The following is a 144,179-nucleotide window of genomic DNA, read 5'->3' on the forward strand; positions in this document are numbered from 1 at the left end:
AGATATGTCGCATCCCTAAAGCAGATTGTTGGCGGCAAGGTTCTCGGCGGGGAGCACATGAACCCCGTGGACAGCTGAGAATGCACTTTGATAGGGCTTACTTTAAAGTGTCAGGCGCACGTAACTAACAAACTATATCTATTGTTTGTCTGATTTTATAATTTGGGTGTAATACTAGAAGTTCACTCACTACAAACATCGGATACAGCGAACACAATCAGGGCGACCGTGAGGCACGTTTGGACTGTAATTGTTAGCTTGCTGTAAAAAAGCGGGCACTGTTTCTTGATGAAAAATGAACACAAAGCGAGCACAACAAGCGCGAAAGGACACTTTCGAGTGGGTTACTGCTACTAGTGATGCTGATGACTGCTTTGTGCTTTGTCCGAAAATCGTTGCATTCGAGCGTTCATTGTGTACTTGTACGGCGACTTCACGATTTGTGCTTTTATAACATATGTACGCCTTGAAAAGGTGGCTCGGCATCAGAAAGGGCATTTCTCATGTTAACTAGCCACAACGGCGTCAAGCAAGGAACGGCGCCATAAAACGATTTAAGGCCTACCTGCCACTGCTCGTGTAGGTGCAGTACGCGCAGCTGCAGATTCCCTGCGTCCTATGCCGGCGTTTCCACCGGGTATGCATTTATAAGTTGTATTGTATAAAGAAGAGGCCTCCGCACTTCTCACAGGCGAGGAACACGCTGTGCAAGGGAACGATATTGACGTCCTCTGAAAAAGAACCAACCAGTGGGAGGAGCGAATGAGCACATGTAGAGTGAAGAACTGCCAAGAGAATTCAGTGTTCTTAATGAGTACTGTGGAAGAAAGGGAAAGGCCATCAGTAGTAATTTTTCACATCAGTTCCTTGGTATCAATTCTGTGCATGGTAGTCTCCTTAAGATAGTAAATGAATAGTACACCAATAAACTGAATAGTAAAGATATTAAAATCCCACTCATATCACTTAATCAAAAACTAGAACGACTGGTGACCCTGGCAGGAAAAACTGAGAGCATGAAAGAGAGTCCTAACTTCATATCTAAGAAGTTCGATGAATTTGAGCAAAAGTTTTGCCATCAAGAGGCTGACATTGAAGACCTAAAAAGAGGATGACGGAGTTTGAAGAAAAAGATGGCCTTATAGAGGTAGCCCAAGCCCAGTTGGAAATGGACATACATCACCTCGAATTCAGGAGCAGGCAGCTGAACTTAGAAATGGATGGAATAAAAGAAGCACACGATGAGGACCTGACGGCCACATTGAATAACGTTGATGATAAACTTCGAGTGCCTCACTTGACGGAACAGGAAATTGCACACGTTCATCGACTCCCAGCCAAACGTGATAAGGTGTTAGGCATCATTGTGCATTTCGTGAGGCAAGCGATAAGAAAAAACTGGATTAAGAATAAGAAAAACCTTAAGGAAAGCGATCAACCCATTTTCTTGCAGGAAAACTTAACATGCCGAAACAGAGAACTCCTTCAAGCAACGAAAGACTGCGGCAAAGATAAAGGCTATAAGTTTACTTGGTATGTCAACGGAAAGATTTTCGTCACAAAAAGTGAAGGAATGAGTGCCATTCATGTGAGGGGAAAGAGCGACATAGGGTCAGTTATAGCATTTTTGATCTTATCTTTCGTGTTTTCTTCTTGAAACATAACCAAAATGCATCACATGTGTTATTACCTGCCCAGCGACCTGAACCGCACTGCTTCGTGTGTTGCGCCGACATCGCTTAAAGCTGTTCACTTGAATGAACGTTCTGTAAAAAAACAAGACAATGTGTTTAGAGGAATTCTTTGGTGAGAGTGGGCGTGAGAACAGCACCAGGATGCGGCCACCTAATCCGCTCTGCTTCTTCGTCCAGGTTACGGCATGGGCTCTGTTCAGCAATGCGCCGCTATCGTCACCTACCCATGAGATCAGCAAGCTGCCCTGCTACTTCAACGACACTTGTGATGCCGCATGCCCGCAAGACAGGCACATTTTCATCGCCGTCCCTCCATCGCATGAAAGATCCAGATCAACAGCGACATCATTTGCTGCCTATAGAACAGCTGGCGGGCCCCCGGCGCCCTTAGTGGGCGTGAGAACAGCACCAGGATGCGGCCACCTAATCCGCTCTGCTTCTTCGTCCAGGTTAGTTCTGTTATTTCCCTGTACGCTAAGAAATCTAATGACGTGTGCCTGTTGCTGTTCCCACGCCCGGGAGTTTTGCTTTGTGTGTTCAGTGAATGCTTTGATATTGTAAACCAACTGCTGGCGTTGTCCGGGGACGTCGAGCTCAACCCTGGGCATAACACGAGGCATCAGGTACAGGACTCTCTTCCTGACGTCCAGTCTAAGCAGTTGGAAGATATGTTTGCAATACTGGAGACTTTGAACACGCGAACTGCGAAAATGCAACTGGACCAAAAGTCTTTCATAAAGTCTATTGATGATCTTAAGAAGTCCCAGCTGAAGTTAGAAGATTTGAGTGAAATGAACAAAAGATTAACTAACGTTGAGCGCAAAACTGTTACCATTGACGAAACCGAGAAGGAAGTACATCCTTTTCAGCAGTTAGTTGACCAACTCTCTAGTGAAAACTCTCAGCTGCGCGCGCGCCTGTCTGAACTTGAAGACAGGCAGCGACGCGATAACCTTCTGTTCTATGGCATACCTGACGCGCAATCAGTGTCCTGGGCTCAGTCAGAAGAAAAGCTAGTCAAGGTTCTTTCATCCTGCTTGGAAATTCCGTCCTCTGAAATTTTGATCGATAGAGCGCACAGGCTCGGTGGGTTCACATCGGAAAAATGTCGACCAATTATTGCCAAATTTTCATCCTTCAAGGTAAAGCAGAGGATACTGCTTAACTGTTCTAAGCTCAAGGATGAAAAAATTACGCTTAGCGAGGATTTTTCTTTCGCCACCCGTCACGCTAGAAAAAAACTGGTCGAATTTGGCAAATCCCAGCCGCTCACTTTCAAGCTTCGCTTCAATAAGCTTTACATAAAAAATAAATGCTACTCCTACAATCACTCTGATGACTCCGTTCATGAAATCCCAAGCGCTTTCCCGTTGCCAACCGACCGTTCTGAGGACCCTACGAATGATACCCACAGCGCCTCCGCGCCACCGACCGAACTTGTTACCAATTAGCACTGCGCGAGGGACAGTGGAACTAAGTCCCGGGCCATTACCCCACTATCTTTTTTGTTCACAAATATTCGCAGCATAATACCTAAACGAGATGATCTTTGTTCTGTAGTTGATGCTTGCGATGCTGACATTGTATGTCTTACTGAAACCTGGCTATCGGCGAAGATAGATAGCTGTGAAATTCTTACCTGTAAAAAGAGATATAACATTTATCGGTGGGACAGGGGTTCTAGATGTGGCGGAGGCGTGCTTGTAGCTGTTGCTGATACTGTTATGTCTTTTCCGATCCATTCTGTAAGCGCGTTGGAACTTGTACTGGTTGAAATTCGCACATGCTCTAGGAAATTGATAGTGGGCGTTTGATATCGTCCGCCGTCTACCTCCCCCACCTTTTTAAACGATCTTCATGATGTCATTCATATGATTACATTCCGTTATCCGAGCAGTCCCTTTATCTTACTGGGTGATTTTAATTTCCCCAACATAGTGTGGTCTAATGTGAGTTCTTATTGTGAACCTTTTTCAAGTGAATGCGACATGTTCTTGAATTTGTGCAGTGATTTTAACTTATCCCAGCTTGTAACGCAGGCAACTCGAATTCCACCTACTGCGTCTAATATCCTCAATCTGGTACTCACCACATCGCCAGATTTTTTCCAGCCCATATCATACTTGCCGGGGTTAAGTGATCACCTACTCCTTCATTTTGCTTTGACCTGCGCAGTTCCCCATCAACGTAACCACAGTAAATATATCCATGATTACAAAAATGCTGATTTTGATGCTATTAACCTTGAACAGTCTGTTTTTCTAGACCATTACTTGCTAAGCTTTCATGATCGCTGCGTGAATGCTAACTGGAGCCTGTTTAAAGAAAAAGTTGCTGCGCTCACTGAAAAATATGTTCCATGCTTAGTCATCACCTCTAACCGTCAATCACCATGGTTCACTAAATCGCTAAAACGACTCTGTAATAAGAAAAAACGCATGTTCCGCTCTGTAAAACTAACCGGTTCCCAAGAACGTTGGACTGCTTATCAGGCCGCGGCCCTTGAATATAAAAGTGCACTGAAGGATGCCAAAGATTTGTTTTTCAATGACACATTACCTTCCCTTTTGATAAATAACCCTAGGCAATTTTGGAGCGTCGTTAACATAAAAGACAATTCATCCATCAGCCTTAAAGACTCCAGTGACCAACTAATTCATCCTAATGAATGTGCAAATGTTCTAAGCAGTGTATTCGTTTCAGCTTTTTCCAAAAATCAGTGTTCGGTAACCCCTGCATATACCAGTACTGACTTTTACCGATGGATTCTATTGTCTTTGATCCTGCTGGAGTGGAAAAAATAGTCGAAAAACAAAAGGTTTTTTCATCATGTGGTGTTGATAACATTAGTTCTAAGTTCTTGATTAATACCAAAGTATACAGCGCAATACTACTCTCTAACCTATTTCAGCAATCTCTTGAAACAGCATGTATACCTGATGACTGGAAGGTTGGGAAGGTCATTCCCTTGCATAAATCTGGTTATCAACATTCCCCGCATAATTATCGACCCATCTCACTTACCTGCATTCCGTGTAAAATCATGGAGCATGTTATTTACTCTCACCTTGCATCGTTCCTTGATTCTAATGCTTTTTTACGGACAGTCAACATGGATTTCGGAAGTGGTTTTCTTGCGAAACACAGCTTTTAACCTTCACACAAGATCTAAACTCATTCCTCGACAGTGGTTCCGTTGTCGACTGCATATTCCTCGATTTCTCAAAGGCGTTTGACAAGGTCTCTCATCAACTGTATTTTTTACACTTTGTAAACTTAACCTCCACCCTAACGTTCTTAGGTGGCTGCATTCGTTTCTCACTAATCGTTCACAATTTGTCACCGCTAATAATGCTTCTTCCTTCACTTCTCCAGTTGGATCTGGAGTACCACAAGGCTTTGTTTTAGGGCCCTTGCTTTTTCTTATGTATATATCAATGACTTACCTGACAATCTATGTTCAACAATAAATCTTTTTGCTGATGACTGCGTCATATACCGCAAAATTAACAGTGACTCTGATATAGCTCTTCTTCAATCGGATATTGATCATGCTCTTGAATGGACTAACAAATGAAACATGGAACTAAACATAAAAAAGTGCAAGTACATGCGGGTTTCTCGTCGTAACACCACATTGCCTTCATATCGTCTTAATAATTGCAGCCTTGAGTCTGTGCCTTTTTACAAATATTTAGGTGTCTTCATTTCCCATAATCTTTCTTGGAAAGTGCACATAGACTATGTAACAATAACGCTAACAGCATGCTGGGCTACATACGCCGTAACTTTAATCTTTCTTCTAGCTCCGTAAAACTGCTTCTCTACAAGTCGTTGGTTCGTAGTAAACTAGAATATGCTGCATCTATCTGGGACCCCTATCAAGAGACACTAATATACCAACTCGAATCTATACAGAACCGTGCGGCCTGTTTCATTCTCTCGAATTATCACCGTAACTCTAGTGTCAGTGCCATGAAATCAAGGTTATCACTCCCACTACTGTCGCAACGTAGAAATATATCCCGCCTTTGTCTATTCCATAAGATTTACTACGATAACCCCATCCTTAAGAGAAAATTTATAACGCCACCTTGCTACGTTTCAGCTCGGATCGATCATCGTCATAAAGTTGGTATTCTTTCATGCCAAACAAACCACTTTTACAACTCATTCATCCCCAGCACATCGGCATAATGGAATCACCTTCCCCGATTGGTCGTCGAAATAAGTGACCATTCTGTGTTTAAATCGCCTTTAACTAACTTTATGGTAACATAGTACATGTAATTCTTGCGCCCTGCCGTTTATTCTTTTCAGCTTATGTGGTAGTTCAAACAGACCTGGTCTGCGTGGTATGCTTGTTTGCGTGGTATGCTTACTTTTATGCTTACTTTTATTCTTTGCTTATAATTTCGTGTTAAATGACTGTTAATTTGTTTGATTGTATTTGCTCTAACCTACTGATTTGCGCGAGCCATATTTTTGTTCACATTTTTGTGTTACTTGTGACTGCTGTTCCTTTGTTAGTTTGTCTATTGTACCCCACTCCCCTCTGTAATGCCCTCGGGCCCTGAGGGTACTGAAATAAATAAATAAATAAATAAATTTTCGTTCCCTTTTTCTCTGATCATGCTCAGTGAAACATGGAGTACAAATGATTTTGACATTTTTAGGATGACCAACTATACAACTTGCTACTTGAAACCCTCTGGTCTCCGTCGGGGTGGAGTAGCATTATTGGTGTCTAATGACATTGAACGCGAAAAAGTGGACTCATATAGTCTACTTACTGATGATTTTGAGGTCCTATTTGTCTGTACCGACAGGTTCGTGTTTTCGGTTTGCTATCGTCCTCCGAAGGGAAATGTGGTTAAGTTTTTTGAAATTGCACGACTGCTTTGTTTCGTTTATAACAGACGGCAAATACACTCTAATAGCTGGAGGGGATTTTAATATTGGTACGTTGAGGGACAATTCTTTGGTTAAAGACTTTAACCCTGTCTTGGCATTGAATGGCTTCATTAACCTTGTAACCGCTCCAACTAGAATTACACAAGCAACCGAGTCTCTTCTCGATCTGCTGATTACGAACTCCCCCCAACCAAACGCTGACAGAGGAGTAATATCATGTGCACTCAGTGACCATCTTCCAGTGTTTGTATGTATGTATAGGACTGGACCGGTAAAGTACCGAAAGGAAAAAGCTATGTAGTAATATATAACTAATGCTACGCTCAGTTTATTTCAAAGTGCACTGCCACAAGTTAAGTAGAATATCACTGACGATACCAGTGACGTAACTGAGGCTTACAATAAGTTTCTCTAAGTATTTACGCAACTATAACATTAATTCTTCCCATTAAAAGTGCGTGGAAAAAACGTAAAACTCGCAAACCCTGGATAATATCTGAGTTACACCATGAAATTAAACTGAAAGAAAAGCTCTACGGGATCTTTTTAAACACATGTCGAGCAGATGACTTCAGTAAGTTTAAGAAATAGAGGAATAGGTTAACGTATGACACGCACAGAATACCACGCGGCATTTCTCGAAGTTAAAAATGGTCGCCACGATTTGCAGTCGTCAAGATTAAGTTGCTTACTAAGGCGCGAGCAACCGCACCCTGCCCCACGAATATTAAGGCTTGATGATAAAGATATATTTATAACCTGAGTCTTAGTGTTCTACACATTGGCCGGGCAAGCTTACCGGCCAGGTGCAGCCGCCATTTTCGATGCAGTACACCTTGACCCCGTGATACGGGCCGAAGTGCAGTCCCTTGGGCAGCGCCTTCAACGTGAACACTCCAAGCGGGGCACCCTTGACTGTCGAATTACCTGAGGTCAGTAACTCGAGCATGCTCTTACCGACGAGAATGGCGTCTCGCGATTTCACCTGCGTATATTATTCCGCCGTGTTCACCAGCCGCTCCACTGCAAAGTGGCGGCTAGAGCATACAGGTTAAATTTTACAGCGCTGGCTGTTAAAGACGGATTGAAGTGTTTCGCGCCGTAATTGCAGTCGTCGTCGTCATCCCGGCGCGAATTTGCGATTTAGTGTCCGGTAGCCCCCCCCCCCTTCAAAAAAAAAAAATAAACATACGCGTGAAAATGGGTTGACTCGTGCAGCCCGCCAGAAGAGTGAAGTTGGCGTTTCTGAAGTGTGGTACAGATAGCTGCACCGGCCGAAGCTTGTGTCCACCAAAAACGCATGAAAACGCTTACACGGAGTGGTGATTAAGTATGTATAACACATAAATTGACGTGCATTATGATTTGTCGGGTGATTTCGAACGCACATGACGTGATCAATTTTTGGACTGAGTATTGAGTTCAAGCAGGTATCGCTGTTTTCTAAATGTACTTGACATTTTTTTTTCAAGATTTATACGATTTACATCGTGCATATCCCGAAAAAGCAACCAAAATACAGTCGAACCTCGTTACAACGAAATTCTTTATAACAAAACAACGGATATAACAAAGCAATGACGATTCCAGTTGGAACTTCGGTCAACATGGGCTATACTGAAACTATGGCTATAACGAAGTAACCACCGAGCCCTTCAACGTCGTTTACAACTAGGTTCAACTGTATGCCCATCCGCTCCATACTCTACATGCTCCACATGCTCCATCCGCTGATACAAGCCGAATGAGTGACAAGGCATGCTTCAAAAATAGTGTTTTTTTTTCGAACAGATGCATGCATCCCGTAAACGTCTGCCGCCGATAGCAAAATGTTCTAACCACGTACCAGAAACATTCTTCATACTGAAAGCAACCTTCCGCCGCTTTGCAGAGAAAAACGACCATCCGGCCCCCGACCCCACCCACACCACTAAAGTGTGTTGAGGAACGTCGGTCACGTGATGGGCGGTCGCCGCTACATAGGAAAGGAATTCCCTCCGATGTGAGTACGTAACAAGGACATGCTTCACATCTTCATGAGCAACGGCGTGCGCGAAAAGAATGAATACTGGTTTCTCATTATGTATCGTATATTAGCGAAGCAAGCAGCTAGGGGCCTTTGCATGTTCTTTCTTCTAATTACTGCGGTATCAATAACTATATGCACTCCTCCCTGCAGGCCTCTGTTCCAGTCTCATATCAATCGCGAATCCTACACTTACGTTTTTCTCGTGCTGTTCTTCCCGTGAGGATGGCTCTTCGGACAGGTCCCGACCGCTGCTCACAGGAGCCTCCCAGTGGTCCGGAAGCGCATCGGCGGAACTCGAAGGCGGGCTTTCTCCGTGAGTCTCCCAACCGGCCTCGAATGCCTGCGTTAGGCACGCATGCATAGAGTGGCAAGAAGCAATGTTTGCTTTCAAAAGACCAGGGATGGCGATCGCTGGTAGTTGTAGGTTTACGGGGCAGCGAGGTTTAAAAGTTGTTTTTAGACATGATGTTGGGCTGGAAGGTTCATAGTGATTGCAAAAAATCTGCGTGAAGATGATGGTACAAGAAAAGAGAGGTGTGTCCGTTTCTGTGTCTCTTTTCGTCCCGTCGTCTTCGTGCAGTTTTTTGGGCAAGTAACGTTGCAGCCTCTGCATCAAGGTGAATCAAGTTCCAAGAGATTAAATGGCTTGCCCTGCTTCAGAAACCACTTCCTAAATGTGGCATGTTACCCAGAAGTTCTACGGGAGACTTAGAACGGTGATGGTTTGAGCTAATGGGTAATTGAAAAACATGAAGGAACAAGACACAAGCATTTGTGTCCCCTCCCTTAGTTGTTTTGCGATGTCAGCTATCTTCCGATTCTCAGCGTTTTAAAGCTGCCGAAAGGAAACATTTCGCTGCACTTAGTATGGTGCTGAGTTTCATGCACTCAAGCATAGAAAGGACGAATCCGCAATACAGGATTATCGAATTCTGCGAGGAGACCTATATATAGTAAATGGAAGGACAGTCTTGCCAGTTAGAATACGGAAAGAATGAAACTAGGGGACGTGCGATGTCAGTGCACGTTAAAGAACCTCAGGTGGTCGAAATTTCAGGAGCCCTTCACTACGGCGTCTCTCATAGCCTGAGTCGCTTTGGGACGTTGAACCCCCATAAACCAAATCGAAACTCTGGTGACGCTTAAGCTACCTTTAGAGTGGAATGGTATAGCATTAGATCACATCTGCTACAGTTTCTGCTGCAACTTTCGTGCGTGTTTGCGTCATTTTCTCTAAAGTTGCCGGTGCACCAATCGTCATATTCGGACTGCTAGCTGCAGATAGCTGTGCTCACAACGTATTGCGCACGTTGCGATGACGCCACAGGGTCACGTGACCACTTTCGGCTAATCACCGAATTTTATGACATTTATAATGGATTCTACTCCTTACGTAAACACTAATGTCATCGCATTGATATTTCGCAACATATACTCTTTTCATTAACGAATGCCGTCATCCGCCGTGCGGTGTCGGTGCTTTACTGCTTAGTTAGTTCATTTTGGGCCGCGATTGCACCCTTTAAAAATAGAGAGCACCTGCCAATGCACGCCAAGAAAGGTATTGTAAACGTCCGTGTATGCTTCACTTACCTTCCTCTCCACGTCGGCTAATGCGGTGTCAGTACGGGCAACCGTTCTGCTTCCATCGCAAGCTACAAAAACGATTTTAGGCATATTTTTAGATGGTTAAAGATCTAAAGCGTAACAGCTTTGTTGGTAAACCACCTAACTAAAAAGGCCAGGTCTCGGTAAAAAAAATACTGTTCGTATCTTCAAAATACTGCGGCATCAATAACTATATGCACTGCTCTATGCAGGCCTGTGTTCAAGTCTCGTGTCAGTCGCGAATCGTAAACTTACGTTTTTCGTCAAGCTGCTCTTCCCATGAGGCCGGCTCTTCGGGCCGATCCTGCGTTCCGCTCCCAGGAGCCTCCCGGTAGTCCGGAAGCATTCGGGCACAGGCGGGCATTCGCTCTGAGTTTCCTTCGGTCGCACGATCTGCGTATACATTGATTGTTATAATGAAGTCTTACATTATGCACAAAAATGCGACCATAAACGGTTTTCCGCTCAAAAATGCTTTTGTCAAGAATTTCTGTGTACAAATGTTCTTTTTTTTTAAAACTGTCTTCTAAAAAAAGGTAACTACGGCGTCTCTGTTTGAACTTGCTGCCAAATATTCGGAAACTACTGGAAAACCTAACAGCGCAGTCGATTCGTTTGGAAGCAATTTGAACATGTACTACTTGATTCGCTCAGCGAAATGAATACAAGGGCATCCGATGAGCTATCTAAAGATTTCGGATATTCACCCACCTCTACTGATGAGAAATGTTGGATGCACGGAGGCCGCACTAAGCAATGCTAATTGCAGCTAACAACTACAGGGTAAACTTAAAAACAATTAGGAAATTTTAGAAAATAACGGCAGTTGTTAATTTATCGCGTTTGTTTCATGACATGCGCCAGCGTAGCCGGCATGACCGCTTATAAGCGATCACAGTATCTCACAAAACCACTTTTTTAATCACTTACTTTACCCGCGAACAACGGGTAGTGAGCGTAGTCTCTTCTCTCGTGCGCAAGGCCGACTGGCACATTCAATTCATGCACGAATTTTCTGTTCTGCACAAATACGCAGGCCGGAACTCCGAATAGTCTAAAGAAAGTCGCTGCCACACCAGTCACTCTGACGATCGCAAAGAGCCTAAAGGCATTGAATATTAGCGCCCAGAATGTGCAGGTGCAGGAACAAACGTTTAGCGATGGATATGCCGCTGGGACGCATTCGTTACGGTGGCAAAAGGCTGACCAAAGATCCCGGGATCGTGTCATGCCGCGTGTACCGACTTAAGGAAGCTGGTGAAGTTCAAAACGCCCATCCGCCGAAATTTTGGTGCAACATATTGAAGCCTGACTGTTCAACGTTAATCCAGAAGCGCAAACTGGACGCCTTCAGACCTGATGATATTTGTACGACCCACATAATTTCTGTTGCCAATACTTCGCAAGTTGCATAACGAGAGAGCAATATACAAAAAACCCACTCTAAGTGACAGCGGCGTTGTAGTCACGCGCATAGAATCTTGGGTAACTGCCACACGGGCCAAATATTTGTGGTCTATGCAAGTGCTTTGTTTGAGTTCCGTATTTACACGCATTACAGACGCTCTCGCAAAACGGGCGCCTCTGCTTGCTTGGCTTTGAAAATTGCTTTTTTTATTTCACGCAATAGAGCGCCCCTTCTTTTTGCGCACGGCCTGCTGATGGCAGCAGCGTATGCCAGGGACGCTTCTATCCGAATGCCGAAAGAACTACGCCGTACTATAAAAGGCGTATCTATCGATTGTCGTGGCTGCCATAGCTCACCTTATCGGACGAACAGCCAGTACAAATGCCCCGCGAGGGATCTGTGAACCATTAGAAACAACGCCTGGTAACGCAGGGTTACCCTTGACCATCTATCTGCCTTACTGCGTAATATAGCAACTTGCTGCCGTTGGGCTTCTCGTTTAGTACTGCGAGTTGTGCTAAAGTGAACTCTAGTTCTACTGTCCTGGAGTTTATTTATCGGCAGCCACGTGAGTTAATAGGCTCGGCTTTAAAATATAAGTAGCCGACTGCGCTCCTGACTATGGAAGCCGGGCTCAAGAGTTTTTTTTTTATTCTGAAGCTGTGTCGTACCGGATGAAGTGCTTATTCCACCAGCTCCGCACAGCTCTTGTCGCTTTCAATTTTGTTTGTCAATATATTGCTCGACGTAATATACGCACGCCTACAATTTTCAGATATTTTTCCCGAAATAAATTATGCGAGTAAATATGGCATATAAGCAACTATGATGGAACTCTCTGCCCGAACACAAAGTCATAAATCTTACAACGCAGACCTAGTTAAAACTCTATACGGATGAAGTGATCTGTTTATGTCCCACGTCAGAGGTTTTTATCGAAAGCACTCTTCTTCGTTGTTTCTTCCCGCGCTTTAAACGGAAATGGAGTCTAGAGAACCATATACGATTCCAAAGACATCACCATCAAATTCACCATGTCCTATGCCGTAAAATTTCGGTATTTCGGAGCACCTCCAGGAAGGGTAAACGTTTGAACGCGAATTTTTCTTATTAAATTAACGTATCTTGCCTCGTAACTTATTGTTTTTGTGAACCTTAACTTTATCTAACTTTCCCAATTACCCTTTATCTCTTACGGCCAGGTATGCGCATGCAACGTAACGCGAGAGCAAGGCGATAGGAGTGCAGAATGCAATCTTTACCGAACTGTCATTCCGTACCACAATCTCTGCCTCGTCACTGGATGGACCTCGAACAAAGTGTGAATGCACATGAATCAGGAGAGGCGAAAAGAGGAGACACATCCGAAAAATGCTGAATCATTTCAGGTACAGTGTCAACTGTTCAACAACCAAGCGGGCGGGGCCTCGCTCAAATGTCACATCCAGAAAATTTGGACACTCTCTACTAGCTCCCTCGTGAGTCAGTGGACACCTCAGTAGCGCTTTGTGGCACAAGGAGGTGGTGTTCACCTACCGCGCTAAGCGTTACACAGCTGCTATCGTACCTCTTAAATTGCTTTTATTAAATCGCTTGTACAAAGTTATTATAGCCTTCACTGTAAAAAATTATGACGTGCACTTAAATCTGTACAAGCGGAAATGCGAAAGCTTTGCGAGTTCCATTGCGGCCTCTATTACTTAGTAATGTAATTAATTATTTATGGTTATTTTTCTCGATTCGTTTAATTGAGTTATTTTCTGTCAGTCAATTTATAATACATAACTATGTAGTTTTGTCAACTTTCATGAATTACTTTATTGATCATTCAAGTAATCAAACAATTAGTTTATTAGCTAGTAACCAGTCAATTACATTACAACGTTTAGTCTTTGCTCAATCGCAGGAATTACTAATAATTCACTAATTTGGCGCATTACACGGAGCAATTAGCGAAATAATTTGTTCATTATTTGATCAATAATTTTATCTAGCAATGTGGTCATTTAAACTTTTCATTGAATGTACATTAATCATTACAAATCATAATTACACGCTTACTAGACGATCGACAGTTCATGAAAACACGCTCTGTCCACTGCCCGTGGTGACACATCTTGTCCACGCCACTCATGGGGCAACAAATGCTTTCGCATTAAAAAAATGGCTGGGGTTCAACGAGGATTCAACGTAGTTAACGGGCGACAGCTGTGTTAAATATTGTCTCAACTGTCTCAAATTAAAGCTCAAGGTCAGGTACGCAATGGTCATAGTCATATGACACAAGGTCAAACTACCATAGTTATCGCCATATAACCACGTAGTTAAGTCCCATCCATATGAAATCGGACGCTGTACCCGAGGAGCACAGGTCTGACTCTAAAACTCGGCTACCATGGGCGCGGCCTGTCAGCAGCGTCGAGCTGCGGGGGCTCAGGAGGCTCCGCCAGAGATAAAACGCGAGCAGATACACGAGCGAACGCGGCTACGTGCGCATGCAAGAAACACCGCACACGCGCGCTCCAACGTTACTTGCAGACAAACTAATATACAACGAGGAGACAACGAAGACTGCACATATTCAAAAAGCTGCCCGCATAACGTTACGCTCTACGGCTGCCGTTGTACCCCCTAAATGGCTTATAACAAAGCTATTACAGCTTTCGCTGTAAAAAGGGTTTCATAAGGCAAGAGCATGCTTACCTAATTTGGCCGCTGGAGCGTAACCTTTATAGAGGTTCTTGAATCGACTGTTGGTGTGGTCCGACCGCTGACACAAATATTCTTTCGGGAAGTGCGTCCGTTTTCTCAGGAAGGGTCTGTGGGTAGTTGCTTATGAAAGCAAACGGGCCAGAACAGCCAAAATATTTAGGAAAGAAAGAGAAGAAATGCATCGGATGCTTCTTTAAACAACAGAGGCGAGTTATGTATTGGCCTGCTACTTAATGCGATATTACACTTGTGTGGGCCCGCAAGCTGGTCTATCTGAAGCGCGGCAGCATATTAAAAATGAAGGGGGCCCAGTGTCGGCTGTTTCACGAATCTACCCACGTTATACCGTGCATCCTAAAGAACTCCGCAGGAGAAGACATTCTTGTATACTTATAAAAACCAGACACGAAGCTCACCCTGCGATATGAGGCAATCAACTGATTGTTTTCTTGACAGGCAATTGCAGTGAAGAGGACCATAATTGGCATTCCCTGTTTAAAGCAAACCCACTTATTCTGAGTACTTTCTAAAATAGCGATCAAAATATTCGACAACACACAAAGCAACCAAGGCCTCATTCCGCTGACGAAAGCTAAGAAAAAAATGCTTCTCACAAATGGAACCAAAGCTAGAGAGAGGAAGCATCTTGGGTGATCTCTGCCGAAACGACAACACGAACTTATCACTATGGGTGTCTGACGCCTTAACTGCAAGCTGAAAAGAGAGCAAACTACCCAGCCTCCAAACCAAGCCGCATCACTGTTCCTTATGTCAAAGGCAGCAGTGAAATGCCGGGGCGCCTGCTTCAAGAGCAGGGAATGCAGGTTTGTCACGCGTCATTTTAAAACCTCGGGAGATTCAAGCCTCGGCCAACATGCACTAATGCCGAATTTCTTTCTCTGTGCTCTCGTGCAGCATTCCGGGATCATCCAGCCGATTTTGAGAATTCGAGGGTCGCTAACTCAAAAGCCAACCCCACTGGTGCGATAGATTTAAGAGCCTTGGAGTATGCAAACACGCCAGGCAAGGTAAACAAATCTGCAGGCTGTCTTCCATCACCGTACACCACGAAGCTCCGAATAGCGCCTCGCGCACCCCATCCCGTCAAACCTGAAGATGCTAAGTGTGCCCCGAAAGGTGAGTTCTCTCTTCAAGTGACTTTGGACGGAGTGTCACTCTACTTTCTTTCTAAGCTGAATATGAATGCATTTCTGTCTTTAAGGCGGTGAAACTGCCTGTTCATATCCTTCTCCTCATAAGCATATTATTTAATACCGTACTTGCCAAATGGCTCGTTGTTTGTACACCATGAAGTTACTTTGAATGGAACTGAGAAAAAAGCAGAAAGAAAGGAAATCAGAGCTAATGCGACAGTGCAAAGCAGACGTTCAGAAGAAAAGCCGTGCGCGTTGTCGCACTAATTAAGGATTGGTCGGCAGCGTTCTGAAGGTCACACGTTCACCCGTGGAATGAAAACGACCAAAAACCATATTTATATTTAACTATATGAGGTATTAGCATGCCTGAAATGTCATCATAACACGTAGGAATGTAAATTAACTATGGTTTAAATAAACTGCTGCAATATACTGGAAATCAAAGCCATGAGCCATGGGTTGCAAGTCAGATACGCTATCCCTAGGCCAAAGAGGCACTTTCGTTTTTACTTGGTTAAGGGAAGGGTTCGAGTGTCTTCTTGTGTTTCACGTGTTCTAGTGTGCCTGCCTAAGTATGCTAATGACTATATGTGATTAGAAAGAGACGTTAATTACGAAAGAATGGAGCAAATAATCATTAACGCTGTGGCGTACGTCATACCCTTAAGGCATAGCTTTAGTGTCCCTCTATTTTTTTTAGCACGTTGCCTACAAGGTCCATCCGGCAGTGTCAGTTTCCTAATTACTAAGAATTCTGCGACGGCTGAGTGTCACTGGGTCGGAGCGCCAAGGCAGAATTATAGCTTCGCCTTACGGCACTTGGACACGACGTGTCGCAGGAGCGGAAATACTGATGTCCGAAACCACAAAATCCGCACCAGCGCTGGAGGCGCCAGTTTTAGACGTGTTCGCTATGCATGCTTCCCATTCGAAACTTCCAGCATAGATTCTGATTAACAACTTACACATATACCTGCTGAGATGTTTCCCCAAGGTGGAGTATATTTGTAATAAGGGTACATTACTCACTGGCATTCACCCATACGCAGCCATACGACTACAAAGGTTAGCTATACAGCTTTCTCAGGAACTTCGCGGTTGAAGAAAAATTCGTCCTGGTCCGGGGTACGAACCCGGGACCACATATTAAGCGGAGAGTCACTCTATTACTCCCGTTTCGAGCATGTCGAATCCCCCCGTCCCCCTCTTTCGCTACCTCTTGCTCCCGCCTCCGCTTCGGTCCTTCCCCAGTGCTTCCTACTGCACCACTACTCCTGGCTGGCAGAAGTGATGACGGAGAAACGTTTCCTCCTGCTCACAACCTTAGCAGACAGGATGCCGAGCCACCGAGCCACAGCCAGCGTTTGCAACTCAAGTCGCCGGATCTCATCGCACTCTTTTGTGGCATAAGATTTCGGAGCATACAGTGCCTGGTCACATAGCATCTCCAAGCCGAGTGCCACAACTAGGCTTCCTGTAGGCAAAAGCACACAAAACCAAAAAGCACGCATTTCAAGAAGTATAAACGCAGCCAACTATTCTCCAGTTTCTGTTTTGGCGTGCTAGAAACACAATGCTATTCAACTACCCCAGAATAACAATGATGCTTTCACTGCACGCCTGATTTGACAAATATTACAATGATGATACAGCTCTCGACAAATCAGTCAAACACAACTAAGGTTCTAGAAGCGATGAGAAATTATAATTAATATGATTTAACTTATAAAATGAGTACAAACTTTCCTTTCCTTTATTGATCCATCCTTTTCGACGTTCCCACCGTAGCGCTTCTTGACGTCATCCGGGAGTTTACGCCATGTTTCGTCCGAGAAGTATGCAGGCTTCCAGCGATAGTAATCTTCAATGGGAATTTCTGATAATGACATGAATAGAAAAGGAAGAGCGCTGACAAATGTCGCACACGAGTTTAAGCATTTTTTTACATTACAAAAAATACGCGCGCAATGCGGCCCTGATGATAAGCCATGCCACTGCTTCCTGGCAGCTACAGCTTCTCAGTGAACAGTGAACCGACGCTGCTGCAGTGAAGCAGGGTAGAGTCCGAGCGGGAGTCTCTATAGATTATCTAAGCAAATGCAGCATTTCTCGCATGGAACACGCCTGTGCGCATATATCGCCATGCACGACCCAATGCTTTAAAGGACACTAGCTCACATGAGAGTTCCCGCAATGAAGACGACAGCAGCACTGTAAGGGGCTGTCTGAGGAGAGGGGGTTACGAACGGAGGCAAGCCGTTTTAATCGCGGGCACCTGCGTCTACCCTGTGATCGTTTGACGGAAAAAAGTGTTGAAAATTGAAGCGCCACAATATCTGGGAAAATCAAAAACCATGCGCACCTTAGGACTTATGTCCTGGTAACGCTCGCACCAGTCATCTTTCAAGTGGCTGCTGTCGACACACAAAAATGTGGAGAGTAAATGGCGTCAATTGGATCCAGCTGCAATGATATAAATTTCAGAGATAAAGTATACTCTGTGTGCACTGTTTACAGCTAAGGAAGCTCTCTTTTGATGCATAAAGTGTGGATTGTTGTAAATCAACAGGCCTCGTGGAGAGAATAGTAATTCTAGACCTCACTCTTCTGAATATTCGGACCTACACAGACGCTACAAAAGCCCCTGTACAAAGATTAAAAGGAGTCCCCATGTGCTCTAAAATTTGGACAAAGGCTGTGTCGGTACCGGCGCCACATCGCCACCATTACCTCTCCGCCGCTTTCTCGCGCCCGCGCCGGTTTCTGCTGCAATTCGCCGTTTAGATTGAATACATTTCAAACCTGGCGTTCGGCTCGAGCGCCGATGCCCTAGCCCCGCCTGTAGGAACCAAGTATATAGTCTCTTACATACCTAATGCGTGGTGCATGTCCGTAACATTCCTTCTAAGCTCATGCCGAACACAACCAAGGGAGAAGACACGGAGAGGACAAGGGAAACAAGTGTCCGCCTTTGCCACACGCCGCGAGCTACCGGGAGCAGCTTTTCCGGGAAGCAGACAAAGCGATGATCTCGATGATTACAACGGCTATTAATGTCAACAAATATCATGAAAATAACAGTACTGCTGGATCATGTTGGCGTATATTGATAGATGAGTACTTGTGCAAAGGGGCTCAGAATGCGATTTTGCAGCGATAGCTTTTAGTGCAATTCTCTCGTTTCGTGGCATGCAGAAGTGTCCTCATAGTAAGACAGATGAAATCATTTAAAAAGCGGCGTTACTGTTAGAGACGCGACAGGCGACTTCAGGTTCGGTATAAAGGCAAGCTTTAACTGCGCATCATCTAATGTTATCGACATGCTTCAATACTCCTCTTGTCCTGTTATACTTAGTGGCACAGGCAGGGGCATATTGGTTTACATTCTTTTTCTGGCTGCCCCACCATACTTTTTGTCCGAAAAAATATATCGAGTAAACCAGGCAATCAATGAGCGCCCGAATAAATGTCATCGAGCTGACAGCAAGAAGCCTACAGAAGGCAAAGGCGGAAAAATTTATTCATCATCATCATCAGCCTGACTACACCCACTGCAGGGCAAAGGCATCTCCCACGTCTCTCCAATTAACCCTGCCCTTTGCCAGCTGCATCCACCCTTTGCCTGCAAAATTCTTACTCATCTCCCCACCTAACCTTCTGGCGCCCCCTGCTACGTTTACTTTCTCTTCGAATCCACACCGTTACCCTTAAGGACCGGCGGTTATCTTGCCTGAACCGCGCCGTAAGAGAAGCGATAAAGGAGGGACTGACAGAAGAAAGGAAGGGAGAGGTGCCGTAGTGGAGGGCTCCGGAATAATTACCACCACCTGGGATTTTTAACATGAAAGGAGGGGGCTGACAGAGGAAAGGAAGAAAAAGGTGGAGGGCTCCGGAATATTTTCTACCACCTGGGATCTTTAACGCACACTGACATCTTGTTTGCCCCGCCGCGATGCATCGCTCAGTGGTTAGGGCGCTTGGCTACTGATCCGGAGTTCTCAGGTCCGATCCCGACCGCTGCTGCCGCGTTTCGATGGAGGCGAGACGCAAAGGCACCCGTGTGCTGTGCGATTTCGGTGCACGTTAAAGGTCCCCAGGTGGTCGAAATTATTCCAGAGCCCTCCACTACGGCACCTTTTTAATAATAATAATTGGTTTTGGGTGAAAGGAAATGGCGCAGTATCTGTCTCATATATCGTTGGACACCTGAACCGCGCCGTAAGGGAAGAGATAAAGGAGGGAGTGAAAGAAGTGCCGTAGTGGAGGGCTCCGGAATAATTTCGACCACCTGGGGATCTTTAACGTGCACTGACATCGCACAGCACACGGGCGCCTTAGCGTTTTTCCTCCATAAAAACGCAGCCGCCGCGGTCGGGTTCGAACCCGCACCTTTTTGTTCCTTTCTTCTGTGATGACCCCCCATAATGCGCAGGTCCACACGGGACGGAGAGGCAATGAGACACCGTATGGCTCAGTTTAAACAAACAGATATATTCAATAATTATACATGATTAAGATTCAGAGGCTGGGGCGTCCGAGCTTACGTGCCGACGACTTCATGGGCACGATGGAGGGGCTCCGGAGTTGAGCTCGAACGGTTGCTGGCAGAAGCTGCACGCCGTCGGGCTTCGGCGCTGAAGGCCCCCTTGGCGAACGATGTCGTCCTGAGCGTGCTTCTTCGGTACTCCTTGTCGACTTTTATATCCTCTTATCCCCACACTCCCTAGGGTGAGGACGCCCACGCCGGAGTGGGGGGGGGGAGCTAGGGCTTTCACTTGGGCGCACAAACACACCACCGCACTTATGGTCTCGCCCCCCTCACGTGTTGAGTCCGAGGGAAAGAAGGTTGTCGTCGAGGTAGCGCATAGCGTCAGCTGTGGTAAGGCGCGCTCTGGCCCGCTGTCGGTTCCCGCGGGTCACCGGCCTCCGTTCTCCATCAAATGACACTCGCCCCTCAAGGCCGGAACGCGAGGTCACTAAAAGGTCGGGAAAGTGGTCCCTTGTCCTGGGATGTGCTCAGGAGGGTTGATTGATGATGCCCGCCGTCTTGCCACGGGGCCATGCCCGCCGAAACGAGGCCCCCCTGGAACGGCCACGGCAATTGGGGAAGATAACGCCCGTCTCCCCGCGGCGGCGGCGGCGGCGGCGGCGTTCGTCTCGTGCCGACACTATGGAAAGGGGGTCCGGTTGGGCTTAAACCCCTTCGTTCTGGTCGTCACTCTCAACAAGTATGGCTCGGTAATTGATGATGCCGCTGTCATCTGGGTCGTCTCCGTGCGGTCCACGGCGGCAGGCCCAAAAGCAATCTCACTCAAGTTGCTTGCAGCCATATACAGTAGAAACATGAAAGGGGGTCCGGTTGTGCTTTCGCCGCCACTGGGGGCTCCGTCTACGCCGCGCCGTCGAACGCGGACGCTCGTAGCACACACAAGGAACGTCACACTCGCTCACCCTCCAGAAGAATGTTCTCCGAACATTTGAGTCCATGCAGCTCCCCTTGTCTTTCTGAATCGCCTCGCACAGTGCGTCCGACAAAACACTTTTCGCTGCACTCAACACCACTGCACAACATCATATGCCTCCGCTGTCATAACTGGCCTCTCCAGGGGCAGCACTGATCTTCTTTTACAAATAAACATTAAACTCAGCACCCAAGCCTCTCCTTTCTAGTCCAAACTGGGCGAAATAAATTTACCACAGTTACAAAGGAGCTCCCACTTCTAGCACGATCACGGCACAGACAAAAATATAGATAACGAAAGGAAGTAGGGCAGGTTCTGCCTGCGCTCCGCATGCTCTCCTGTGAAGGTGTTACTTAATGACAGAAAGGTTTAACTACCAACTCCTATAACTTAACACATAAGCACATAGCAATGTTATGAGCTGCGGCATTACACAATTCTAACCAGTTCACAACTCCGCTCTGTTTACGCCATTAGTCCGACTTAGCTTTCCGATTTCGCAGCGGATATCGGCCTTCATGAGTCATACTAAGTAAGTCTGTGACCCTTTGTCTGCTTTGGGACTCGCGAGGGCTCGTGGCAGGAGCCTCTCCTGGCGTTATCTGCGCGGCAACCTCGCGCGCTTCTTCTTCTAGCAATGCATGAAGTAAATCCGGTGGCATTCCGGCCGTCACCTCTGGCGCCTGCCGAACAAATGCAGGAGAGGGCGTTTCTTGCGAACTATCTGCGCGCTCCGCTTCACTTCTGTCCCCATCAAAATCCGCGCTTTCCCTTTCCTCATTTCGTGAATACTGAACCGGTGCCGACTTGAGGCGATTTGCGTGTATCCTTATCAAGCGCCGGTTCACGTCTCGGACTCTGAAGTTTACCGGGGAAAGCTAGCCCAATCTGCCTTTGGCAGTTTTCAATGTACACGCTGTCCCCCACATCAAACGGCGCGTCTCTAGCACTGCGATCGTGCACCTCCTTCCTGCGCTTCGCCGCTTTCTTTAAGGCCTCCTTTGCGATGTCCCTCGCCACTTGCAAGCGCGATTCTAGCTCAACCTTATAGTCGTCCAGTGAAGCGTATGGGACACGACGGGGGCCCTCTGGCACTTCACTAGGCTGGTCCGGGTCTCGGCCGTAGAGAAGAAAGAATGGCGATTCGCCCGTGCTCTCGTGTGCTGCGGAATTGTAGGCAAACATTGCATACGGGAGCCACAAGTCCCAGCCCCGCTGGTCGCGCGAAACAAAATGCGACAGGAACCCGGCCACGGTTTGGTTCAGTCGCTCCACCGCGCCGTTGCAAGCCGGATGGTACGGTGTTGTCTGCTTCTTAGCGATCTTAAGCAGCTCGCAAACTCTCCTCATTAGCTGCGACACGAAGTTCGTTCCCCGATCTGTCAAGAGTTGCCTCGGGGGTCCATGTCGGAGCACGATCTGTTCGACAAATGCTCTTGCAACCGTGTCTGCCTTCTGATCTGGGGGTGCTACCGCTTCCGCGTATTTTGAAAGGTGATCGACAAATACTAAAATGTACTTGTTTCCGGAAGTGGTCGTGGGCAATGGGCCCATTATGTCCATACCTGTCCGCTCGAAGGGAGCCGAAACCTCAGGGAACGGCTGAATTGGAGCTGGTCTTCGTCCCTTGGGTGTTTTTCTTTCGAGACAGGAATGACACTTCGCACAGTAGTCTCTAACATCCTGTCGCATGCCACTCCAAAAGTACAAACGCTCCACACGCCTGCGTGTCTTCGCTACGCCAAAATGACCGGCGCATGGCGCATCGTGAAACGCGCGAAGAACCCTTTCTGTCCACGACCGAGGTATGACGACTCTCTCCCAAGCGGTTTTCTCTGGTCTCCCTTTCCTGGTTGGCCTCGTGCGCCGACACAGGGTGCCGTCTTTGCCAATGAAATAACCTAGCTGTTCGGGGTGAGACGGTGTGCCCTCTAAGCTTTCGATTATTCGCTTCAGGTCAGGATCTTTGCACTGCTCTGTGCGTAATTCAGCGGGGTCGACTACGGGGACAAACTTATCTATAGCTGCCACGGCAGCTGTGCGGCTGAGTGCATCAGCATTCAGATGTGTCTTTCCTGACTTGTGCTCAACTTCAAAGCAGTATTCCTGCAGGTGTAGATTCCATCTAGCGAGTCGCGAGCTAGGGTCCCTGACACTCATCACCCATTTCAGAGGATGGCAGTCCGTGACTAGCTTGAATTTGCGGCCGTAAAGGTAGCATCTGAAGTGCTTTACTGCCCAGACAACGGCGAGGGACTCCCTTTCCGTAGCTCCGTACTTTTGCTCTGTGGGGCTCAGCTGTCGGCTAGCAAAAGCAACGGGATGTTCTTTGCCCTCGATAACCTGAGATAGCACGGCACCAACTGCGAACTTTGACGCATCTGTGGCCATAACGAAGGGCAAATTAAAATCCGGGTGGCGCAACAGCGGTGCACTCATTAGCTTCCTTTTCAGGGCCCCAAAAGCATCCTCCGCGTTTTCGTCCCAGCGAAAGGCGACATTTTTGGCTGTTAAGGCGGTGAGCGGCTTAGCGAGCTTGGCGAACTCCTCTATGTGCCTTCGGTAGTAACCAATCAGGCCGAGAAACTGCCGGACCTGGCGGACGCTAGTCGGGGAGGGAAAATCCGAGACACACCTTAGTTTCTCAGGGTCCGGTCGCACGCCGTCAGCTGAAACAACGTGCCCGAGGTATTTCACCTCGTTTTTGAGGAATTGGCACTTAGAGGGCTTCAGCTTGAGACCCGCTCCTCTTAGTCGCACCAAAACCTGCTCAATATCGCGCAAATGGTTCTCAAAACTGTCACTGTATATGATTATGTCATCCATATACACGAAGCACAGCCTCCCCAGAAGACCTGCCAGGATAACATCAGCGGTTCTCTGCCAGACAGCAGGGCTGTTGGCCAGACCCATCGGCATTCTTTTCCATTCATAGTGCCCTGAGGGCGTGTTGAATGCCGTTTTCTCGGCGTCTGCCGGATCCATTGCTATCTGCCAGAATCCCGCCGCCATGTCCACTACCGTGAAGTACCTGGCAGAGCCCAGCTGAGAAAGCGTCTCCTGTATATTGGGGATGGGGTATGGATCGATGCGAGTTACGGCATTTAGTTTGCGGTAGTCCACTACCAATCGATACGAGCCATCTGGCTTTTCTACCAATAGTGCTGGTGCTCCCCAGGGTAACTTTGAGTGTTCGACAATGCCGCGATCAATCAGGTCCTGCACCTGCCGCTCCATCTCCTCACGTTGGGAGTAAGGAATCCTGTACGCACGCTGGTAAACGGGCGATGAAGTGCCGGTTTCTATCCTGTGCTTTATAACGCCACAGCAGCCCAAATCCAGGTTGGACGCGGCGAATACCTCCGAGTAGTCATTCAGCAAACCAACCAGAGCCTCCCTCTCCCTGGATTTTACGTGAGAAAGATCGAACGACACCTTTGGAGCAGCCGAAGGACTAGCATGCTCTACAGTTGCGAGTACCGTATCGGTGGGCTCATGTTTCTCTATCGCAGAAGTGAAGAAAGCCAATGTTTTGTTCTTGGGGAGGCTCAGTGGCTGCTGGCTACAGTTAACCACCCGTAGGGGCACTCTGTGGGCGTCATTAACTGTCACGAGGCACGCGGCTGCCTTCAGGCCATTGCTGAGAGAGTCGACCGGCTCAAGCACTCCCACGGCGCCGCTCTCTACATCTGAAGGCACAAACGCGTACAAAATGTGCTCCGACCAAGGAAGGACGACTGCCTCATCGACCAGCCTGACGGCAACCCGCGAATATACCTTCTCCAATGATCCCACTGTTTGACGGGTGTCAATATCGGTAATGCGAATCTCAGCCCCTCTCCTGTTCAAAAACGGAACTTTTGAGCCGCCCGCATTAACCTCTTCCTCAGAGAATGAGACTACTACCTTCCCTTTTCTCAAAAAATCCTGCCCTAATATACCTGACACTCCGTTTGGCAGAGACACCGTGTCCGGGCATACGTAGCAGGGGTGCTCCAATGCAATTCCGCCGAGAGAGAAGTGTAACCGGTAGAGTCCACTTATGCCAAGAGGATCCCCCGTTATGCCTACAAATTTGGTTGCCATACCACCAGACGCTTCCAACACATCGCGGTCCCCCTTCCTTCGAAGCGTGTTAAAACTGCTCTCCTTAAGCAATGTCACCTTTGACCCCGTATCTATCAACAATTCCATGCAACAACCATTTACCTTCCAACGCACAACAGGGCATGCCTCGTCGGCCACACAAACTACCACCACCTCATCATCCACTGCTCCCTCCCCACGCTCCTCAGGCTGGGGAGGACTATCTAGTTTTTTGTCTCGGTATCTGGAGCCCCGCTGTAGGCTTGCTTAGGGCGTGTCTCGCCTGCTTCTCTTTTAGGCTCCCCACGGCGCACGTTTTGGCAGAACCTGGCGATGTGTCCGCGACCCTGGCAAGCGAAGCATACGATTTCTTCAAAATCTCGCATACCGCGCCTGTAGCTTTGTGGCGGTCACCGGTTTCCAGCGAATGGGCGCTGTTGAGCGCGCGCTTCAACCTGGCGTTCCACCTGCTGAGATAGCAGCTCTTCTGGAACGTCACATTTCTTTCACTCCCTCTTTTATTCCTTCCCTTGCAGTGCGGTTCAATAATAATAATAATTGGTTTTGGGGGGAAGGATGTGGCGCAGTATCTGTCTCATATATCGTTGGACACCCGAACCGCGCCGTAAGGGAAGGGATAGAGGAGGGAGTGAAAGAAGAAAGAGGTGGTGTAGTGGAGGGCTCCGGAATAATTTCGACCGCCTGGAGATTTTTAACGTGCACTGACATCGCACAGCACACGGGCGCCTTAGCGTTTTTCCTCCATAAAAACGCAGCCGCCGCGGTCGGGTTCGAACCCGGGAACTCCGGATCAGTAGTCGAGCGCTCTAACCATGAGCCACCGCGGCGGGTCATTGCAGTGCGGTTCAGGTGTCCGCCCATATGTGAGACAAGTACTGCACCATTTCGTTTCCTTACTTGGTTTTTGGGGAAAGTAAATGGCGCAGCATCTATCTCATACATCGGCGGACGCCTGAACCGCGGATAAAGGAGGGAGTGAAAGAAGAAAGGAAGAAATAGATGCCATAGTGGAGGGCTCCGGAATAATTTCGACCACCTGGGGATCTTTAACGTGCACTGACAGTTTAGCATTTCTCACCTTCATTTAAATGCGGTCCACGCGGCCGGGTTTTAAGATCGCAACCTTGGGCTCAGCAGCCGAGGCCAGAGTGAGCCGTCGGGCGGGTACGCCTTCCGGGTTTGTGGTGTTTACGCCTGCTAGGCAGTTAATGCTCGACGAATACCGCGCAGGTGCTGTTCGCCAAGCGATTGCGTATGTGCGGTATCGCCGTGGTGACCGTTGACATGGACGACTACAACGGCGAATGCGGCCAGCGCAATGTGCTGCTGGGACAGCCGCACAACGCGCTCAAGGAACTGGACCGGCCCATCAAGAGGCTATCGGCGAACCTCAGCCTGCCCGAGTCAGCGTCGTCGTCAACGACCGCCACGTCCCGGAGGACTGCTGCTACGGCGAGCACCTAGATGATTCCGGTTAGGCCTAGAGGGCACATGACAATCGCTGGGTTCAGCGACTGCGAGAAGCGTTCACTCTGCGCAGGGATTCATTTCACTGCATAGGGCCTCGCTTACTTCGTGGGCCCAGATTGAATGAATTCCACGTGGATGTAAAATATACGTTTTACATTGAAGCCAAGATGCATGTCGGTCTTTGTAGTATGCTGGCGTGTTTGAATGTATCCAGAAACGATTCATACAGCGAAAGCTATCTGAGTTGAACAGAGATTTTACACCCCGCACATTATAATAAAGAGGACTTTTCTTCACAGACGGCAGACGAGAAGGGTCTGCTAGCAGATGGGCTAAGGCTACTGGCCACTGCCTTTTTACGCGCCCAGAATAGACAGTCGGTTGTGAGGAAGCTGTATTGGTGTACTCCAGACTGTTTTTCACCATGTAGGGTTTTGCAGTGTGCGTGGAAATAAGAACACAGGTGATTTTAATGCGATAGCTTTAGGGAGTTCATGTGGCAGAACATTTGGCGTCGGTCACAGGAAGCGAAAAGTCCCCAGAGAAGCAACCTAGAAGGTAGATGGGCCAGCTAAGTCATGTCACCTTGTGGCGGCATCACAACGTGCCCACAGGACTATGCGCTAACTGCCCACCGTGGCAGTTATATTAATGATTGGTTGAGAGAGGCTGCTGAGAAGAGCAACCTGGATCGCACATGTCCCACCAGTGGCAGCATCGGCCTTCACAGGTTAGTGGCGCATTGCGTAACCGCTGCCCCACTGCGCCAGGAGCGGTATGAGGACTCCCAGGGTTCTATGAATGCTAAGTACAGGATGCCCAGTTTTGTACATATGGAGAATTGATCCATTAGCTTGCGCATTATACCCTTAAGGCGAGGCTTGAGGGCCCCCTCAGTTTTTGAATTTATTTTTGCCTTCTTTGAAATATGGTTATTGCAGCTGGGATATAACTCTCAAACTCTGCTGCAGTGGTCAGATAATACGGACATGGAAACCTTCAACGGTATTTATTATACTTGCAACAGTAGTTGCCATTGATACTCTGATGGCAGTATCATGTGCAGGTTGGTTTGCATCAGCCTTGTTACAGCATGTTGCATCGCTTAGCATTTACGTCCACCACGCAGGAATGTGCCGGAGTGCTATATGCACTGTTGACATGCGCAGTGCCCAAAGTAGACACTGGACCAAGCACCATGTTCATGTTCCGAAATGAGATACAGTAAACAAGTCAATTTTTTTCAAGCTTAATATTTGACAAATTCAGGTAAAGTCGCAATACCTGAATATTTCGCGAGTGCTAAATTTTGGAAATGATAAGTGACAAGCTCCTTAGTGCTCCTTTTTACAACATTATTCCTGGGAGCAATTTTTTGCAATGTGCTGTTTATGTGATTCGCGACAAAACGAGAAAATTAGGCCTTAACAGTAATTAAAGGTGCACTATAGAAGAATCTGAACTTGTCTTTTTACTGAAGGAACTCTATCTACACATCTCGGGCATTATTAGAAATATATCGGATTAAGCGTCCCGGCTCCCTCCCCCCTTTTATTGAACTGAACGTGCTAGGTAGGCGGAGTCAACCAACGCGTGGAGTGCCTTTGAGCGAGTCCAGTGGCAGCTCGCTTTCGCTTTTATTGTTTTTATGTTTCTGTGAATAAACAGTTTACGTCAGACAATATAGCCATAAATTAGGCCCACGGAAATAAAAATACACGTGAACTCTGATTTACATATCACTCTGCCGATGGCAGCGAGGCAAGCCGCCGAGGGACTCACTGATGATTTGGTTGACTCCTCCTCCCTACCACGTTGGGTTAAAAAAAAAGGCGGGAGCCAGTACGTTTAATTCGATTTAATTAGGGTAATCGGCAGCACAGGACAATAAATTGACGTTTCTAAGAATGCCCGGAATGTGTAGATAGAGTTCCCGCAGTGAAAAGATGAGTTCAGATTCCTCTTCAGTGCAACAGTTAAACTTCCCTGCTCTCCTTCGGATGGGGACGTCTTTTAGCGGTACGAAGAGTACTTCAGGTCTTCGTCCGGCGACACGTTGCCGGTTGGAGCAGCAATTCCAGCTTCTTAGAACAAAACTTATTTATTAAAGACGGCACTGACATAAAAAGGCAGGTGAGTAAAAGGCAGTTTAAAAAAAGGGCAGTTTTAAAAAAGGCTGTTTAAAAAAAGGCTGTTAAAAATGGCCGAGCTTGAGACTCGGCGCGCTCGTCGTTTTCCGCGGGTTTTAACCCCTTCGATAATTGGGTGGAGCTTGAGTAATCTAGCTCTCGCCCAATTTAGACCAATAGCAAAGCAATTGCATCGTATGTACTAGTGGGTGGAGCCCAGGGCCCGCCCCGGGCATGATCACTCCTAGTAGCAGGTGCGGGGGGGGGGGGCATTGTCCCCGTGGGCTGTCGCGAGCCCAGTGGAATGTGCAGCTCTCACCCTAAGCGGGCGTCACACCTCGACGTACATTCCTCGATTCCCCCCGGGCATGACCGCTCCTGGTAACAGGTGCGGGGGGGGGGGAGTCCCATCGGCTCTGTGGGCTTCCACTTAACAGCAACTTTGGGCAACTTGTCCATAATGGTGCTAAGTAATCTCTGCTCTTTATGATACTCATGAATAAAGCTTGAGTGTGCTCACCCACTATCTCAGCACAGACAAGAGCCAGAACGCTTGCAAAATATTTTTATTCCCAATGCATGGTGAATGTCTGAACAGGCTTAAGCAATGGCAGACTGTGGGGGATGCCCACGGGAGACAAACCATCCTCCACACCACCGTTATCTTTGGTCAGCGCAGATTCATAAACGTCTCTCCAGGGAACAGCCAGACTCTTAACTGAACAAACCAACACCACTATATGAAATAAGGGGCAAATATTTTACATAACGAACATTTGTACAAGACTATGTTTCATGACTAACGAAAATATCGGTGTGCTCATAAAGTACATAAAGTATTACAAACACAACAAAAAATGTTTGTTTGGAGCCCATTTAGCTCATGTTCATTCCAGTGGCATGCAGCATAAGAGCAAAGCTGTCGGCACTCGTGTATGTGGCATTCGTAGTCGCATATGACAGCCGTAAGGTACCCCATCAGTACAAGCTTCATAGGTCACTCATTCAGAACTCCTTGCAAGGCTGGAAACCTTCACAACCAATTCTTTCCCTGTCCCCTATTCCCAAGCCTGTGTTGCCACAGCTCGGACTCCTTTTCGGCTGAAGGCACTTCGAGCACGTGTCCAGAGTCCGTCAGCCTTGCTACCCGCTCCCCTTCAACCACATCACCTATGATCCGCGTTGGGTATCCCTCCTGCTGCTCAATTTCTTTGCAGTACGCTTCGGCATTCTCCTCTGGAAGGCACATCAGCAGTCCACTCGAGAAAGGGAAAATGCAACTTACTAGTGCTATACATTTCAACAGTATAAATTGTCACTGCAAACTATGAAATAAACTTGAAATAAAATTGCCGCTGTTTTGCCGCAATTCCTGTATTGCCGCTGAATTGGTGAAATTCCTGTGTTATGATTATAAATATATTATTAATGCACTCCACTCCTTCTGTAATGCCCCCAGGGCCCTTGAAGGTATTGAAATAAATAAATAAATAGATAAATAAATTTTATATGCTAATATATTGGCTATAGAATTAGAGAAAACTCCCAAAATGATGCTTTAACACATTCACTGCATCCTGGGTGACCGGTGGATGATCCAAGATACTCAATCACGCGAAGGATTCTGTCACTATGCTCAGATTTTTAAAAAAGCCTGTGGAAAGGACACATGCCGTGTCGCTGTAGCCATTTATTGGCGTTTCCAGGAAGTTGGCATTGCCAAGTAAAAAAAAATTGCTAAAATAGCACTAAGGGAAGCGTTATCTGTGTGAAGACAAGAAATTTTCTCTATGTGAAGCCTCAAGAAGTGCCAAAGACCTCCCTACTCCACCCTCTACAAGAACCATGCATCCATCAACAACCCGCATGCCTCCACACAACAGAAACCCATGCAGCAGCACAGCAAAAAAAAGCAACAGTAAAATCAAATCCAAAGGGACAGTGGGAAAGTCTGCTGCTTTCAAGAAGCTTCCCCAACCAGTCAATGCCTAGCTAGGGGGCTGCCAACCTAGACACCTTACAGAAAAATTCTTCTGCCTGTGGAAAGCCTCAGCTTAAAGTAAAAGCATAAATTAAAGTAAAAGCATTAAGGTAATCACTGTAGTGTTCCAGCGATGGCGTTCTTCTCCCGCTCGAATGCGAGCAACAGCACCTCGCGGAAAGACGGGTAGACAACGATCTCCTTGAGGCGCTCCAGTGCCCAGCGGCTCCCGGTGACCATTAGCTGGAGAAACCACTCGTCCATGCTGTCCGTCTTGAGATCGCACTGGATGTCCTGAACGCCACACCAGTCCTTCATGATCTTCGTCAGGATGTCCTCGTAGCGCAGCAGGATTTGGAAGAATTCTTCGTCTTCCCGGTTGATGTAAATCCTGGGGGGACAGCCAACAGGTTGGCGGAATGCAATTAACGTATTTCGGGATACTGCGGTGAATACAAATATCGATGCACTGTGAGTAAGGGTGCTTTAGAAAAGCTGTAAATTCGCAGGTTGGATTTGCGAAACATGCAGTGGCTGTTTTTGTTAACTTTCTCAGTAAAAGCTGTCTGCTGCGTATTTTGATTGTTTTTCCCTTTAAACGGAAACAGAAAAATTCTGTGTCAGTTTCCTTGCCTTGAAAAAGGTCTACGGGCCTAGTAATCATGACAATGAGCTCGAGACACCAGTACGCAGGGTCAATAATTATTTGCAAACGATTTTGTACAGGCAGTTTTGGTCTCCTTCTGAGGCTTAAGTGCACCTCGATGTCAGGATTGCCCGGCCAACCCGGACAGATGCATTCCTGATGATGTCGGCGACGCCGGCAAGCACCAAACACTGGTTGTTTACAGGTTTTACAGGCGAGTTCGGTAACGTCACAGCGTTAGGGGCAAATGCACCTTGACGTCACTGGATTCATTCTTTTCTTCAAGCGACGTCACTCCAGTTTAGAAGAAAGGTGTGAAATATACCTGATCAGCTCTGTGGAGGGGCACCCCTCGGGTGCCCTGCGCAGGTAGGCCAGGTTGCCGGACATGGAAAGTCGGTTGAGCGTGATCAGGGCCAGGTGTCCCAGCCGGTAACGGCGCCGGCACTCCTTGGAGATGACCTCCCCGTCGCTTCCGCCCTGAAAGATCTTGAGGCACCATGCGCACGCAAAGCGCAGGCACAGGATCACCAGCTTGTGTGGCGGCATGTCCCTCGAGAGAAAGCGGGACACCTGCAATGGGAGGTGAATAGTGATAACTCCCCGATAACTCCCCCACGCTGAGGATGGCACACAATCCTTAAGTGCATTTATTTTTGAATACGTTTTTCTGGGTAGAGCGATGACATTCCCTTACTGTGTTAACACATAGAGTCGCCTTCGCTTCGCAATGGGAGCGTGCGAAATGTCTTGAAGGAGCTTGTAAATACCCTCTAAACCTACTTAAGCTCTCGGGACTTTCATTAAAATAAACCTCAATCTCAGTTAAGTGCCCGATCGTGCGCATTTCCCATTTGTTTGAAAAAAGCCGAACATAAGGCAGGAGAAATCGTCAGTGTAGCATGACTGTTCGTTATTACTCAGTTATGACAGCGGAGACATACTATCTCAGTTATGATCGTACCAGCCGGTTATCTAATGCAGGTGCGTCTACTTTACCGCTGGCCAAGCGCAGCTTATCCGGTACATGCACAGTACGTAGGTGCTATGTTAAAACTTTATAGTCATGCCACACAATCAACACAAATTGGTGCTTATGCCGAGTTACAAGGTCATCATCATCCTGGTAGACCGTCGACGCAGCTGTGAGGTCAGAACACGAGACAAAACGCCAGCACTTCGCAAGCTTCCAATACAACAGCGCATGGCACCTCCTTTCAAAGCTGCCACATGTAGCTGTATGCCACGTTTCTGTTTAAAAAACACAGAGTTTTGTTCCAGCAGGCGAACCACATTGCTGCCTCTATCCTGCTTATTACGGCCGTTGGATGGCGAACTCTAGCCAGGAAACAGCGAGATGCAGAGAAGAGCCTTATGCACGAAGCACATAAAGGAGCCCAGCCCTCTAGCTTTAGAGGTCTACTCTGTGGTCTCGTAGCCCAAGAAATCCACCCAACGCAGTTCTTTTGCTGGCGCCACGCACCTTGACACAGGCCTCGCGCATGATATTCTTGTAGAGGCCCAACTCCTCTGCGTCCTTGATGAAGAGGAACTCACGACTGGAGTCAATCCAGTCGTACATGAGCCTGAGCAAGTTGGTCAGCACCTGCGTGTCGCCGTGCTGTGCGCCGTCCTGGTCACCGCCACCAGGGTGCGCCACGCCAAGCAGCAGCGCCCCGAGTCGTTGGCTGAAACTGTTGCGCAATGCCGGCACGGGGAGGCAAGAGGACGTGTTGACCACGATGCGCATGAGCACATCGGACACCACCCAGGGGAAGCTCTGGATGCCACCTTCGGAGGACTGAAGCTCGTACGTCACCTGCTCCCCAACCCGGCATAATACTTTTACAATTTGTCTTCCACAAGGTGTTAGCCTTAAACTAGTCGCCGTAAGGTGTTGAGTGTGCAGTCGCGTCGAACGAAGCACGCCGAAGCGAGACCATGGACCTTTGGCAAAACATACATTGCAGTGAAATGTCTTCAGAAGTCGCTGAATACTTTGTGGAGACACTGAACCTTCACCTTTAGAGGCGTGATGTGACAGCGGCTCCTTTTGCACACGCAGATACGCACACTCGACCGCAAATGAAAGTTAATTAGTAATACAGATCTATCACCGCCTATTTTGCATTGTGACGCCGCCTGCAAGCTTAACACGATTTATCGAGCATGTCGCTTCGAGTGACATCAGCACCGTTAACGACGATAGCGACGGCAGGCCATCCTATGGCCACCCGTTATCGTCAGCCGCCGCAAACACACCGTGCAACATGGTCTCAGACATAACAGCCAACGGTCCATGGCACTGGGGTCAGTCCTCCAAGCCACGCGCTTCACCATCCGCATTAAATCTGCGGATGCTGGTATTCCTCCCCGAGATGCTATTTCGGCCATTAAGTTCCACATACGGCTAAATAACAAAGTGAAGGACAAAGAAAGCAACACGACTACGACACTGTTATCAAGATAATAAAGCGGCTGCATTTATCGTTGCGTTGATGAGCCATATTTGTTTTCGGCTCGTTTGTTCGAACGCCCAGATTCCCTCAATATGCACTGACAATAGCACAGCTTAATACCAGATTGAAAGCGCTGTACGCCTCACCTGGTACCAGGCGGAGGCCTTAAGGTTCTCGTGAGCCTCGTCGAGCTGCTCAGAGAAAAACTCCTCGCGCGTTCGGCGCACCACATGCTCGACCTGGCTCTCGAGCACCATGGCCATGTCCGTAGGGTCGTTCTCCTTCATATATTTGCTGAGATTGGACACAGCCCCGGAGAGGGCCTCGCTTTCACTTTCGATGCGGTACGACTTCAGCAGTGCCCGAATCTTCTTAGCATACCTGGAGCAACGGAAAAGGATGAAGCACTGTCACTGAACTGTGATTTGTGACTGGAAACGGGGAGGAAGAAGTTTGCTAGGCTGATGTGTTTTGCTAGCAGCTGCTGTTCTCTGGTTCTCCTGGTGGTTCCGGCTTGTTCATCATTGGTGAGCCCGTACTACGTTGGGGATTTTGGCTAAGGCGTAGGTTACAGCGCAGTTCATGTGAACCTGACGGTGTGTTTTGCTGAGAGATGTCGTTGACCTCCCCAGGTGAAGGGTTGGCAGCTTGGTTTGCCAGCTTGCCAGCCCAAAGCGTGCCGCTTAAGTCCTTCCACAAAATGGCATTGACGCAATTCCCGTGGCTCGCGCCCCAATCGGTGAGGGTGCAAACAAAATGAAAACCCCCAAACTAAGTCAACAGGAGCTAAGATCATTGACAGCCCATTATCTGCCGATCTCTGAAATGCGTCCATTTGGCCGTTGAGGCATTGTTTGCAAGTCCTCAGGCATCGCTTGTGTTGCTGACTTGCTTCAGTGCAAAATTTTCAGCTCGTTGCTGGTGAAAGCATTCATTGCCGAACAGCTTGCATGTGTCAAGCCTATCGTACGTGGTGTCGACCCAGCACCATCCCCGCAAGAAATTCTAGAAGAATTTCAGGATGCAGGACTTGAGGTCCTCTGAGTCTACCATTGTAGTAGAGAAGTAAATGGCTCGCGTGCTGCTGCTGAGTCTGTAGTAACAACTTTTGCTGGCTCTCCCTGCCCTACTGAACTAAAAATCTGGCCGATTGTTTACCTTGTGGCCCCTCTAGAACCCCGCCCTCTACAATGCACCAACTGCTGTCGGTTCGGGCATAGTGGCAAAGCATGCAAGTCAGAGACCCCCTGGCATTTATGTGGAGAAGGTCATTCTGCTGATAATTGCACCTCAGAGCAGCCTCATTGCTGCCTCTGCAGCAACATTATCTAGCTGATGATGCCGACTGCACAAAACGTAGTGAAGAGCGTAGCTTGTTGGACATTATCAAAGAGAAGCGGTGCTCAAGAGCCGATGCTTATGCTGCTCTTAGCAGGACAAAAGACTTATACGCTAGTCGTGCGCGCTTCTGTTGGGGACATTGAGTCCAACTTGACTGCCTCAACTGTGACCGCAGTGGAAAAAGCCCTTAATAATGTGGTTGAGCGAATGCTGAGCACTTTTTCTGAGGTGTCGGCTCAGTTTGTTGCAGTCCAATCCGTGTCACCATCAACATCCGTCCTGCTAGCAACGTCTGCATCTGTTTCAGCTTGTGCAGCTAGTGCCGGCCGCTCAACATCACCTCCTGATGCTCCCCAGGTCCCACCTAACATCTCTGTCGCACAGACATCTGCACACAGATGTCGAAATGTCGTGCCCTATGCACAAGAGCCGTTCTTCCTCGTCACCATCTAATTCTAGATCTCCACAGATGAAACCTAAAAAAGGACCACCCAAACTTCTTCCCCATGTTGATATCCTTAAAGAGGCGGTTTCTGCCTCTTCAATTGGTCAGTAATCATGGCAGGTACCAAAGTGTTACAAAGGAATTGCCGATCTGTATTGTCTTCTCTTCCAGATCTAGAAATACTTATTCACAAACATAAACCTGATATTGTGCTTTTACAAGAAACTTGGTTATCACCTTGTGAATCATTTGAAATGAGAAACTTTCGAGTTTTGAGGTCAAATCGAAAAGTTGGCAGGGGAGACGGATTGGTAACCATGCTAGCTAAACATTTATGTCATCAGGCATCTATAAGAAAATTCTTCTCCCTGACTATGAGCTTTTAGAGATCAAAATTTCATTTATGCATTGTGCCGATATTACAATTGCTAACGTCTATTTCCCTTTAGGTGCACACAGGACAGACTCTTTAGACAGCTTGGTGACTGGCACAAGCAGTGCAGTCATCGCAGGAGATTTTAATTCTCACCATAGTGACTGGGAAGTCGTACTGATTACTGTGGCAAGCTTCTCTGGTCGTGGCTGTCTGCAAATTCTGTATGCTGCTGCAATTCTAGAGAAATAACCTTTATGCAAGGGGTTGCTCGCTCAACCATTGACTTAACATTATCAGCAGGTAGGCTAGAGGTGACTGACTGGCCGACAGAAAATTCGGGTACATATAGTGATCACCTTCCTATAACATTCACTATCCGGTTATCTCCACTTAAAGCTTGTTGTGTAACCCATAAATTTGTGAACCACCATATTTATAAAAATCAGATGTCTGCCTCATTTGCCTCTATAGTTAGTACAAGCCGAGAAAACAGAGCTCAGCAGACGGTTTCATTTTTGCAAAATGCAGTAGACCCCTCAATATTCGCTGTACCCGCAGCAGTCTCTAAAAAACAGCCGTCTCCTTGGTGGACAGAAGAATGTGAGAAGGCCTATCGTCGCAGAAAAGCGGCCTGGAAGAGGCTATCCTGCAACCAGAGTCCAGCTAACTGGTTAAATAACAAATTCTTCTCTGCATCTTTCAAAAGAACAACTGCAGAAACCAAGGAGAAGTATAACCAAAATTTAAACATATATCTTTCAAATCCTCGCAATCAGAAGGCCCTGTATCGATTCATGGCACATAAAAAGAGTTCTGCAGTCTCTCTCTTCACTAGTTCAACAGTGTTATCTCCACAAAAAGCGTAGGAAACCCTGGAGTGCATTGCTCAGGGATTGGCGTTACGCTTCCAGATGCAGAGAAACGTCCCTTTGTGCACAATCTCACCCTCTTCGGATTATACCGAGGTTGATGCATCAGAGCTCCTCTCAGTATTGGCAATGTTGCATCCTGCACCTCCTGGACCAGATGGTGTCACTGTTGGTACGATTAAAATTTTAGCCCAAGATTTTACAAGCGACCTCTTAGATATGGTCAACGCTTCGTTGGAAAATGCATGGATTCCAAGCATTTGGAAGACAGCGAAAATTATTTTATTGATGAAACATGCAGGAAAAGGATACGTCTTAGATAATATTTGGCCAATTGAGCTGACTTCAAATTTAGTCAAATTAATAGAAAGAACAGTGCACAGTCGCTTCACAAAACGTTCATGACGTCAACGGTCTCAGCTCAGCCCAGATTGGCTTTCGCCGCGGACGCTCTACATGGTCCGTGCATGTGGATCTAGAGAGCAGAATTCGGCTTTTGCTACGCAGAAGAGAAGTTTCAGCTTTGGTCACTCTTAATGTAGCAAAGGTCTATGACAGTGTAGAAAACACTTTTTTGCTCAACAGACTTGCTCAGTAACATCCTACAACCTGCATTTATGCGCGGATATCTGAATTGCTCAAAGACAGATATTTTATTGCACTACCCCTATGTTCTAATACATATTATCAATGAACAGGTGTGCCGCAAGGATCGGTGCTATCCCCGCTGCTTTTTAATATTTTGCTCAGTGGCATCCCCATTCGTCCTGATATAACAGTTTTTGTGTATGCAGCTCACATAGCTTTTTCCGCCTCGTCCAGGGATATCCATTCCATTACCAGATTCTGCAGGGATATTTGGATGCTCTTGGAGTATGGTTGCAGGGTAGTAATTTATCTCTGAATGTAGACAAATGCAGCGTTTTGGTATTTCCTCCAGACACGCCTTTGCACATTTCATTAGTCCATCGCTCTAACCAGATTCCACAAGTGGAATCCGTAAAATATCAAGGTGTTAATATCACCCAGCATTAGATTGGAGCCTTCATATAAAGAGCAATGTGTTTAAAGGAGAACGCGCTCCAGGTCGGCTGACAAGAATCGCCAATAAAAAACTTGGGATGTGCCGCGACACATTATTGTTACTATACAAAGCCTACTTAAGACCTATACTTGAATTTGGTTGCATTCTGTCCTCTGGTAGCGCAAATTACAAGATTCAACCCTTAATCTCACTGGAAAGACGAGCCCTACGTCTCTGCCTTGGTCTCCCAAAATCAGTTTTCAAATGCCCTGCTTTATCTGGAAGCTCGTATCCCTGATCTAAATTCCCGCTTTCAAATATTCACGGTGCGTACCTTCCTCAAGTCGATAGACCCGGTGACTAATGTCAGCACTCCTATTTTTGTGTCTCAGCCGGCCTTGGCCACGGTATCAAATGCCACGGTATCAAGAGCCACAAATTGTTAGCACAGAACCTTTTAACACCGATTGCTTTTGATCTCAGTTCTTTGCAGTGGGTTGATGGCACGCCGGCAGCAGTGGAATTCCATTTCAACCACATTTTCCCATCTCATGCAAAACACATGCCCGCAAACATTTAAAACGGTCTTTTCTCTGATCACATATAGGAATGCCCCTATCATACGGTGCTTTCTGCCGACGCCTCCGTCAACTGCCAAAAAGCTGCAGTTGCCATCTTTTCACAGGATTTGGCATGGAGCTATTCTGTCCCCATCCCAGATTGTATTCCTATATTCTTTGCAGAATTTTTGGATCTTCGAATGAGCCTGCACAAAATTCCATGTCGTGTGCCTCACGTTAATATCCTTGCTGATTTTTTGTCAGTTTGTCTCCCTTGAAACTTCAAAAAAGATTTTTTGAGCCGTTTCCAGCGATTTTTGTCCCATACACTTTGAAGGATGTCTGTTTTGTCGGGGTCCCTGGCCATGCAGGTATTCATTCAAATGAGGTGGCTGATTACGTAGCAAGGTCGGCTCCTGACGGCTCATTGACACACGTCTCGAATGTCAGCCTGCTGGCGATTTCCAGGTTTTAGTGGTTCTAACACATATCATCCAGGTTACATTTTCTCTTACTAGATAACACTGATTATCAGCACTTAGCATATAATTGGAACGTCCGTTCATGTAAAACCATGCTCTGTAAGTAACAATGACGCGGTTGCGGTGCAGGATTCCCAGTTTGAATTTATATCAATGCAGGTGTGGGTTGACACCGACAAACCTATGTGACGAATGCGGGGAGGTTGAATTTGTAGACCATTTTCTCCTCTACTGTCCAAAGTTCGCACTTCAGAAAAAGATTTACCTGAAGGTCCATTTCTCCAGGTTAGGGGCTCCCATTATCTCTGCAAAAGTTATTATCGTTTGATGCTAGCGCCAAAGGATTTGCATTGGGTTCAATTTTTAGGATTCTCCATAAATACAGAATTGCAACTGGTAGGTTGATTTGCTAATTCTTTTAATATTATTCGAGCTCTTCTTTTTTCACAAAAATTCTGTCTGTTATATAACTTTAAATATTCTTCCGTCGTTTTTATTGATACATTATTCAAAATTCACACTTGGTGCTAAAATTTTGTCGTAATCTTTTGTGGAAATTTCTTTGTTTCTGCCACTACACCTTGGCCAATCTCCCCGCGTGGGTATGTGCCATGTTTACTGAGGTGAAGAACTGTGAACGTGACGCAGGCCACTAAAAAGGTTGAGGTACTATAACTGAACAGTGCAGGTGACACAAACTGAATATGATGGTGTACTGTCAATGAACTGTGCAGGTGTTGGAATTGATGAAAAATGATGAGTACTGTCACGGAACTGTGGCGTTAATGCAAGCAACCGAAAAGGATAAGGTACTGTCACTGAACTGTACAAGTGATGCAAGTAAGCACGGGAATTGTGAACAAATGCTCCTAGTTTGGATGGCTGCAACCACATGGAGATAAAAAATAAAAATTAGCAAAAGAATTTTGGACGTTCGGTGCATCCCATTGGTTTTCTACGGCTGTCGGAAATAGTTGGCGTGAGCGCACGAAGCATTTTTGCAGGTCCGACTTTTTCCGCGAGAAGGAAGAGTCGGCCACTATAATAACTATGTTCGTGCAGAATCTCTCAGGACTCTCCAGTTTTCACAATATTACAAGTATAATATAGCCCCATTGAGTTACGCCATGTTTGCTGCCGGGGGCTAAAAGAAGGCGCTTATTGTTGAATGCCTAAGACCTTCATCAACCCATTGCAGGAAGATGTGCACTCTCCATGGTATATAAAGTTTTCATTTTGAAAATTTTCAGCACCCTTCGTTGAAACACTTGTGGTAAGGTTAGTATGAAGCTGCTGGTGCCTCGTATTATCATAGAGACTTGATTACCGTAGAGACTGTTAAAGAACAAAAACTTGTCAATGAAATCGAACTGTGCGCACTAAATTGGGGTAATATTTCACCACGAGCTATTTTCATTCCTTACAGGCCTCGCTAGTGAAAAAACAGTATTCACAACCCACGGCTTCAAACCAGTCTGTGCTTCAACTAACTGCAAGAGGCCTAATAGGACAAGTGATTTCCATGGTTTTATGGCCGCTTTTCTCGTCCCACAGTAGTTAGAGCACATTGGCCTAAGTAAGATAAAGGGTGCAATTTCTTCCAACTCCTTTAGTGCAACACACTTCGTATACAGTAGTGTTCAGAGGTATTAGTGCATACCGCTTATAGGTGGACGTGGCTTCTACCAGGAACTTTTCTCTTCCCTCGAGCAGCAGTCGGGGGTCCGGAAGGCTGTCTTCCACCACTTCAAGGCACTCGGTGCTCAGTTCAACCTGTTCATTGGAACCACACAAGGACGACACAACAGTGTGTTGCACGCATTCAGCACATCAAGAGTAAACAATGCAAACAGCATCCGTGAACATACAATCGGGGACAAAAGTTAACTGGCCTCCATTTTCAAGTTCACCACCGTGCCACACTTCATGCGAGCGCGCATGCCGTGTGCACTCGTGGTGTCGATCCTCGGCGTGAAGGACAGGCCAGTTACTTTGGTCCCCGATAGTCGAGGAGCACTGGTCCTGGGTCCTCAGAACTACTGCTAGATGCGACAAGTTACAAGATTTTCCCCGTGATAATATTGAAAGGTAGTCGGTAGAGAGCAACCTAGGGCAGGTTAAACAAGTCAAAACGCTTGTATCTAGCAACACTGGCATGTCGTATAGAAGCTCATTAATCGCACCCTGATGGTTGGCTCTCTAGCAATGATACATAGAACGAAAAACCCAAACAGGCCGCCAGAGTTCAATGGACTTCTTGAGCATCTCGAATACAAACGCTACAGTTCTATTCGCTGCTGTCGGTGAACAAAATGTACAAAGTACATTGCCAGAAGCAGCCATGTGCTACGTACATACTATGTGCTATGTACATAGAGCAACGTATTCAGTTCCGACAGTCAAATATATTGCTAAACATAATGTAAAAAGCATGGCCGCAACCAATTAGTTGCTTATGTAATGATCGACATGCAATCATCCATGAAAACATATAACCTTCATGTCAGAAGCTTCACTTCTCTGGCATAGTTCATGAAATGTTATAAATTGAACCTACATGAAGACTGGCAGGTTCATGCAAGGACTCCAATGGCCCTAAGCTACCGGTTGATGCAAACTTGCTCAAGTGTTTTCAAACTGGGACCTTGCAGATTCAAGCCTTGAAGCGAACATCGGTACTTTCAGCACTCCTGTCGCTCATTTGAAAACGTGAAACCTAAACATCTTGGAACAGTCACAGATGAGGCCCTGAGATCTAAAGTCTGAGTGAGCAGTCAGGGAGTAAAGGCAGCGCCAAACAACACAAACCAGGAGCAAGCACGAGTTACGGAAGAGACGTGTGCATTATAAACTGCACTATCCTCGCAAGCAGAGTTTTTCGTACAATTCCGCCGTCTTCGCCATTAGAGTAACTGCAGTCCCCTGAGCCACAAGTTGGCAAATGCTGAAGTATACCTTTTTGCAATTTCGGTAGAGCTGCCCAAGAACCTTGCGCGAACAGTAGGTGTTCTTTGTGTCGAGCTTCTCCATGAAGTCCGGGTACATGGGTGGCTTCTCAGAGTTCTGCAAGCCCTTGAGGTCGCCGCACTTGGCGAAGTCAAGGTTGACGGCACATTTGCGCGCCAGTTCGCGGCAGCGGTGCGAGTTGATGCCGCTGTCCAGTATATCGGCCCAGGCGAGGTGCGCGTTGGCAATTAGGCCGATCTTGTCACCCTTGATGTACTGGCAAAAGAAGTCCACCATCTCCTGGACCTGTGGCCACCGTACACGAATGGCAAGTTCTCTCGTGAGACGGACGATGAACAGATTTCATGCCCCGTCCATTTGCACTTATCTAAAAACTGAAGGTAAGGGTTTTTACACGTGTGCAAAATATCTGGTGGCACTTTTGAGGGAACGAGCATGAGCGGGTCACTTCTAGGCCTGTGCTGCTGACTTTACTCTTGAGCCGGCGAGAAATGTAGACTTCTAGCAGCCGTCCCTTCCCAGTCAACTACGTATATAGTAGCACAGCCGCGGCAATGCGTTACATGTGCTCGCTTTCTCACACAAAGTAAGCCACGTTGCACACTCTCTTGACGTCATCACTGACATCTCATAAAAAATCAGCCAAGTTTGTTTATAGAAGTTTCGCATGGTTTCCTTAGCAAATAATCATCTGCTTGGATTGGTTTGGTTGTGTTGACTTAGCTACGCACAGTCACATTGGTCAACATCCAGGACACATATATTAGTAAACCTCAATACTCAACAAGGCACTCATATTGGTAAACCAACATGATACAATTAGCCCGACAGCTCGTCTTATTCAAGTACGGACACAGTCCGATGGTCAAGCCACCACTTTCAACCTAAAATGGTCAAAAAGACGCAAGGTTTGCAAGGTAATGTCACCATTGAGCAAAGAGCGTTGCCTCTCGCGAGCGAAAACTGAGCTGCCAGGCGTCCTTTTATTTCTGCTTTCTACACGGAAATAAAAATTCCGAACATAGACAGTAGGTTTATCGCTGTTACAGCCTATTGGACAACGGAACCATAACTCGACTACTGCCTCTTTTCGAACCAAAAGGCCGCCTGTAGCAGATCAAGACTCCATTACGACCCATTTGTGATCAATGTTTAAAATACAGCGACAATCCAGATTTCGTCGAATTCCATCGCTGACCGTTGATGTAGCTGAAAAATTTCAAATATATTTCATTATAGACAATACTGCAGTCGGTACAACTTGACTAATAGCACCTAAAATAGTTTATCCAGAATTATGAAGCCCTTCCCCCACCCCCCCTGACTAAGACTAAGCAGACTAAGAGGCCACAAAATAAGCGATATTGCTCACCCCAATGGACGCCTTTCGTTCCTTGGGCGGGTCGCTGTAGTAGTGCATGGGATTGCAGTTGTTATTGAAGATGAGGTCCTCATACCACAGCACTGAGTACTCGTCGCCATCCAGGTCCGAACCTAAGCGCAGGTAGAGATTACATTAAAGGGTACCATTGGAAACAAGCTGCGTCCGGCCGTCTCTCAAAGCAGTGATGGTGAAGGGCCTTGCTAAATGACCCAATTAAATAGAGATCAGTCAGTAGAGGAATCGCTGTGACTCCGAAATGAGAAACTGCGAAAGATTTTATGCCCCAGGTCATGGAACCTCACAGTACGTTTTTTCTCATACTGTGATGGTGCTCACAGCATATATCAGTCAAAGCCTGCACGGTCCTGGCCTTGGCAGAGCCCTGACCTAACGCGCACGTGAACTAAGGCACAATATACGTCACAAGTGCAGAGAGCGACGGCTACATCCGTCTCCGCATAGCACAGTGTCAACAGGGAGCATGCCAGGAAGGGCGCGTACCGGCCATCTCGTCGGGGTGTGGCCGCTCCCCCTTTTGAGGGAAGACAATGCAGTCACGCACGTGATGCAGCTGCGGCACATTCACTGCCTCCAGCTTGCGGATGTCCCCCGGGTGCATGCACGGGTTCTTGGTCACGATCACGTCGCCTGCGCATCCCACCATGCATGGAATACTCAGTGACTTTAACGCAAAGTGTGGATGAAAATTCAGGTAAAAAAAAACAATCTCATGCATCAACCTTTCGGCTCCTCTATGCGATGTAATGAAAATAATAATGGTCCTTTCATTGCAAGCCCATGAATAAAATGGATATACTCGCGGACAGCATCTTGTGGTTATGCAGTGAAGCTACGAGGGCGAGGCGCAAGGCTTTCACATGCGCAGTCTTACCACGCTCTCACAAGGGAGAGATAGGCGTTTAAGCTGGCGGTGAGTATAGTATACTGTTTCTGCTCCAGATGCCAGTTTCTCAAGATTACCACGATTAGCAGCGCACAACGCACGGGTACCTCACCACTGTATATTCTTTATTGCATATCCGGTGCTGTCAACATAAAAGCATCGATTCATGCAAACCATGGATAACTCCCAAGATATATCCGGGACATTTCTTGGACAACTGAGCATTAGTAAGTCCTAGCTTCGGCTTCAGATATGAGAATGCTGTGACCAGAGAAAGAGCTCGCAGGCGAGGCTGAAACGAGATAATTTCGGTCAGAATCGGCACACGAGAAAACTAGGCGTGTGTCCATCTATACAGACTGCAATAACGTAGTAGTACCGCCGGAGAATTCTACTTTTAGATCCGACTACAAGAATCTATATTTCTGCGAAAACAGCCCTTGAACACGCAGCACGTTTGCATACACCTTCGAAGCATGTACTCAGGCACTTTATTCCCCTACCATTTCTAACTACGTTCATATTAATGGATCCTTTCAAATAAAATACGAAAGCTGCTGCCTAAACGCACCGAGACCATGCTGCGCTATGCTTGCTATAGCAAGAAAACAGGTTGCTGGGATACCTTCGAGGATGGTCGCAGGGTCGTTGACCTTGTACCGTAGCATGTCGTTTGAGTACTGGACAAACACCTGTCCGTACTCGAGGGTTCCGGTCTCGTCCAGTACGCCGAACATGGTGCGCCCGTAGTTCGGAGGAACCAGAATACGAGCCTTGGTCCTCAGTTCCTCTGCAAAAGGCGCATACATTATCCGGCGTGAAGAGGCAAGGGTTCGTCGGTCACACATGCTGTTGTAGAGAAGTTTCGACAGCTCCGTGAGGGCCATTCGATGCCTTACGAGCTGAAGTTCTTTGCCTCAGAAAACATTTATCTTTATGGGCCATCTCTTACTTGACCATAATCTTTGTCGTCAATTCGCTGAATGTTAAGCCGGTCCTTTAGGTGCCATATATGCATTCGTCGGCTATAACAAGGCTTGTACGCGGGTCAAAAATATCTGTTGTTCACTGTGATACTGACTGAAGGCATTTAAAACCAGATACCACCTTCTAGAAATGTGTGGTTATTCTAGACGCAAAGGGCAACAACTGTAATGATTACCACAATAGGCCTGGCTAATGCAAGCGACAGGTTCTCGATGGTGTCACCTATAGCTTTTAATCTATTGTCCGTAACATTAACCTCATGGTAAGAATCTTATGATTGCACTAAACGTCGCAACAAACTGACAAGGAGCATCTGGTGAAGAAATTGGAAATTTGAGATAACTTTGAAAGATCCCGGAAATTAGCGTAACTAATCAACAAAAGGACGAAGTCGGGGCCAGGGTGCTGCCTCACTACACTTCTTTCCAGACTACGAAATGAACAAAAGCGGTTAAGCTCGTGCGTTTCACTCACTCAGGACCTTCTTGTTGACGGCGCGAACGAGAGCCCGAAAGAAGGGCTCGACTGTCAGGTCGATGCCCACGCCGGCCAGCTCCTTGTACGGGAGACACAAGGCGCAGTAGGCACGGAGAACCTGCACAATTAGTAAGGCGCCCAGTTTCGTTATTAGTTTACAAGCACCGTCCCACTTCAGAGGTCGTCGACCCCCTCGCCGAAACCCTGAATCCATCCTTAAATGCGACTAAAATGGGATCGGATGTCGAACATGGGTTTCAGTCATTCGACTAAAATAGGATCAGCTGTCGTACATACGGTTCGGTTATTCGTCTAGTATGGGATCGGCTGTCGAACATGAGCTTCAGTTATAAGTAGAACAGTGCAAACACTGACACCACACATGGCACAAGAGCTGCGAACATGAAAAAATTTCTCACATGCGCGGCCTCGTGGGGATCCATCATGCTGTCGATGAAGGAATCAAGGATTTTGTTCTGCATCATCAGGAACACCTCGGCCTTTATGCCACTCTGCTCCAAGATGGTGATCATGGGTCGGTTCAGGTAAAGAACGCCTGCGAGGAGCACGGTAAATCATCACGGGCGTAAATATACTGTCGCGGCAGAACGCTCAAAATGCAACTCTGTTGCAGTAATCTATTCCTACAATTTGCAATGCATGTCACGGATTATCCTCACTAATAAATCAGCGACGTCCACCGCAGAAGGAAGGCGTGCCCTTCCACGCTTTGTAACATACTGTGCTCAATGACTATGCCTTCTGTCTACTTGTGGTAGCGAGAAGCCAAGTACAGAACAGTGCGCGACTGCCAAAATTTCAAGCTCTAAGTCCGCTGTGTAAGTGCAACACTGAGAAGCAAATGTACATTGAAATTTTCGCGCAAATAAGCAGCCTTTCGTCGCTATCCATTCATTTGGTATTCATTCCAGTGGGTAGAGAATAAGTACCCCTCCCGTATTCTGGCCTTTCAGTTATCAGGTTAATCTGACCCAGAGGAAAATTTCGTCTACAATCCTGCTTCCCGTAAACTTTTCGCAATGACTGTTCATGGCCACGTGAAAAAAACGGCACTACACTTCAACAGAAATTGTGGGATACTCTGCACGACAATTCATTGTAAGCGTGGAACAGTACCCCGAACTATGGATCCCTGAAAATTCGCTAAGATACTCATAAGGAGCCCAGCGCAAGCCCACTAGGACACAGCGTAACTGCAGTCGGATACAACTGAAAAACGAAGCGGCTTTCCCCCGTAAAAGGACCCCCTTCCAGCCAATGGCGTCAGCAGATTTCCATGACCCTGCTAGCGTGACATGCGGGAAGTGCCAGACGAAAAGCGATTGTCCACTCCCTCTTTGGTCGGGGACAGTCCCCTCCCTGCATTGTCGCGCCGCTCCTTGCGTTGTCTAGCTAGCAGGGTCATGAGAGCCGGCCGTCGCCATTGGCTGGAAGGGAGTCCTTTAACTGACAGGAAAAAGTCGATTCGTTCTTCAGTTGCATCCGACTATAGTGGGCTGCGGGAGAGAGCACGAGAGAATTATGTGTCTCTGTGTCCAACTGCTTCTCTAAGCGCTTTCTGTCGATGGTTGCGGTCATAGGGCATGAAGACAACGCACGCGGCTTGCTCGTCTTCAGCACGTATAGGTCGGAGTGGTCCTAGTGGAACTTGCGCATGCTCTTGCGGAAGACGATGCGGCAGCCACTCAGCGTCGGGTCCAGCAACAGCATTCCCTTGCAGCCGCCGTAGCGGATTTGTACGGCACATGGCTCCTCGCCCTCCTCTAGCTCCAAGGCGTGGTGGACCTGCGGAAGGGCGGACAATGAAGGCTTCTACGAACGACTATGTACTTAGGTCACTCCATACATTATACTTAAACAAAAATAGGAAAAACCGCCAGGACCTTGTCATATGCATGAGCTGCGGGATTACATAACCAGTTCCGTACCGGTACAAGCTTTCTCCTGGCGTGGTGCTCGTGTTTCACGTAATTAAGGTCACAATGGCCAGATCCGCTGGGTCATCATAACCAGAAAGGACACACTGCCGAGAGCACCGTCCCTAGACTTTCTAAACTGCAAGGAGGCGAGTTTTACTCAGGACATAGTAGTCACCACCGATGGCGACACTGCCTGCCGCAGAGGAAGTCTCGTATACAGATATCGCTGCAAAAATACCGTCCTATGCATCACAGGTTTCTGTAGTTCGTGGAGCAGAAACGTATCCCACGCATGGTGCATGACTAGACATTTGACTTGGGCAGCATTTGGACATTGATGACACGTCCACTGCTCACAATACACAGGGTTCATGCTGGTGTATATGACAAAAATTCCAGGGTTTTCAAGGAATTTCGAAGCCCTCTGCGTGATTTTCAAGGACCACATTCCCAGTTAGAAATCCAAATAAGACAGATGTTCAGGGGTAGACAGAGGCGTGAAATAATGAGAATTCACTGAAAAAGGGGATTGTCATTGGAACCAATATTTTAACAAAGAAACTTGTCTTCGGGTAAAACGATGGCAACAGCATATTTCCGTTTTCAACCACTTCTCATCATTGTTTGTTACACGGATGACCACTTTCAGTTTGTTAGATGATGCAAACATTTATTCGCTAATGAAGCAAAGCAAACACTCAATCAGTCCTTAGGTGGCCCCAATTTGCTTCTCCTCAATTTTTATGTCTATGTCCAAGACATCCTACTGCTTGCTCTTGGCAGTCTTCCTTAGGATGTCCGACTTCATTATGCAAGTCAGGCCACTGGTTGCCTCTGCATTTTCTGCATACAAGTCTGCTGAAGCTGTCAATCCGCCTTTTTCACGACGCGACTGCGCATGCGCCCATCCCCTGGCGGCGGTGTCGCGAAACATATTGGAAGGGTCGCTCGCTCCACTCGAGACCGGTCGTGGAAGTGTAAACAAACCGGCTTCCTACGCGGGGTGCGTTGCTGCAGCCGTTGGGCGTTTAGCGCGACGCATTTGGCGATACCTACGAAATGTGTTGCATACGGCAGCAATGCCCAATATGTAAAGGGAAGTAAACTCGGATTTTTTCGCTTTCCGAGCGCTTCCCGGGACAGCCTTCGACGCGAAGCGTGGATAAAAGCAGTTCGCCGGCTCGACGATCGTGCCGCCCTTGGGCACCGTCAAGCACGTCAAGACTGTGCAGGAATCACTTTGTGACAGGTACGGATGAGGTACTGTGTTTAAATGCGTGTGCAGTCTATCACGAAGTGTTTTATTCATGGGCAGGAAGGCCTCGAATGTCACCGCGGCACCCAGACTTCGTTCCGACGCTTTTTGCTTTCTCAAGCAAGAAGGCCAAATGGGCAAGTGCTGTGAGCCGCTTTCAAAGCGCGATGGAGCGGGCAACGAAAAAGAAGCTACGAGAGCATTCACGCATGGTGCTAAAATTTTGTCATAATCTCCTATGGAAATTTCCTTGTTTATGCCACTACACCCTGGCCAATCCCCCTGTGTGGGTATGTGCCATGTATTAAGAGGCAGAAGAAGAAGGAGGTGCGTTATGCGTGTGTTCGAACCATATCCATGATGAAGAGCTCTGCGTGGTATCGCCGGAATGGATTAATGTGCGCCTCTCGCACTCGTCTTTAGGGACGCGCATGCTTGTTTAACCAATGCAGCGGTGTGTTGTGGGAAAATAGAGTGAAATGCTAACAGAGCTGCTTTGTTGCGAGTACGCTTGTGCTTTTATAGCTCGTGTAGCTATTCTGCAGCGCTTGAGCACAACGATTGCTTGTGAAAACTGTTGTCCCCAGTCGTTTTCTGTACTACGGCGTGCACGATGTAGTATCCACCTTTCATGAATGGCAGGCATATACAGCGGAAAACGCCAACCTCACTGATCGGGGATATTTCATTGAACATTATGTTCCGAATGTAGCCTTCATCTCTGAAGCGGCGGCCCTTGCTAGCTGGTGTTCGCATCGCATGCCGGATGATCGGAGATACTGAAGAATTTGCTTTTCAGTGGGCACTACAGCCTGCCTCAGACTTCGCACCAAGCCATCAGTCAACCCTAGAAATTCTCCAGGTACCAGGTGCTGCCCAGGACACGCCATCGTTGACAGATTCCAACAAAACGTGCTCCGCAGCGGCACTGAGTCCGGCCGGGTTGGGCGCGCAGTACCCTACCAGTGAGCTTCCAGCGTTGTACGCGAGGTGGCAGCACAGGAAAATGAAAAAGGCGGATTCTGCAACTACGGCTTCTAGTTTCTTTTTCCTCCTCCTGAGAGTTTCAATCTCTTCATCAATGCACCGTTTTTTCCGCTGTTTCGCATCTTCACGCTCCTGCTTTTTATGTGTTTTCAAAAAGGCACGGTATTGGCTCTTCGGAGAAGTCACAGATGCTCTCAATTCCTTAGTGATGGGAACATTGAAAATGCCACCTGCTACGTGTACAGCATCACAGCTAATCCGCTGTGAAATGCCCTGCGTCCATCACAAGTTCATGCTTCTTGCACGCAGCCATCAAGTTTGACGACTGCGATGGCGCTGGCTGTGGTTCATTAGCTTGACATTCAGATATCGTCAGGAAGCTCCTTACCATACAGCTACTCCCGGCGGCTTGCATGTGCTCTCTATGCTTTGCACTTTTTAGATGGCTTTCTAGTGCCGACTCCCCCATGACAGTGATGTCAAAATACTTACAGCAAACTTTGCATTTTGCCTTGTGCGGATTTGACATGTCCGACGCAAGCCACTCTCGTTAGTCGTCGTTGTGCAGCCATGACCTCTGAAATTTGCATTTTCCGGGCATTGTTTGCACGCACGTTGACTGGCACACACTACGCTGCAGACGCACAAAATGTCACGATACCGCCGCACACGCACACCCAAGCACTACACGGGCAATAAATATCGCGATACAACCGCACATACACATATCAGCACTACGCGCGCAGAAAATGTTACGATGGAACAGCACACGCACGCATAAGCGTTACACGTGCTCTAGACGTGACGATACAACCGCACACGCAAGCGCTAAACGCGCACAAAATGTAACGCTTCGACCGCGCAACCACACACACAATGGCGGCCATTTGTCTACTCAACTGGAAAGTGGATTAGGTTATATTGGATCTTGGGGCTTATAACCGGCGGACATTACACTGAAGTCCTAGCCAACTTTTTTGGGACGCTACGACGGAGTCTGCCCGCCGTGTCGTCACCACCACCCATCACTTGAGCCTATTCCAATTTTCAAGGCGGCGTTTAGTTGTTTCGACCGCCCTGGCCTTGGAAAAGGCTTCTTGCTCATTCACCTCGCTGTCGGTCGTTTTACCCTCTGTCGGCTGACCTGAGTCGAAACCTAGCGCCTGCAGAAGGGTACATGTATTCGGTTGGCAGGGGTGGAGTGATCTACACAACAGAATAACATGCTCTATCGAATCCTCATCCTGCCCACACATTGTGCACATGATGTCCGCATTGATCTGGCCGGATACCGGGCTTGCCACTTCTTCGTGCGCAGCACCCCCGCTCGAGCCCCGAAGAGTAGTGCACTCCTAAGGTACCACTGCCAAGGGAGTTGTCGTAGAAGGGCTCAAAAAGTACACAGGAAATGGTTGAGAGGAAACGGTGGACAAGCCAGCGTCATTGTGGCTAGACGTTCACGAGCGTCCGCTAGGCACGCGCTTACTTGACTGTACGAAACTTACACTCTATTTTTAACAATATCGCACTGGGATTTCAGGTGGGTTGATATTTTATTAAATACAGTATTGTGCGTTTTTATCGCTGACACTTACAAAAATTTCCCCGCCTCAACCGCTGGCTCGTTTGCGGTGAAACTGCACACAAAGCTTGCGTATTATGGTAACATTTGTATCGTAGCAAGTTTGACAATGGTACTTACTTAGTTCAGGCGCACATGATGCGAAAACGTAAGCGTCTACGAGAGATCGGCGAGCCAAAACCCGCAGACGACGCTTTCTGGCTGAAAACCGGCAGTGGCGCCATCTGTTTTCGGCAGCGGAAAGCGTTTCGACTAGGCCGCCGAGGCGAGCGTTGCAAGGAGCGCGGGCCCTTTGAATAATCCGTTCGGCATTTGCTTCATCTTAAATATTTTCAAATTATAGCACTGAAAACCAAACCAATTCCAGGCGTATCTCATCATTTGCCCGCGCTCCTTGCAACGCTCGCCTCGGCGGCCTAGTTGTGACGCTTTCCGCTGCCGAAAACAGATGGCGCCACTGCCGGTTCTCAGCGAAAAAGCGTCGTTTGCGGGTTTTGGCTCGCCGATCTCTCGCAGACGCTTACGTTTTCGCATCATGTGCGCCTGCAACTAAGTAAGTACAATTGTCAAACTTGCTACGATACAAAAGTTACCATAATACGCAAGCTCTGTGTGCAGTTTCACCGCAAACGAGCCAGCGGTTGAGGCGGGGAAATTTTGGAAAGTGTCAGCGATAAAAACGCACAATACTGTACAATCACTGAATGTTAATTAAAAATAAAAATTTTAAAAATTAAAGGGTTTTCAAGCATCTTCGAAAATTCCAGGACCTTCAAGGCCATGAAAACAGTCCTATCAAATTCCAGGGTTTTCAGGGGTTTCAAGGACCCGCACGAAATTATTTAGACATACGATGGCCTCTCCTGTCCAAAAGAAGCGAAGCATTATAATGGGCGGCAGAGTTTTGGGAGAGAGTTCCTGTCAGGAAGTTGGATCGGATGAGATGGCTGTGGGAGGCGCGAGGCATGAAAAAAGGCTTCTGCTATTAACAAAAAAAAAAAAACTCGCAGGACTGTGCCCACCCGTTAAGTGCAAAGTGAAACCATCGGTCAAGCTCTGTCTGCTTCCGTGAACTTCGGGATCCCGGCCGACGGACAGACACGCTGCGGAGGATGACTACTTTGAAGTGCGGTTTTGACTCGTGGTAATAAATTTTTTCTCTCTCTCCCTATCTCTGTCTCTCACACAGGACAGTTACCAGGTGTCCAACGTGAATGTATAAGCGTTGGCAGCGGTGTGACAACAATGAATTTTTCAGAAAGCCCTGCCGCTCCTTGGCACGCTGCCAATTTCTCTAGTCGATTCATGTCGAGGCATAGTAATTGCGCGGGAGCGTCTTGGCGCCAGCGAATTTCGTCGCTACCCGCGTGGGAGCAACTTAATTGGCGCGCGGACAAAATCGCCGCCGGCACAGCCACGCTTGTCTTGGTGACCTGAGCGACACATTAGCAAAGGTTGTAAGTTTACACTGGTTGTCGATAAGTACGATAATATACATACCTTGCGCAGCAGGCCGTGCGATATTCGCCCTATGCCGTCGCTGAAGATGTACTCGCGATGGGAACCATCGCTGCTGCGGCCAGGGGCTGCGTGGCGGATGTCCGGTTCCACAGACGTGTTTTGGCTCGGGACCGTTAACAGACCCAACGACTGCGAAAAAGCCTGCACGCAGGAAAAGAGGTCTCCCGAGTGGGCCACTTTGCCATAGCTGGCGGGCGATAATATTGGTGATACAGAATTCATGTTTGTGCAGCTGGGAGTTGTGAAACTTGTGAAACCTTTGCGCAAGTATAGAGAAGTATAGAGTGGCTTCTCAGCAGTAGAAAGTGTGTAATGGAAACAACACCTCCATAATAGGCATTGGTACTCCAAAAGGAGGCTGATTTGCCTGGTTAGATCTCCGGAGACAGTCCGCGCAGAGTCGCAATTTTTTATGAATGCTAGTCTTACTTTCCATTCCCCCTCTGGAGCATTTTGACACTCCCACATTCGATTCAAAAACGCGCAAGGCATAACTTATGATCTTGTGGATAATTTCACAGTCAGATATGAGTCACTGCACATTGCGCCTGATCCCTGCGGACCACTGATCAATGAAGGGCTCACATAGCTACAATGCGATCCAAACAAATATGGATTAATGCAATGCACCTGGCCTTGAAAGTGTGATGAATGATGGTGAATGGCAGAGATCGACACTTGGCTCAGCCTTCTTGAAAACAAAAGCTCCGTTATTAAAAGCGAAGAAGAGATTCCCTCACCCACTTTCGTGCGATTTAGTCGCTTTTCCCATCACCTCTCTCAACAAGAACGTGACTGGCCTCTGACCTGTCCGAGCCGTGCCATGAACTTGGGCACGCTGACGATGGTAGAGAGGTCGCCGATACCATCGCGTATCTGCTCCGCGGTGCGGCCCTGATTGTCGTGCGCGTAGAACCAGAGGCCGTGGCTGCGTAACTGGCTCGTCGAGCAACCCAGGAACATGAACCGGCGGCCACCAATCTTCAGGCCCGACGACAGCGGAGGCTTGATCACCTACAGAAAACAAGCCCAAGGTAAAAGAGAGGAACTAAATGGACGGTTTACATTGTCATTTCAAGGAGCCAATCCCATGCATAACTTTCCTTATTATCCTATCAAATATCTTCATTCAGTTATGTGCCCTCCTCTGCACTTCAGCTACATGAATCCATACAGCAGTGGAACGAAAAAGCGACGGTGAAATCAAATTAAAATAGGCAAATAGAAGCTCATCAATGTGAGACTGAAATGTAGCACTACTGCCAATATAGATTTGTCGCATGACATTTTGATTCCCTGTGTCCTTCAGTGCGAAAGGAAGTAGCCGCAATCCTCGAGTATCAGCGGTGTCTGTGCGTGTGAAGCCTTTCAGTAGCAAGTGCATTACCGGCTCACTTGGTGAGTGGACACGTCAGTCGCACTGTGAATAGGCGGCGCTGTCCACCTACAATTTGAGGCAGTTACACGCCTTTCCTTCTCTCAAAACATAACTGGATCCCCGAGTAAGAGGACACCTCAACAGCGCTCTGAGCTACGTGGCGGTGGTGTACATGTGAAAAAAAACAGTGCTTTCGCCCAGTCTTTTGTGCTTAGCAATGCTAAACCGCCAGCCATTTTTTTTACTTGAGACTTCAGATACTGCATTTTTCAAAAAATTAAGCACGCTACGGCTACTTGTTCACTAGGCGATCATGAACCCCCCACATGAAGGCATCTAACACTACCGATAGAATAGAACTAACGGAGCTATCAAAGTTAATAAATAAGCGCAAGGTAGCCGACATAAGGAAGTTTAATATGGAGAGAATCGAGCATGCTATAAAGAACGGAGGTAGCCTAAAAACAGTGAAGAGGAAACTAGGCATAGGTAAAAACCAGATGTATGCATTAAGAGACAAGCAGGGCAATGTCATTAGCAATATGGATAAGATAGTTAACGTAGCCGAAGAGTTCTACACTGAGCTGTACAGTAGCCAATGTAATCAGAGCGCCAATGAGAAAGACAGCAGTGCACAGCAATGCGTCATCCCGCCAGTAACGAAAGATGAAGTAAAGAAAGCCTTAGAAGCAATGAAAAGGGGAAAAGCAGCTGGGGAGGATCAGGTAACAGCAGATCTGTTGAAGGATGGAGGGGACGTCGTGCTAGAAAAACTAGCCACCCTGTATACGCAATGCCTTATGACCTCGACTGTACCAGAAGCTTGGAAGAATGCAAACATTATCTTAATTCATAAGAAGGGAGACGCCAAGGACTTGAAAAATTACAGGCCGATCAGCTTACTATCCGTTGCCTACAAAGTATTTACTAAGGTAATCGCTAATAGAGTCAGGGCAACGTGAGACTTTAATAAACCAAATGATCAGGCAGGCTTTCGTAATGGATATTCCACAATAGATCATATTCACACTATCAATCAGGTGATAGAGAAATGCGCAGAATATAACCAACCTCTATATATAGCTTTCATTGATTACGAGAAAGCATTCGACTCAGTGCAAACCTCAGCAGTCATACAGGCATTGCGTAATCAGGGGGTAGAAGAGCCTTATGTCAAAATACTGGAAGATATATATAGCAACTGCACAGCTACTATAGTCCTCCATAAAGTCAGCAATAAAATTCCAATAAGGAAGGGCGTCAGGCAAGGAGACACGATATCGCCAATGCTGTTCACCGCATGTTTGCAGGAGGTATTTCGAGGCCTGAATTGGGAACAGTTGGGAATAAGAATAAATGGGGAATACGTAAATAATCTGAGATTTGCTGATGACATTGCCTTGCTGAGTCACTCAGGAGGTGAACTGCAAATCATGATCAACGAGTTAGACAGGCAGAGCAGATCGATGGGCCTAAAAATTAACATGCAGAAAACCAAGGTAATGTTCAACAGTCTAGCAAGGGAACAACAGTTCACAATTGGCAGCGAGAGCCTAGAAATTGTGCCGGAATACGTCTACTTAGGGCAGGTAGTGACAGCTGATCCGGATCATGAGAGGGAGATAACTAGAAGGATAAGAATGGGGTGGAGTGCATATGGCAAATTCTCGCAGATCATGAGTGGCAGTTTACCAATTTCCCTCAAGAGGAAAGTGTACAACAGCATAATCTTACCGGTACTCACCTACGGGGCAGAAACGTGGAGGCTAACGAAAAGAGTTCAGCTTAAGTTAAGGACAACGCAGCGAGCCATGGAAAGAAAAATGATAGGTGTAACGTTAAGAGATCGGAAGCGGGCAGAGTGGGTGAGGGAACAAACACGGGTTAATGACATCCTAGTCGAAATCAAGAGAAAGAAATGGGCTTGGGCAGGGCATGTGATGCGAAGGCAAGATAACCGCTGGTCTTTAAGGGTAACGGAGTGGGTTCCAAGAGAAAGTAAGCGTAGCAGGGGGCGGCAGAAGGTTAGATGGGCGGATGAGATTAAGAAGTTTGCAGGCAAAGGGTGGATGCAGCTGGCAAAGGATAGGGTTAATTGGAGAGACATGGGAGAGGCCTTTGCCCTGCAGTGGGTGTAGTAAGGCTGATGATGATGATGATGATGATGATGATGAACCCCCCAACAGCATACCGCGCTAAGAAAGTCGTCCTTGCAGGCACCCAGCGAAAAGGAGATGAGCTTGCAGTCGTCGTCCCGCACGACGATGCGCAGGGCGTAATCTGGGTCGCAGTGCTGAAGCAGGCGGCTCTTGCACACAAGTTGAGGGGGCATGTAGACGCGCCGAGTGGGCGTCAGGATCACCTTGCGCACCTTGACCATGTGGGACGGCAGCTCCTGGGCGATCACCGAGCCTGTGAAAACGTCGATGCGCTGCCGGTGCGCCCGAAACCGGAAGTACAGGTGCTCCAGGGCACTGCGGAACCAGAACACCTGCGCGGTACTGCGCCACAAGGACACTGTTCTTGATATGCTGGATATTGAAGTGTTGCACAATGATCGGTAGGAAAAAGAGGCAATAGTGTTGATGTACAGAAAGCATTGAAAGGGACTGTAGTCCGAGAAGAAATGAAAAAAAATTTAAAAACACGATTATGTTCAGGGTTCACCGGCACTTCTTATGTGTAAAGTGAATTTTTTCCTCACTTTCCACCTAAAATGACACCTTGAGATCAAGCTCCACAAAATTCCTAAGCTACACACCGTTCACTTATCTGTGTGCCCCTATTATCACACAGTTAGCATACTGCATTTCTGCATGCATTCTTTAACCGATCACATGTCTTAATACCGAGTTCCTTGTATATCAAACTGAGCTCCTCGTTCAGTTCTGTAATATCGCGCACTTGTAGCCACCTTAAAGCAGCGCGGTCTACACCATTTCATGCAGCTCTGCACGAACATCAGAGGTCTCCCAGGCGCCCGCGTGGTGTTACGCTTAGACCTTTTGAATAAGCGCTCCCTGAACGTCCGTATGCACCGTACGCTAGCACAGTGAAAGAGATAGCACGACCTATCCCCTCATTTGTTCGCAACCGTTCAAAGAGCAGCTATATTAATATCAGCGTGCACACATTCCTATGCTATTTATCCGACGATCAGGCACACAATAAAAAATTTCCGACAACGGTGGCTCGCATGCATGAAAGCAAGCGTTATCCACATTTTTTGCGATATGCTGGGAATACACAGGAAACCGGACTTTGAATTTTGTAACGGAAAATCTCGTGAGCAAGCTTGGTCACGGCATGCAAAGTGCCGACAATAATGCAGATACAACATCTTTGGAAGGTTCAAGTGAAACTTTGCTAAGAAAGCAGCATGCCACTTCCCGAAGCAGTCTCTGGTAGTCCACACTTCCGCTACCATTACCCTATATAGCCTGCAAGCCGCCGTGAAGGAATGAGGCGGAATGCTGATGCCAACAGGGCACTACACTTGTAACAACTTCGTCGGGAAAGAAGCAGGTGCCACTCAGGTGTTCATCTTGGGGAAACTCGAGGAGGAGTTTAGGAGAACAACCTGCCAGGCTAGTTGTTTATGCATGTGGTTTACTCGGAAGTGCAAAAAACGGACGAGGGACGGAGTAGGGGACACAAGCGCTTGTGAACGTGTTTCTATGTCCCCTAATCCGTCCCTCGCCCGTTTTTTGTGCTTCCCAGTAAACCACATGGTGGAGGAGGTCCATCGCTTCTGGTCGGTCGCGCGTTCCCAAGAAAGAAGATATTGCAAACTTGAATGTATTTCTTTCAATTTAATTTCATAATTCGTTACACTGGCTTCCTAACGTTGCCACTGGCCTAATTTTACCATCACTATCCAAGAAAAAACCAGGTTCCACTGCTGCATACGTGCGCGTATAGTGTTGTCATGGGCACGAACTGAACATGCTCTGCTACATAAAACACATCTGTAGTTACACTCTAATTTTAAAAAAGCTAACAGAGGTTTAGCGCCTGTTTAACCTAGTGATATGAGCGAAAGCAATTGTTAAGCAAGGGTACATATGGTTTGGCCCTGGAGTCGGCCTGGTGCGCGTGTTATCCATGGCGAGGCAGAGACCAAGCGCCAGCGAAGCAACTGTTTTTTGCAACCTTTTGCTAGACACGTGGCAGAGCAGCGAAGAGGCCCGGAGCGAGCGCAGCTGTGGCGAATCCACAGCGAGTTACATATCATGACGTTCCTTGCTACGCCTTCGTTGCGCCGGTTCAAGGTGAAACGAGCACTAAACATGACCTTGGGAGTTGTAGTGGGAAGAGTCGAGCTTTCACTCTAAGAACACGGTTTCTGCTGCTGTCTTGAGTACAGAATTCTGCAATAAAAGCTTACTTAACATAGTTCAGAAAACAAATCATACTGAAGGCCAGGCCAGGTGCGAGGCGAGCGGGCTACGGACATAAAGAGGGCCCTTAAGCTTTTGTTGTTAAAGCCAGCCTGAAAAACCGGGCTCTCACCTTTCCCTGGCTAAGCGAGAAATAGATCTCGAAGAGGGCTTCTTCCAGGGCACGGGGACACTCCTCGGCGCGCGCAGACAACTCGAGGAGCGTTTCCCGGCAGCTCTGAGCATCCATCGCCAGCTCATCGGTGACCTGCAAAGGTGGTAATCTACGTGTTGCGTTCGACAGTGCAGTTTTCAAGCGCCGTTCGAGTCGTACGCCCGCTTAATTCTCCTTCGCTTCGGGAAGCTCCCTATTGAAACCCAAAATGACACCGTAGGTCCGCAAAAATGCGCGCATAGAATAGTGACGCAGCTTTATATTTACGCCAGGTCATGGCACAGCGCGATATGCCAGAACCGCCAACGCAGCAAATCCCCGAACGAAGATCACCTTTATCCGTCAACAGCGTAGATCCGACCCATCGATGTAACCCTTACTTTGGAAGCAATATGCATTCACTCGTGATAATCCTTATTGATTCTGCATTTAAAATGGTATAGTGTGGTATGGGGGGAACATCCCGAAGTGACTTAGCCTATCAGGGACGTTGCAGTAGGCGATTGCCGAGTAATGCCGACCACCTGGGGATCTTTATCGACCAACAACAGCGCACACCGCTCGGGCGCTTTTGCCTTTCGCCCCTACTAAAGCGTGGCAGCCGGGACCGGAATTGGAACCCGGGTCCTCCGGGTCAGTAGCCGAGCACCGTAACCACTCAGCCCATGCGGCAGCTACGTTTAGAACGTACTTGACATTAATCTTGGAGGTCCTGTACATGGAAATTACGTGATGTACTTGATCCAATTCCGACGGATATAGAGACACGCAAAGGGTGTCTTGTACTGTCTGTCTTGTATGTCTTTTAACTTATTCTACAGAAAGCGAGAAGTTTGAAACAAGAAATATTCAAGAGGATCGGAGGTTTCACGCCGACGTCCTGGAACATTTCTATTTCGTCCGCTTTTGACCCTTGTTCTTGGGGTAGAGCTTACAAGAAATTCACGCAATGAGTTAAATCCCTACCTGAAAGCTCTCGGACCAGACGCTGAGCAAGGCGTACACGACGCCGAAGTCCTGCACGCTGGGCCTGGCCACTGCCTTCAAGTCGCGCGCTTGCAACTCGCGCACCGGCGCGTAAAAAACCTGCGCGTTTTTGCGCGTGCGCAGGATCAGGTTGCAGAGAGGCGCCCAGTGGCGCGGTCCACTGAGCGTCAGGCGCATCATGCGACTTCTGCCCAGAACGTCGGCACCGCACTTGAAGGGTCCTTCACCGAACTCGACGGCCCGGTCCCACGGGGTGGTGTCGGACAGGTCGAACTGCGACAGGAAAGGTGGTGGGTGAGCAAGCTGTTGTGCGGCTTATTTTGAGGCTGACTCGAATCAATTTAATATTATTTCATGGATCAAGGAACAAAATCAGGTTAATGATGTTCTGGTTAAAATCAAGAAATCAAAAATAGCATTGCAGTCCATTGGCAGGGCACGCAATGCGAATGCACGATGACCGATGGTCACTTAAGGTAACAGAGTGGATTCTAAGAGAAGGCAAGTGTAGCAGTGCGAGGCAGAGACTAATATGGGCGAATGAAATTAGGAAGTTTGCAGAGATAAGGTGATCGCAGCTGCAAAGGACAGGGTTAATTGGGGATAAGAGCAAATCCTCTGTCCTATGCTGTCACAGTTACACTACTGCTGCTGCTGATGATGATGATGACTGACCTAAGTTCAGCGCCCATAATCTACACTAATGGCTGTAATAGTAAGGAGCTTCTAGAGCCACCACTGTCATAACTTTATGTTTGTGTAACAAAAAACAGTGAGGTCACGACTGTACTGCCACACTATCACTATGCCCTGTGAATGGGATAAGGATATATGGGCTCTTGCCCCGTCAAATTAAACTATTGGCATACCGGCGTAGTCGTTTTGGAACTTTTGTGTGGATTCCCATTGCCCGATGTCCGTTACTGCCTCTCGAGAAAGAAGGGGAGCGGGACATGGTTGAAAAAAAATTTCAGATACCAGTAACTGGGAAACAAAGGCTAGGCGGTTAGAGTGAAAGTGCACAAGGAGCAGAGGACGCAGAAGCGAAAGGATGTATGTCCACTCTTGGTAGTGGTCGTGAAGCTTTGCACCGCGCTCTTTTAAGCAGCAGAAGTCCGGTGACGCCTAAAATACGTTTTACGCCCATTAACATTCCCTTCACCACAGCAGTCAGTGGTCCAGTTTTCTACACAGCTTTCCTTGCAGTCCTGCAATTTTCCGTGTTGCGCCACAGCTGCCCTTCTACGCAGTGATGTAGAACTCTACGACTAAAGGAAACTGTAGCGGAAGGGGAAACCGTAAGAGTACAGGAGTGTGTTTGTACACGGGTTTTTTTCTTTTAGTCCATTGAAAGCAATTAACGATATAGCGCTGCTCACCTGTGGCAGGTAGTCGCCCTCGCGATTGCACTGGCTGGTGGCGCTGTTGCCAGCGCACACCTTGTAAAGCAGCGGCGGGTGCAACAGCTGCAGGTAGACAATAGTGGATGTCGGCGACGTCTTGCGCAGAATGATGCGGCAGATGGTCGAGTACCGCACCAGCAGCCGGAACCGCGTGGAGCTACGCTTGCGGACATCCACGAAGTACAGGTACAACCCATTGGAACAGTGCTCAAAGTGTGCATTGCACTGCGTCACCTGGTGGAAGAGAAGGCATTCAGAAGAAGGGCCGAAACCGAATTATTCCGCTCCGACTGCGAAACTGCCGTACTTTTTAAGTATGCCTATCCATGTTGGTACAGTTTTGCACTTGCCAATTCATGCAGCGTGGCTAATACGTTCCAGGCCCTCGAAGAGCTTTATGTACTGTAAGCACAGTATATCAAACCCCTCCAGAGTCCTCTTTTAAGATTGACGATACATTTCCTCATCATTTGCGAAGTCATGCAACCTAGCCTCGTCACCCCAAATCGCTGCACCGTAAGAAAAATTGGACAACGAATCGCAGGTCGTTGATACAGGAAGTAGTACATAAAATTGGTTGTTTGAAATCATCCACGCAGTGTAAAGAACTCTCCCTTCCCCTCTCACTAGTGTTTCTAAATCTTTCTGGAGCCGCTCTTCACAGAATTCAATTCCCACAACAATTTAGGCTGCGCGCCAAGCAAGCCAACTAGACATGTAAGGAACCAGATGATGGATAAGGGGCCCATGTGCCAAAGTGCGTGACCATCAGGCCCGAAGCTCTGCTTTGCCATCACGTGCCCAAGACCTGTCCAGGAAAAAAGGGTTAGATTTAATGTGCCTATGAGCTGCCACTGCCTTCCAGAAAAGTGATGAATTGAGAAGTCCTCACTACCCTTCTCATATCCCTCTTATGACTGGGGCTCTCAGCATCATCTAAACTATTTACCCAGCAGAAAAACACGGTGTTTTTAGGATACGACACTTTATGTCCTCACAGACTGCAATGCAGTTTATTTCCATGACCTTCCACCATGCAACCGCCACTGCCATAACTCAAACTTCTGGACGGACGCTGTCAGAAAACACCCTACGGGAACCTCATCTCACCTTAAAGCCTTCAGACGAGGTCAGCTCACTGTTGGGACAAGACGTCTTCGCAGATGAGCTTGTCCCATCTGAAGGGGAGGTAGACTTGACCGCTCTTCCCTTCTTTCCCCGCTTCACAGACATTGATTTGCCGGAGAGGGAGGACGATGACTTGGCCGACGAGAGTGGCGATGGCGGAGGTGGCATGGTGTTGGTGCTGTCAAAGTGCGCCACAAAAGTGTTGTACCCGAGGAAGCAGCCGAGGGCGAACGCGTTTACGGGTACGTCCTTGTGCTCCGTGGCTATCTGGGTGCTGTACGGGTCGCAGAACTCCTCGAGCTCCTCGGATGCGAGCCACCATTCAGGCGGGCCGGACTTGCCCGCAGCCGCGCCGTTATTAGAGGCGTTCTGGCATTGGTCGCACCTGCGGAAGTGAATGTAAAATTGACGCGCGGAACCAAGAGCTGGTACAAGCTTAAGAAGCCATATGTTCTAACACAAATGGCGGTACTCTCACCACCCTAGCCACCTCAATATGGCGGCTATGAGCCCGCAGAAACCGATAGTTCATTATTGCACCAGGCAAGAAACTCTGAATTGAAATGTCTGCATAAACACGCCCCCCCCCCCCGGTTTCTGAAACTGAATAGACGGAGATGCCGATAATAATTTGCGCAGTAAGTTGTTTACGAAGCTCTACAACCTCTTCCTCTCGATCACCATATTCTGAGCAGTGCTTCACAATTCATCTGCATTGCTCAAATGGCACTGCAGTCACCTTAGTTCCAGTGCGCACAAATCTGCTAACCTCCGACTTTTGAACCCATGTCAGCGCATATGAGGAGTTTCTCAACTTACGCGACAGTAGAGGCTTGACAATATGATTGTTGACGCCGATCGAAGACTGGCTAAGGGCAAAGCCAGAAGTACTTGTAGCGCACTCACCACTTAAGTACGATATGCATGAACGAGTCCTTGGGTGACCGCTCCAGTTGCAGCGTCACGTTTGCCGTCCAAGTGGGGCTCTCGTAGACTGCCACCTCGCCGCAGTCTCCGGCCACCACTTGGCCCACGGCGCACTGCAGACCGAGAAGCCGCCGAAGCTGAGACGCTGTCGGCGTGCCCCAGCCGGAGTCCAGACAATGGACGCTTAGCGCCATCTCCCGGCAGTTGTCCTGCCGGTCGCGAGCGCGAAACGCGGACGTCGGTGCCATCGGCCCCGGAAGAAACGGCTTTGCAGGAGGCTCCATATTGGCAGGTGACTATCGTGCCATTTCAAACTCGCCGACTGGCTTAAGAGTTGAGTTTGACTATGTCTTCTGCTTGAGCGGAAGTCACACAAGAAGACCGACGGGTGGACCTGGAGCTGCTCGCTGTCTTGGCCTTTGGTGCGAGCTGCGAAGAGGCTTTGCATAAGTAATTAGAGCTGAATACAGCAGCTGCATCATGGGCATGAGTGACAGCATCCCTGATGTTGGGCACCACGACTTCATTCTGGCATAAAAACTGTGATTGCAGTTAACACACACCCGCCGCTGTGGCTGTGGTTAGGGCACTCGGCTACTGATCCGGAGTTCCCGGGTTCGAACCCGACCGCGGCGGCTGCATTTTTATGGAGGCAAAACGCTAAGGCGCCCGTGTGCTGTGCGATATCAGTGCACGTTAAAGATCCCCAGGTGGTCGAAATTATTCCGGAGCCCTCCACTACGGCACCTCTTTCCTCCTTTCTTATTTCACTCCCTCCTTTATCCCTTCCCTTACGGCGCGGTTCAGGTGTCCAACGATATATGAGACATACTGCGCCATTTCCTTTCCTCAAAGACAAATTATTATATTTTTAACACAGCGCTACCACATCCTGACACATTAAGCACCGCATCCTTCTAGTCTTGCTCGGAATCGCAGAGGGGTCTAGCCAATTGACGAACAACGAACATCTCGCAAAACGCCCTATATGACTGCTGCAAAAACCAGAGGGTATCAGGATTCTTGCACCAGAAAGTTGCAATTGGCGTGTCGGAAGAGGCTTCTTTTCCTCCAAGTAGTCTCCACCGATCAGGGAGGTGACCTACCAAGGTCTAAGGCCTACGTAGACTGCGTAACGGCATCGGAGCGTAGTGCTTCGGATGAACGACTGCCACGTGGGGCACTGCTATGCCTAGGTGGCCTAAGCAAGGCACCATAGCGGAACGCTTCGGATGGATGACGAACACGAGGGGCCGCATGTTTAGGTGGTATAGGTCGATTACAGGCCGACACCTTAGCGGAGTGCTTTCGATGAAAGATGACCGTACAGGGCAATATTATGCCTAGGTTAATTACGGGCCTGCACAGCAGCGAAGTGCTTCGGGTGAATAACGAACACATGGGGCACCAATCCAACTAATAACACCTCGGCATCGCATCGGTATGCTTGGAATGAATTGAAAACACGAGCAGCCCCACTCGCCAATGGTTGCCCAGGGCCGACAACGGCACGACACCGCAGCAGAGAGCTTCGGATGAATGACAAGCTTGTAGGCCAGAAATACGTCAAGGGGCCTTGGTCTATTATGGGCCAGCACCGTCCTTCCGATGAAGGACGAGCGCGTTGAGAATCGCAAGGACTTAGTTGATTACGGCTCTTCATCGCAATGGAGTGGTTCGGAACAACAGCTACGTAGCGCATAGTCAGTGAGCGCCGAAATCATAGCTTGAGACCATTTTCCCACTTTCGTCTGCATTGGCATGAGCCCGAGAAACGAACCGGAGATCTTGTCATCGAGCAGGGCGCCGCTAATTCTAACAAGCCTTGCGGTTCGACTACCTCTCCTGCCTGGCGCTGCTTCCATTGCTATAGTTTCAAAAGGGCAAGGATTCATGAAGGCTCAGATTAGCATTTGTTCCCACTCTTTGCAGCACAAAAAATTTGGCTGAGGATTTGCTTAGCTAATCCAGGATATACAAAGCTGGTCAGTAGCGTTGCCACTGACATCGAAGTCTACGTTGATTTTGAGGAAAGGAAAGGCGCATAGCTGGCTCTCTGGGTCAGTGGACACCTCAATCGCGCTTTGAGGTACGCGGCGGTGGTTAGAGAGATGTGGACTGCAATCATTAGCGCTGACAACGTTGTGGCAGACACGCGGCACAACAGCAATAGGCCGCAGCGTTCATTGGCTGACCACCCTCCCGCGATCAAACAATTACTGCCACTTGGCAGGGTGGGCCATGCCAATGTACATTCCAATAAAAAAAAATTGTAGAGCTATGCTTACGGGTTTCAGCGGAAGCCGACTGCCCCCCCCCCCCCCCCCATACGAATTCTTTCAACACTCTCTCTTCCGATAGATGTGGTCGACCAACGGCGCCGGCATATCGGTCGAAGTAGTTCAGTAGTTCCGTCTTCGCCGCCGCTAACGGTGTGTTCTTGTTCAGCTCGATATCAGGATGCTATCGACATTCCCATCGGAATGTAGAATAATCCCTTCTGCCGGCATGGCGAATCTCCGAGCACGCCACAGCACACACCTTTCGCAATATCCATCGTGGACTACAACGCACCTCGTTAACGCGGCATTCGAATGCGCTCACGTGCGCACGGCTGCGTGTTTTGAGGAAAGTGCACAGTAACTTTCTCGTATCGCTGTGCAAGACTTAGCAGCCGCCCTAGCTGGAATTGCGAGGAGGACAAGGAGGAAAGGAAAGACGCAGTATGGAGCCGCAGGGGCGTGCATAAACAGGAATGTGAAATTGAATGAAGATAAAAAGACATGCCACGGCTTGCCGAGCTTGCTGGCGGAGCCCTCCACTACGCCACCTCTTTCTCCGTTCCTTGCTTCACTCACTCCTTTATCGATTCCTGACTGACACATGTTCTGAGCACTGCAAGCATAGGTTGTTCTCCATATATACGTTTTGCCAATGTCAGTATAACAAGTGGCAATTTATACTCCACGTTAGAGTACCCCGCGAGGTCTGAATTATCAGGAGCCCTCTGCTAAGGCACCTCTCTATCTCTTTCTTCTTTCACTCTCTACTTTCTCCCTTTCCCCACGGCAGGGTTGAGGTGTTCACCGAGATGTCAGAGATTTAACGTACAGGGTCGTCCACTCGGAGTTAGAATGTCGTTCCGTGCTGCCGGCGCTCCACGGGGCGCCTTTGGTGGGCGCCGTAGAAACTATTGCGCAGGCGCAGTGAGAGCTGCAGGCGGGGCTTCATGCGTCGTCTGCTACAGTGCGCTCTGTATAGCGGTGAAGTGAGCTTCAATTTTGCACTGCGTGCGCATAACGCCGATCACAAAATTATTTTTGACTAAACAAAAGACTGCTAAGAAGCCTATCAGCTGCTTTTATTTTGTTGGAGAAACAGTACCAATGTGTTCTGCTTGCACGGTTAATTTGAAACCTACAAATAATGACACTCAGGAGAAAGTGCGCGCCACGCAATAGTTAAAGCTTTGCTACTGTTGCTGCAACGGGATAGAAGCGGCTGATAGGCTTCTCAGCAGTGTTTTGTTTCTCACGTTTCTCCGATGGGCGTTATGCGGACGCAGTTCAAAATTGAAGCCCACTTCACCGCAATACAGAGCGCACTGTAGCAGACGACGCGTGAAGCCCCGCCTACAGCTCTCACTGCTCCTGCGCAATAGTCCCTCCGGCGCCCGCGAGAGGCGCCCCTCGGAGCGCCGGCAGCACGGAGCGACATTCCAACTAAGAGTAGACGGCCCTGTACCTTTCCTGCCCCCCCCCCCCCCCAATTTTTTATTTCTTTCCATCCCGCGTCCTACAACTCAGCAGCGCAACACTGTAACCACTATGAAAATGAAAATTGCTTTTGGGGAAAGGAAATGGCGCAGTGTATGTCTCACATATCGGTGGACACCTGAACTGCGCCCTCAGGGAAGAGATAAAGGAGAGAGTGAAAGAAGAAAGGAAGGAAGAGGTGCAGTAGTGGAGGGCTGCGGTATAATTTCGACCACCTGGGGATCTTCAACGTGCACTGACATCGCAAAGCTCACGGGCGCCTAAGCGTTTCGATGGAGGCGAAACGCTAAGGCGATGTCAGTGCGCTATTCCTGCCCCGGATTAGGGGCGTAAGGTTTAATAGCTTTTTCATAACCAATAAGCCACAGCAGAAGATGGGTTTTGATATCACGTGCACAGCTGCACCAGCATCAAAGTACAGGCAGCAGCATCGAAGAAAATCTCGTGGACAGCTCGTTCGGGAGCACGTTGCAGAGCACACCGCAGGGTAAACGGACGGGAGGCCGCCCCGCGTCCAGTACCTTTTAAAGCTCTAGCTTTTAAACCGAAGAGACATGGACCTAACCCAGGATCACGCGACCACTCCTTGCCCGTAGCCGGCGACTCACGCTAGCTTGGTCCTTATCACTCGGGGCAACAAAAGATGTCACAAAAAGCGCTATAAACAACGACAAATGCGTTCTATAATAATAACTGGTATTTTGGGGAAAGGAAATGGCGCAATTGCTGTCACATATATCGGCGGACACCTGAACCGAGGGAAGGGATAAAGGAGGGAGTGAAAGAAGAAAGAGGTGCCGTAGTGGAGGGCTCCGGAATAATTTCGACCACCTGGGGATCTTTAACGTGCACTGACATCGCACAGCACACGGGCGCCTTAGCGTTTTTCCTCCATAAAAACGCAGCCGCCGCGGTCGGGTTCGAACACGGGAACTCCGGATCAGTAGCCGAGCGCCCCAACCACTGAGCCACCGCAGCGGGTACAAACGCGTCCCAAGATAACCTGCTGTGACTGGACGACGCAGCGTTCTGCGTTCCTGTGCAGTACCAACCGCAGCAGTTATGATAGAGCTACCACAGGCGAAGTGGCACATAAGACTCGTTGTGGAAGGGTCATAGATGCAGCCGAGGCAGAGCGTCATGCTCGGAACGCTGCACGTAAGTGGGAAACGGGAGCCACAAACGTGCTGCGTGTCTAACAGAAGACGAACGCTGTCGGGACGCTGCAATGCATCTCGAAGTCCTACTGGCCTCACGTGCTCTGGAGGCATATTGTAAAGAAAACTGTGCGGCCATTGCAGCTGGCGCGAGCAGTCTTCCACGCAAGGCTAAATAGGCATTCGCGATAAAGGGCGCCGCTGTCGCGGAGGCAAAATTACTCACCTTAGGCAAAACAAAGATCCCTCGTCGAACTCAAGCTTCTTTAGGAGCAAAATAACGCAAGGCTGGCCACCCGGCGCCGGTCGTGACAGGGCCTTAGCGCAGCCAGGAAGGTTTGAGCAGAGGACTATCCAGAGAACAAGCGATAGGCCTAGCGGCCGCAATCCACCAGCTGCCGTGACACAACGTGCGAGTGTTCTTGGCAGCAGCCGTTCTACGTGTGTATGAAAATTATGATGATGATGATTATGATGTCATACGAGTTTATATGTCATTGTTGTTAGCCTATCAAAGGATGACACATGCCCACACTGGGGGATCGGCCAAGAATCGGGTGGCTGTTCGCCTGTACTCAGTTATTAAAAACGAAAAGCATGCGGGAACGCAACACCGGTGGATTCTACCTCATGAAGAGAAAGGACAAGAGTTTTGATTTCGAAATAAATAAATAATATTAATACTAATAATAATATTGAGGGATTAAAAATAATTATTAAGTCAAAATGTAATAATTTGTAGAAAAGAAAATTCTGTTACAAATAGCAAGGCATACGGTCCTTGCCGATGGTACGTGGTCCTGGACCGCGCCATAAGGGAAGGAATAAAAGAGGGTGAGCGGCGACGAAGCCACCCACTCCTTCCCGGTTGCCATGGTAACGGCGCATGAGCACAATTGGCCTCTCCCATGTAACATGGTATCGACGCATGTGCACAACTTTCCCCTCGCGTGTACCACGAAATGCTCGACTGGTAGCCTAGTGTAGCTCCCGCTACAAAAAAATTTAGGACACACAGGTCCTTGAGCCCCTGCGCGGCCCCACTGCACTCAAACGTTCATGTCCCGTATAACAAGTGGCAGTTTATAGTGAACATTAAAGAACCCCGCCAGGTCTGAATTATCAGGAAGCCTCTGCTACGGCACCTCTCTCTCTTCCTTCTTTCACTCTTTATATACTTTCTGCCGTTCCCCACGGCAGGGTTGAGGTGTTCACCGAGATGGTACCCTATCCTTTCAAAACACAAAATTTTCTTTTCATCCCCCATCCTAAAGCTTAGCAGCGGAACACCCGTAACCACTATGAAAATGAAATTGAAAATTGGTTTTTGAGGAAAAGAAATGGTGCAGTATCTGTCTCACATATTGGCAGACACCTGAACCACGCCTTAAGGGAAGGGATAAAGGAGGGAGTGAAAGAAGAGAGGAAAAAAGAGGTTTCCTGATAGCCGTGCACTGTGACACCTGCATCAAAGTACAAGAAGCAGGCATCGAAGAGTCTCGGGAGCACATTGCTGCAGCACGCCATGGGGCAAACGGAAGGAAGGCCACGCCGCTTCCAAAACGTTTTAAAGTGCTAGCTGTTAAACAGAGCCATGGACTTCACCTATCATCACGTGACCACTCCTTGCACGTAGCCGGCGCCTTGCGCTAGCTTCGTCACAATCACTTGGGGAATGCAGTGGCAACAAGACAGCGCTAAAGACAACGCCAAACGCTACAGCAACCAAAACCCATGATCAGATATGGGAACCTTCAAGTGTTTAATACACTTGCAACCGAAGTTCCCATTGTTACTCTCACTGATGGCAGCATCATGTGCAGCTTGGTTTGAATCCGTCTTGTTACAGCATGCTGCATCGCCTAACATTTACATCCACCACGCAGTAATGTGCAGGAGCGCTATATGCACTGTTGACATGTGCAGAACCCAAAGTAGACACTGGACCAAGCACAATGTTCATGTTCCGAAATGAGATACTGTAAACAAGTAATTTTTCTCAAGCTTAATATTTCACAAAATCAGGTAAAGTCCTCAGGAATAAATTTTGAAAAGGATAAGTGACAAGCTCCTTAGCGCTCTTTTTAACCACATTATTCACGGGAGCAATTTCTTGCAATGTGCTGTTTATATGGTTCGTGACAAAACGAGCAAATTAGGTCTCCACAAAAATTCAATTCAAAAGTCGTTTCACATAAAAGAATTGGATGAAGCAACCTGTATCTAATGGTGCTAAGTAATGTCTGCTCTTAATGATGATACTGATGGATAAAGCTTCAGTGTGCCCACGCACACTCTCAGCACAGACAAGAGCCAGAATTTTTGCAAAATATTTTTATTCCCAATGCATGGCAAATGGCTGAGGCTTAAGCAATGACAGGCTGTGAGAGATGCCCACGGGAGACAAACCATCCTCCACACCACCGTAATATTCAGTCAGCGCAGATTCATAAAGGTCTCTTCAAGGAACAGCCAGTCTCTTAACTGAACAAACCATCAACACTACTATATGATATAAGGGAAAATATTTTACATAACGAACGCTTGTAGAAGACTATCTTTCATGACTAACAAAAATATTGGTGTGCTCATAAAGTGCATAAAATATTGCTAACACAACACAAATTTTTGTTTGGAGTCCATTTAGCTAATGTTCATGTCAGTGGCATGCAGCATAAGACGAAAGCTGTCGCCACTCGTATATGTGGCATTCGTAGTTGCATATGACAGCCATAAGGTACCCCATCAGTAAAAACTTCACAGCTCACTCTTTCAAAACTCCTTGGAGGGCTGGAAACCTTCGTCACAACCAATTCTTTCCCTGTCCCCTATTCCCAAGCCTGTGTTACCACAGCTCAGACTCCTTGTCGGCTGAAGGCACTTCGAGAACGCGTAGAGAGTCCGTCAGCCTTGCTACCCGCTCCCCTTCAACAACATCCTCTATGATCCACGCTGGGTATCCCTCCTGCTGCTCAATTTCTTTGCACGATGCTTCGGCATTCTCCTTTGGAAGGCACATCAGCAGTCCACCTGAGAAAGAAAAAATGGAAACTTGTAACTCACTAACGCCATAAATTATAACAGTATAAACTGTCACTGCAACCTATGAAATAAACTTGAAATGAAATTGCTGCTGTTTTACCGCAATCCTGTATTGCCGCAAAATTGCTGCAATTCCTGTGTTTTGATTATATATTTTTCATGCACTCCTCTCCTCTAATGCCCTCAAGGGCCTTGAAGGTATTGACTAAATAAATAAATAAAATAAATAAATAAATTCCGTATGCTAATATTTGGCAAGAGAATTTGAGAAAACAACCCAAATGATGCTTTAACTTGTTCATTGCATCTTGGGTGTCCGGTGGGTGATCCAAGATACTAAGTCGTGCGATGAATCCGTCGCTATGCTCTGATTTATCAAAGAGCGTGTGGAAGGGACACACGCCATGTCGCTGTTGCCATTTATTGGCGTTTCCAGGAAGTTTGCATTGCCAAGTAAAAAAAAATTTATGGCTACAGTTGTACTAAGGGCAGCGTTATCTATGTGAAGACAAGAAATTTTCTCTATGTGAAGCCTTGAGAAGTGCCAAAGACCTCCCTACTCCACCCTCCACAAGAACCACGCATCCATCACCAACCCGTTGCCTGCCTCCACACACCAGAAGCCCATGCAGCAGCAGAGCAAAAAGAGCAACAGTAAAATCAAATCCAAAGAGACAGTGGGAAAGTCAGCTGCCCTCCAGAAGCATCCCCAACCGGCCACAGCCTCACCATGCCCCACTAGCTAGGGGGCCGCCAACATAGACACCCTCTAGAAAAATTCTGTTGCACTCGGCTTTAAGTAAAAGCATTCATTAAAGTAAAAGCATCAAAGTAATAACTGAGCGAAATACAACTGCTATTACAGCGTTCTCGCATCAGGTTTCATGATCATCCTGTCAATTTTGTTTTCTTTTCTCCTGGTACTACTCAGAGCAGAGCATCTGAATTACATAAAAAAAATCTGAAAAGAGTTTCACCCAAAAGGAGACAACAACATATCTTTCCAAGGAACAACTGGGGATTTCCGACAGGAACACCATCACTTTCATGTAACTCTAAACTCTGCATACATATTAGCACTTCCTGACAGTGAAAGTTTGAAAAGTTGTGTTGTATCTATTTTCAAGAAGCTGTGAAAGACATGAGAAGGAAATTCTACAATAGTGAAAAAAAATTTGACTGGTTGTCAGTCAGTGGCTCAACAGAGGTCTCGGCCGAATGGCCGTGCGTTAGTTTGAAGGAGGTGCCCGTGGCGGCCAGCAGGGCAGGAACCTTGGCTATGATGGGCAGCGTATGGATCACAAACCCCACTGAGCGCTGCTGCACTTGCACCAAGTTCTGGTGTGGCCGAGCAGACCGAAGCCTGTCACGTCTGTAGCACCGTGGCAGCCATGCTTGTGCATCAGCCGAGCTCCTGGAACAACAAAGGCAAAAAATTTGTTTTAACTCAGTTTCTGCACAAGCAGGAGTGAAGTGAAAGTCAATGCTCACTTGGTCGCAAAATACACAACTGATGAATAGTCGTACAATGCCTCTCATTTCATGATATAAAAGGAAAAAAATGTAGCTGGTCTGATAAAGACCTGCTTTGATCAAAATGAAAATTTTTCCTCGTCAAAAGTCTGCAATTTTGTGGTAGCCTTCTTGCATGCAGACAGTGAAGTACTAGTAAATGGAACACAGATACTTGCACTTGCAAAATGTGAGACTGCAAAGATACTACCAACATACCCTGTGAGGTGGTAGTAACTAAATTACTGCAGTCTTTAATGTTGGTCGCCAGGTTACCACTGTCCCCCTTCCCATGGGCAGCTAACAAGGTAAGATATTTCCATGCAATAAACAAGGAAGCAAAATCCAGATGGGCAAAATACAGTACTTCCCAGCCCCACCACCTTCTCAAGGTTAGTGTTTTCCAATCTAATCTAACCTGTATCCTTGTTTGTACTATCCAAAGACACGACTTTAATTATTTCCTTTTTTCTTTTCCTTATTCGTTGGCATCACACTGGAGTGAACGGCTGTGGTAGTAAAGAGACAGCCACAAAGATGGGATGCTTCACAACAGAAAACAAACAACTGGTGGTGAGGGGAAGCCTCAGTCCCCTAACCAATATTTCAGAATATTTCAACAAGACGACTTTCCTTTTCTCCCAACTCTTGTCTAGTTGCGACAGCATCACTCTTCTTGCGTTCATCTTTTTACATCTTCCCTTCTGCCTTTTTAATCCTTCTCCCTGCTTGCCCATTCCTTTTTCTCCAAATGAACTCCCCAGTTTCTTTGTGCATTTACATGTCATGGTGTCCTTTGCTCTCGCATATTTTACAGAATCTACCAAGTGCAGCAACATCTCCTTAAGTGCGTGATCAAATTCTTGGAGCTTCTTTTTGTTTGTTTGCACTAATGTCCTGCACTTCTCGTTTTCAATGCTCTATCATATCCCATCTCATTATTTATGTTACGATTACTGTAGTTGAAGCTGTCTTCATCATGGGACATGAATTTGTTATTGTTGCCCTGACCACTGCACTGTACTTCAATTATCAACTATTTTGTTGTCACCTTCTTAAAGAATTGCTCACAGTTTGTATGCACTTTAGTATCTGTCCACTCTCTTTCTGTGAGTGTACATGTTTCACCTCTACAATACTTCAGGACGGCATTGCAGAGACTGCCGTAAATAAGCACATAAGCAAATAGGCAACTAAAAAAAAACTGCAGACACGAACAAATCAGCACCAACCATTGAGATTGAGACGTGCCATGAAGTCTATTGCACGGAGGTAGACCCTGCGTACATCTTCACTGATGCCAGCCTTGTCCAGCTGAGCATGGCGCTCCGGCTTCTCCAGCCACTGGTGAGCGTTCATAGCCACCTGGGTGCCAAGGGGCTTGGTCAGTACCAGCACGTCTCCAGGCTGTGCATTGTCTGGCCTGTAAAGGAAGCGTAATATTTAGCAATTAGGTTAAATGGCCAGGCTGATGAACATTCCAGTTTTTGTGTAGAGCCTTTTCTGTTGTTCTGAAACAGCTAGCTTTTAATGACGCAGTGACTACTTCTGTAGCAAACCTTCTCCAAGGATAACGTTGAGACAGGCATAGCATTACTATTGCTGTCATTCTTTGCTCTGGGGGAAGGCATATGTTCAAGGGTTTTTGCTGCAATTCTTTTTCCGTTTACATTATAGTGCCATTCTCAAAATTTCACTGTCTTTGCGACTGACCTGCTGGGCCTTTGCTATAAGTACTCTACTTGCAAGAAGCGTCAGCGTTGACTTAGTGGAGTGCAAAATGGTATCAGAACATCTTTGGTGGCTGCGGGGTAGCACTTGATATAATGATGACAATTCCAATGAGACATGGTTTGAACTTGTGCAGAAGTGAATTGTACAGTACAGTGAAAGCTTGTTAATATGAACTCGACGGGGACGACGACAGTTCAAACTGACTGAAGTTCGAACAAACAAAAGTGAACAGAATATGGATTTGGGAAGCAGTCGGGTAGTGAGATTAGCGATTTCATTGTCCTAAAGTATTCCTTCATCACCTCCTACCTTTTATCTGACGGCCTTTTTTCTCCTTCAAAACTGAAGAGGCGCGTAGCATTCAGTGCTTCCAAACTACCGCAGCGGAGGGCCCCACTGAAGTTGCAAAAGGCATACAACCACCACTGAGCATGGTCAAAAGGACTACCGTCTCACGTCTGGCGCTTTTCGACCAAACCATATAGTGCAACCTCTGTGACTTGCAAATTCACACTTGTGAGTCGCGAGGTTGCGTAAGCATTGAAGTCGACAAGCAAAGGTAACCCGGGCGGCCACACGTATATTGCCCGATTTTGCAGCCTCCCCTGGCTCAAGGCGCACACTGCCAAACCAATGAGTGCGCTTTTTGGTGATATCCTGCTTCGATAATGCTCTGGCATCGACTTCATGCATGGTTCCAACCTTCTCTTCAAGCATTTTGGCACAGTAATTACTGCAAACAGAAGACAATTCTAAATGCGGTACACCGAGTAGGTTGACTGCTCCGGCCGCAACCAATCACATGCAAAGGGCACTGAAAAACCGAGACAAATACACACAGCAAACATCAGCCAAGCTCCAACTCATTCGTTTTGCACACGTCGTAGTTTCGCGCACGACCGCATGGTTTCGGATTTGGAGTGCTGGAGACACTGCGACATGTCTGATTCACTGTAAGCATATCGTTGCTGGCCATGTGATCGATTTCTCAACAGCAAAACCCAACACAGCAAGCTACTGAAGCCTTCGAGACCAACACATACAAGCAAGCTGGCTCAGAGGTCATGCAGTTAGTTGCCACCGCTAGCACAGGGAGAAAACCCTCCCTCGTTTACCCAGCCTCTCACGCCATTTTAACCCTGCCCACTTCTCCAAAGAGGTGGTGAAGCCTAGTGGGAATGTTTCTTGGTTCACCGCGTCCCCCACCCCCCAGGCACGGTGGTGTGTTGTTCGAATTATGGGTGGCACAAACCATTAATGTTCAAATTAACAAATTAATTGGCTTTGTTTCACACAGACCCCAGTGGAGCATGGCCAGACCCAGTCGTACAGTTCGAATTATCCAGAAATTCAAATTATGAGCTTTGGCTGTACAGTCAGGTATTTCCACGAGCAAACTACATCATCAGTGTGGTGATTATTTGGGTATTAAGTAAGGTTTATCTGAACTTTGAGAACCACGCTCATGCTGGAAAAATTCATCAGACATAGTACCCAACAGACAGAGCCTGAAATGCTGACATTTTGCATTTCATAAATGCTAACACAGACAAAAATAGCATGGAAAACTTAATTCATTGGAAAAAGAAAAAAGGGAAAGGATTACTGCACTCACGAGATGATTTCAGACTCTCTGCAGACTGATGATGCCACACCACCAATCATAGGCCAAGGATTGAGCATAGTCTGCCCTCCTGTGACCATTGTGCCTGCTTGTTCAGCCAAGTCCTGTGGGGAAACAAATACCATTCAAGCTATTTGCACCATGCTTATGACTTCAGTACTGGGGCATAAACTCGGGCAGTGAAAAGAGTTAAAAGCTGAAACACTTGAACAGCTGCTCTCTGACACGGACATCTCTTGTAGATCTTCTCTCAAGTTATCTCTTCACCATGGTAGGCGCACAAACTTGAAAAAGAAATCTGAGACTGCATTCAAATTTTGAGAGCTTACACAACTAGTGCCCTCACACTCAGATTAGCTCTGATAGGCTACCCATGGTCTCCACACACCTAAAAACATTGATGCAAACATCTTAGGTTTTACTGCAGCAGGGGCCGATCCTACCTTGACTCCCCTGATGAGAAGAGGCACGACAATGTCCCTCTGCTTTTGAGTGAGCTTAGTGCTGGCAGCCATTACCATCAGCACGTTATCGCAGCGGGTCACGCCAATTGCATAAAGATCAGACACCACATTGGCACACACTATCTTGCCCTGCAACAAACAAAAACAATGAATAAGAAAAGATCTTGTACATATGGTGCCAGCACAGGACACCAACATGAGGCCTGTCATTTATTTGATTCATTATTGTGTAACAACGAAGATGTGTCAACGCAGCAGCGACAGTGCTATCGCTGAGCGCGCGCTGCTGGCTGGCTCTAGAACAACCGCTGACGTAAGGTAACAAACGCTGCTATCGTATTGACACATCGTTACAATCAATTTATTTACACGTTTAAAGAAAGTATATTTATAGTGTGGTTTTGAGCCCAATAAGACTGCTCAGTAAGTGACCTGTTATCCAGACTAGCCAATAAGTTAACAAACTTAGCACTTAGAAACTCTGATTATAGAAAAAGTTTGGTGATACTCCTACGGCTACAAGAATATATATTTAATACTGCTTTGTTTCGTTTTATCACCTGGTATTAAAACTACAGGCACATAACTTTCTGTAAAAAATAACACTTGGTATTTTTTGTACAGTCGACTTAAGTGACAGCAGAGCACTGTGATGTTGAAGTTTGAGAATACAATCTACCATCAGGTTACTAAATGCATGTAAGCATTTTTTTACAATGTTGAGCACTTACAGCTAGGTATGTGTCAACAGATGGATAGAAGTAATCAATAGTTTGAACCAGAGAATAACCAGAGTCTTCAAGGGGCACAACACTGGAATCCATGCCAATGTCTGAATGGAAACAAATATGTATATTAGTCAGGTTGTTATGGGCAGCTTCTTGAAGAAAGGTACATTTTCAGAGAAGTTATCAGAGTTACTACTTTTAAAAGCACTGTACAAGGCACCCAAAATGTCTTCAATGAGGTTAAACTGTCCGCACACCATCAGTGTTGGGTTTTGTACCCATTATGACTTAGAGTCAAAAAATCTGTTGAGCGTGCCGTTTTAATGCTTGTACAATCAGGCAAAGATGACAATAAAGTATCTGCACAAGTGTTCGGTGCACAAATTAAAACAAGCTGCTCCAAAGCTTGAACGCACCGATCTGTGATCCCTCAGGGTGGTACAACATGGTCTGCTGTGCTTCGCCGTCTCCCCTGAGCGAATTGAGCAGTTTGTTGAGGACACCCAGGGGAACCTTGCAGCCTCATCCTTTCATGTCAGCCAAGCTCAGGAGCCAAAACTCTGGCTCGAGCCTGTGCTCGGCATTGTCGAATGGGTAGCAGATCACCGTCACGCCGCTGGCTCCGCGTCGGAACATGTAGCTCCAGCCGGCGACAGCATCGACATGTGCAGCCTCACCACTAATCCCGGCGAAAGTTCGAATGGCGGGTGGCAGTGGCGGCTTATGCACTCTGAGCAGGAGAAGAAAAGGAAGTAATGATACCTCCAGCCAATAAGAATTGATCACCGATCAATTCAATTAATTCACACAGTGGAGTGGCAGCGGACAGCTTTGCCCAAACTGACTGCTCGTGACAGCCAGCCGACTTGCCTGCTCGCGTTCCTCGGAGCCTGTCGAACGCAGCTCCAATGTCGACCGAGAACTGTCTTCATGCGCTTCACTTCCTTGCTTGCTGGTACTTCCCTATGCGCTTCCCCACTTTTTCTTTTATATGTAGCGCAAAGATTAGTAGTAGCACTGCTACCTGCTCAAAACTATTTTGAGTTGCCATGTAGCGGCTATTCTTCAGTTTGCCATTGTTTGTTCCAATAGGCATTAGAAATACTTCCTTTTCATTTACTTTGTGATTAAAAATGCAAAAAAAAGCAAAAATTCTATTGAAATTGCAAACGCACGCAACGTACCTAAGCACGTAAGCTTTATGCACACACATGCAAAAATAACTTGCAGTCACTAAAAACCGAAGCGCCAGCAAAAACAAAGTGACAATACTTGGATGCATCTCGATGGTGTGTCTGAATGTTACGCCTAATCCCTTAGTGACCTGATGAAATCAGCAGGAAAGATAAAGTCGCAAGTGCTTCGGAAAGCCCCTTGAATGCAGGCGAAAGAACGTTTAACTACATCAAAGACTTTCTCTCTGATAGAACGGCTAAAATTCAAATTGGCACAATCAAATCCGACACCTCAGTTTAGGAGACAGAGGAATACCACAAGGATCTGTCCTGTCCCTCTTCTTATTCAATATAACCGTCAACAAAAAGGCACACGAAGTCGCCAAAATCCCAGACCTAGAACACTCTTTGTACGCGGACGATATCGTCCTTTGGACCACTAAGGAGAGTATCGGCACGACTCAAGATACGCTACAACAAGCGGCAGATGTAGTAGTAGATGAGGCACAAGCAGCGGGACTTCCGTGTCCCCCCAAAAAATCCGAAGTCCTCATCCTACACCCAAAGCATCAAAGAAAGAATAAAGCACCTCAGATCAAAATCTACGCGGAAGGGGCAGCCATCGCAGAAGTGGAAACACTAAGAATATTGGGATATTGGGAACCAAAAAACGACACATTAAATAAGAAACTGAGAAACACCGTTAACCAAATCTCCCTTCTCATAAGACGCATTGCAAATAGGCGAGGAGGAATTAAAGAAGCCGAGACCAGGAAACTAATCCAAGCCTTCGTTCTTATCAGAGTCATCTACTGTACAGCATACGTCACCCTCACAGTCAGAGAAAGAGATGACCTGGATGCTCTAATTAGACAATCCTACAAAATTGCGCTCAACCTCCCCCGTCATACCCTAAATGAAAAACTGAAAACCAGCTGAAAACCGGGAGAGGGCCAAGATCATCTTGATCTGCATGCAAAGGATGCCTGCGTACGCCTTTTGGCCTCGAACACGCAAATTACAGTCATCGAATGCCGGCGCTGCTTCTCAGAGAGGCAAAATGTTTAAAACAGAGCACCTGAAGCACATGTACGCAGCCAGATCTCAACGAAGAGCACTTCAAGAAATGTGAAATAAGCAGTCGCAACTTGAAGCTTTGCAAGAAAAGAAAAGCCTATATTCGATGCGCTCTTGAAAAGCCTATAACATAAAATTGCAAAACACAAGTGACAGCATCAGGTAGTAGCCAATAGAGATATACTGATACTGGTACTGACTCAACTTAAAACCAGCCAGAAGACACAACACAGGAGGACATGAGCTCAACAAGAGGCTGGACTAATAACTGAAATTTTATTGAAAGAAAGCCGCAAAAGAAGATCCGCAAAGACATGCGTGCCCACAGTACCCCAAAGCAGTGAAAGGAGGATATGCAATCGAAAGTCACTGGCATACTAATGAATCTGAAAAAGCAAATTCCTTATGGCAAAAGTTTACCGATGGCTTAGTCACACGTGTCCTTAGCGTTACCGATGTAGTAAACCTCAAGTATCTACCGACAGATTTCTCCCTTCCGTGTTGCGGAAATAAGGTGTTCAAAGAGAGAGGTCATCCTCATATTTGCATTCAAAAGATTGAGTGTGCAGTGCCAGATTAGAATTTGCCTACCCCCCTGTAGATTGAAAGCGCTCAGTCAGGTGCAAAATCAGACATCTGCCTGTCTGCCCATAGTAGTTGCAGCCATAAGGCAGTGGAACGCAATAAACTTCATTACTTTTGCAAGTGGTGAACCTTTTTATACGTGACACTGTCCATTGTGGACGATTACCCATAGTTTTATCAAGCCTTTTTTTAATGGCCACGCAAAAGCCTCTTATCTTGCACTTAGCTGTTAAGACGACAGCAACATTAAACTTTGCCGAGACTTCCTTGAAACTGTGTGAAATACTGTAGAGGTAAGGTATATCAGCTTCATCCGAGTATGTGTTCCTTCCCCTTGAGCAAGTGAAAACACGCTCTGACAGGTTGGTGAGATGGGCAAGTGGGAACCCAGCTGCCATTAGCTTGGAAACCTGCAATGAGAATGCGTCCTCAGCAGTGATGGCATGACTTATGTAAAGCTGATGTCATGCACGTGATTGCACACCCATCAAGTGTTTCCATCTTTACTGACCTTAGCCAGAGACAAGTACGCCTCCTCAACACCCTTCCCTAGCCATGAGTGGCCCGACTCGTACCTAAAAAGAGGCTTCCCGGATCTTGGGCTGTAGCCCCAACAAACATGGTCATCCACAAAGCGCAGATCTGAACCAAGAAACTGGTAACGGTTCTGCTTAGACAATTCTGACGTAAAAAACAGGCCTTGACTGCACACCTTAAAGACTTCTAAAACATCTTGTGCCAACTTTTCTGGGCCCTCCATGCCCAGGAAATTAAGGTAGTCATGAACACAACGAAATGCTCCTATGCTGAGGTCTTCCGAACAGGGCTCTAATGCCTTATCGACTCTAGATTAAAAAGTGTTGCTGATCAAAGGTACGACCTGGGTGTAAATAACGCCCTGACAACTGACAAATCCAGATTTGCGGTAAAAGGACCACAGCCCCATGAAGCTAGCAACCGAAATCACGCAACTGTCTGTAAAAGCCTGTTCATTGTCCACCCTGATGCAGTCTTGCACATGCCTCAGAAGTCTATCATGTGACAATGAATAGTACAGGTCCACCATGTCGATGCTCACTGCAGAGCACATGCCCAGGTTGCTGTCCACAAGAAACTAGAACTCCACAGAACTCCACTTTTGCGAGTTGGCAGGGCAGTATTTACATCAGAGATCAGGCGTATGCAGAGGGTCCCAGGTTGCACCGTTCCTCCGAGACATTTTCCTGTACAGAGTCGATACGGCATCAAAGCTCTGTTTGGAAGACCTCGGCATAGTAGCATTTCGTTATGTTGATGGCTACCTAATTTTCTTGGACAAGGAGGGCTCAGATAAGTTGGCACAAGACATTTTAGAAATCTTTAAGGCATGCGGTCAAAGCCTATCTTTTACGTCTGACTTTCACTAAGCAGAACCGTTTGCAGTTTCTTGATTTAGACCTGCGCTTTGGGGGCGACCACGTGTGTTGGCACCATAGCCTAAGATGAGGAAAACTTCTTAGCTATGAGTTGAACTACTCGCGGCTGGTGAAGGACGGGTTGGCAATCACATGCATCACGGCAGCTTTACGGAAGTCATGCCATCACAGTGTTGAGAGTGCATTCTCGGAGCAGGTTTCCAAGCCAATGGCAGCTGGTTTCCCCTTTGCCCATCTCGTGCACCTGTCAGTGTGTTTTCACTCGCTTGAGGGAAAGGAACACCACTCGGATGATGCTCACGTAGTGGAGCAGCACAAAAATGTGCCCTCTATACCTTACCTCCATGGCATTTCGCACCGTCTCAAGAAAATCGCACCAAATTTAAGTATGATCTTGCTGTTGTCTTGATAGCTAAAAGCGAAGTAGGAGCCCTTTGCACCACCGTTCAAACTAGGCTCGATAAAAGTACCGGTAATCATCTGCTATGCACAGTAGGAGATAAAAAAGGTTCACCACTTGCAAAAGTAAAAGGGTTTTTTGCGTTCCACTGCCTTGTAGCTGAAACTACTACGGGCAGACAGGCAGATGTCTGAATGTGCGGCTGGCTGAGAGCACCTTCACTGTATAGGAGGGAAGGCGATTTCTTACCTGGCGCTGCACTCTCAATCTCGTCAATGCAATCGGAGGACGACCTGTCTCTTTGCACGCCCGATTTTCGCGGCACATCAGTGGTTTATGGAAGTGATAAATCTGTCCGGACATAGCTGAGGCTTACTATATCGGTAAGGCTAAGGGCATGTGCGTGGCTAAGCCGTCGGTGAACCTTCAGGAATTTTTTTGTTTAGATCGTTTACTAGTATGGCAGTGCCTTTCGATTGTTTTTCGCCCTCACACTGCTTTGGGGTTTGTGCGCGTGCATCTCTTTGCAGGTCTTCTTTTGCTGCTTGCCTTCAATAAAACTTCAGTTGTTAGACCAGCCTCGTTTTGTGCTCATCTCTTCTGTGCTGCCTTCCGGCTGGTTTTTATCATGTAATACTGAATGCCAGCATTTTAGAGTCGAGAACACTTATAATGGCTGCAGTTAAAATGAGTGTTCATTTATTACAAAAAATAGCGCTTGCTTCATTAATTTATGCACGAAGTAAATGACACCATATCACAATAAAAAAGAACTAACCCTCATGGTGAAACTGCAGTTACAGCGAACAAGGGGGCACCGTAAACCTGCCCCTACATCTAAAAGCTTGAACTTCAGGCCAACGCAGAAATCAGATCAGATTACTTCCCAAACCGCATGACACTGCCAAGCAAAGAATGTGACCACCAATAAAAAGCAACAAAAAGCAAACTGTAGGTAGCAGCCAATCTCAGGCAATCTCACGCAGACAAGCTAGAAGGTCAGGCCAACAAAGATGTGGAAAGAGAAATTTGACTAAAGGCAACAGCAAGCACATTATTAAGGTTTTTCACAGCACACTGAGCCCTTTAAATGGCAAATCCTTTCCTGAAAACACATACCAGAAGCGGAAAATTTTTTTCGCCAGTTTTTTTCATGTACTTCACTGTTCTTGAAGCGTGGGTGGTGCACAGAAGTCAGTTTAATGCATGGATCCCTAAGCAATGCCACGCCAAAAACTGTAATTACAGAAAAAGCTTGCTTTACAGAGTGAATACCACTGGCCATTCACAAATATACCAGCCTGCTCCAGGTTACAGGCACCAATCGCACGCAACTTGGTGGCTTGCACAACTTCCATGCAACTCTTGGTTTTTAGACGAAAAAAACTGAGGGATCAGCAAGATATCAAACTTTATATGCATTGCTTTGTTTCAATGACCGACTAAGAAAAAAAACAGCATTTTCCTTAAGCACAACTATTTTTTCACACTAGCTTTCTACAGTAATTCACGTTTATTGCGACCTCGTTAATGCTGACTTGCTGCACGGTCCCAGCACTACTGTGAATAGTTCTACGGTTTCAAATGCTTCTTAGCTCTGAGCCCTTGGCCTTGCACTGGTTAATGCAGAAAAACTTGGAAAGGGCAATCAGAGCTTCGAGCTTTGAGCCACAGGTATTCAGAAGCTCGCTGGTCCTGTGGGAGTACGTTTGGCTGGACGACCCAGTAACAAACGCTGCTACAGTTACTTTCACTCCATTGCAAAAAACTCGCACAGCAAAGACCTGTCTTACATTTTGCAGTGCAGAAACAATCACTGAAATTCAAAGCATGCATATTAAGTGCACACCTACCTTCGAACACAGCTTCATAATTATGGGCATAATTATTGCAATGAAATACCAAGTCAGTACATGTAGTTTTCAATTGATCCTAAAATTATAATCAGCTTGAGAAAGAATAAACATTAAAAGGAAAATAAAATAACCAGAATTGTTAAAAAATTATGTCAGAAGAAATATGTGACATCCACCACACTTCAGCAGTTCTTCAGCTTTGTGCATCATCAAACCACACTTTCTTACAGACATTTGCACAGAATTATTTTTGGGGTGCAACAGTAGGAAGAAACCAGGTTTTGCCCAGAAACGAAGGGCCTTACACATTGCATCACCAGCCCAGATGCTGCACTTGAGTCTACAGCCTCTTCCATAAGTCTCCAATTTTCCTGCTCTCCACAAGCAGCATGATCCCTGTCTGCTACTAGCCAAATTTCACTATTCTACCTGGCTCAGGGCCTCCCACTGCTTTTCTCAATCTTGGAATTCTGCAGACCTAGCAGATCATCAGCTGTTTATTTATTTACATTTCTGCAGGGCCACGAAGGCATAACTTCAGGGGGGATTACATACATACACAATGAATCCTATAGCATGTGATAACATTTTGTACGAGATGGGGAATAATCTATGGCAGATGATAAAAAATGTTAACAGCGCATTCACATCAGTCAATTCTTCAGGGAAGGGCAAGAGGAAAAGCAGAAAAACCGCAGCTGAGCATGCGTGCACATCACAATTCCGACAACAGTGCTCGGAACTTTGCTTCGGATTGGCATTGAAGAATACATTGAGGCAGCTTACAACATTCATGCGGAAAGAAAAACAGTTTGAACACCTTAGTACCGCATTTTGTCTCATGTATTTTGCAGTCGTGGTTGTGCCTTCTGGATACAAAATGAGGTGGCAGCAAATAAGTTTCAGGGTTAATAGTAGTTTCCTTGAAACAAATGTGGTAAAGGAATTCTAACCTTATTCGTAAACGGCACTCCTCCAGAGAGTCCCAGTTCAGGTCCTGCTTGATACTGTTTTTTCGATAATTAAAAGTATATCTGTTGCTGACAAACCACGCCGCACGATTCTGAATGCGTTCCAGCATATCACAATAGGTTCTGACTAGAAGGTCCCACACTGCTCTGGCATACTCCATAATTGGTCAGATGGTAGTGAAGTATAAAAGTTCCTTAACCTTCTCAGGAGTGTCCCAAAAATTTCTTTCCAAAAAATTTAGCAATCTTGATGCTTTGCCAAATTATATTGTCTGCTTTCTCCATCATTATTCTCGTTTTAGCACTGCACTCTCCACAGCAAAACTGCTGGATATTGTACTATTAACACGTCTGTGTGGCGTGCAAGAGGCTTGTATCATGACGAATATGTGTAAATATAGCCTAGCCAATTTTCCATACCACAACTACAGCTGCAGCCAGATATTTTGTGGAGCAGCACAATGGCCTTCAATTTCACAGTGGTGAAGTGTGCAGCATTTTGTTTCAAACATGAGTGCAAAGGGAAGACTGTGTATGTAGCATGAAAAGAAAGGAATGACACGCATACTGGAGTTTGTAAGAATGCCCTGTGGACATTACAAAACACTGCCACCCTTCCTTTATCTTTGCCAGCTAACAAACTCATTTGAGCACAGTGTACTAAGCCAAACTTGAGTACATGAATGTCTCACTATATTAGGCCTATCAAATTGCAGTGAAGATTTGCAGTGTATTCCAGTGAGTCAGTGTGCATCACAGCAAAGGTTACGAAAACAAATGCAAGTTTATGAGCTTCACAAGAGCATGAGCTTGCCCAATCTATTTATGCATGTAACTGAGAAATTTTCCTTGAAAAGATGTTTACTGCTGCAGGTCACAACACTTCTATGCCAGGTAGCCCATTACAAAAGAAGTCTGCATAGATAGCGTAATAAGTAATGTAAGTATGGTTGAATATACAACTGAGTATCCTTGAATATAGAACTTACTATCCAGGCCATAGCTCTTGGATCTAAGCTTCACATATTTCTGCATAATACAACTAACAAAGCAATAGGGCGAGAGAGCTTTTCGAATGAAATGATAAACAGAATATTTCGCTGGCATTCAAAACCACTGACCTGCTACTCAGCGAGGAGAGAATAAGAGAGGCAAAGATGAAGGAATAGAGGACCAGAAAATTGTTAATGCTTAGAAAATAATAATAAATTTAAAGAAATTTTATGAAATGATGTAGCCACTAATTTTGCTTGGTTTTATGAGGTTTAAAACCACAAAGCAGCGCAGGCTATGTTAGATATTAGAGAAATGGATAAATCTTTAAGTGTGCTAACATCACAGATTTCCTGCACCTCTAGCATTTCGTCTCAATGAAAATGCGACCACTGCAGCTGGAATTGAACCTGCATCTTTCGGGTCAGCAGCTGAGTACCATAACTGCGGCTCCTATTTGGGGTGACATGCTTAGTTTTGTTTATTTGGGTTTAACATCCCAAAGTGACTCAGGCTATGGTTGTAGTGAAGGGGCAACATGCAACAAAGTGGTGACTAACAGGCGTTACAAAGTTCACTACAGAGAGAGTGAGCATTGATGAGGTTTTAGAGTTTGTCTAGTCTACGAATGCCATATATTTGTGCAGATAATTCATTACAAGTACATGCGGCCTATGACAGGCTCTGGGACGTAAAGCACAAAGCAATATGTCCATAAAATGAAGGCAAGAGCAAAGTTTCTTGCTGCCAGCAATCACTCCACTACCCAAAAGGGCAGTCAGCTTTTAAAAATGCATGTCCTACCTATGTCTATTCAAGATTTCAGCTCAGAATTTGATTTGCATTTATTGCCAACTCCCGCAGCTATCTTCTCCATATCTTAGCATTAACCCTGTGATTTTTCTTTCAAAGGTTGACTGCACTCTTCGCAATTTTAAACTTCTTAGTGTATCACTTTTTGCCCGAGAGATTTGTAGCAGCAATGCAGTTTAAAATTTTTTTGAGCATACTGCAAGGTGCTGTTCGTAACTTCTGCGTGCATGCCAAAGGCCTTAAACCCCAATCTACTCGCAACCATTTCTCTGAAATGCTCCGCACTTCCGCACGACCTGGCTTAGATGTGCGAATGACCTTGCCTAGATGTACTCTGTTACCACTTCCACTCTTTCCAGATTGTTTAGTATTTTAGCTCTCTTCATTTGCGCACTGAGTATTTATATCCTCAATCATGAACTACAATTCCTCGTCATTGATATTACACCAATAACATCACGAAATCTGATGTAACTAAGCCGTTCTCCACAAGTCTGTGTTTCCCAAACCAATCCATTGCTAGACAGAGAGGGTCACCTCATCTAGCATTTTTGTCACATCTCATTCACTTTATGTGTTCTACATAGTAAGCAACCATTGATTTCAGGTCACTGCTCCCAAAACTACACATATGACAAACTTCACACGCTAGGACTAGGATTCTAGGACATAAACGTACTCACTAGGCTTTCTCACTACAGATGGAGGCTGGCACTGTGGTGTGGTGTTTATCTCTTGTCAGTGTTCGCACATGAACACATGCAGTGCATTTCATTACTGTTTCCGCTCAACATACTCAGAAAGACGAGAGAGGATACTCAGTTTGTTGTCTCGTCGGTGGCAAGTTTCGCTTGCCAGCTTTCTGCCAAAGCCTAGCTTGGCGACTGTCAGAGTTTCGTCGGCATCGCTCGTCAGAAAGCCTTTCACACCACTGAATACCTGGCCATCGTTAGGCATGCTGTAGTCATTCTAGAGTAATCACAGAGGTTTTATGTGCGTGACCGGCCGGTGCTATGCCAAAAAGTTCTGCTAGCCAGCCCACAGGACTCCATCAGCATCACTAGCAAGCAGTGACTGTTGAGAGGCGATATTAACGACGTTGCAATATTTGAGGCTGCACCCTTTGTTTACACTTAATGCAGGTGAAAGGTTGAAGTGACTACTAGGTAGGCCAATATTATGTTGCATTCAGTACCTGTGATTTAAACTTGCTAGAATGTTCCTGTTTACGACCAGTAAAAAAATCAAAAGTGTTAGTGTTTAAAATTCTGTACCCCTTCCCTGTAAACAGCATGAGCCCAGCTGATTATGCAAGAAACAGGAACAGAGGTAGCTTGTATAATCGAAAAAAGATGATGTGCAATGCATAAGTAATGCAGAGAAGATATAAGCAATACCAAACTACAACGCTGGGAGGATTCCAAGAGTAGGTGAATGCATGAATGGGTGGCAATCACGTGGCCAAATGAGATAAGGAAATTTGAGGAAAAAGGGTGGTAGCAGGTGGCACAGGTTACAGTTACGTGAGATCAACTGGAGAACCATTGTTCTGCACTAATTTTAACGGCAGATTCACACGACCGACAATTTCACCAACTCCAGGAAAGGGCTCCGCATCATGCGACTCAATGTCAATCACCATTGCAAATGGCACCAGCACTGCGGACTGCACATGAGGAAAAGGAAACATAATTTTGCTCTCAACATTTAGTGGCATTCAGCTGCACTTTTAAGAGCAAAGGTTTAAAGTATGGCAACATTGGCAGTTCTTGCTTTACTGATATGAGAGTCCTCGTGAGTGTGCAAGTCTCATGTTTGTTTTGCACCAAATGTGTTAACTAGTTGCGAGGTATGTTAAGTAAAGAGGGGCATCTAACAAGGGCATCAGCCCTCTGCTATGGCACCTCTTCTATAATTCCCTCCTACATCCCTCTCTTACATCAAGATTCAAGCGTCCACCAAAATGTGAGACAGTTACTGTGACATTTCCTTCAATTTTCTTTCAACTAATTAAAAAATTTTCAAGGATGCAGTTTTAAGAAGGTAGAGGTACAAACTGTGCCGTATAAACATATGCCGTGACAATAAACCAGCCATAAATCTGTGCTGACAGCAGCTTGGCCAGTGCATTGCAAGGATGCTATGCGATACAAGGATTGGTGTCATCGTGCAATGTTACATTACGGACAGACATTTTGGCCTCTGTATCAGAAATATTGGTAAACCATTGTTGTAGAGCATAATGTTTTTAATGGGATAAATGAACATATAGGGCCTTTTCGAGGACACATGCGCATAACAGGCAACAGGTGTGCAATGTCAAAGCACCTGAAACAGGCTTAACTTCTTTATGTTAACAGCAGCTGCATCAAGAGCTACATGAATGACTATATTTTTTACAAGTCTACAGTTGCTCTAATTATAAGCTGAGGTACTGCTGTGAAGTGCATGTAGAGTTTGCATGCATTCCTAAACCTAGCTGCAAGCCGATGTTGAAAATAATTTTCTAAATAGGCCGGTAAGATACGCACCACTGAAAAAGAATAACTACCATGAATAGCTCAGGAGGGATGACACAGCCGAAGGCAGGAAGCACGCATGGTCCACTAGATGCTGGCAGTTGGCAACTGCAAATAAATACATCCAGAGCAACAACTGTCAGTGGCTGTAGCAATGTCATGAATGGTAAGAGAGGAAATTGTCAACTGCTTTAGAAACTAAGATTAGACGAAATATAAGTAAATAAAAGCCCATGACAAAAGAAATGAACAGATTTTATGTACTGCACCCAAATACATTCTTTGAGAAGAGTCAGGTTGAATGTCATAATCACACTAAAAGATGAGCTGGCTGAAATACAGCACACCAATTTGAATATAGGAGGCACAGGTTTTCATTAAATCCCATCATGGTGCCTTGCACCAATATGTAGGTATTCAATTGAACAATGCGACCAGCCTGCTTTGGATAAATCAGAAAAGAGAATGGAAAAAAGCATGCCTTCACTAGCAAGAAGCCTGATATCTCACATCACAGCTTAGCAACATAAAAAAATTGGTAGCGCATTTAACAAATCTACACACAATTAAAAACTGCACAAATTTGCCGACTGGCAATGCAAGTAAGGGCAAGAGAAACAAAAAATACCAAAGAACACTGGTGAGTGCGGTGAAGGGATCCAGGTCTGTGGGTATGATCCCGTGCCTGGGAAGAGTTCCGAGCTTGGAGAATCGCCGGCAGCACAACTGATGGCACGCAACCAAGAAAAAATAACAAAGTGAAAATCAGTAACAAAAAAAACCGTAGACAATGGCAAACTACTTGAATGCGGGCCGCACAACCCAGGGATATAGCAAAAAGCTAGAAATCCTAAATAAGTGTGCAGTTGCATCCCCGACAGCTCGAAGTGCTCAGGAAAGGAAGCATCGACGCTTACAGCTCAGGAGATACGTAAGATTGATCGAACTTTGACATAACACTGCCACAAATCCTGTTCCATTAGGGAACAAATACCTATACGCGTTTACTGCTGTATGCACTCTGAAAATGCTCCGAAGGCAGGCGCTGCACTACACAAACAATGCACTGAATGCAAAACAATAAAACACGCTTATCTATGGTCACCTATAAAAAAAGTGTTTAATCGCGGAATGCGGCAGCGTTCTGTGCAGAAACAGCATCCACGCAAACCATTAACATCCTCCAGGAACCGCCAAAACACTGCAATCCACGAATCACTGCCGTGGAAGTCGTCATGTTGGATTGAGGCTGGATTCGGTTGGATTCAGTTGGATGAAATTTTCAGATGCTTTGCTGATGCACGAACCTCACGCACGAACAGCAGCTCAGGAAATAATATCGGTAGTTTATGTAGTCCAACTTTTTGTCTAAAACATTGCTCTTGTTGTCTTAACGTGTTATTGCATACAGTGTTTCAGCATATCATCATCACCATATGTATGCCGTCTGCTTGATATGGTCAATATATGGGGTTTCTGCTCTTCAGTGAATTCGTGCTGTTAAAATAAGAACAGTAGTGAACGTTCTTCACTGCATGCTTATCTTCAGGTAGGTAGAGAGAACCCGCGCACACCATCGCGGCAATCTCTATCCAATGCCTCCTGAAGAACCTGCCTGAAGCGTCAGGGGTTTTTCTTATAGCCACACAAGATCAGGTAGTCTACACTGACGCCACTCAGTACCCGTGGACTCGTAGCCAAAGCATCAGGAAAACGGTATTGTTTGTCACAACAAAGGAGGGTGGCCTCATCAGCGGCGCATCCACGAGAGATGGGACGATAACTGAGGCAGAGGAGATCGCCGTAGCTATAGCGGCAGCCGAGGGTTATCGCACCAACAAATCTCTCACAATCATAACAGATTCCCAAGAAGCGTCCAGACGCTACATGGTAGGAAGAATCAACAAGCACTAAGGATTGTCTTGAAAACGCAGCGAACCAACGAAAAGATCCAACATAGGATCTACTGGGTACCAGGACACGCCAGAGTCGAAGGCAATCTGAAGGCGGACAAGCCAGCTCGCGAGCTTACTATCCGAGCTGGTGCGTCAAACGCCTCGGACGGCGCGGAGATAACGGTAGAGCTCACGTACGCAGCTATCCTCCACCACATCAAAGGCAGAAGACGCAAATATCCCCAGCAAATATCCCTCTGCTAACACAATATGAAGCGACATGTTGGAGAAGACTCCAACAGGAGCCTTCCACAACCTTCACATTCTACATAAGATGTATCCGGAGCAGTACGCATAGGGATACATGTCCGTGGTGCGGGGCAACCCCAACGCTGTATCATATCACATGGGAATGCATACACAATGTAGCTTTCTGAGGTAACAAAGAGCCAAATGCGGAGCAGTGGGAGGACAGGCTAACCAGCAGCCAGCTCAAGGTCAAAGAGACCTAGTGAGCCACGCATGCCGGATGGCCAGGGACAGTGGTGCCTTGTACTAGGGGCGCCAACCACGCTCAGCCTGGAAGACATTGGCAATCTTCGAGCAAACAGCAAGACTCCTTTATTAGAGCAATAAAGTTTATTCACTCACTAAATCACTCTGCCAAAGCCCTACTGAACTAGAGACCTGCACACTTGGCACTGCTCCAGCGCGCACCTTCTAGTTCATACCTTTTGCCGCTAGGGAAGCGCAGCTACGGGCGGCGTGGCGCTAGATTTAACTTGTTGAGCAATATGGTGTCGCTTATTTTACTTCAAGGATGTAATAGTTTTGTCATTTGCCTACGTTTTGAGTATTCATCATTCATCCATTGCCTTAGCAAAGATGCCAGAAAGTCTCACGCCCATAGAGTTTCTATGGCGTCTTCGACTGGTCGCTTCATAGCGCTCCAGAGCGCTCTGAGAGGCGACCGCACATTCGGCTGGTCGAAACCGGCCGCTCTGACTACATTCGGTTGGTTCTTTCTGAGCGCTCGCCTCCAGCTCAGAGCGCTCTGACGCGCTCCGAGAAAAAAGTCGGAGCGACTCCGAGATGAGTTCACGTGACAGAGCCACTTCCGCCATTTCGCTAAACTGGTGCGAGGCCTCGGCGTCCCCTACGCGCAGGCAGAAGCAAGTGTAGGCTTTGGACGCGGTCACGCAGTTAATGTAGCGTCCTTGCTGCGTTGTGTTTTGCGGGTGCCACGCTGTGTGAGGCAAACTATCCAAGAGACGCCGGATAACTACGCTAGGAACGCGGTATGTGCTGCTGTCGCATGACAACAGCGATTTCAGCAGCAGCTCAGACGAGTACGACAGTGCTATCCACTAGGCGATGTCTGAAAAATGAGCGTCCCGCGGGACGGAGATTCGGTATAGCGATCGATACAGGCTACGCGGGGACCGCGATGCAGACTGTGTGCGACCACGTGCTGCTATACTGTTGACACCCAGCCGCCAGCAGCGATGCCGCGTCGTGGTTCCGGAAGTTACGTCCTCCTTCTGCTTCCTGCGCTTCCGCAGTAAAAACTCGCTGACCATTCGGCTTGACCAAACTCGCTAGGCTCTCAAGCAAGAACGGCTCCCACTCTGCCAAATCCTAACCGGATCACGGGAGCGACCAGTCGAAGACACCGTTACTATTAACTAGAGGGAAAGCTGGCGCCCCGCATATTGGTGTTTGCCTGGAGCTTCCTCGAGACCGCCTGTACCACCATGGGCGCTCTGAACATCATGGGGCGGAGAGCTACCGACTGCAGAACTACAACTTTTGGCCAAAAATAATGAAAAGATAAACGTTGTTCGATAATCAAGAATGTCCTATCATTCAATATCCTCTCTACAAATCGCAGCAAACGAGCAGAATAGCATGTAAATGTAAATTTTGCTCAAAATAAGCGATGGCTTGTTATTGGCCAAGCATTGCAGACCTCAAAAGCCAATATTTCGTGCTTAACAGGCGCATTTTTAAAAAGATATATGTTCTGTTTCATCCTTTTTTGGGGCTTTGAGCAATAACTTTTCTTTTTTTTTACTGACAAAACATATTTTTCAGGGTCTCGGTGTGCAGCAAATGCTTAAAAAGTCTGACCTGACTTCGACATAATACTGAAAGAGGATCATCAGTTTCGATTTCGAAATCTGAAAGCGTGCTCTGCACGCCGCTCTATCATGCCGTTAAGGTTTTTGTCTGCTGCATAATCAGTAACTTTTCGACGATTTACAACAGAAAGAACATGTTCGAAACATCCATATTGCAACAAGTGCTTGAAGTGGCTAGAAATGCCGCAAAATAAGTATTTACACTGCATGATGCATGGTTGTATATTGTACTGCTGTAAATGGCAAGAAATAAATGACTACTTCGGACAAACAAAAAGGGAAAATAATTCATGAGATAGAATAAGGACAGGAGGAAGTCCGGAATGATCTGAGCTCTCAACTGTAGCCAGGTGACCCGTGGGAAAGGAGGACTGCATAGCGCTCAGTGGATGGAAGCCGGAGAAAACGCGGTAACCTGCCTGGGGAGTCGTTGGCCCGCAGGGGGCACATCCCTCATATTTATTGTACTTAAAAGTTCGCGAAGCGCGCGTTTGTTACAATCTTGCTGCGGAGCATTGCGAGGGATATTTCGACCGGGTGAAGCAGATTTTGGAAGGCCCAGCCTGCGATGTTTCTGGTCATTTTTTCCGACGAGCTTTCGCCGAACGGTACCTCCTTGAATAACGTTGACATATTTCAAATCAACCCATGCCCCTCTTCTCGATTCTTTCCGCAAGAAACACAGTTCACTAGATTCTTGTGTGATGCACACGCGCACATTGACTTTGGGAGCAACACAGCGGGCCTGACTGACCGGATTTCTCCAAACGACAAGCACGTGCGTTGATGAAATGACAACCGGAACAATGGGCCCAGAGTATCAGACATGGCGAGCGACTTGTGAATAATAAAAAAACTGCGCTTGAAGGCACAGACACGAGCGCACTTACAAGAAAAAATGGCATGCGTCGGTGCGATGAAGGCGGCGGAAATCGTTTGTTACTGCAGTTTCAAGAATTTTCGGAAAAGAGGTTTCTTGTACATCTTCGCAATTGCGTTGTTGTCTGAAGGATAGCGGCCACAGGGAAGCACTACTGCATATTATCTGCAAGAAGTTAATTAAACCGTTGCTATATGTGAAATGCATGCATGGTTTGTTAGCAACGGTTTAATTAACTTCTTGCATAATATGCAGTAGTGCTTCTCTGTGGCCGCTATCCCTATTCTCACCCGTCAGGATAGGCACACTCGCGATTTTGTTCACAATAGTTGTAGAGCAAGCATGTGTCCAGTGGCCTTTGAAGATGCGTCCGGTCTTTGAGCATGATATCGACGAACTTCTTGACATGACGTCGGGTAAAAGAGTCCACACCTGCCTTGGTGGGCAGTCAAAATGTCTACAGTAGCATTTCCTTGGCTGGAAATGCAAGCTACAAACCGCAGAATAATTTGACGTTGTGCTTGGCTGCCAGTTCTTTCTTCGAATTGCCTTGAGCCGTATTTCCCGGGGTTCTAAGTCAGCAGGAATTTCATGGAACGAAACGCAGGGCTTCTTAATGGTTTCGCTGACTGGACATGAAAAACGGAATGCAACAGCAATGCATTTTCGCTCGCTACTCCATCCAGCAACTGCTGTCATCGACGCGTCACTTGTCATACGGTAACACTAAACACACCACACAAGTAATTTAAGAAACAGCGCACCAGAAGGCATACTTTTTGCTGCAACGGCAGTCAAAAGAAAATTCTGTGCTGCCTGCGTGTCGTCTGCTAGGGGGTCATCTGGAAGCGCCGCCATACGGCAGACGCGCGCTCTACGGCGCGCAGAAAACCACTGATCTCCACTAGGGGGCTGGATGCCGCATCGGGTGCCCGAAAGTGAAGCCACCAGAAGTTGGGCAGCATGTCCCGGAAGTCAGCCTTTGGCAGTGCATGAAATCGAACCTCAGCACGGTTTTTCTGTTTTAGTTTTCGTTTTCCACTTAGCACCTTGTCTTTTCGACGTTCTCGTCTTTTTTCATGACAATGCCTACCTGTTGCGCCGGCAACTGCATGAGGAGGGCAGCAAAGTCCTCGGGAAAGACGTATCAAAAATCAGGATCCATTGACGACACTAGCAGACGACAGAACGTTGCTACACACAGTACGTACGGAGCCTCGTGTGGTCAGCTTTGTGTTGTGCTTGCGTCGCCAACTCTCCTCTTTGATGCGATGCACGTTGTCGCGCTCTAAGCCCAAGTTATACCATCAATGGGGTATAAATTTAAGAAGGAATAGGTGGAAACCTTCATTAGGCAGCCGACTTTGTAGTGACCATTTTACCGAATTATGTTTAGACTGAACCGGATTGGGGGCGAGGCCACAATCTGGTGGGGTGCCGTCGGTGTTCAGATGCTACACATTAGCGCGTCCAAAAGGTATATGGTACTATTTTTCGACGGAGATAGTGCATCAAGTACTGTTTCGTACTGTAGCAAATTATGCCTGAATGGGATGTTATTCGTGATGCTTGGTGCAGTTGACTTCCAACAGCGCTTGTCACATGCGCTGCAGCTTTCATCTTTCTCGTCAGTCGTTTCTCTGGCGCTGTGTAGATGAAACATGGCTGTGCTATTGAGTTAGATTAAAAGCACGTCTGGAAGGTAAATGACACCCTAAAGCGATAAACATCAGCTGCCGTCGATGAGAAGAGACATCGTCCGCCACCAACCCGAAACTGAGACAGCGGCAGTTCGAGTGTCAGGATTTCCGCGCCATTGCGTTTTCTTTGCTACACGAAAATTTGTTTTTAAGATGGCCTAGACTGATCGTCATTCCGCTACTTACCGTAATTACGCTCGTAAGACAAGAACCAGATCATAAAATAGTGTTTAATGCACACACCGCTTTGCCGCGGCATGGTGAGACCTGCGCGCCTGTTTTGTTCGGTTTCTCTGAAATTACAGGGTTCCCCAAGCAATGCATACATTTCTCTTGTTGAGCTTGCTTATTCCTTTAATATAACAGTAGACGGTACACGAAAGCAAAGAGAAAAACTGAGAACGGAAGGGCGAAAGACACGACTTTTTGCATTGAAATACACAGCAAACACCAAACTTCCGGGACATGCCTCCGAACTTCCGGTGGCCTCACTTGCGCCCACTTCGGAAAGCGTGAATGCGGCATCCAGCCACCTAGTAGAGATCACTGAGAAAAACCCCTGATACTTCAGGCATGTTCTTCAGGAGGCATTGCTCACGCATCCATGCGCGCAAACAGAATATTCACCGCTAGGATTTGAAGAAATGTCAAATTCGCACCGTTTATTACTAGGTTTGCAAATATTAATAGAGGACTAATGCACAGAGAGGCAGTGAAAGGAGAGAAATCATTTGTGAAAAGCAGACGATGATGATGATTATGACAAACAAACAGGTCAACCAAGCGCCCTCAACGGCCAAAAAGTTAACGAAAGTTGGCCCACGCAATCCCATAGGACCCCGCCAAGTGTGCAGGTCTCTAGTTCAGTAGGTCTAGTAGGTCTTGTTTGTCATGATCATCATCGTCTGCTTTTCACGAATGATTTCTCTCCTCTCACTGTCTCACTGTGCATTAGTCCTGTCTTATTATTTGGAAACCTAGTAATGAACGATGTAAATATGACATTTCTTCGAATCCTTGCGGTGAGTATTCTGTTTGCGCGCTTGCATGCGTGAGACTTTCTGGCATCTTTTCTAAGGCAACGGATGAATGATGAATACTCAAAACATAGGCAAATGACAAAACTATTACATTCTTGAAGTAAAATAACCGACACCTTCTTGCTCAACAGGTTAATTCTAGCGCCACGCCGCCCGTATTGCGCTTCCCTAGCGGGAAAAGGTATGAACTAGAAGGTGCGCGCTGGAGCAGTGCCAAGTGTGCAGGTGTCTAGTTCGGTAGGTCTTTGGCAGAAAAACCCCTGACGCTTCAGGCATGTTCTTCAGGAGGCAGGGGATGGTGGACGTCAACACCGTATCCATTTCCGTGGTATTCAGCGGTAGAGATTATGAAAGCGGCCTGGGCGGAGGTGATGACCACTGGCGAGCGGAACTGCTTCCGCAAGGCCGGCTTCGTCGACACATTGTCTGATGCTGAGCCTGATTCTCCGGAAGATGACCAACCCGGCGGCGATTTGTGGCAGCGCGTCATCGACTCCGACATGCGGTCTCGTGACGTTGTTTGGAATGATTTTATTCCTGTCGATGGCGGCGCCGAGACCACTGAACCATGCATGGATGAGGGCATCGTTTCTGAAGTGCGGGACAAGAGTGACGCGGCGGAATCGGATGAGGATGAAACTTCGGAGCCAGAATCCATAAGTGCGCCTGTAGCAATGAGCTACATAGAGAGCCTCAGACAACTTGTCTATGCCAAGGGCCTCGGCGATAGCACGCTTCTGCTTTAAATAAACTGGAAACCTCCCTCATTGGACCTGCGCTGCAGAAACAGGCGTCCATCACGGACTTTTTCGCAAAGAAAAAATTTATGTTTTGACAAGCAACTGTCTTTAAAACTGTGATCAACTTACCACTAACTTTGGGATATAACGAACGGACGCCACGTGACCCTCATGTTCGTTAGCGGGCTCGACTGCAGTTAAAAAGTTTGTTATTGGGTGATTCCACGAGAGTTCAAACTGTCTAACAATATATTTTTATTTTTTTACTGTTTTATATATTATGCACACATTGTTCAGTATCCCAAAAGTGAATTTCGTTTTACGAAAATGCTATTATTTCAGGAGAAAAAGTATAACATAAAATAAACGACGTCGTGGCAAAGGCAGCGTTTTCAAGCACAGCTCAATTTCGCAATGTTGCAATGACGTAAGCATCTAGATAAGAAAACCATGATGTATTTTTCGTGCTAAATGTACAGGTGAGAAAGATTATGTTGGGCTTGTTTCCGACATTTTGAGAAAGTTGTCACTTACTGGAAAAAATTTTGAAAACTACAAGTCTCAAGCGAGGCTATCTTCAAGAATTTTTTCTGCGCAGATATAAAGTACATCTTCAAATTTGCAGATTAAATAAGCATCGAGGTGCTACAAAAGAGCACCGACTTTCATTTTTATATAATACAGGGAAGTGCAAGAAGTATTGCCCTAAATCTGGCATTTTTGACTATGTAGTGTTTTTACAAATGAAAGGAAAAAAAACAATCCAATTTTTTTGAAAACTCCTGAAACAAGCCTCTAGAAGGAGGCGAAAGAGAATACGAAAGAACATATTGCATTATTTTGTTTCTAACAATGATATCCATGCTCAAAATTGTAGCCTTTCGAACATCCGCAGGAGTGCCTTATTGAGGGTGCAAAGCAGCAAACACGCCCCCCGCTGCTCTAAATTTCCCCCAAATCCAAAGACTGAAACATTTTTCATCTAGAGAGAACATACCTAATTACTTTTTGTGGAAAAACACCGATAAATCAGGATTCGGTAGCACTGCTATCGTCGAGTGCGGGTAACAACTTGGAGTTAGGCGCTCCTGCCAATGCTCAAAAAGCTACAAGTTTTAGCTTGGATGTCATTGTTAGAAACAAAATAACGCAACATGTTCTTGATTATTCTTTTTCGCCTCCTTCGAGAGACTGGTTTCAGCAGTTATGAGAAAAATTGGAGATTTTTCTAAAGCACTATTTTATTAAAAAACGGCAGATTTAGAGCAATACTTCTTGCACTTTCCTGTATTATATGAAAATGAAAGTCAGTACACTTTTCTAGCACCTGATGCTTATCCACTGTGCAAATTTGAAGATCTTATTTATATTTTCAGACAAAAAAATCTTGAAAATTGCCTCATTTGAGACTTGTCTTTTCAATATTTTTTTTCTATTAAGAGACAACTTCTTCACAACGGCGGAAATAAGCCTGACATACTCTTCCTTACCTGTACTCTTAGCATGCAAAATATATCCATCATGGCATTCATATTCTTTATTCCTAATCAAGCAAATTCACGAAATTGAGCTCTACGTAAAAACGCTGCCTCTGCCATGACATCATTTGGTTTTTTCTCTTGAAATATTTGCATTTTCATGAAACTATATTCACTCTTGGCCTGCTGAATAATATGTGCACAATGCATAACATAATCAAGAATATTTAAAAATTGAAATATTTAGGCAATTTAATTTGTCGTGGAATCATTGTATTAAAAATTAGTTATCCAGCTATCTACTCAAGACGATTCACCAGTTTTCTGGTTCCCGCCAACACTGGTAATACTGTGTTGAAAAAGCCGTATTTTTACCTAAAGAAACCTATCTTTTTTTTTAGAATTGTAAGTCTTCCTTGAAACACCTTGGATGGGTATAAGCGCTGCTGGCATTCGTCGAAGGCAAACATGCCTTCACGTTCGTCGAGTATGTGACTACGCTGAGTTTCATCTGCTGGAGGAGAATGCGGGCGTTGTACGGCGCAGCGTCTATGACTACACGTCAGCCGAGATGGCAACAAGCGGCTGCAACTTCTCACCTTGCTCACCTTCTCCCTGCAACGCTTGTAACCGCTTTTGCAATTTCGAACAAAACACCTGCGTCCCATATCTTAGTCTAGCCAATTCCGAAGGAGGCCGCACTGCGCGTAGCAGCGCTGTTAGTAGTACGGCCCCCGAACAGCCACCGACAAGAACTGCTGCTCTTTGACTTAAGGGCGCACACATACACGGCGTGCCCGCCGAATCAAACACCCGTGCCGTCTGCTTGTAGTCTGCTTTAAGCGCGCGCCGCCGGAGAGCGCGCCGGAACTGCCTGCTCGGGCGCTGCATGTTTTTTTTTTCTCGCTGCGGCTTCTACGACGCGCCGCATGACACCGCCACTACAATTGCGACCTTATCTGGTCGCCCGCGCTCGCTCGCGCTGACGGGAGTTTCACCTCCTAAATGGTCCTCCGTGGTTAAGGCGCATTTATTTCCCTCTCCCCCCTTCATAGCACCAACCACCACCGCCATTTATAGTCAGACGTGATCAGCGCGCGGGCGCGTGTCGCTCACAGTCAGTCGCGCAACGCAGGTTTCGCTGCGCCGGCCGAAGCACCCCACCCCACGCCGCGCGCCGCTTCGGAGCATGCACAGAACGACCGCCGCCTCGCGCGCCGACAGTCGAAACGCGGGCAGTTTGAATTCCGTTCGCGCCTTTTTCTGCATCGCCTCATGCGTTTCGTTCCATCCACGGCATTGCGGCTACTTTATGAAACTTGGCCAGGGTGTTATCCGCGCGACAGAGACTTGCTCTCGGGTTACTAGTCCACCGCTTGCGGCGAAAGCGCAGGCGCTCGATGGAAGCGCGAAAGATGGCTCTCTGCACGGGAACAACTCACCGTGGAGAGAACGGTGGTTCGCCCTCTGTTGCCAAGCGTCCTCTTTGCTCTGGTGGTCTCTGAAATCCAGCCGTTTGGTGTCGTATACACAAGGGTGTTGTTTGATGGCTTCGATAAACCGTTCCACAACGATATCCGGCACAATTTCAATATTTGGGCAGCTCGCCCTACTCACGCCGCTCGCACTGGCATCCGCCATTTTTCTCCGCGCGATGCATTGTGGGTCTACGCGGTCGACGGCGCCGGCGCGCAATTGGAACAGGAGCAAAATATGCGCCGGGCCCGTCGGGGCAGGCTGGCAGCCGCTGTACGTTGGCCGCTGCAGTGCGTCGAACTATAGACGGAGCTGCTTCACAAACGCAACGCAGCGTGCGTGCGCGCGCTTGCTTGCTTGCGTTACGTCGGACTATATTCGCGCCTTTTAATCGGGAAGACGACTTTGGAGAAGCCGGTCTAGAAATCTGCTTGCCGCTCATCATAATCGGCCTGCATCGCAATAAAACACCGCCCCTTGCACATTTAACGGTGAAATAGATCGATAACTTGCCTAAAACACGAAAAATTCGAGCGTGGCCAGCGGCGAGTTCACCATGGCGGGTCAACGCAACCACGGTGTTTCCCCGGCGATTTTCTCGAGCCGGTCATGCTTCATTCGCGCCATCCGACTAGTCAAACGGTCTAAATGCGTGGTAGGGTCATTGAATTTTGTTCCTAGACATCTGTCAACGGCGCGGACGCGACGCTGCGCGAACACTGACACTCGAACCGTAGAATTAGAACAGTGTCGTTGACAACTGTGCGCCGAAAAACTCTCGCCGAAAAACTCAATTGCAAACTTCACAGCTGTACATATCGGGGAAAAAAAAGCTGCCCAGTAATCATGCGAAGCCTCCATTGCAAAACCGTTCAGCCGCCGCAGTGGCTGAGTGGTTATGACGCTCGACTGCTGGCCCGAAAGACGAGGGTTCGATCTCGGTCGCGGCGGTCGATTTTCCATGGAGGCGAAATTCTAGAGGCCCGTGTGCTGTGCGATGTCAGTGCACGTTAAAGAGCCCCAGGTGGTCGAAATTCCCGAAGCCCTTCACTACGGCGTCTCTCCTCGCCTGAGTCGTTTTGGGACGTTAAACCTCCCTAAACCAAACCAAAACCGTTCAGTTTTCACGATCGCGCTGCGTACCTACAATGAGCGGCTAATCATTTCTAGAGCACAACAAACACAACCTCAGACTCGAGACACGGCATTTCCGTGCCCCCCCCCCCCCCCCCCCCCATGAAAGCGGCCACTGCCTTAGAAATACCCCCAAATACCCCCTAAAAGCGGCCACTACCTTCGCGAATTCGAAATACTCTGAAGGTTGAATGCATGGGCGCGGCGTCGTGCAATGCTTGGTCAGATTAGAGCAGGGGTTGCACGCGCCCGGTAAGAACTTGAAACAGCCAAAGCTCACTACCTTTTTTTGCACCTGAATAAAGTTTTGATTCATAGGATACATTGTATTTTTGACCTCCTCGCCGTTGTAGCGCAATTGCAGCTCGACTGCTTTAGATTTTGTCGGGAGGTCGTTTATGTCGAATTACCGTTTATAACGAATTTTTTCGCCGTCCCACTGCCTTCGTTATAACGAGAGATTTCTGTATGTAGAAACCGTCGATAAGGGGATGATATGAAGCTTAAAGACTTTCTATGTACTTGAGTCTATTGGATAATGGTGGCCAGTTGTCGGAAGACAGGTTGTTACTACAAAGTATAAACACATTTAAAAGACTGTCTATTCAATGTCGATAGGTTGTATTAACATTTGTCATCATTTAAAGCGCTCAATTTCAACACAGACGGCTCAGATAACAAGTTCTATATATTTATTTGAAAGTAAGAATTGTACAGAACTGTAGTGGGTTGTGAACTCCACAGCGTGTAGTGTTCAGAACTGTTCAGATTATTCCGGCGGACGTCTTCCCTCACCATTCAGTGCATTTCTGCGACCATTTATTTTGCGTGTGTACAGCTTTGCCCTATAGGCATTGCGAGAAAGGAACAATCGATGCCCGCCGCTGGAACGCGTCGATCATATTTTTAAGTAGTGTCTAGAAGGCGTCCTGATACACAGCGCCGTCATCTGAAAACGCAAAAAAGAAGGAGCAGCGTGAGAAACCGGTCAAATGAGAAAAGTCTTTAACGATTAAGTGGCTAGACAATAAAAATATACACCTACTGCAATACGCGAGCTAGTGGACCCACACTGAAAAACTAAGTTTGTAAATGTGTTACAAGAAATCAGCATTCGCGACATTCAGCCTTAGGTCATCTTAGTAACAATCGTACTTTTCTTTAAGAAGAGAGAGAGACTTAAATGAGGTGGTTGCACTTGCAGCAGCGGAAATTGATTTGGCGATCGCAGTGCAGTCGATTTCACGTTACAGTGACAATATGAGCGTTTCCACTGCTGCAAAAAACAAGCTCGGACCATCAGCGGCATTATTCGACGTCGTTTACGTCCCCACTGGTGCTGCAGCTGCACACATTATGGTCCCCTAGTAAAGCTCCTATGCACTCTGGGCTGTTGCCTTCGCTGTGGTTACAGGGCAATAACTGTAACCCTGTCATCTGGCGCAGGAATTCTCGAGCACAATGTTTCAGTATATTTCCTCGAATAGATAAATTGGAGCAAGTGCCGAATACCGCCAGATAGCGACAAATCAGAAAGCAACGGGCTATTCACCAGAAACGTGTGTTTAGGGCATCTAAACACACCGCATGCAAAGTCGAATAAAATGTAAACAACATTTTGTAAATCAAGCCTTGCCTTATTCTTTCGGCAATAATCATCATCAGCAGCATCATCATCATCGCCGTCACCGTGTGTGCGTGTGTGTGTGCTTGATTTCACCATTCACCCCTTCTTTTTCACTTTCCCTCTTTTTTTCACCATCATCTTCTCTAATCTATTCTTTCACCCTCACCTGGAGTAGCATGCCTGGGCGACAACCAGGCAGGCGTCGTGTTCCATTAAAGTCCCTCCTCTTCCCTCTTCCGATCCCGAGGTTGCCTCCAGGCACTTGGCTACACACCAAAGAGAGAATGAGAGTCCGTCAGAAGGCGAAGAGAGCAGCGGAGACGCCCGAACAGAGAGAGGAACGGTTTGGCAAGCGGAGATGCCAGACTGCCGAGCGTAACAGACGGCGCATAGCCGCCGAGATGAAGCCCAATGTCTCTCATTGCTAAACATACAGTGACCACAACAAGCTCAGCCAGGGAAACGTACCTCTCGCGGCGTATATCCTGGCGTAGCCGAACTATGCCACTGCCAATTCTTTGCTTTTCCTCCCTCACCCTCACTTTTGAATCCATGGCTTTCCCTCGGCCTCGCCCTCACATCGTCTGCCCTCCCTCAGCCTAACCCTTACTGACTGTCGTTTTAAAACTCGAGTTATTTTTTGTAATTGGCAACTTCTGGCGATATTACTTCAAGGCACTATTGCACAAGAGGCTAGACGCTTATATTTTTGTATGTGTGCGTGCACGCGTGTGTGTGTTGTTTGAGCTGATATGTTAGACAAAACCGTGAACTACGAGCTGAGCCCCAAATATCACTCTGCCTTTACTTCCGGCACGTACTGCATGCATACATGTGCCCTGCGCTTATAACATTTCATTGTATCTATATGAACTGCTGAAATGAGTGAGTGCGTTGTTACGTCTGATTACAAAAACTAATGTGCGCCAAGAATACTCAGAAAACAATGCAGTAGCATTTACGACGACAATTACATTAAGTGCTGGGCAAAGAATAAACACAGAACAAATTTGTAGGTCGCCTAATTACCCTCATTCGATCACATTTAGATAGCATTGGATTGGAATGCAAAACATTTATTCCGTCAGCAGGAAAAATGTAGATGATCCGTGCTAGGTGGCTATCAGTCAATGGTTAACGGCGAACTGAGTAGTACATTCAGTGGACCAGGTTTGAACGCCCAGGTCTGAGCTGACCAACACGGGCTCCCATTGCTCGAGAGGAGGAACTTGTATTAGAGGTTCCGGTGGCGGCTCCTCATTACATTTCCGCAATATGTGATCGTAAGTGGCTATTTCACCACATAGTGTACATTACGGGTCGTAATCACCAGGATAGAATTTTTATAGTAGGTAAGGAGTCACGAATGATCACGTCTGGAGTCGCCTTCAGGTGGTCTCCTGCACCTTATCTAAGGTTTTGTCTGGAGGAAGGGAGATCCCCCTTTTTAGTTTAAAACGATTAGTAATGTCGTGATGCGATTCTAGGTCGTCGTCCGAGAAACTCTCCGTAACTAACGCGTCCCCTGCTCGGTTGACGAATACTCGAGCTTTGATGCGTGCCGCTTCGTTACCAGGATTCCCCGAGTGATTTCGTTTTAGTGGGGTCTTCTGAATTTCACTGCTTCTAATGTCTCCCCGCCATTTCGTGCGGTATATATATGCTGCATGCTCGTCTGATGACGCTTCCACGCGCACGGATGGATGAATATGTAGACCGCGTTTTCAATCTGCAGCGTGAGAGACTGGCAGTTTAACTCACGTGAACGCGGGTACATGACGAAGACAATGACATTGAATGCACAGCTTGAGAGCTTGGCAGTTCGTACAGGGAAGATATTTAAGATTTCTCCCAGCTCACTGTTCATCTAAGGGAAGTGTATGAGCCGATCGACTTTAAACCGGAGTGGCACTCCGTCTTGGTGATGTGCTCAGCCTTACCTCCCCGTCTAGTGCTCTGTTGCTGCCTTTTGCAATGTGTTTCGCGGTGTTTCCTAAAGGCTTTGTAAATAATTTAGGTGATGTAAATAGAATATATTTTCAATGTAATAATACCATGCTTTAAAAAATGCTGTGGTGACTGCGTAGTGGTATGTAGCAGTGACCAGCGGAACTTCTCTGTTCGCGCCACCGCTGGTTCGAATCCCGCGCCCCCAGCTATGAAGTTTTTTTATTTCTTTAGTGTCCCCCCAGTGTCATTCCGGCTTTCCGATGCAGTGAGGCTCTTATGGTGTCGCTTAAAATAAAACATTATTCAGGCCACTTGAAAATCAAACGGGTCGCTAAAATGCAGCATTTGGGCCCAATAGTGGTAATCACTAACTCCCCGAGTCTCGAGTGAACGATTCATGTGGTTGCCATTTTAGTGCCCTAGCGCTGCATCTCCGCCGAAGAGTGGTTGTCTGTCTGTCCTAAGCCTGCTTCTGGCACGGGGGCCACCTTGTTCACTGACGTGACGTTATCACAAGCTGCCCACCGGATTGCGAGAAAACTGCCCACTGTGGCAGTTCAATTAATGATTAGTCGCCAGGGATTCCTCAGGGATAACAGTCTCGGTTTCACAAGCCCCATGGTTGGCAGCACCCGCCATCGCAGCGCAGTGAGGCGTAGTTTAATTGCTGCACCTCTGCGCCAGGAGCGGAATCAGGACTCCCAGGGATCTGTGAATGTAGAGAATGACCAATTCTACCACAGTACAAGCCTAAAATTCAGTATGCAATATCACGCAATCATACATCATATGTTATATCAAACAAAGTAAGCCAGTTCAGGTCAAGCAGCAGCATAGAATCTCAAGATAAACCATGCAAAAACAGGACGAATGGTGCTAGCACATGATAATTCGTGGTTAACCTCAACCTAAACCGCCCATTACTTTTTTGCTTGCACGTCTACATATTACCAGAACACTGAGTGTCGATTCCTTGCCATGCCTGCAAGAAATTTGAATTCATAAAATCAAGCGTGCGATTACGTGATCACACGCATCACTAGGGATAGAAATAAACCAAGAGATGTTCCTGTTATTTCGAGAGCGGTACAACTCTTTATTTTCTAGCACCTCGTACCGTAGGCGGAGGGGGTGATGTTAGAGTCCATGGTGGTTGAGCTGCTGCTTTACTTACATAGTAAGACTACAGTGGTTCCCTTTGCCGACCAGACATTGCGGCGCCGCTTTTTGTATACCTCAATTTCTGCGAAAATAGAAAATAGAAAGAAGATATGACTGCACTGAGCTACTCACAGTGTGTATGAAAAAATTCCACACCAACACCGCCAACAGGCTTTGATTTGACAATGGAATTTCGTAGTAGCATTTTTTTTGCGCTGCAGCTCTGAAAACTCCCTGAGTTGAAATCGGAATTCGTTCCGGGAAACAAGGCTTAGAGCTTGGGAATTGAACCGCCTTACTAGGCATAATTTCTGCATGTTTTACTCTACACTACGATCATCTGACAGACTCGGGGCTGATAATTAAAATGTTGACTGTGGTACCACGGTTCCCGTTGGACCGGCGGCCACCCGCACGGCCCGGCCAGTGCCCCCTTGTTAGCGCACTATGCAGAGTGTTTCACCTAAAACTTTGCGCAATTTTTAGAAAATAGGCTCTTTGATTAAGAAGAGCGCTTTTTTCGGCACAGCATTTCCAGCGGTGTAGTCGCGGCGACGGAGAAGGCTTGCGGCTCTCCACCTTTCGTGCTCGCCACGTGTACTGTACCTCCTAACTGTAGAAACTAAGCCTTCCCCGGGAGCCTTCACCCCAAGAACTAGTGCTTTAGAGCGGGAATTTATAACGTGCTGCACAGACAAAAATCGTTAGCCAGGGGTATAGTTCGGACCACCCTCTCCCTCAGACAGTACATCTTGCCCTCCCTCAACCTCACCTCACCATGTCTTTCCTCCCTCACCCTCGTCCTCACGAAATTTTATGCGTCCATCCTCCCTCACCTCACCGAGTGAAATCCTCATGAGGTGAGGGTGAGGACGCCCTCATGAGGGCTCGCCTTCGTGAGGATGCCCACCTCTGTCTACAGATGTTCGAAAAATCATGCCGCAATCGATGGTCGATCCGAAGGGAGCATGAATCGTTCGGTGACAGTCCGCTGCCTTGGTTACGGTTTTTCGAATTGCTTTTTTTTCATTTCACGCACGGACTCCGTTTTCACCGGTTGAAGGCAGTGCTTTAAGCATGTTGCATTCCGGAATCATCCAACTGCTTAGGCTGCCGCTTCTTGAAGGAACGGCAGCCATCACGTTGTCGACACCACGCGTCCGTCTACCCCTCGCCCCACTCCGCGATGAAATTCAGAGCTCAATTCACAGCCGTACAGAACATCGCACCCTATTCTTTCACTCCCACCTTCTCCTTTCCTTCGCAGCGGGCTTGAGGTGTCCATCGAGAAGTGAGCGTGTTACCGCGCCTTTCCTTTCCTCAGAAAGAACAGTTCTTCTCTCACAAGCACACAAAAACTACGCCGTTGCGGTAGTCGTAAACAACCGAGGAGAACACATCACGAGCCTCACAGCCGAAGTGTCCGATATAACGGAGGCAGAAGAGATAGCTGTCGCCCTGGCAGCTAGAGAAGGATATAGAACAGGGAAATCCCTTAACATTTTAACAGATTCGCAAGAAGCGTGCCGGAACTATATCCGAGGCAGAATTAGCAGTACGGCGCTCAAAATCCTCGGTGGAGCCCCGCTCCCCGAGGAACGACAAACACAAAGTTTAATCTGGATACCAAGTCACGCGGGGATTAGGAGGAGCAATGAAGGGGCAGACATCCTAGCTCGAGGAATGACCAGCCGAGCAGGGACGTCGTTAACCCCGGAGGAGTCTCAGGTCGCTTGTGGGGACAGCTATTCGGAATTACTAAACATATACAAGGGGCTAAGAATCCAATATTCCCCACCGCATAAAACATTAACCAAGGAGGAGGCCACAGTATGGCGTAGACTGCAAACCGGCTCCTTTCCTAACTTATACATACTAAACAAGATGTTCCCCACACAGTATAGCGCCAACTGCCCGTGGTGCGGAGCACGACCGACATTATACCATATCACGTGGGAGTGCGAAAGAAATCATGCATTCCACAAACACAAAACACCATTTGCGGAGCAATGGGAGAGCCGGCTCACCAGCTGCGAGCTCGGGGTCCAAAGGGCCCTAGTAGCGCATGCAATCGAGGTGGCCCGACTCAGTTGAGCCCTGGAATAGGGGCCCACCCGCGGCCAAGGAGGACCCAAGCTTCAAGATGAAGACTTCGTCCTCCACCGCTACCACCCCCCTAAGAGAATCAATAAAAAGTTTTTCATTCATTCATTCATTCTCTCAAAGCTCGGGTGATATCGAAAGAGAGAGAGAAAAAAACATTTATTTAAACGATCTCTGTCCGGGTTCTTGTGGGGGTTAAAATCTCGCCCCCCTCCCCCCCCCCCATGACGGTGAGCAGGTGTTGCAGGAGACTGCCCCATGAAGAGGCCGCAACCCAGGCCTTCCACGCGGTTATGTTGCGAGAGTGAGCGACGTGTGGTGTTGGCACTTGGGCAGTTCCAGTATGTATGGACAACCGTGGGTATAAAGCCACACACTTGACAATGACGCGCTCTTGTGCGCCAAATGCTTACACATCACGGGAGCCTCGTAAATAAATTCCTTTCCCTGGCTTGGATGCAGAGCCTGGCAGCGGCGGGCAGTGCTTCCAAGTAATTCGAATTTACCAGATTTTTCTGGCCTAAGCTGCACCGCTGCCCTGGAAAGCTTTGGATTAATTCTGACCTCCCGGGGTTATTTATCACGCACAAAAATACCAGGGAGGATGGCCGGATGAAAACACGTGAGGACGAGGGTGAGGGAGGAAAGACATGGTGAGGTGAGGGCGACGGAGGGAGGGCATCACGAGGTGAGGGTGAGGGAGGGCAGATTTCGCTATTTGAAGGCGAGGTAGGTGGCCCGAACCGTAATCCGGGCTAACGCTTTTGTCTGTACCGCCCTCCCGACCGCGGCGGCTGCGTTTTTATGGAGGAAAAACGCTAAGGCGTACGTGTGCTGTGCGATGTCAGTGCACGTTAAAGATCCCCAGGTGGTCAAAATTATTCCGGAGCCCTCCACTACGGCACCTCTTTCTTCTTTCACTCCCTCCTTTATCCCTTCCTTTACTGCGCGGTTCAGGTGTCGAACGATATATGAGACAGATACAGTACTGCTCCATTTCCTTTCCCCAAAAAACCAATTATTATTATTATATTACCGCCCGTTATGAATTCCCATTTTAAAGCGCTACTTCTTAGGGTGAAGATCCCGGGGAAGACGTTGTTCCTGTCAGATGATCAAAGTGTAGGGCAAAATATATAGAACTTATACCTTGTAAGGCTGTTGAATTCCCAAGTTCTAGGCCTTCTTTGCCGGAACGAAGTCCAATTTCAGGTCAGTGAGGTTTCACAGAATTGGCTGCAGCGCAAAAAAAAAAAAATGCTTTTGTGAAATTCCGCTGTCAAATCAAAGCCTGTTGGCGGCGTTGGTGTGGGATTTTTTGTTTACGCTGTGAGTAGTTCAGTACAGCCATATCTTCTTTCTGTGTTCTATTTTCTCTGGAACTGCTCTATAGGAAAGCGGTGCCGCAGTGTGCTGGGCAAAGGCGACCGCTGTAATCTTACCATGAATATAAAGGAGCAACTTAACCACCATGGTCTGAATCATCGCTCGCTCCGCCTTGCATTGTACGATGTGCTAAAAAAGAAAAAGTTGTACTGCTCTCCAAATAACATCAACATCTCTTGCTTTACTTCTTCCCCTGGCAAGACCTGTGACAGCGTAATGGCGCGCCTAACTTTATGAACCAAATTTCTAGCAGGCATGATAGGGAATTGACACTCAGCGTTTGAGTAAGGCGTAGAAGTGCAAGCAAGAAAATTACTGCCGGCTTCGCTATGGTCTTAACCATGAATTATCGTGCTCTAGCACCGTTAGTCTGGTTTGGCATGGTCTATCTTGACTTTCTATGCTGTTGCTTGGCCTGAACATGCTTACATTGGATGATATGTCATACGATGTAAGTTTGCGTGTTATTGCAGCAGTTTAGACTTGTACTGCGGTAGAATTGGTCAGTCTCTAGATTCACAGATGCCTGGGAGTCTTGATTCCGCTCCAGGCGCAGAGGTGCAGCGGTTAAGCTTACGGCCACTGCCCTGCGATGGCAGGTGCTGTCATCGGTGGGGCTTGTGAGACCTATGTTGTTCCTGAGGAATCTCTCGCGACTAATCAGTAAATTGAACTGCCACGGTGGGCAGCTCGCTCACAGTCAGATGGGCAGCTTGTGATGACGTCACAACGCCATGTGACCAAGGTGCCCCACGTGCTAGAAGCATGTTTCGGACAGACAGACGACAACTTTTCGGCGGATTCGAAGCGCTAGAGCACTAAAATGGCAGCCACAGGAATCGTTCACTCCAGACTCGGGGAATTAGTGATTACTATTATTCAACCCAAATGCTGCATTTCGGGCAGCCGTTTGATTTTCAAGTGGCCTGAATAATGTTTTATTTTAAGCGACCGCATAAGAGCCTCACTGCTGCGAAAAGCCGGCACCGTATAGGGGGAAGACACTAAAAAAATAAAAAAAGATAGAAAGCTGGGGGAGCGGGATGCGTACTCGCGTTGGCACTGACAAATCAGTTGCGCTGGCCTGCACTTCAAACCACTACGCCGTCGCCACCGCTTTTATTTTAAGCATGACATTTATAAGATTGAAAATATATTCTATTTACATTAACTAAATCATTTACAATGCTTTTAGGATACGCCACGAAACACATCGAAAAAAGACAGCAACAGAGGTAAAGCAGCAAGAGGTAAAGACAGCAAGAGAGGGAAAGGCTGAGCGCATTACCAAGAAGGAGTGCCACTCCGGTTTTAAATCGGTCGGTTCATGCACTTCCCTAATTTGAACGATCAGTTGGGAGAAATCCCAACACACTGCCTGTACGAACTGCCAAGCTCTCGTGCTGTGCTTGCAATGTCGTCGTCTTCGTCACGTAGCCGCGTTCTCGAGAGTTGCTGTTGAAAGTGCCAGTCGTTGTTTTTGTAGTTATCCTCATACTATGGCACATGCCCACATATGAGGATTATCCAAGAATTGGGGGGAACAGAGTTTTTCAGGTAAATATTTCCTGCACGAAAATAAAATCTATGGTAGGGAAGGAAGAATTAAACAAAAAGGAACAACGAAATGAAACGGGATATGCATAACGCGCGCAGGAGATCGAGACTGATGTTTATAGCCGAGTAGTTAAATGATAATAATGATTGTGATAATAAAAATAATATTGAAAACATTAAAAAAATTAACAAGGTAGCCGACTTGATTCCATTAAAAATTTTGAACGGCGTAAAAACAGACTTGTGGCTGTACCCAAGTATGGTGGCTCCAGACGACAATATGACTGGGCCAGCAGCGGAGCCTTGATAGAGATACCTCAACCTGCCGTGAATGGCATGATTGCCTGCTCCACGAATACATCAGGTGCAGGTAATCATCAGATCTTAAAAGAGATCCAGTTGTCATTCTTAACAAATTCTGTCTCCGGAACATCGCTGCTGTAATGTACGCTGTAGCCGGAACGATAGGTAGCACGGGCCATTGAAGGACGTCTTTGCCAGGCAGTCCGCAACTTCATTGGCTGCCACACCGCTATGACCTGGCACCCACATCATGTGAACAAGGCTCAAATGCGGAAGGAGTAATGAATGGAAGGTGCTTAGAATTGGCGAATCTACAGCCGAAGCAAGGGACGAACACAAAGAAAGAGAGTCTGTAATGAGAGCCACTGAAGAGAAAGCTGGCTCTAGTTTGCGAAGAGCAAGCACCACCGCCAGAAACTCCGCTTAGAAAATTGGGGTGTAGTCGGGAAGCCGCACAGAAAAAGACCAATATAAAAGCGGGCAATATATTCTCGCCCCTGCCTTTTCATCACATTGAGAGGCGTCAGTAGCTATCGCTAAGCTCATAGGTAGACTTTGTAAATGGTCTTCTAATAATCCGTTTAAAATGCGGGGTGGTAAATGATTATCGTTTTTCGAGAAAATGTCATCACAGACAATTTCTACAGAGTACCCACTGTTTTTTGTCGGAATGATGTTATACAAAAGAACATTTAAAGGTTCAAGCAAATTTTGTACCATAACTACGTGCGGGTAAATCTGATTCATATATCCTTAGGTACGTCTGAACAGTTAGAATTGAAATCTAGATGATAAAGGAGAAATACGGGCTTCAAGATAAAGCACGTTATTGGCCACAAATTTGGGGAGGCAAAGGCATAACCGAAGCGCTTCCCGCTCCAAAAGAACGAGCGGGGCGAATTTTGTAAGCAGCCGTACCAGAAAACACCACAGATCTAAATTCTAAAATTGGTCGAACATACAAAACATAAATCAGCAAAAGTGCATCTCTCCGCATTCCAGACCGGGGAGTACTTAATCTACGCAACATGCCCACAGCACGAGCCCCTTTCGCTGCGACATGGTCTATGTGAGAGCGCCATGTGAGGCTGTGATCATAAATTACACCAAGATATCTTAATGACTAAACTTAGCGAAAATATTTTGTCGCTGGTAACTGAGAGACAGATGAACAGGATCTTTCATTTGAAAAACGTGCAGGTACAGCGCACTTGTTTACATTTAAGTTGAGTGACACAGTGACACGTAAGTGACACAATCAACTTTCAAGCAAATTCAGGTACGATTGCAGGCGCACATAGAGAGATTGAATATCAGCTGCAGCAGTGAAAAATGCAATGTCGTCCGCATAGACGTACTGCGAATGTTTTGACGGCTGGGAATAAAGCTCATTAGAATATTAAAGAGCACAGGCGACAAAAGGCGAAACGCTGCTCTAATCATTTGGCGATTGTCTTAACTGGTTATATTGTTTCTTGCGGGGTCAAAACACATGAGGGTGAATTTTCTGAAACCGGAATTTTTTTCCGCGATCTTAAGAATCCGAAAAGTGTGCGAATATTTCCTGATTTTAATAGGAAATCAAAACGCTCGGATTTATAATTTTCTTTCGCTTGTGAAATTGTGCGTTTAAAAGTAGCCGCAATGAACTTATATTCATGCCAATTTTTTAGGCACTGATTGTGTAGGGGCTTCTTCCATGCAGCCCTTCTGCGTCTGTAATCCCGCGAGCAATCTGCTTTCCACAATCTAGCTGAAGTGTTCCCTCTTGATGTACGTACCAAAAATTCGGAGTTCTTTCGGCATTCCTGAATAGCCAAGCATATGCCTTTTGCTGTATGCTCTTCAGCAGAATTTACCGCCGAAGCAAGAGTGGAGCGCAAAAAGGACTGGAACTGGTCATAGTTTATATATGACCTCAACGGAGAGCACATCGGAGTTAAGCGGCAATTAACATCATAAACGATAGGTATGCGATCGCTAGATGTTCCACAATCCACAGTCGACCAATTGAGTACAGGAACACTAGGGCTGGTGAAAGTTAAATCTAACACAGATCGAATTTATGCGCGGAGAAATGTGGCCGAACCTGAATTCATACACGAAATGTTGTTATCAGTAACCCAATCCCAATGGCGCTTACCACAAAAATGGTCCTAAAGCCCCACGACGCGTGATGAGAATTAAAGTCACCGGCCAAGAGACTTCTGACAATTAAGGAGCAGAAGATCTAGCAGCCTGGTATCCTGCACACCGCAAGGAAAATAAATAGTTACTAATGAAAACGGATAGCACCATTGAATTTCAAAGTCTAAAGTCAATAACTCACAGTCTATAGTAGAGGACTGAAAAGTAATCTTAGCCCTGTGACAAAATTTAGAACTAGTATGAGTAAGCCTCCTCCTCTTGACTGACGATCTTGCCGAAATGAAGAATAATTTTGCAAATGGAAGTGCTTTTCAGATGTAAGCCAAATTTCTTGTAAAATAATTGTCTGGATTATGTTGAGATATGAGGTACAGTAAGTCTGTTGAAGCTGAAAGAAGTGACCAACAGTTCCACTGGAGAACTCTTAACACCCCTATGGTTGAGAAATCCGGGCAGGAGCCACTGCCTGCCCTAACATATTGCCTTTTGGCTTAGAGCCAATCTGTTGCTTCTTTGTTTTCGGCTGAGTATGTGGAGAAGAAGGGTTAGATATGGGGGATCCATTGCGTTTGAGGATTCGCGTATCCGAATCCACCATCTCTGCATCATGAATAATTTGAGCATTATCTGAATTAGTGGACTGAGGAAGTGGAGAAACAGCAGTAACTTGTTCTTGGGACTGACACTGCTCAGGCAAGGAATGTTGGGTCATTAACGAAGGCATGGCTGACATGGCAGAAGTCATTCTAATTTGCATGGCCTGGGCAATCTGCGTTGCCAGAGCATTAAATATGCACCCTGTGACAGTGGACACTATCCTGTCAACCATAGTAGCCATAGGTGCTTCCACAGCAGTCAATATTGCCCGAGAGATAGACGAATCTAGTGTCACTCCTGAACGGGTTGACACACCTGCATAGCCGTAGGCTCTCTCTTTATGATATTGCCTCGCGCCGCGAACAGCGTTTGCGGTCGGTTATGTTTAGAATTTGCAATTCATGATCCCGAGAAGGACAATCCATGGAATTTGCAGCGTGAGATCCACCACAAACGCGACACTTCTCGTTTGGATCAGAGCATAAATTTGATGGGTGGTTATTGCCGCATTTGCAATAGCGCAAGGTGGACTTGCAGCCACGAGCACTATGGCCATATCACTAGAAATTGCTGCACTGCAGTGGCTTAGACGGAAGGGGACTACACAGAAGATTAGGGGCCATGTTTTTATTTCTGAGGGGCAGGCAGTACCCGCAAAAGTGGCAATAACCGTTTCCGTTGGCACCCGCTCATTGTTCACCTTCCGGCTACAGCGATACACAGCAACAACTCCCGCTCCAGAGAGAAGGTCGAGGGTCTCAACTGGAGACAAGCAAGAGTCCACACCACGAACCAAACCTTTTGTACAGACAGATGAGACGGAATGAAGCTGTTTACCAAAAGAGACCCAAAAGAAGAGCAGTTTATTTTACGCACGACAGGTCTAGTGAACGGCACAGAATCCCGCCACGTCCAAACTGCCTTACCTCAGTGATTGCCTCATAAAGGGAAGTGGCCGCCTGGAGAGCAGCTAGAACAAGCCCTGGATTGTTAATTTGGATAGAACCACCATCCTTTGGCGCCAGCGCCACAGGAATGCTGCGGACGCCGGAGCGTTTAAAAGCTTCCAGAGGCACCTCATGAGGCTGCAGGGAAGCCGACCAGGGGACCTCCCCTGGCCGGGAGACTGCGTAGACATTTCCTGAGATTTAGAAACTGACCGCGTGCGTTATCCACACAAGAAAAAAAAGGTGCAAAGGCACAGGGAAAAAAAAACAGGACCAGCCGCCCAATGCTTAGCCAATCCCTCCCAGTCTCTCACGCCAGTCTCTCAAGCTGTAATTTGAAAGCGCGGTCTTCATCATCTTCCATCCGTGCGCGTGGAAGCGTTATCAACGAGCATGTAGCAAACCGCCCGAAATGGCGTAAGATTAGAAGCATTGAAATTCAGAAGACCCAGTGCAATCGCAATGATATCGAGTAAGAGTAATTAAGCGACCTACAAAATTTCCTTGTTCTGAGTCTATTTTGTGCCTAGCATTTATTGTAATTATTGTGGTAAAGGCTACTGAATTGTTTCCTAAATACTCTTGGCGTACATTAGTTTTTTTACATTGACACAACAACGTGCTGCCTGATTTTAGCAGTCCATTTTAGCACAGTGGGCATGACAGCAGCAAATGAGGCAGCATGCTAAGCCATTCTTTTTGCTTTGCTATCAAGGTTAGTGATTCCAAATCTGCACACTGATTCAAAATCTGCACATTTCTACAGGAGTGACGATCGCTTTCTTGTGCTGCTGCCCTGCACACGGTGTGTTCAGCGTTTCCTTTCTTGCGTGATTGCATTATATAAAGTACTGTTGTCTTGTGGCGGTGTTCAAACAAATCCTGGCCCGATTAAAAAACAAATGCTATCGGAATTTCTGTAATGCCAGAGCAAGATTAATTCATCCATGGAGGGCCTGAAGGCGTCTCAAAACATAACTGAGAATAAACTTTTCGGTTTAACTCAGCGAATTGCATGATAGCCCTGAGAAGCAGTTGTCGGGCCTAAATGTCTTAGCCACGAAGGTAAAAGACATGGAATCGGCAATATGGGGACTTCAGGAGCAGCTTAGTACAGTTAGAAACCTGATAGACGATTTAGAGAACAGAGGCAGGAGAAATAACCTGATCATTTAAGGAATAAAACAGCTTAGCGAGGAATTTAGCCAGGAACTTGAAAAGGAAGTAATGAATGGTGTTTTTTTCTGGAACAAGGTTTAACAGTGAGTGATGTCCAAAGATGCCACAGGGTGGACAAAAAGGAAATAAATAAGGCGCGACCAGTCGTTATGAAACTCGTCGACTTGTGCGAAAAAACTTCAATATTACGATCATGCTAGTAACTAAAAACACCAAAATAAGCTTAAAATCATTAGCTGGGGACTCTTCTAAATGAGTTAGAGAAATACGGAAACAACAGTGGAAAAGCTCTGAATAAGAGGGGAAAGAGAGCGCCAAGCTTTACAGCTAATCTATGATAAGCTAAGCGTTGATAGCGTACTGTATGGTTGGGATGAAACAACAGCTCCTAGCTTTAGGCTTAAAAAAGAAATCAAACTGACTCTGGTCTAAAAGATCTCCGACCCTGAAAATAATAAATGTTAGTTGCAGAAGTGCCATAAACAAGACAACTGAGTTGGAGGCTGTTCTGCTTTTGCATGACCCTGAAAAAGCGGTTTTGACAGAAACTTGGCTTAACATTTGTTTGACAGTGAGTTCGTTACCACTGGCTACAGTTCGTACCGAAAGGATCGTGACGGTAGAGGTGGAGATGTCACGATTCGGTTTAAGTCATCCCTGTGAATTTTACCAATGCCTGATATACCCAACCTAGAGCGCATTTTTTTGCACAACGTCCTATGGAAACGTTATACTGTATATTTTTGGAGCAATGCACGCCCCCCCCCCCCCCTACACACACACACTCTACCGTTGCCGTATTATAGGAACTGAAACAATATTTGCGCATGAATGTTAAACCCGATAATCGTATTATACTGTCAGGATCTTTTAATTTGCCTGAGGTAGATGGGTCAAATTATTCAGTTAAAAAGCATGACCACCATGTTGTAGTTTTGTTGAACATTGCTTTTGCCTTCGACTTATTGCAAATGGTAGAAGAAGATACCATTTTAAGGGCAATTCACAATCAATGCTCGACCTCTTTTTTGTTAGCGGACCAGTTACCGCCAAAATAAATATCCTTATAGTAGATGGAATATCGGACCACAAAGGTGTACTGCAGACGCCGCTTTAGATAAGAAACCTAAATACATGTATTCAACCTATAGAAGCTTTTCTCGAGCTTTTCGCCAGATACATTAAAAGTATCTCGGACTTGTTGTGTAATCGTCGCGGCTAGAGCGATAGCGGCGGCGCGACGATCGCGAGAGCTGGCTATAAGATAAGCCGCGCTGTTCGGTCACCGGGGGTATTCCACTACAAGCTGTGATGGAATAAACCACGTTCGGTTTTCCGCCCACCTGGCCTTCGGTTGCTGTCCCCGACAAACACGACATTTGGCGACGAGGATGGGGTTCTGACCAGTTCCACAGCAAGCCGACATGGCAACGGATGGTTCGGCAGCGGCGGGAGCAGTGACGCAACTCGTGGGTCGACTGGGACACATCGAGCCCTTCGACGAGTCTACGAGCGACTGGCCGTCGTACGAGGAACGCTTGACGTCGTTTCTTCTGGTCAACCGTATCCCCGAGGACGAGAAGGTACAGGCTTTTGTGAGTCTCGTAGGCTCAAATACGTACAGTCTCCTCAAGTCATTGACAGCGCCGGAGTTGCCGTCAGCTAAAAGTTTCGACGTGCTAAAGAAACTTCTAGGCGACCACTTGTCACCGAAGCCGTCGGTAATTAGTGAACGCGCGAAATTTCACAGGAGAGCGCTACTCGAGACTGAATCGATTTCGGAATATGTTGCACAGTTACGGAAATTGGCACAAACATGTGAATTTGAATCCGCACTCGATCAGTCGCTGCGAAACAGTTTTGTTTGCGATTTGCGCAGAGAAGATATACAGCGAGTGTTATTCACGGAGGATAACAAGCTAACTTTTCAAAAAGCCATGGAAGCAGCGAAAAAGAGCGTAGCAGAAGCGCACGCCTTTGATACGGGCGTTCCGGACGTTCACGAGGTCAGAGCCATTGGGGAAAGCGATATGACGCAGCGAAATTGCTATCGGTGCGGGTCGGCGAAGCGTGCAAGCCGACTGTGTCCGCACATAGCAGCCACCTGTTTCAAATGTGATAAGAAAGGACACATTCAAAGGGTGTGCCAAGCTAACAAGCAGCAAAAGACGAAGGGAGCGCGGCGAAACTCGATGAAGATGTTGGTTCCCGTTCAAGCTTCTGTGAGCACGAAGGAAATTATTTCGCCTGGCCTAGCTCCGATAAAAATTTCTGTGCAGCTGGAAGGGCGGCCCTTGATCATGGAGCTCGATACAGGGGCTACTGTGTCCGTCATGTCTTTATATCAGTTTCGGCAGATGTTTCCCTCAATAAAGGTCATGCCAACAACGCTGAAGCTGCGGACGTTCCAGGGAGCCATAGTCCAGCCTGTTGGAGTCGCTCACGTGGCCGTGCAGTACGGAGAGCAGAGAGCCCAGTTGCCTCTCTACATCACGAAAGAAAAGCGACTTCCGCTGCTAGGTTGACAATGGTTGCAAGCCATCCGACTCAATTGGAGCAGTATCTTCAAGCTCAACGCTATTTCCAGGTCAGATGGTTCTGCTTGTTCGAGTCAAACTGCCAGACTACACGCACTTCTAGACAGATACCAGAGTTTGTTTAATGACGAACTGGGAAAAATTTCAGAAGAAAGACCAGAGTTGTCGCTAAAAGATGGTAGCGTGCCGAAGTTTCTGAAGGCAAGAAGTGTGCCCTTTGCATTATAACCTGCGGTCGAGGCCTAGCTTAATAAGCTGGAAGGCATGGGAGTCATTTCACCAGTTGCGACGAGCAGCTATGCCACACCGGTTGTACAGCTGCAACGGAAAGAGAATGGCACAAGTGAATCATGACCGGAGCGAAAAAATTGCGACACGCGGCGCTATTGTTGCCGAACGCGCTGATAGCGAGATTGCCAGGCATATTCCATATCCAAAGCGGGGGTGGTCGTCAGAAAGCTGCCCATCCGAAAGCTTGCATTCTAAATGATGGCTTATGCGCTGCTTATCGCTAGAATCATGCGCCAACGTTGTCGCGCACATGACTTCATTTCTTTTTCTTTTTTTTGAGCTGGCGTTTTGGCCGGCAGCATTTTCTTTAGGGAACGTTTCCCTCAAAGCCCACAATTTGCTGGACGATAGACCGTCAAAGGCTGTCAGCGCTAGTGAAGTTACAGGGGACCATGCATGAACATGCACATTCTAGAGACGAGTTTACTTTTCGGCAACAAATGACCGCAGCACAGCTTGAGCTCCAAATTTTGTCTTTAATTTTCAATGTCCTTAACATTATAGCACAGAACGTGAAATAAAGAAAAGTATAAAATGAATTGACAGCTGTCAATAAATTAAGAAATCCCTTCCAGGCTAGTGGCTTAGTGACGGGCGAAAGCTCCACCAGCCATTACGACATTGCGTGCCCGTGCGGGCAGTGAGGCATAGAGTGTGCTCGCAATACCAGGCAGGCCCTGGAGTCGCGTCCATTCCTCTTGCACAGCCTCCCAAAGCAGATCTTGTGACGCTCCGTGCAGTTGCCGTCTTGCCAGTTGCTGCTTCATGAGGCCACACACATTTTCAATAATATTGAAGTCCGCTCCTTTTGGAGGCCATGGAAGCTCCTGAATGCACAGCTCCTCAAGACTCTGCCGCACCATCCTTAAAAAGAAAAAAAAAGACATTTTGAGATTATAAAGCCTGGGAAGCTTTTTGCTTGGCAGAAACATAGGAACAGCACATGGGAGTTATGAGGGTGCAATAATTGAAAGCTAACGCTGTTGTGCATAAGCACCGCGGTGCATTTATCTCTTAAATACCGAACGTAACCACTCGTTCGGAAACAATAACAGCTTTAGGGCTCGACATTTTATGAACAGAAAAAAATTATAGTGACAACTTTTCTGAAGGATCAGCCAGAAAATAACGTTGTAAGTGGATAAAGATAAAAAAAGTTAAATGACAACAGTCACATGTTCATTAGCCCCAAAAGGCACCGGTAGAATGCCCACATCATATAGGCCTCCATTTCAATGCACTAATATCAATTCATAGCATCCATTTACAAAATGTGAGCAAAAAGTTTGCCAGTTCTTTTGTGCGAAGTGCATATAGGTTGCAAGTAATTATACCTGCTTGTGTGGATGGGGCTCCTGTCATGCTGAAAAATGAAGCATCCATCCGGAAACGGGCCATCCAGGATGAAAGGAATTAAGTTCCTTTCGAGCATGTCTGCATAGGCTGATGCTGTCAGAGCTCCATCTATCCGGATGAGCGGCCCAAGCCCTTGGTATGTTATAACACCCCACACATTGACGGATCGTCGGCCGCTAGCAGCGACGTGTTGCGTATACTCGGGTTCAAACCTGTAACAAAAAACAAAGCTCACGTATTGCTTGTTACGCAGTAGCTTAAGTTTTTTCAGAAATTCGCGTAGTAGGATTTAAATGAAAAGTAAACTCCTTAGCAACAGGTTTTAAAATATGCCAGGCGTAGAGAAATGCAATAAAATGAAAAGACCACCGCAGCAGCTGCCATAAACATTCGGCCATTTTGTTCTTAACATATGTGAGACGAAAGAACACGTAGGCAAGCGCTGCTTCCCTGTCCTTTTATACACGGAAGCACATGACCTACCGGGCACAGTCTGGCCGCCAGACACGGCGCTGTTGGTCCCACTTGCTGCTGAAGGTAGATTCGTCGGTGAACACTACATTCATCCATTCTTAAGTCGTCCAGAAAAGATGTCATGTGGCAAACTCTAATCTCAGCGTCTTGTTTTGTCGCGTCAAAAGTGGCCTCTGGCAAGACATTCTACTGCGGAGCCCCACTGAACGAAGGCGTTCCCTTATAGTAGTAAGCGATATCTGAAGGCCGAGTTCCTGCCGTATCTCCTTGGCTGTTATAAAATGGTCGCAACAGGCAGCGGCGACAATCAATCCGTCTTCTTCTTCGCTGGTCCGTCTTGGGCGCCCATCTCGAGCCGCGTCTTCAACCTTGCCTCTTGGAGGAAAGCTCGAACAATCCACGTAACGCTTCCAAGCGAGCACCCAACCTCCGCAGCAACGCTCCTCCTTGTCCGCCCAGCTTGAACAAGGGTGAAGATTTGGACCCTTGTTTCCTTGTTGATTCGCGGCATCCTAAAGTCGTTCTGGCAAATTTCATGCGAACTACACTTGCTTTTAAAGTCTTGCTGTCGTGTGACGTAGGCACTTCCACACGCTACTTTTGACAGTGCATCGCCCAGCAAATCTTTTAAAGGAAAGCTGCGATGAAGATACCGTTGCTCGCAACGCCAGCGCAAAAAAAAAAACAACGAAATTATGTGCGCAGCTACATCGGCGCATGGTTCGGCCGATAAGAAATGCACAAGCGTGTTTTTAAGAAGAACCGACAACTGCGCTAGTTGGTGCATCTTTAAGCCGTGGTAAAAACAGCGCAGCTACGACAGACACAGAGAAGACAGAAGAAGACGGACAAGCGCTGACTAACAACTAAAGTTTATTGGAAAAAACACAGGTATTAATACACTCCCAAAACAACCAGGGAACACGCCCCTCTTAACATCCTTCTAATCGTGCGAATCTAGATACATAATCTCACATTCGTGAAGAAGCACTGACGGTGTGCTGACGCATGCATCACCATTCGCGTGGATGCGATACGCCTCACACAGTTCCCTTGTCAATTTATCCCTGTGCCTGCAAACAACTTTTGTCTCATGGAAAAGAGGGTTGCACATTTTTTTGTCGGGGGAACCTGGGATATTATTCAGGGGGCAATCTCTAAAATGTAATGCAAGGTTGGACGATGGGGGGCCATTTAACGAGGTATGATGCTGACGAAGACGGGTGTTCACACATTTTCCCGTTTGGCCAATGTATTTCTTGCCACAGGAAAACTTAATGTCATACACTACGCTTTCAGCACATGACGTAAACTTCTTTTGGTGGTTTATTTTGCAGGCTCTACTCCCGGTTGGTTTGTTTTTTAGCCTTTGCTTTCCTATCTATTATGGCACAAATTTTTCCAAGCTTTTGCGGGGCTGAGAAGAGCACTTGAATTCCATATCTGGCGCCTACTCTTTTTAAGTTGTGTGACAAACGATGAAGATATGGTATAACCGTATGCCTCTTCATGCCTGACGGCTCTGATGGATGGCAACTCTTGAAAGATTTTAGTTTCCTCAGCAATTTATTGCAAGCAAGCACGATTACCTCTTCCGGAAATCCTGCCAATTGTAATCTACCAACCTGCTGATTAAAACTATTCTTCATTCCATGCACACACGATTTCGAAAGTGCTGATCCTAAACATGCAACGGCTATACCACTTTTAACTAATTTAGAATGGGCTGAGGGATAACTAAGCAAGGGCTTCGCTGAGCGCTGTTGAAAAGACCAGCAGACATGATCAGGGTTCAGGACCAATCTTAAGTCTAAAAACTGTAGCTCGTTGTTCTCCGGGAGTTCAAAGGTGAACTTTAAACCTTCTCCACAACTAACAAACACCCTTAGTATTTCTTCTACATGGCCCTTGAAATTTGTAGGCTCTACAAAAATTAAATAATCATCAACATACCTGAACACCTGTTTTACACAATCACTGAACTTAGAATTTATCGCCCTGTCAACGTGACACAGAAAAATATTACTTAACACCGGTGCTACTTTTGAACCTATGCATACCCCAGATTTCTGAGCAAACAGTTTTCCTTCCCACTCGACAGAAGTCGATTGCAGGTAAAAGGTCAGAAGTTCCAAAAACGACTCCACAGAAACACCACAATCCGAAATAAATCTCTCTTCGTCATTGTCATTAGTTATGGCTTTCTTAACACACTGCAGGAGCTTATCTTGAGGTAGGGAATAGAACAAATCCTCCACATCGATGCTAAACATGCCACTCGAACCCGGGTTACAGCTTTGCAAAAACTCAACAATGGTGACAGAATTCGGGACCAGAAACGGATCATCAATCACAAGACTACTAAGGTGCTTTTGCAAAAAGCTTGATATCGAATGTTGCCAGCTGTTACGCTCCGTAACTATACATCGGAAAGGAATTTCGGGTTTATGCGTTTTCGCAGAGTAGAAAATATCTAGACAATTTTTCTGCGAACTACTAACAGAGCGCTGTAGTCCTATCAAATTCATTTCCCCCAGTAACCGTATTGCATCTTTCTTTTGTCTATTGAGGTTAATATGAACTTGCTTAAAGTTCTTGCGATAGATTTCCCGGCTCTTTCCCTGAACAGATTCTCTGGGATAACAACGAAGTGCCCTTCTTTATCCGATACCAGCAACCGGAAGTCCTCTGACGAGAGAAAGTTTACCAGTGGAGCAAAGCTCAACCCCTTCACGGACCCTCCAACTGTCCCCTTCAAAGCCTCAACACACTCCGCCACGCACCTCGGTTGTTCCTCCTTCCGGGGCAACGTCCGGGGCAACGTCGGGATGGGCTGCTTTCTGCCGGCCACCCCCGCTTTGGAAATGGAATATGCCTGGCAATCTCGCTATCAGCGCGTTCGGCAACAATAGCGCCGCGTGTCGCAATTTTTTCGCTCCGGTCATGATTAACTTGTGCCATTCTTTTTCCGTTGCAGCTGTACCAGTAGTAAAGAAGGACGGTGGCATAAGACTATGCGGTGATTACAAGACCACCCTAAATCCTTGTCTTGAAACTGACCGGTACCCACTGCCGAGAGTCGATGAGTTGTTTGCGGCGCTCGCAGGGGGCCAAGCATTTTCTAAGATTGATCTCAACAGAGCCTATCATCAGGTGTCGGAGTCGTCAAGAGAGTACTTGACACTCAATACCCATAAAGGACTTTTTTCGGTAAACAGACTACCGTTCGGGGTTTCATCGGCACCATCCATTTTCCAAAGAATTATGGACACAATGTTGAAAGACTTGAAAGGCGTCAGCTGCTATTTGGATGACGTTCTCATCACTGGAAGGACGGCAGACGAGCATTTTGCAAATCTGGAAGCTGTCCTAAAGCGGTTGACGGAGCGCGGGGTTCGAGTAAAGAAAGAAAAGTGTCCGTTCTTTCAAAAAGAACTGCGCTATCTTGGTCATGTTATCAGCGCAGCAGGTGTCAGCACAACGCCAGAGAACATAGAAGCCTTGACGAAAGCTCCCGCGCCCACAAGCAAGCAGCAGCTGCAGTCTTTTCTGGGCGTCGTAAATTACTACGGGAAGTTTGTTCCACGATTGTCTACTCTGGCTAGTGCTCTTTACAAACTGCTGCGTCGCGATCATCCATGGCGCTGGGATGCATCGTGCCAAGTGGTGTTCGAGGAAGTCAAAAATGCGTTGGCGTCATCCGCGATACTGGCGCATTACGACCCCGATAAGCTTTTGCAAGTGGCTTGTGACGCTTCCCAGTACGGCGTGGGTGCAGTACTTTCTCATGTTGCGGACGATGGAAGCCCTCGCCCGGTCGCTTATGCGTCGCGCACATTAAATGACGCTGAGAAAAAATAGTCAGCTAGAAAAGGAAGCACTTGCCATCATTTTTGCAGTCAAAAAGTTTCATTTCTACATATATGGAAGATGATTCACATCGATCACGGATCACAAGCCGTTACAAACCATCCTGGGGCAGAAGACAGGCATTCCACCGATCGCGGCAGCACGCTTGCAGCGATGGGCCGTCACTTTGTCTGCTTACAACTACTTGCTCGTGTACAAAAAGTCGTGATAACGCAGAAGCAGATTTTTTTTTCAAGGTTCCCTCTCCAGGGCCAGCAAGACGGCACGTCCGAAGGCGAGGAATCATTTTATGCATTGCGCCTGGAGTCGATGCCCCTATCCGCCAATGAGATTGCGCGTGCCACATCACGTGATCCCATGCTTAGTAAGGTGCTCCAGTTTACTAGCACAGGTTGGCCATCGTACCTGCGAGATGCAAGTCTAAAGCAATTTTTCGACAGACGTTTGCAGATCAGCGTGTGACAAGGGTGCCTCATGTATGGCATGAGGGTTGTTATCCCATCTACTTTTCGAGAGTTTGTTCTCGACGAACTGCACCAAGGTCATCCTGGAATCGTGCGGAGCAAGGAATTGGCTCGCAGCTACGTCTGGTGGCCGTCAATTGATGCAGATTTGGAGACAAGAGTACGAAGTTGTCAAGCGTGCCAGCAACAACGTAAGGATCCATGTAAGGCACCTCTGCATCCTTGGGCATGGCCGACCGCACCATGGAGGCGAATTCACCTGGACTTTGCGGAGCCTTTTCGAGGAACCACATTTCTAGTGGTAGTAGATGCCCACTCGAAGTGCCCAGAGGTGTTCGTCATGCGCAGCACAACGACCGAACGTACTATTGCTTGCTTGCGTGAACTTTTCTGCAGATTCGGATTGCCAGAGACGGTAGTGTCCGACAATGGTCCACAACTGGTGTTCGAAGAGTTCAAGGCATTCATGCGGGACATCGGGGTCAGACAGGTCGTGACCGCCCCTTATCACCCAAGCACAAATGGTTTGGCAGAACGTTTTGTGCAAACATTGAAGTCGGCTCTGCGCAAATCACCTCCAGGTGAATCTGTCGAAGTGACACTTCATAAATTTTTGCTGGCATACCGAAATACGCCTCATCCTACGACAGGAGAGGCACCAGCTAACCTCTTGATGGGTAGAAGATTGCGTACTAAGCTGGATGCAATCAAGCCGATGGTGGAAGGGAAGGTGATGTGCAGTCAGTTCACCCAAATGCAACAAAGGAAAAGCAACAGAGACTGTTTTTGCATTAATGACAGTGTTTTAGTTCGAAATTACAGAGGCTCGCCGAAGTGGGTTCGTGGAACTGTCCTCAAGAAAACTGGACCAGTCTCCTACAAAGTCCTGGTGAGCACGCCCCGAGGCAAGTTCATCTGGCGTCGGCACCTCGACCAACTGCTGGTAACACAAGCTAAGGTGACACCAGGGTCATCCGACGTAGACAACGTGGAGGGGTTCCTGCTTTTCCCTCCAAACCAAACAGGTGACCAGCCAGCATCAGAAGAGCCGGTGCCCTTGCAGCCTCCCGAGGTCCCTCCGGCGCCCGCTCCTACATCCGAGACGTCGGCTCTTGGAAGGCGCTACCCGTCAAAAAATCGCCGTCCACCCAAGCGATACGAAGCTGGTTTTTAACTACTGTATAAGGATACAATTGCACCCTCTAAATAAAAGGGGAGGAGTGTTGTGTAATCGTCGCGGCTAGAGCGATAGCGGCGGCGCGACGATCGCGAGAGCTGGCTATAAGATAAGCCGCGCTGTTCGGCCACCGGGGGGGGGGGGGGGGGGGATTCCACTAAAAGCTGTGATGCAATAAACCACGTTCGGTTTTCCGCCCACCTGGCCTTCGGTTGCTGTCCCCGACAAACACGACAGGACTCTTGATACCTAATGACTTCACTTGGACCAAGAGCATTGACTACATAATGGCTAATGTTAATCGCAAGCTGTTCTTTCTGAGGAGAGCTTTGAGAATTTCTACGCCTCCTGTCCGACTGCTCGCATACAAAAACGTAATTCTGCCGATACTAGACTATTCATGCGTTATTTGGGACACTTTCACTAAAACTTACACTAATAAGATATAAATTATGCAATGAAAAGCACGTCGCTTCATTTAAAACAGATTTGGACGTACGTCAGTGGCAGAATTGTTAACCAAATCGAACTTGCTCCCATTCACCCTAAGAATCCGCGTGGCACGAATAAAATTCCTCTTTCAATTTATTAACGGCCACAATCAGGCAGATTTCACTAGAATAATTTCTTTTTCATCTGGTTACGCCACTAGGCAAAGGCATAGCCGCGCAGTAACTCCATTTACCACGCGTAATAACCGCTTTAAGTATTCTTTCCACGGACAGTAATTGCAGGGAATCTCGTAACCAAATACCACGTTTAGAAATCAGCTATGTCGACATTTCAATTCAGTATTGTTTAAAAATATGTTGGGCATGCTTATTCTCCAAAATTTTCAAGCTAATTTATTCTACTTTGTTGTGTTCATTGCTTGTGCTATTACGTTGTTTACTTATCTGTATCCCTCCCTGTTAAAATAGCCAGTGGGGATTGCAGTATAAGCACAATAAATATAGATAACAATGAAGTGCAGGGCACATGTATGCATGCAGTGCGTGCCAGAAGTAAAGACAGAATGATATTTTAGGCCCAACTCGTAACTGTCTCGGTTTTGCCTCACGTATTAGCTCAAACACCTCACACACACGTACCCGCACACACACAACAATATAAGCATCCAGCCTCTTGTTCAACAGAGCCTTAAGGGCACAGGGTAAGGTAAAATTAGAAAAAAAATCGTTTTTTTTTTCTTTTGGAATTTTAGAAGTTCAATTCTTTCTACACATGTTCCATGATCGCACTTTCCTCAGAAAGCCATATTTACGGCTGAAAAGCGCTTTTTCCGAAACCAAGTAGTGAGCGGCCACGCCCCCTTTCAGGATTAACGTCAATTTTTTCAACCAAAAAGTCCACCACCTGATTTCAAAACTTGTCTAAAATCAGCTACATATAAAAAATTGTCTGGCAACTATTGTACAGCTCCTCTTTTTTAGCCAAGACAATCCTGAGACGCTTTGCACGTTTTTTCCACGTTTCTGCAACCTTCATGCAGCTGCGTCCGAGTGCTATCCCTTTCGATCAGTATTGTAAATTGTGCCAGTGTTGGTTGCTGCTGATAAGTTGAGATGCCCAGGGCAAAGAAGGCCTTCGTCAGGCGTGAATTTCACGGCAACCGCTACGCTCATCGTGAAAAAGCAAAAGGATGTCCACGACCGAATGAGATCCCGAACGCCGAACGCGCCAGCTCCTCGACATCGAAGCTTTCAAGATTTTCTCTGTGCTTCCAGGAAGAGGATGTGCTACAGAGCAGCAGCCAATATGCCTTAATGGACATGGACGGCATTTGTGCCGCAATTACACAGATTTGTGTGTGCAGAGAGTGCGGTGGAAGTGTTGAGCTCATCGAAATTGTGACAAAACGGGTAGGTGTTGCAAGCGTTTACAGTTTGAACTGTGAAGTGTGTAGTGCCGCACAACGATTTGAGACGTCGAAGGAAACTACTTCTGGCCTCTGTGAAGCCAACCTCAGGTTAGTGTATGCCTTGAGGTCCATTGGTAAGGGAATGGCTGCAGGAAATATACTCTGTGCTATGCTAAACCTTCCTAAGCCGCCGACAAAGTTTGCGAAATACATTCAAGAGCTTCTAGGTCACATCGAAGCTGCTGCTCAGGAGTCGATGAAAAGGGCAGCTGACGAAGCTGTGCAGCTGAATGAGGGGGATAAAGACATCGCAGTTGCTCTTGATGGAAGCTGGCAGAAGCGAGGCCATACTTCCAATAACGGCATAGTCTCTGCGACCAGTGTAGACTCTGGGAAAGTGCTGGATGTGGAGGTTTTGTCTAAACGTTGTCCAAAGTGCAGCATCAGGGATACAAACAGTGACCCCCTTCATAGAGAGGTGTGCCAAAGCAACTACCAAGGCACCAGCGGTGGAATGGAAGTCGCAGGAGCACTGAAAATTTTCGGCAGGAGTGAGGAGCTTCACGGCGTTCGATACGTCAAATACCTTGGGGATGGTGACAGCAAGGCTTTTATGGCTGTGAAGGCACAAATGCCATATGGTGATTCCGTTGAAATATCCAAGGTTGAGTGCATAGGGGACGTGCAAAAAAGGATGGGCACAAGGTTACGAAGGCTAAAAAAAGGAAACAAAGCAGGAAAACTCTCTGATGGAAAGAGCCTCTCGGGCCGAGGCCGACTGACTGATGCAGTAATAGACAAGCTCCAGACGTACTATGGTTTGGCCATCAGAAAAAATGTAGGAAACCTGGATGAAATGCGAAAGGCCGTTTGGGCAACCTTCTTCCACTTATCGGCCACAGACGATGACCCATGCCATGGACTTTGCCCAAAGGGACCTGATACGTGGTGTGCCTTCAACAGAAGTCAGTCAGAGGGCAAGCCATTTTTCCACAAGGAGAGTTTGCCTGCATCTGTCTTGGAGGCTATTAAACCCATTTATAGGGAGCTATCGAAGGCTGAGCTCCTAGAGAAGTGCCTGCATGGGCGAACTCAAAATGCAAATGAGTCGTTCAACCATGTTGTTTGGGAACACGCGCCAAAAAATGTGTTTGTTAGGCTTCGGACCCTACGGATGGCAACACTGGATGCTGTTCTTTCATTTAATGATGGTAGCATCGCACGGGCCAACGTTTTGAAGGCGTGTGGATTGAACCCAGGGAGCAACACCATCAAGTGGCTGAGGGAAGCTGACCATAAGCGCATGTACTTTGTGGACCGAGCAACACGACAGCTTACAAAAGAGGCCCGACAGTCAAAACGACAAGCCGAAAAGCGAAAAAATGACGGCGACAGTGACTACGAAGCAGGGGGCTATTAAACCAATTACTATGGAGGCGTTTCTGCGAATAAAAAATGGTTTTTCACATCTTTTTTCTCTTTACGCTCTATTATCTCAAAACTGTTTTTTCTTACAAAGGTACCATTATTTCCAATGCCTTTCAAGACAGACGGCTGATTTTTTTTGCAATCATCTACATAAGTGTTGCCAACTACTGAACTAGAATTAAGCAATTTCACTGAGCAGTTATTCTGTTATGAATTTTGAAATGCGCAAAGAAAGGCCAGATTTGTGTACTACCGGAAAAAATTTTATTAAAAATCGAAGTTTCAACACATTTTAAATATTCTAGTTCAGTAAAAGGAGCACAAAATTTGGCAAACAATGATATATGTATTATTAGGCTACTGTTATTAGTTAGTGAGAAACATGTACCTCAACATGGCCCAAAATGCATGGGAAGTATAGGGCTTACCCTGTGCCCTTAAGGGCTTGCCTTGTATGTTTGTTACTCAGTAATATTGCGAGAAGTTGCAGACTAGAAAATATAACTGGAATTTTAAAATGACTGTTAGTGAGGGTGAGGGAGGGCCACCGATGTGAGCGTGAGGGCGAGGGAGGGCCACGGATTTAATTTGTGAGAGTGAGGGTGAGGGAGGAAAAGCAAAAATGAGGGCATTTGCCCACCTCTGCTGGCGTCATGATTTGGACGTCTGGAAATTTATTTTTCTTGCTACTCGATATATGCGTATTCTTTCGAAATATGGTGTACGAACGGAATAATCAAATCGCTTATTAAAGGGCCTCAGAAAGGGGCTCACAATAAAGTCGCGATATGTCTGGGATGTTAAAAGACGCTGCTTCGCAGATATCCACCAGCAAGAGTTTTTTTAATGCGTTTTGGGGAAGATGAGTTATATACACTCAAAATTTGAACTTGCGCGTCTTCGCGCCTTTCCCTCTCCTCTGGGTAATTTTCGCACGCCAAAACGTCGGCGCTCCTCCTCCGGCCCGGCCCACTCGGCGCGTGGGAACGATCGTGTGTGTGTGTGTGCGTGTTTCTCCCTCCCGTCCTGTGTTATTCTGCGCAGTGTTTAATTACGTCGCTACACCAACTGGCCCAACGTTCTACCCTATTAAGCGTCCCCTTCCTCCGTCGGCGGCCGGCGCTCACGAGGCGGCCGCAGCCGTGGTAGCTGCGTGAGGCCTGAAAGGAATTTGGTGCTTTGAACCAATGATAAACCCCGACTGCTGACGTCACTTGGAAGACGTGACGTCGTGTGCCAGGTTTCGCGCGAAACCTGCACCGCGCATCCACCGTATATGGCCACGAGTTGCGAAAGCGGGAAAATTTTAAAAATGTATTGTAAATTTCCCGCTTGCTTTTGAGGTCTTGTACGCGGCATGAACGCTGGGTGGCCTGTACTCTACATACGACAAGCATTTTAAAGCCAAGCTCGAACATAATTTTTGGTGGCCCATTAAAGACTGTGCCGACAGCCAGAATTTTGTTGAGTTTGGCCATCCGCCTTGCATGACAGCCAGCAAGGACGTATGAGGAAATGCCAAGACGCCAGTAGCTGCCGCCGGGTGCTCGTGACTGGCGCTGAACAGAGTTCACTGAAGATCGATGAGAGAGGCCTTTTCGTTGCGAACGAAGGATGATGACGAACAACAGCTGCACCAAGTACAGCTTGCTGGAAGATAACGTTCATCGGCGTGTTTAAGAGACGTAAACGGTGTCGGCATCACCATCGTAGTATGTCGTAACCAGATAGCTCGCGCTCGCCGACTGGTTAATTAGAATGCGGGATGACCGCTCTTGGGAACACACCGGGCGGGGTCACATGACTCGGGTGGAAAGGAAAGCTCCCTGATGAGCGACACGCCTATCGCTGCTCCCTATGCGCCTTCTTCCCTTCCGCACATCGATATACGTGGTGGCCGGTAAGTTCGCCAGTACAACGTTCGAGCAGTTCACAACCCGTTGATTAGGTCGTTCCATCTTTTATTTCATCCGTAAAGTGACGGATTGTAGACAGCTCCCTCCATAATTTTTTACGCGTCTGCCTTTCATCTCAACCGCCGTAAAAATGAAATGACCGGAAATCTAACTCTCCTAAGCTTTGTGCCCAACAGTCCCGCAGCCGAAAATAATAGCTCTTCACTTCCGTTATGCACTCGCCAACTGTTAACGAACGGCTGCGTTCATGGGTGCTCTTGAAGCGATAAAAATATTTCTTAAAGTTTTGCATACATGTGTTTCCGCGGGCCTCACTCCTGTCATGTGCAACTCAGAAATTATCCCAAACGCAGGTCCTGCAAATATTTACGCGGCCGGATGCTGGAGGACGTGTGAGTGAACGCTCGCCGTGCGCGTGTCTTGCTAGCTGACCTTCAGGTGTTCCGCCTTGTCAGCGAAGCCAGAGCGGATAATCGCTTGTGCGAATCGGTGGGGAGCGACTCTGGAAGGTCGCGTTGGCTCGCTGACGCCGAAGGGACGCTGTATCGCAGGTGTAACCCCGAACACACTGCAAAGGACGAAGCATAGATACTAATGAAGACCGAGTTTCATCCTTCTTGGAAAAAAAACTCCACTTCGCCATTAAAAAAAGTACAAAAAGTCACAATTTTTCCGACATCATTGAGGCAATGCTTTAAAGGTCTTTCTGGGGTGGGCCTCGCTGAGAAGCTGAGTGTCTGATACTCTCTACACCAACATATATCCCGGGTGTGTCACCAAAGATGCTCCGCAATTTTAAAAACATGCTTTTCGAGTTAGAAGCGCGCATTTTTCGGTATAGCATTATCAGCGGTGTAGCACATCAGAATACACCTAAGCCGTACCAACAAGTGGGCGGGTTAACTAATACTGAATAGTTAACTTTTTAACTATTCCTGCTAGTCTCCTTACTTAAGAGGCGTGTAGCTCACCGTAAGCAATATACATATAAGTTTTCAGAATTTTAAAGACTCATTTACCCTCGGCATTGTCTCTCGACAAATTTTGGCTACATCGCGCCAAAAATGCATGCGCTATGGAGTAGCTTGCGCTCAAAGCAACCATCCAGTGCACGTAACTCGTCAATATTGCCAAAATTTGTTGGGCCACAGTGCCGAGGGTAAATGCGTTTTAGAAAATTCGAAAAACTTATATGTATATTGCTTACGGTGAGCTACACGCCTCTTAAGTAAGGAGACTAGCAGTAGTTAAAAAGTTGACTATTCAGTATTAGTTCACCCGCCCACTAGTTGGTACGTCTTAGCTGTATGCTGATGAGTTACACTGCTGATAATGCTACGCCGAATAAACGCTCTTGTAGCTCAAAAAAGCCTATTTTTACCAATTGCAGAACATCTTAGGTGAAACACCAGGTATAACTACAGGCCGTGCCATACTGAAGGTGAATGTGATGATCCGACTATTTCACAAATTAATTCAGTGCAACCAAAGGAGAGAAGGCGGCTATGTAATTTCGATGAAGCAAGGTCACAAGTGCCATGTTGGAGAGCAACGATTCCGAGCGTTCGAAGGGCGAGTGTACAGTGTGTTCTATAGTTTTCGATTCGTTAAGCGTTATCGGTAAAAATTTCCTAAGGATAATTCGTGTTCGGCGTCTTTCTTAGCTAGTGCGTGCGTTGCCTGAAGAATTCCCTTGATCTGATAAAGCTGACACGCGGACAAAAAAACAGGTTACGGGCCGGGCCTCTTACAAGGCGCTTGCCACAAGCGAAACTCGGCCAGCGGAGCAATTTTCGGTAGGCATGGTTTAATCACCAAAAACTGCTGCTCACAGTGAGGTACTCTTAGCTGCTAGCAAACCTTACAGACGCATGCAGGCTAAGAAATGTGTCTTTTATTGAGACACACAGAAACCATTCGAGATTGTTCCGTATATGCGCTACGTGGTTCTTTCTGCCGGTACACAGCTCAGTCGTTGCGTCACGGTACTTTCGCATTGTGTTAATGCACACAATCGACGTTATAGGGCGAGTGAACGATTGACGCAACAACTAAAACAAACAATCAAAAAATACTCGCAAGTGTCTTGTTATATACTGTGCGCGCCGAGGCGGCGGCTCAGCCTCTGCCGTCAAGGAAAGCATGTCACGTTTCGGCCACTCAATTGCGTCCAGTCCGGCGGCTGGGAGAGGAAACGGGTTGAGAGAAACCGAGAGAACAACGACGAGAGGAAGGAGGTAAGAGAGGAGGACGGAAGGCAAAAAGCAAAGGTAGGAGATGGAAGAACTGAACTACAAGGAAAGCAAAGGTGCTGGGCCCCTACGAGTGCGCTACCATTACCCTTGTCTGTCGATGGAATCGATAGCGAACTGAAGGGAAGGCAGAAAAGTACTTGACTTGTGGAACGACGTGGCGCTAAGGGGACGGCTCCTACGTGGCGCCATGTTTTGTTTTTCGGTTTCACTTTCAAAGCTTTATTTTTTTCCTTTCGGACAGCCGGCGTGACTGGCATAGGGGTGTTACGTCCGCTGGGATTTGCCGCAGCGAGTGAGCGTGGGCCGAAAAACTGTGCTCTCGGCAGGCACGGGAATGTGTGTGCAAATATTCCGCGCTCAATTCGAGCTGGTATTCACGCCGTGCATGGAACGCAGCTTAAACGAGGCAAAGTGCCAGTTACCCGCCGCGAGTGGCACAGTGGCTTTGACGTTCGGCTGCTGATCCTGAAGGTACCAGGTTCGGTCCCGGCAGTGGCGGCAATATTAATGCAAAGTGAGTATATGGCTCACTGCAGGCACGTAGCAGCCCCCCCCCCCCCCCCCCCACACACACACACACTTATTTAAGCGCCGCCACTCAGGAGGTGAACTGCAAATCATGATCAACGAGTTAGACAGGCAGAGCAGATCGATGGGTCTAAAAATTAACATGCAGAAAACCAAGGTAATGTTCAACAGCCTAGCAAGGGAACAACAGTTCACAATTGGCAGCGAGAGCCTAGAAATTGTGCCGGAATACGTCTACTTAGGGCAGGTAGTGACAGCTGATCCAGATCATGAGAGGGAGATAACTAGAAGGATAAGAATGGGCTGGAGCGCATATGGCAAATTCTCGCAGATCATGAGTGGCAGTTTACCAATTTCCCTCAAGAGGAAAGTGTACAACAGCATAATCTTACCGGTACTCACCTACGGGGCAGAAACGTGGAGGCTAACGAAAAGAGTTCAGCTTAGGTTAAGGACAACGCAGCGAGCCATGAAAAGAAAAATGATAGGTGTAACGTTAAGAGATCGGAAGCGGGCAGAGTGGGTGAGGGAACAAACACGGGTTAATGACATCCTAGTCGAAATCAAGAGAAAGAAATGGGCTTGGGCAGGGCATGTAATGCGAAGGCAAGATAACCGCTGGTCCTTAAGGGTAACAGAGTGGGTTCCAAGAGAAAGTAAGCGTAGCAGGGGGCGGCAGAAGGTTAGGTGGGCGGATGAGATTAAGAAGTTTGCAGGCAAAGGGTGGATGCAGCTGGCAAAGGATAGGGTTAATTGGAGAGACATGGGAGAGGCCTTTGCCCTGCAGTGGGTGTAGTAAGGCTGATGATGATGATGATGATGATGACATTAATCTTGAGACTTGTCAGATATTCTCTGGTGAACACTGTTCTGCTGTTACAGTATTGTTATAGCCGAGGCTTGGAAGCGATCGCTAATCGGGTCACCAATGTTCCTTAAGCAGAGGTCAGTCTCTCGTGCTGAAGTGCACAGACAGAAACACAGTTATTTAAAGAAAAGAACACCTAACTGAGGGCGTGAAACCGACTGGTACTCTCTCAGCTAAAAAATAATGGAATGTCTGGCCTTCTCATTATTTCGGTGTTTCTTCCTTCGAAATTTGTTTCGAGACCTCAAGGCGCTGCCGCTATAAAGGCCCCAGGGAGATCTTTTGAATGTTCAACGTTTCACAACCGAACCCTCAAAATTTGAAAGTTATAGACCTCGTAATGTTGGCATGTATTCCTGTTGAGCGCTGTACCTGCACGTCTCTGGCTACAAGAGATCACCGATGAATGGAAATTTTTGCTCTTAGTATATGGTCATGGCCACAGCTTTGTGCGTTCACTACTGACGATGCTAGCGCGTGAAATGCTTGCAGCGCTGAATGAATTACAGAGGTTCGAAATAGCTCAAGTCACAGCGGCTGAACGTAATTTTGATCATGGCCATTTAAATGCTCATGAAATTGGTGTGGTTCCTCCGGAGCGGCATAAAAGCAATACCCTTTCTGAGGTTAGGTGGAAAAGGCTTCGCATTTTTCAAGTGGGTGCGGCCCTTTGTTCCAGACCGATTCCATCTGCAGGGGCTACAGGGACCGCCTGGCGAGGTCAATTTTCGAGAAATTCTGGATGAAAGAAAAAGAGGACCCCCTCCCCTCTCTCTCTCTCTCTCTCAGAGTGCCTTCTATCAACCTTCAGAATGAGTTTAGACAGCTGGATGGTTAGATTGCTACCATGCTCTGTAGTGGGCATCGCTGTCTCCGTTTTTTTTTGGTGTCTGTTGTTTTCTGTTTCCGTTTTATTTTCTACTTCCTCGGTTTCTTTCCTGCATCCCGTCCGATGGAACTCCTCGAGAGGGAAAGTTGCAAAACCTTTCCTCGCTATCCAGCCGATCTCCCCACCCCACCCCTTTACAGAGGCTCTCGGGCACCCTTTATAACCAACTTTCCTCGCCTCGATTTTCCTTTCACGCGACCGGCCACTGTCTGATGAGTTTCAAGTCACACTTCTAAATTAGCTAACTATCCTTCTGTAGCCTTTCTGCCTTCGGCGAAGCTGTGTCGCCGGTCGATTCGGCTGGCTTCTTGTGCCGCTGACTATGTTGTTTTTGTTCTGAATTTTTTTCTTTTTTTCTCCCTCGTCATCCACCCTGTCTCCCATATCACAGTTGTCAGTCGGCGCCTTGTTTTCGTTTCCTTTCCTGTCCCTATGCGCTGCTCTCTGCCATGTTTATAGGAAAGTGAAACGCCAAAAAGCGGGGCTTCGGAAGCGGCGTTCAGTGGTTGTCGCAGAGACAGTGCTCAGAGGCGGCAATGCAGTATGCTGAGTTCAGAAGTCTCTGGCCTACAGGAGAAACGCCACGCGGTCCCTTTCTCCATGGTCGGAGGTGTGCATTCCCCAATTGACGGGGTAACAATTACAGCGAGTGCATGCATGGATACGGGAACTTGTGGCACTGGTGGGCTGATCGCACCAGTGGGGGACAAACGACCGAGAAGACGATGGCGGAATCGCTTTAGCGTCATTTAAGGGAAGGAGTTCTACGCTGTACCCTCTTTGTCGACGGACATTTTTCGGGTCACAGCACCAAAGAGGCCGCGGTGACTGTTCAGCCGAGGAGACATCCAGCGCTGAGCCTTTATTGCGGTGCGAAACCTTTTGCCGAGAACGCTTCCAAGCTTTCCATCTTCCCCCTTGCTTAAGGGGGAGGGGGTACCACAGTGGCCATCTTGGACAAGATAGTAGTTCAACCACCAGGGCGGCTCCACTTCTCCGTGGAGCTCTGTTGGAAGCTTAACATGGTAGGAGCGATACGTCTGTCAAGCTCTTGAGGGCAGAAGTCAAGTTTCTTGAACGTGTTCCGGGATTTTTTATGTTTACGTGGCTTGTCACTGTATGTTATTCAGCACTGTGCATGTCTTGGTTTTCTTTGTTTCCCCGTATATATAGGTTGGCCTGGCTGCAAATAAAGACTAATGAGAGTTAGTGTGTGTTCTTTGTTTTTCTCGCCGTTTTCGTGAGTGTTTTTCTGCGCCATTATTTCTTCAGGAAAAAAAATCCACAGGCATGCACATTTCTTCCTTGGCACTCTTCATGAGCTTAATTGCTAAAGGGAAGAAAGAGAAAGAGGTTTACTTTGCCATGCAATCTCAGCAAAATGCACGCTAGAGCACGCGAAGACAACAGCTCTGCGACGTCTTCGGTGTTCTCCTGAGTGCTTTTCTTTTGCCTTTATTATGTAGCCCCTTGTGCGTTCTGGCGGTGCGGGTCGGGTACAGGTGTATAGCAACAACTGCCTCCCGATTCTTGGCCGATTCCCAGTGTGGTTATGTGCCATCTTTTGAAGTGCTAACAACATCTAAGCAAAGCGCCCACGGCAGCCCGCTGTTGCAGACGATTTTTTTTTAATTAACCGGCCAGTGTGGTTGGCGGCAGTATCAACGAGAACAGAGACACCATGCCACCTAAACAACATGCCACGAAACTGCAGTTCGCCCAAGCGTTCGTATCAGCTTCAGCAGATCCTGCATGTACTCCGGTCTGTCTTGCTCCGTGGCCGGTGACTGCGAGCGTTGCCCGTATACCGCGTCAGCTGCGTCGGGTTTGTCCCTCTAGGTTCAGTGACGACACAAGGGAAGGCTTCCAAGACGACGAAGCAGCTCAATCAACGAAGGCTGTTTCGTGGCCCCACATTCGGGGCTGTGGCAGTTGAGTCAGCGGAGCGTGAGTGCAAACGCGACCCAATGCGCTTCAAGGCGTCTCGCACGTGGCCGAGGCATCCAACGACCTCTACTGGGATGAACTGCAGTTGCGCCTGATGCTTGTTTTCTGCGCATTCTGCGCTGCGCCAGCGAAAGCTTACAGGCCTTTGTCCTGGTGCATGTCGGACATTCACTGCCGCGTCATGGCGCTCTCTGTGCCATATCGGCGCCAGGCTGCAGGCGGCCGACCTCGTGACCGGACTGGCCAGACAGGACCTCACTAGCATAGCCCGGCATAATGAAGCCCTCATCGAGTCACGTATTTCCAGCAACCAGAGGGCATCCGTGTCTTCAGCGGGTGAAAGAAAAAAGGTTTTACACGTCCAAAATGCGTACACGTTTTCAACACCCAAGTCATTCGCTTCAGGCGTTATATCCGACGAGGCCGCCCTATTCATCGGTGAGTACAAGTCTGAGCATAATGTCGAACGGCTTCGTTCGTTGCAGCACCTGAAAAGTGGCAAGCGAGATCGTTGTACTAATTTTTGCAGTGGTGTAATCTTTAGCATGCACAGCAAATTGGACCGGTTTTGTGCACACCTTTAAGCTAGCCACACAGTCGTTCAATGCCGACGCACAGCCAAAGTCTCGTCCGTGCAGTATGATGCTGGTTTGTTTCATTCTTGGGCAAGCACCTGCAGGAAGCAAAATTAGAGGTCACACAAGGAACCATAGCGTATGTCAGGTATGCCTTCGTAGTGTAGTTCGCTGCCAGAACTTCTGCCCGACAGCCTTATAGTTTCACTGATCTTTGACGCCGCAGCAAATTTTTTTTCACGCACATTCGCTGTTCATTTTCCGTAGGAGAGGCTCCCCGCCCATTTACACTCCTATTTTTAGCTTCATATACACTTAGACCGCAGTGTTACTCATTTAATGAGAAGGGCTGGATGTGCAACTGATTTCCACATCGCTGCGGAAAAGCCGCATTTCCGTTTTGTCGTCTCCGCAGGCCCCTTCGCGTTAAGCGTCAATTCGGTTTTGTTTGTAGGTACAAGCGCAGTGCAAAAATACAAGTCTCCGAGCAGAGATAAATTGAGGTCTGGGTACACACATGGCATATTTCCAACAAAGAGGACCAGCGAATAGCGACACGTTTTTAGCAGCTGTGGTGACATATCGCTGTTTGCATCGAGTCACAGCACTTATACAGCACATGTATACGTACGAGAACATGTTATTTGAACCGCAAATGAGGCTTTTCTTTCTCTAACATAAGTTATATCTTTCAAGACAGTGCTGAGGAGCAATTCATGACTGAAAACCGTATACTTCAGCCGTGGCATATTACCTTGCAGAATCACGACAGCTCTGTGCGATATAACGGTGTGTGTGAAGTACAGGCGCTCGATTCGGTGCAGGCCAGCTTCCACCATTGCTTCAGCGGACGCCTCGTCAATTTCACGCCCTCTGTCGATCTCGAAAGACACCAGGTTCACACAGGACCGCACTGCGATAGAGACAGAGGGAGCTCGAAAAAATAGGACAGAAGGGCAGCTTACGCTCACGGGCCTACGAGGGCATTGCGTTCACGATCATCACGGTGCAGCTGCAACAAATAAAAAATCCAAGTATCGAAACTGACACAAAGTTCCTCGCATGAAAGGGTAAACCGTAAGCTCGTCACGGGATTTACCAGGAGCGAGTAAATACATGCACATCTTACGAAATGTGCAAACTGTTTTAAATGAAGTCAATTTGAAGTGCTACAAACACTAACGTGTTAACAAAACGAAAATCCCGAAATTTGTCTCCTTAGAAATAGTTTGCTTCGAAACATGATGTTCTGTACGGAGGATAAAAAAAATGAAGGTTGATTTGAGCAGTTAGGCCAAATGCGAATTCGGTGCGCTAGCACAGTGTGGTCATTGCTTTGCATTGTTTATCATGGTTACGCTTTGTTATTCATGGTATTACTATGTGATTAAAATGGTACATCGAGTGAATTGTGTGTCTTTGCATGGCGGGGATGATGTACAGTACATGTGTGACACAATGTTTATTACAATCTTTCTATGCTTGGACATCAGCCGCGGCTCCCGTTCCGCATAAGGTGCGGCGTTGTCGCCGTCGGAGGCATTGAGAGCGATAATGCTGGTGGCCAACCTGCCACCTTGGTCACGTGAGCCTGCGATGTGAGCTGTCCGCCGTGTCAGGTGGCCAACCCCTTGTTGACCAGAGGACCATAAAGACAAAAGGCTTCTTCCGTGAATTTGGGCTTGAGTGCTAGGAGACAACAAAGTAAATTATACGATGCTCACTGTTGCTTCTTAAGCGGCATTCCGATGGATGGGTGTGAGGAGGCGGTGCGCGACTTCTCCGTCCCTGCTCCGGATTCACCTCTCACGCGGGTAGCAGCCGAGAGGGACTCCTGGTTGATTTCAACCACCGGGGGTTCTTTAACACGCACTGGCACCACATGATTGTTTATGCATTTCGCCTACATCGAAATGCGTCCGCCATGGCGGGGATTCGACCCCGTGGGACTAACAGCCGAACCCCAAGATCCCTGAGCCACCGCGGCGGGTGCACAGAGATAAAAGAGAAAGCTGCCTAAAACTGTCCTGTTTCCATCGAGACAATGTATTGTAAACGGGAAAATATACCCTTGTAATAAGGGAGTACTAGCTTACTCATTGGCGTCCACCTAAGCCCAGCTACGGCTCCAAAAAGAAAATATATACAGCTTCAACAGAAACTTCGCAGTAGAAGACAAATTCGTCCTGGTCCTGCGTTCGAACCCGGGTCCACCGCTTCACCGTATCAGTCGCTCTACGAACTGAGCGTACCGGGATGGCTAGCAAGTGGTAGGGCGAGAGCGAACTCATCAATAACTCGAAGTTAGAACAGTTTTGGTCAATTGTTTAAGAGAATCCCGCAATATGGGGTACATTTTAATAAGGGAGCAATTTTAGCTGAGAGAAGAATTGAGAGTTGCGCTTCAGTCTACACTTTAAGCGTTTTTTCGCCTTACTGGACGGAAAGTTCGTCCTTTCGGAGGCTAACTGCATTGTCACAGCCATTAATCCTTCTCAAGACTAATGACGTCAGAAGCGAGCAACAACAGATAAAAATAAAAATTTCGTGACCTAGTTGGGAACTGAACCACTGCCGCTTCGGATGGGAGCCGGGCGCATTACCCTCTATAGACCACTGCTACGACTGTTCTTTCTGCCCAATCTAGAATTTATTCCGAAGACATTACACAATTTTGAAAAATCAGCTTTTTGAGATAGAAGAGCGCTTTTTTCGGCATGAAATGTTGTCAGCGGAGTAGTACATCAGAATACAGCTAGAATGTCTAACTAGTAGGCTTGTCAACTAATATTGATTAGTTAACTTTTTAACTATTACCGTTAGGCTCCTTAAATTATCGAGAGACGTGTGCAGTCCATCGTAAGTAATATCCATATCACTTTTTATATTTTCGAAAACGCGGTTACCCACGGCGCTGTTGTGCAACAATTTTTGGCTGCATCGCTCCAAAATACATGCTATTTTGAGAAGCTTGCAGGCAAAGCAACTTCTCCAGGTCACGTATACCTCATCGAAATAGCCAAAATTTGTTGGACCACAGCGCGGAGCGTAACCACGTTTTCGAAATTCTAAAGAGTGATATGGATATTAATTACGATGGGCTACACGCCTTTCAGTAATTAAGGAGCCTAACAGTAATAGCTAAAAAGTTAACTGTTTAATATCAGTTAGCCAGCCTGCTAGCTAGCACATCTTAGCTGCATTCTGACGTACTGTACCGCTGACAAAGCTATGCCGAAAAAAGCGCTGTTATAACTCATAAAGCCTACTTTTAGACGTTTTGGAAACTCTTAGGTGAAACACCCTTATATACACAGGTTGTTTACAAAGTAGCCAGCTAGTGGCCGCACTGCAGCGACTTGACAGAAAACACGACTAACACAGCTAGAAGGGTGGCAGGCAAAGACAACACATCAATAACGGAAACCAATCCGGCGGAAATTCACTTTCATCGTAAGTGTCCTTCAGTGGAGCACCGTCTGGCCAGAATTCGCTCTGGGGAAAACGACAAGCTCAGCATTCCGGTCCAACAAACGCGTTTTCCAAAGGCTGTGAAGTACAAGCGGAAAAATCGTCTCGTATGGCTCGTGGTTACGTTGAGCAGCCATCAGCTATCGCACGCTGTGATAATTCAAAGCAAATGCTTTCTTCAGTGTCCTTTCAAAAAGCGTATATGTATGCTCATTATAAAAGTGAACTGTCAACAAACGCCCAAGTAAAGATGGGCGTTAGGTGGAATTAGAAGGCACCACTAAGTTGGGAAGGAGGTTCACAAAGTCAACTTGCAAGAATGCTCTCACATATGAAATGGGAGCTGAGATAATTAGTAGCTCGTTTCTTCTTAGACAACCGCTACAACCGATTCAGCTTTCTAAACAGGTCGGTTATATGTAGCATGCAGCATGCGATGGGTATGTGTAGCCCAGTCACGATTTATAGCACGTATTGCTACTATTCGTGCAATGTCTGGCTGTTTTATTGTGACCCGCTTTTGCAGCAGGCTTTGATAAGAATTAAAACATCGACGACACGCATAACAGCGTTCTTCGTGCAAAAAATGTGATCAAGCCGTAAACGTATTGACGCACGGTGCTTCGCACAGGACTGCCTCGTCCCGCAGTTAATGTTTTCGCTGGCCAAACATTGTTTCCGGGGGCGAATGGTCGTCGTCGCTTCAGAAAGGATGAAGAATCTCTTCCAATGTGTAGCGTTTCATGTCCGTTCTCTGAAACAACGGAGAGACGCTTTCGTTGAGCTCTTCCGTAGCGCTTCATAGCTCGAGGCTAACAGTTTGACAGGAGCAAGTTAGTTCACTTCACATAAATTTCAGAGCACTCCTTGGCACATCATATGAAGAGACCTCCTTTCTCCCTTAACTCAAGGAAGCGCTGAAGGGAGCCCTGTAATTTTCATGCCGTTCCTAGCCGATCCTTGGCTCAGCCACTTGTACGCGTCTGGTGTCAGGAATATGCGCCTAATAATAGAAATATGTGAATCCAAATTGGAAAAGAAAAAGCAAGTGGTTGGTCTGGCAACAACCCATTGTATTCAGTGCAGCTGCACTGCAGCACAGAGTTTCTTACTATCAACTATAGAGGGAAATCTGGCGGCGCTGCACCTCAGCCACCATGGACGCTAAAATCAAAATAGGCCGGTGAGCTACTTGGTGCGGGACAGTCGGATTTTTTCGGGAACACAGAGTGGCGTTACTAAAATGCCCCATTCCGTCCACGACGCGCCCCGCACGCAGACGACTTCGGTGCGAAAGTAATGCGCAAAAGTCATAGCAGCGAAAACGCAACAGCAGCGACGCCAATAAAAGGTTTCTGTTTTCCGAAGTGTCATTTAAAACCTCTTATATTGCTTAAGCCATAACATTTTTTAAACATTTATTTTTATAAGTGCGCCTGTTAAGCTCTAAATATTGGTTTTTGTGGTGCACAAAACTTTGCCAATAGGAGAGCAAGCCATCTCTTATTTTAGGCAAACTTTACACTTCGATACTTTTCCGCTCGTTTGTTGCAATTTAACAAGGGTTTTCTGGTGGGCTAGTTGGTGCTTCTCGTTCATGATTAAACCGCGCGAAAGAAACAGGGACAAAGGCAGGAAAACACGTACACACACAGAACACAGTGCGCTCTGTGTGTGTACGTGTTTAGTGCGCGCTGCGTGTGTACGTGTTTTCCTGCCTTTGTCCCTGTTTCTT

General features: G+C 47.0%; 4 protein-coding genes, 1 long non-coding RNA gene and 1 pseudogene across 9 annotated transcripts in view; 2 read left to right on the plus strand and 4 right to left on the minus strand.

Moving 5' to 3' along the window:
• The first annotated feature begins 2,107 nt into the window (after positions 1-2,107).
• On the plus strand, positions 2,108-3,145 carry LOC144115578 (uncharacterized). Its single transcript, XM_077650003.1, has one exon. The coding sequence runs from the start codon at positions 2,108-2,110 to the stop codon at positions 3,143-3,145; it is 1,038 nt and encodes a 345-aa protein (XP_077506129.1).
• Positions 3,146-8,863: 5,718 nt separating this feature from the next.
• On the plus strand, positions 8,864-26,735 carry LOC144112819 (uncharacterized). Its single transcript, XR_013310485.1, has 3 exons — positions 8,864-8,950; positions 15,281-15,502; positions 26,322-26,735. It is a non-coding gene; the product is annotated as an uncharacterized LOC144112819 (long non-coding RNA).
• Positions 26,736-29,238: 2,503 nt separating this feature from the next.
• LOC144112820 (uncharacterized) lies at positions 29,239-47,235 on the minus strand. The gene is made up of 12 exons (XM_077645635.1): positions 47,212-47,235; positions 46,012-46,148; positions 45,590-45,710; positions 44,754-44,918; positions 43,726-43,872; positions 43,213-43,334; positions 41,829-42,125; positions 40,534-40,646; positions 33,923-34,157; positions 32,801-33,136; positions 31,643-31,890; positions 29,239-31,062 (listed from the first exon to the last, which is right to left on the minus strand). The coding sequence occupies exons 2-12, from the start codon at positions 46,123-46,125 to the stop codon at positions 30,786-30,788; spliced, it is 2,175 nt and encodes a 724-aa protein (XP_077501761.1). The 5' UTR covers positions 46,126-46,148; positions 47,212-47,235; the 3' UTR covers positions 29,239-30,785.
• On the minus strand, positions 47,228-63,253 carry LOC144094705 (uncharacterized). Its single transcript, XM_077628651.1, has 9 exons — positions 63,234-63,253; positions 62,310-62,712; positions 61,176-61,433; positions 59,776-60,069; positions 58,768-58,902; positions 56,447-56,746; positions 53,685-53,891; positions 52,857-53,018; positions 47,228-47,398 (listed from the first exon to the last, which is right to left on the minus strand). The coding sequence occupies exons 1-9, from the start codon at positions 63,251-63,253 to the stop codon at positions 47,252-47,254; spliced, it is 1,926 nt and encodes a 641-aa protein (XP_077484777.1). The 3' UTR covers positions 47,228-47,251.
• Positions 63,254-70,512: 7,259 nt separating this feature from the next.
• On the minus strand, positions 70,513-99,698 carry LOC144112821 (inactive selenide, water dikinase-like protein; annotated as a pseudogene). Of its 4 annotated transcripts, none has more exons than XR_013310488.1 (10): positions 90,201-90,349; positions 89,724-89,821; positions 89,108-89,203; positions 77,295-77,395; positions 76,543-76,692; positions 76,091-76,203; positions 74,785-74,871; positions 73,974-74,164; positions 72,536-72,643; positions 70,513-71,217 (listed from the first exon to the last, which is right to left on the minus strand). The product of XR_013310488.1 is annotated as an inactive selenide, water dikinase-like protein, transcript variant X3 (transcript). The 4 variants fall into 4 exon arrangements; XR_013310489.1 differs by lacking the exon at positions 74,785-74,871 and adding an exon at positions 77,708-78,021 and having other exon boundaries at positions 71,091-71,217; positions 72,502-72,643; positions 89,128-89,203; XR_013310486.1 differs by lacking the exons at positions 77,295-77,395; positions 90,201-90,349 and adding an exon at positions 99,569-99,698 and having other exon boundaries at positions 89,128-89,203.
• Positions 99,699-138,049: 38,351 nt separating this feature from the next.
• The window catches only part of LOC144132748 (F-box only protein 41-like), a 10,970-nt gene continuing 4,840 nt past the window's right edge, over positions 138,050-144,179 (minus strand). Inside the window, exons 3-5 of the mRNA XM_077665386.1 lie at positions 139,728-139,886; positions 138,977-139,071; positions 138,050-138,886 (exon numbers count right to left, since the gene is read on the minus strand). Of these exons, the coding sequence (XP_077521512.1) occupies positions 138,827-138,886; positions 138,977-139,071; positions 139,728-139,886 (314 nt within the window). The 3' untranslated portion in view covers positions 138,050-138,826. The remainder of the gene's footprint in view (positions 138,887-138,976; positions 139,072-139,727; positions 139,887-144,179) is intronic.

The sequence above is a fragment of the Amblyomma americanum genome, chromosome 1 (assembly GCF_052857255.1).
Source record: "Amblyomma americanum isolate KBUSLIRL-KWMA chromosome 1, ASM5285725v1, whole genome shotgun sequence".
NCBI lineage: Eukaryota > Metazoa > Arthropoda > Arachnida > Ixodida > Ixodidae > Amblyomma > Amblyomma americanum.

What these genes read in the sequence shown, in the direction of transcription:
- LOC144115578 (XM_077650003.1), top strand. Translation starts at nt 2,108, where the DNA reads ATGCGGCCACCTAATCCGCTCTGCTTCTTCGTCCAGGTTAGTTCTGTT.
- LOC144112820 (XM_077645635.1), bottom strand. Translation starts at nt 46,125, where the DNA reads ATGATCACCATCTTGGAGCAGAGTGGCATAAAGGCCGAGGTGTTCCTG. An exon ending in GCCACGTCCACCTATAAGCG is followed by an intron (nt 34,158 to 40,533) that starts GTATGCACTAAT and finishes CCGTTGCTCCAG; the next exon opens with GTATGCTAAGAAGATTCGGG. An exon ending in AGGCCTCCGCCTGGTACCAG is followed by an intron (nt 33,137 to 33,922) that starts GTGAGGCGTACA and finishes GTTGGGGAGCAG; the next exon opens with GTGACGTACGAGCTTCAGTC.
- LOC144094705 (XM_077628651.1), bottom strand. Translation starts at nt 63,253, where the DNA reads ATGCATATCGTACTTAAGTG. An exon ending in TCTGGTCCGAGAGCTTTCAG is followed by an intron (nt 58,903 to 59,775) that starts GTAGGGATTTAA and finishes CCACCTTTGCAG; the next exon opens with GTCACCGATGAGCTGGCGAT. An exon ending in CGCACGGCCTGCTGCGCAAG is followed by an intron (nt 47,399 to 52,856) that starts GTATGTATATTA and finishes GCCCTTCCGCAG; the next exon opens with GTCCACCACGCCTTGGAGCT.